The 143,116-nt window shown below is 37.9% G+C and overlaps 4 protein-coding genes and 1 long non-coding RNA gene across 32 annotated transcripts; 3 read left to right on the top strand and 2 right to left on the bottom strand.

Annotated features, from left to right (window-relative positions):
- Window positions 1-307: 307 nt before the first annotated feature.
- LOC128016764 (uncharacterized) lies at window positions 308-5,812 on the top strand. 3 transcript variants are annotated; one of them, XR_008184281.1, is made up of 6 exons: window positions 308-1,402; window positions 1,545-1,636; window positions 1,810-1,868; window positions 3,704-3,774; window positions 3,902-3,970; window positions 4,360-5,812. It is a non-coding gene; the product is annotated as an uncharacterized LOC128016764 (long non-coding RNA). The 3 variants fall into 3 exon arrangements; XR_008184280.1 differs by having other exon boundaries at window positions 1,545-1,868; XR_008184279.1 differs by lacking the exons at window positions 308-1,402; window positions 1,545-1,636; window positions 1,810-1,868 and having other exon boundaries at window positions 3,521-3,774.
- Window positions 5,813-6,610: 798 nt separating this feature from the next.
- On the bottom strand, window positions 6,611-79,420 carry LOC128016749 (protein scribble homolog). Of its 22 annotated transcripts, XM_052601510.1 has the most exons (46): window positions 78,089-79,420; window positions 46,742-46,859; window positions 46,178-46,256; window positions 45,791-45,880; window positions 45,007-45,063; window positions 44,826-44,889; window positions 44,446-44,520; window positions 44,073-44,217; window positions 43,173-43,291; window positions 42,640-42,839; window positions 42,378-42,544; window positions 42,007-42,137; window positions 41,777-41,905; window positions 40,863-41,039; window positions 40,262-40,669; window positions 37,739-37,801; window positions 33,203-33,292; window positions 33,023-33,100; window positions 32,594-32,923; window positions 32,309-32,389; window positions 29,544-29,786; window positions 29,039-29,149; window positions 28,751-28,927; window positions 28,385-28,501; window positions 28,067-28,255; window positions 27,647-27,766; window positions 27,499-27,558; window positions 26,988-27,044; window positions 26,662-26,742; window positions 22,166-22,237; window positions 21,119-21,166; window positions 20,830-20,955; window positions 20,140-20,250; window positions 19,758-19,808; window positions 19,108-19,251; window positions 18,476-18,635; window positions 17,992-18,202; window positions 17,214-17,303; window positions 16,950-17,132; window positions 16,390-16,527; window positions 14,914-15,053; window positions 14,742-14,779; window positions 14,279-14,353; window positions 11,191-11,236; window positions 11,049-11,087; window positions 6,611-8,746 (listed from the first exon to the last, which is right to left on the bottom strand). In XM_052601510.1, the coding sequence occupies exons 1-45, from the start codon at window positions 78,245-78,247 to the stop codon at window positions 11,071-11,073; spliced, it is 5,565 nt and encodes a 1,854-aa protein (XP_052457470.1). In that variant the 5' UTR covers window positions 78,248-79,420; the 3' UTR covers window positions 6,611-8,746; window positions 11,049-11,070. The 22 variants fall into 22 exon arrangements, with proteins under 22 accessions (XP_052457470.1, XP_052457463.1, XP_052457462.1 ...); XM_052601503.1 differs by lacking the exon at window positions 11,049-11,087 and having other exon boundaries at window positions 27,499-27,555; window positions 41,777-41,902; XM_052601502.1 differs by lacking the exon at window positions 11,049-11,087 and having other exon boundaries at window positions 41,777-41,902.
- Window positions 79,421-80,606: 1,186 nt separating this feature from the next.
- LOC128016754 (poly(U)-binding-splicing factor PUF60-B) lies at window positions 80,607-97,156 on the bottom strand. 3 transcript variants are annotated; one of them, XM_052601531.1, is made up of 12 exons: window positions 97,136-97,156; window positions 94,807-94,889; window positions 94,496-94,591; window positions 90,141-90,230; window positions 89,077-89,127; window positions 87,494-87,655; window positions 87,026-87,118; window positions 85,842-86,055; window positions 85,332-85,522; window positions 84,954-85,071; window positions 81,918-82,177; window positions 80,607-81,332 (listed from the first exon to the last, which is right to left on the bottom strand). In XM_052601531.1, exons 3-12 carry the CDS (start codon window positions 94,574-94,576, stop codon window positions 81,033-81,035), a joined length of 1,560 nt encoding a protein of 519 aa, XP_052457491.1. In that variant the 5' UTR covers window positions 94,577-94,591; window positions 94,807-94,889; window positions 97,136-97,156; the 3' UTR covers window positions 80,607-81,032. The 3 variants fall into 3 exon arrangements, with proteins under 3 accessions (XP_052457491.1, XP_052457492.1, XP_052457493.1); XM_052601532.1 differs by lacking the exon at window positions 97,136-97,156 and adding an exon at window positions 95,892-96,049; XM_052601533.1 differs by lacking the exons at window positions 89,077-89,127; window positions 97,136-97,156 and adding an exon at window positions 95,892-96,049.
- On the top strand, window positions 96,143-100,089 carry LOC128016755 (zinc finger protein 501). 2 transcript variants are annotated; one of them, XM_052601535.1, is made up of 4 exons: window positions 96,143-96,272; window positions 97,072-97,201; window positions 97,298-97,453; window positions 98,826-100,089. In XM_052601535.1, exons 2-4 carry the CDS (start codon window positions 97,141-97,143, stop codon window positions 100,064-100,066), a joined length of 1,458 nt encoding a protein of 485 aa, XP_052457495.1. In that variant the 5' UTR covers window positions 96,143-96,272; window positions 97,072-97,140; the 3' UTR covers window positions 100,067-100,089. The 2 variants fall into 2 exon arrangements, with proteins under 2 accessions (XP_052457495.1, XP_052457494.1); XM_052601534.1 differs by lacking the exon at window positions 96,143-96,272 and having other exon boundaries at window positions 96,295-97,201.
- An 18,424-nt stretch (window positions 100,090-118,513) lies between these two features.
- On the top strand, window positions 118,514-131,016 carry LOC128016756 (5-hydroxytryptamine receptor 5A). 2 transcript variants are annotated; one of them, XM_052601537.1, is made up of 3 exons: window positions 118,514-118,717; window positions 122,595-123,672; window positions 130,156-131,016. In XM_052601537.1, exons 2-3 carry the CDS (start codon window positions 122,965-122,967, stop codon window positions 130,486-130,488), a joined length of 1,041 nt encoding a protein of 346 aa, XP_052457497.1. In that variant the 5' UTR covers window positions 118,514-118,717; window positions 122,595-122,964; the 3' UTR covers window positions 130,489-131,016. The 2 variants fall into 2 exon arrangements, with proteins under 2 accessions (XP_052457497.1, XP_052457496.1); XM_052601536.1 differs by lacking the exon at window positions 118,514-118,717 and adding an exon at window positions 118,822-119,062.
- The last annotated feature ends 12,100 nt before the right edge of the window (window positions 131,017-143,116 follow it).

Below are 143,116 nucleotides of genomic sequence, written 5' to 3' on the forward strand. Positions count from 1 at the left end.
TTTTTACATTCTAGTTATTCGACTGAAATTAAGAGGTTCACTTCACAGCATAACTCGTGAGCAAAATTTGCACGTTGCTTGTTTGATATTCATTGGCCTCTTTCCTTGTTTAAAACAAACATTTACAATATTGCAACATAACCAGCCAACCCCCGCCACCCACCAACCCTTGAGTTCGCGGATGGGGACTGATTTGCACTCCTTCCGTTAGTTAGCCTAGTGCCCGCTCACTTTTGCCAAGACCTGTCCAAAACTAAAATTTTGGCTACCCCACAGCGCTACACCAAAGACTGCTGTTTCCAACAGCATAGACTTAGGTGATATAGGGAGTGCTAGCCACTATTAAACCACCAAGTTTACTCTTCATGCTCGAGACTACAAAATGCAACTCTTCTGACACATGACAGTGTGTTAAGAATCAATTATGGTGATGTGTGTGAGAGATGCCCATTGCAGGACTCATGAGCTCGCAGGCGTCTCCAGTACACAGATTCATGTCATCACAGATGCCAGCAGCAGCCGCTGAGTGAGCGGTAAAGGTCAAGCATGTAAAGGTGTACATCCGCATCCGACCCACAGCCAGTTTTGACCATTGAATGCCTACCTGACCATCAGGTAACCTTTGCCATGTGCCCGATTTGATCTTGTTTAAATGTTTTTTATTGTAAATGTAACTATATGTAAAGCGATGTTGTATTGTTTCTTGCAGCCTGTTTTTGTATTACTCAAATGAAACACAAAACAATTCCCACCAATTCAAATAGCAGTTAAAACAAAATACAACCCAAGACAGATTATTGCAAATACTACTTGTGCTTACATTTTTAAACAATTGTAAGATTAACAGTTTCTTCTGGAAATGTGAGAGGATGGAAGGGTCTACTACTATTATTATTAAAAAATCTTCATTTATGATAAAATAATTGTCCAAATCCACTTCCATACATGCTCTCCATCTTAAAGCAGGGGGGAAAGTTTGAATACTGGGGTCTTAACTGCATTAAGATGAAATTTTTTTTTTCAGCAAACAATAAGTCTATTTCCCGTAAACAGATTTTTTTTTATCAGGTGTTTGCACGGTTAGGGGCAAAGGTTTGTTCTTATCTCTCATCACTTCTGTTGACAAATTGGTTAATGAAAATCAATATGACAACCACCATCAGAAAGCCAGAAACTTCATTAAAGATCTCATTACATTAAAGTAATTGACAAAAACTTGAATGTTTTACCCACATGGCCTAAAAGAACTGCTAAAGTTCAGAATTGGATTTTCATATTTTTGTAACAAAATCAGTGATGAATAACATTTCTGCCACTACACCACAAGGGGGAGAATAACAGATTCCTTGGAGAACATGCTCTTAATAAACAGTCCTCCCGATCGTTTACTATACACATTGAGGTAAGTCCACAACACATGCCTCATTAGATTCAGAATTTCAAGACTAAAATATGTGATCTTAAAATGCTTGGGTAAACTGGCCTTTTTACACAAGGTGGTATTTTTTGGCATGACATTAAATATGTGTTTGTGTTTGTCACAGATTCGCTCTGGCACACTGTCAGATTGAAAATACATCACCTCTAAACTGAACCTGGTGGACCTGGAGGGATCTGAAAGAATTTGCAAAACTGGGTTCAGTTCGTTTCTCCTCTTAGCATAACCATAAGTGCCTTACAGTTCACCAGGACACTGTTGAATGTGTACTGTCTGTCTCAGATATTAGCACTGTCTGCACTAGTTTATTAATCTTGGCAAATTCCTCAAATGTTTACTTTTTTTCACTCTTTGTTTTTTGCTCTAATCAGAAAATCAAGTCCAAAGAGAGGTTGTGTAGATCAACAAGTCCATGTCTTTCCTGGAGCAGGTAATCTTGGCTCTAGCAACTGACAGCTGTAGGGAACATGTTCCCTTCAGACTGAGTAAACTTACCCACGCTCTCAAAGACTCGCTCGGTCAGTGTGCTCCTGCAGTTTGTGCTCCCATAGTAGTTCACCAACAAACCCACATTAGTCAAAAGTTTAGCAATAGCAGAAGCTACAGAACAGAATACAGCCACAGATCGTCAACATATAAACCATCATTTTGAACAATGGGAAAAATCTTCCATTTCTGAAGAAAAATAAATAAATATATATAATAATTAATGTAACATGTCTGACTTGATTTCTCTTACTGTTACTACACAGGAGGAAGCTGAAACGCAGTGCTTGTGGTCATAATATCAAAAAGTAGATTTCACTAATTCGGTTCAAAAAGTGAAACTTGTATATTATATTAATTCATTACACACAGACTGATATATTTCAAATGTTTATTTCTTTTAATTTTGATTATTATAACGAAGGAAAATAACCCATAATTCAGTATCTCAGAAAATGTGAATATTACTTAAGACCAACACAAAAAGGATGTTTAGAAATCTTGGCCAACTGGAAAGTATGAACATGGAAAAGTATGAGCATGTACAGCACTCAATACTTAGTTGGGTCACCTTTTGCCTGAATTACAGCAGCAATGCGGCGTGGCATGGAGTCGATCAGTCTGTGGCACTGCTCAGGTGTTATGAGAGCCCAGGTTGCTCTGACAGTGGCCTTCAGCTCTTCTACATTCTTGGGTCTGTCAAATCGCATCTTCCTCTTCACAATACCCCATAGATTTTCTATGGGGTTAAGGTCAGGCGAGTTTGCAGGCCAATTAAGAACAGGGATACCATGGTCCTTAAACCAGGTACTGGTAACTTTGGCACTGTGTGCAGGTGCCAAGTCCTGTTGGAAAATGAAATCTGCATCTCCATAAAGTTGGTCAGCAGCAGGAAGCATGAAGTGCTCTAAAACTTCCTAGTATACGGCTGCGTTGACCTTGGACCTCAGAAAAAACAGTAGACGAACTCCAGCAGATGACATGGCACCTCAAACCCTCACTGACTGAGCAAACTTTACACTGACCCTCAAGCAACGTGGATTGTGTGCCTCTCCTCTCTTCCTCCAGACTCTGGGACCCTGATTTCCAAAGGAAATGCAAAATTTACTTTCATCAGAGAACATAACTTTGGACCACTCTGCAGCAGTCCAGTCCTTAATGTCTTTAGCCCAGGCAAAACGCTTCTGATGCTGTCTGTTGTTCGAGAGTGGCTTGACACAAGAAATGCGACAGCTGAAACCCATGTCTTACATATGTCTGTGCGTAGTGGTTCTTGAAGCACTGACTCCAGCCGCAGGCCACTCGTGAATCTCCCCCACATTTTTGAATGGGTTTCGTTTCACAATCCTCTCCCGGCAACGGTTATCCCTATTGCTTGTACACATTTTTTTCTACAACCTTTTCCTTCCCTTCGCCTCTTTATTAATGTGCTTGGAAACAGAGCTCTGGGACACAGGTGTCTTCAATATTGAACCTTTTCACAATATTCTAATTTTCTGAGATACTGAATTTGGGATTTTCCTTAGTTGTCAGTTATAATCATCAAAATTAAAATAAATAAACATTTGAAATCTATAAGTCTGTGTGTAATGAATTGATATAATATACAAGTTTCACCTTTTGAATGGAATTGAAATAAATCAACTTGATATTCAAATTATATGACCAGTATATGGTGAAGCAGCACTAATTGGGATGGTGGCATTTTTTAAATAATAATTTATCAACTGAGACATGTTAGTTCAGTCTAAAAAAAAAAAAACTTGTGTCTCTTGGCAGTTTTCAACTCTTCGCTTTGCCACCAGAATGAAATGTGTGCAGACAAAGCCATCAATAATGTCGAACCAGTGGTAAGATTTTAAAAAGCTAATACTCTAATCATCTAATAATAATAACTAAAAAAGATTCATGCGCACATTTAACTGAACCATAACAGTTTAATACAGAAAATGATTAAAACTGTGACTCTTTATCAAGCTTCAGATGCAAAGACTAGAGAAAGAAATCAAGTTTCTTAAGGAGGAGTGGTCAATGTATAACACACTGGTGAGTACATGCATACATACATACAGGTGCTTCTCAATAAATTAGAATATGGAGGAAAAGTTCATTTATTACTGTAATTCAACTCAAATTGTGAAACTCATGTAATAAATTCAATGCACACAGACTGAAGTAGTTTAAGTCTTTGGTTCTTTAAATTGTGATGATTTTGGCTCACATTTAACAAAAAAAAACATCAATTCACTATCTCAACAAATTAGAAAACTTCATAAGACCAATGATAATTTTTGTGAATAGTTGGCCTTCTGGAAAGTATGTTCATTTACTGTACATGTACTCAATACTTGGTAGGGGCTCCTTTGACAGTGGCCTTTAGCTCATCTGCATTGTTTGGTCTCATGTTTCTTATTTTCCTCTTGACAATACCCCAGAGATTCTCTATGGGGTTCAGGTCTGGGGAGTTTGCTGGCCAGTCAAGCACACCAACACCATGGTCATTTAACCAACGTTTGGTGCTTTTGGCAGTGTGGACAGGTACCAAATCCTGCTGGAAAATGAAATCAGCATCTTCTAAAAGCTGTTCAGCAGAAGGAAGCATGAAAGTGCTCCAACATTTCTTGGTAAATGAGTGCAGTGACTTTGGTTTTCAAAAACACAATGGACCAACACCAACAGATGACATTGCACCCCAAATCATCACAGACTGTGGAAAGTTAACACTGGTTTTCAAGAAACTTGGGCTATGAGCTTCTCCACCCTTCCTCCAGACTCTAGGACCTTGGTTTCCAAATGAAATACAAAACTTGCTCTCATCTGAAAAGAGGACTTTGGACCAATGGCAACAGTTAATTTATTCTTCTACTTAGCCAAGGTAAGACGCCTCTGACATCGTTTGGGGTTCAGGAGTGGCCTAACAAGAGGAATACGACAACTGTAGAAAAATTCCTTGACACGTTTGTGTGGGGTTGTTCTTAATGACTTGAACCCAGCCTCAGTGCATTCCTTGTGAAGTTCTCTAAAATTCTTGAATCCAGTTTGCTTGACAATCCTCATAAGGCTGCAGTTCTCTCAGTTGGTTGTGCATCTTTTTTTTTTCACATTTCGTTCCACTCAACCTTCTGTTAACATGCTTGGATACAGCACTCTGTGAACAGCCAGCTTATTGGCAATTCATTTTTGTGACTTACACTCCTTGTGAAGGGTGTCAATGAATGTCAGGGACCCTTTTGCAGGCTCAGGAAAGCTTTGAAGGTGTTTTAATTGATAAGCTGATTGGCATGTCAACATATCCTAATTTGTTAAGATTGTGAATTGATGGGTTTTTATTAAATGTGAGCCAAAATCATCACAATTTAAATAACCAAAGACTTATAGACTACTTCAGTCTGTGTGTATTGAATTTATTTAATACATGAGTTTCACAATTTGAGTTGAATTACTGAAATAAATGCACTTTTCCTTGACATTCTAATTTATCGAGATGTAACTGTACATCCAAAATCTGATGCTTTTTACATACCACAATTATCCCATCAACAAATGACCACTAATTTTGGGTTTCCCAAACTTTAATGTGCTATTTACTTGTAGACTAATCTGGTTGGAGTTTCTAATGAGATCCTTTCAGAGACGAAGGTTGTGGAAGGGAGGAGTCCGGTGCAGAGATACCTTTTTGGTAGGGATGTAACGATTAACCGTGAGCTGGTTGAAAATTGATTAAAATGTGTGATGATTCAAATCGGTTGAGATGCTAAACAAATCGCGATTCATTTAGGGGTAGGAGTTTACATGAATGTATGTCTGAGGGGAACTTAATGTCTTTAAAAGTTTAGATGCTATTTTTCCTTGTTATCTTGCCTCTGTGTAATGCATTTTAATGTTCATAAGTGCAGTGCTGCTTTGTTTACAGCAGAAAACAAGGAAAACAAAGAAATGCTGCCACCTGATGACAGGGAGTGAATCTGCGTCTCATTCAGCTCGTCCGCTGTTTCATAAAGATAGTTTTATGTATGGTTTCACAAAACTGAAGTAAAAACATTGTTTTTGCATCAAAATTTAGAAATTATACAATATAATTTAGATTAAAAACTGCTCATGTTGCATGTATGTAGCACCTTTGTTTGGATCATGATTAGAATGTTCACCTCTAATTTTAAACGGAAAGAGCACAAAGTCTTACAAAAGAGCAATAAAATGCAAGCACTATATTAGTATATTATTATAGTTATATTTCAGTTTCACAAAGAAATATACAGCATTTTGTCCAAGCTATAAACTAGGACACATTTAATTGTGAAATCAAAACCGTGAATCAAATCGTGAGTTGAGCGAATCGTTACATCCCTACTTTATGGATTACTGGATGAGATCCCTGTAAACACCATAGTGTATATGTCAATGCTTCAAATATTCAAGTTCACCTTTTCATGAATCAATCTTATTAAAAAATAAATGATTGAATGTTTCAAATTGTGAGCATTACACAAATTCAGTGTGCTGTAGTAGAGATGGAGAGGTGTGGATATGGCCTTGGTTTAAGCTAACTCTTCACAGAGACATCAGCGAGCTGTGTCACGTAAAGCAAGAAAAGACAAAAAGATTGACACTTTACAATACATTTTCCACTTCAAGAAAACCACAGTTCGCTCTAATCAGAGGCAAAAACAACCCCAATACATCAGGTTTTTAAATGAAAAGTAAACTTTATTATTCATGAACCACAAAATAGACTTCTTTGGTTGTACAAATTCACTAGTTACAGTCCTGAATGAGCTCTATCCCCAGACCTTTAGTCCCACCTTCCCCTTTAGCGCAAAAAAACATCCCCAACAATAAATCAAGACAAGAAAACAACAAGAGATCAAACTCTTCTGTTTTGAAAAAGTAAAAATGTAGTGAATCCCATTATCCCATCAGTTAAAGAAAACCAACTCTTCCCCCCCCCATCAAACTACAGTTTAAAAAGAAAATACAATGAGCAATCCCAAACTGTTATTAAACTGAATTTCAGTTGATAAGAGCAACACAAAAGCTAAGATTAGTAAAAAAAAAAAAAAAAAAAGTAATGTTTGACCGGTTCACCGGAGCACAGTGTTGATGGCAGCTATGGTGAACAACTGATTTGAGAACAGTGAAATTAAACTGTTTACTTGAAGGAATAATAATATAAGTCATCACGCAGGATTGACAGTAAAATTGCAAGATTGCATTAAGCCATTATACAAACACAGGGATCAGTCAGTCAAGACCCTGGTAGAAACATCTACACCCTTCAGACTTTAGTTTGATCTTGGGGCAGAAAGGCTCAGATTTGATTTTTGCTTCTTTTTTCTTTTTTAGCATTTATACATTATTCACACGAGCTTTTCAGTGGCTTTAAAAGTTCAACTATTTAAAATGTAGATTAGAAAACATCTACTACCTTCACACAACCGCAGGAACAAGAGAAAGAAAAGATATGTGCAAGATTTGTAGATGTTTTTAGAGACCAAATGTTCTCTCCAAATTTCCTCCTCCCACACCCAATGTGGTACCTTATGCTTATGGAGAGGAAATGTTATGTCTGGTGAATGATGGGTTGTCAAAGAGTGATATTCTCAAGTCTGGTCACTCTGTGTAGAAATGATTCAATGTATAGATGGCCCAGAACAAGATGCAGAATTAAAATGGAGAATACATTTTTGTGTCCTTGAGGAAGAAGATCACCAAAGGAACAAAAATCTTATAAAACCATTATCCACGTCATTTTATTCTCCTAGTCCAGTAAAGGAAGACGAGATCAATTAAAAGGTTTCCAACAACGCTACTCAATTCAGTAGCTCAGTCTTTATGATATGGCATGATCATACAGATTAGGAAAAGGTTGATAGTAGATCTTTAAATAAGGTCAGATGCAATTAAAAAAAAATATTACATTCATTTGCATCACCTTAAAAAAGAAATTTAGCTTCGAAACTGATATGGATAGAAAATGGGAAATAAAGCTTTACGCCAAGGCCTCATTTTCATTTTTAAAATTCTGCGTGCAAGAAAATGTATCCCAAACCCAAAAATCTAAATTAGTCACAAAATCACAAGTAATCATCTTATATATATGTCCAAAAGCTTCAATTTGTTCCTCTATTGTATTGGAATCCCATAGATTAAAAACAGTATATTACATTAATAAATTACATTTATAAGGAATAAAAACTTTTTCTCTGATTGTGAATTAAAGCAACAAGAGTGAAAGTCTGGATTAAATGGGGCAGTGAAGGTAGCAGTGTGTCATCTGCAAAGTGAATCTCCCAAAAAATGAGCACAGTTACATTAAATAACTCCTTTTCTACCTTTCCACATTTTCATCTCTAGAGGAGGTTTTAAAAGTGTTTACAAACGAAACGCATAGAATCTCTTAAAATAACTATGCTTCTAAAATGCCAACAGACAGAAAAACAGGGTAAAATAGGTAAACCAATCGGCCATCCTCTGGACCTCTCATAGTAAAATCTGAGCAACCCTTTTCAACTGACTACTGTTTGGGAGACTCACCTCCTAACGCGTGTTGTCAGCACTGAAATAAGAGTGGTATAATATCGGTGTACAATGTGTATTTCAGAGCATTCTATGCCGTGTTTGGCATCTCTCAGCATTAGATGATCACTATGTGTGTTTTATCTTCACAGTTCAGATGCAGTAGTGTGTGAGTGTACGGTTATGTGGGCACTGGAGCCTCCAGGCTGTGGCGGCCCTGTCGTAGTTTGCGCTTGTTACTGTAGAGAGCCATCTCCTCTAGAGCAGATGTTGTGGCCACAGAAACTTCTGGATCTACAACAGACACTGAAAGGAGAGACAAATGTGTTAAATATTGCTCTGTCAGAGAAGCTGCCGTATTTCACGCTCAAGCTTTGCACAAGCAAACAGCCCTTCATCCACAGAAAAACTGACAGCTTTTATAAATGATAATGTCCTGCTTTTATTTATTCTATACCATCCCCTTGTATTTAAATGCATATCGATTTCAGTTTATAACCCACACACTCCCGCAAAGCAGTGATTCAGGCAAGCCATTCGGTGCATAAGCTGAAAGGCAGAGCTGCACACCATGCAGGAAAACCCCTGCAGAGAAATGATCACATTTGTACACCTTTCGACCACACTGTTATTGATATCAGAAGCACACAGGTAATACACACACACACACACGCACTGTACAGCTATGCCCCCTGGATTATTAAATTAATCCCTATTTTAATCTCCTCTTAGACATACAAACAACAGGTTCACCAATTTTTCAAAACTTATAACATGCAAACTGCAAAAATTATGTTAGTATTTTTACAGCTAATTACATTTTATGACCTTTGAAGATAGCTTAATTATGCACAATATGTTGGTCCCATATCAGTTAATGGCTTAATATTATTAAGGCATATCATTTTGATGCAGAAATATCATCATCTCAAATTTAAGTTTATCTTTGAAAAAAAGCATTTAATGACACTGTTAAATGTTATCTTTATATTTTCTAACTGAAATATCAATTTCATACTGTAAATTTGAATAACATTTAAAAATACAGTGGATCCTAGACCTAGATTGTGTCAACTCTGTCAAACAGAAGAGTAGATGTTTAAATCTTCATCCCTTGTAACACGTATTATGGCAAACTGCAGCATCTGGCATCACATTCAGAGGGGTAGAATTGACATGCAGTTCTAGGGCTCGGCGAAATGGCCAAAAAAAAAAAAAAAAAAAATTATCTATTTTTTAGCTGTATTGCGTATATATCTCTGAAAAAAAAAATCTATGTTTTTTTTTTTTATGTTTTTTTAGTGCTGGGCAATCATTATTACATTTTTTAAATTGTGATTAATTGCATGATTGTCTGCAACTGATCGCAGTTAATGCATTATACACAAAACTAATAATGCATTTAAAAGTAGTGTATTGTGCACTTTTTTCTCTTTTGTGCGGAATGTGGGAGAATAATTGGGGTGTTCTCACACTCGGCAATCTTAGCCCCCAAAGCCTGGTTCGTTTGACTAGCATGATCACTCTGTTTAGCAGTCCCTGGCTTGGTTGGAAGAGGTGGGCCAGAGCGCGGTTCAGTTGTTAGATCAGTGAGTGTGAGTGCTAACCTCGCCAGAGTGCAGATCTTCTGATACGTGCAAAAGCATATTTCTGAGCGGCAAAAGTATTGTGTAATATTGTGAGAGGGCCGTGTGTTACCACGTCCCATACAACTAAAAATAATAAAATTAACAAAACGATGCACTCCACTGTGCTTCTCTGCTGTCTTCAATGTGCAATTGGAAACTTCCTATTTCCCATTTATGAAGACGTGATTACGAGCTTATTGCATTCTTTTCTGTTAAAAATAACAGTGAACATGTAGGCTATGTTAGTATATTATATGCAAAAAAAAGGGTTAAAATGAGTTTACATTTTAACATGGTAAAATTACAATTTAAAAACAAAAATAAAATAATGTGTTTAAAGCAGAAGTTAAATTCACTACTCCAAAAATTTAAATAAAAGCACAGCATGCAAGGCACTCTCTTCAGACTTTAAGGCTCGTCAGATACTGACAGCAAAATGGAAATATTTCCATGAATTTCTAATGTTTACAGATGGAGAATATACCAATGAAACTTAAGTTATGCACTGAGAAAAACACCACATCTCTGTCAGCAAAACATGTATCTGTCAGCGCATTGGACTGGTCAAAGTCACTTTAAACTATATATTTTCTATATCTCATGAGTTATTTTAAAAAGCCTTTAATATAAAGCACAAACTAGATTATGTACTCATTGCCTCATTCCATATCGCTTGTAAAAAATATATATATCGAAAACCCATATATCGCCCAGCCCTATGCAGTTCATGTCATACAGATGTGTTTCAGGTAAAAGCATTTGCCAGACGTTAGAGAAATTGCCCATTTTGAAAAATTGGTAGAACTCTTAACCGAGTAACCTTGATAGACTAAAAACAAGTTGAAGGATGAAAGCAAAGAGAAACCCACTGTTCATCAGAACCTTAACTCATTTTGAAGAAACTAGTTTATAAACAAGTGCAGTACAGCAGAAAAACCAATGCATATGCACACACACACAAACACACACAAATCTCCTACCAAAATTACTGTAGAAGAGCACTTATCCAAAGATGTCGCCTGTATCACAAGAGGACAATAACTGTGAGCCAAGTACTAGTGAACAGCACATAAAGATACCCTGTAGACTAGAGCACTGACCCACAAATATCGAGGATCTTACCTGGGTTATCATCCATGAAGTGCACATCATCGCCTGCACCAGAAGACTGCAAGAGAGAGACAGAATGTGAGAGAAGGAAACCTTTTCATTCCCATTTCCTTCTGGCAGGATAGACAATTGAAAGAGTGAAACCTTTAGGTGTCTCCCAAGAATAGCTCTTTTTGGCTGAAATGCAAAAATGCTGGCTATAAATAATTTCTCATTGATTCTAAAAGACAAAAATAGATGAGAAGATGAGGTTACTTGGATCAACAGGCTCTCGACATATGAACCACAGAGCTGTTCTGGGAGACGCCGCTTCACCTTCAGCTGACCAAAAAGCACTTTGTAGGGGACCACTGCTGTGGACAGATTTAAAACGCCTCAGATTCCTTTTTTATGTCCATAAGCCCTGAAAAATCTGATGTGGTGTTATAGGATTGGCCTTATAATAATGATAAATACCCCAATAACCATCCACAACAAGACCTTTTCCATCTCTTCACCTGCTAATTTTAAGAACTGCAAGAAAATGTATAATATGCCATTATCTGCTTTTCACAAAGTCCACTTAAAACATCACACAACAGCCTTTTCAAACACAACATGAACATGCTGTATAAACCTTCACCCCTACCAAAAACATGGTGCCAACAAGTTCCTTTTCATTTTTTGGCGAAGGCTCAAAAATCCCTTGGAAAAACCCTGAGAGCTGTATTAAATAATCCCAGTCAGGGTGAAGGTGCTTCTTCACACATTTAATCACATAACACAACATAAATACTAACACAGCCAAAACATGGAAGTCTCAAAAGGCCACCAAATAACATAAGGATTCACCAGGCTTCCTGTACACTGCTTCGCTTGAATACTGTGTGCAGTAAATTAAGATTGACTAGCCGTTTCTAACATAATCAAACAAGACAAACAGAAGAATTTAAAGGTGATTTTAAATGGGAACTTGCACTACCAGTTTTTGAAAGAAAAATGTAAACAGCACTGTGAAAGAGTATTACAATTTTAAAAAGTATGTTCTCTATTTTAATATCTTTTAAAATGTAATTTTAAAAGATTGAATTTCATTCATTCCTCCAGTCTTCAGTGTTACGTGATCCTTTAGAAATCATTCTAATAGGCTGGTTTGCTGTTCAAAAAAAAAAAAACATTTCAATTTAAATTCAATTAAGATGAACAAAAAGTTAAAAAGAACAGCATTTATTTAAAATCTTATTGACCCCAAAGTTTTAAACAGTGTATGTTTGTAATATATACCATTGTACGCTTTCTTGATGTTATTACTAAACTTAAATGACATGTTTTACGCATTCAATAGCTAGTTGTAACATTTACCATTTCTGCCAAAATGGTAGTATAGTGTGGCTATCGTGAGGGAAACACAAAATTCCAGTTAAGCTAAAAAGTTTTGGCTGCATATCTGAGAGGAGAAAAGCAGTCAACTGCTTGAGAATAAAAATGACAAAATATAAAAACATTTGTTTTAATTACGCAAAATATTTTAAATATAAAAATACACAAAATAAGTTTTTATTTGATAGTACAACTGTTATCTGTCACTTTGGTTACAGGCTTTATTCAAGGCCACCATGAGTTAGAGAAGAGGACTGTATGAGTTGCCTGAACATACAGACAGTATATTTTCTGTCTTAAAAGGACAATGTGAGAGTCACAGCTGTTATGAGCAAAAATCAGCCCCATATCTGACATTGTCACTGTAGACTAAAGACACATTATTTCAGATACACTTACCAATTAAATAATGCAGGTCTTAAAAACGTGCTTCACCCAATATCAATACAATTTGAAAAATGTTCTGCTCAGCAAACCAGTGCATTAATTATACCTTTCAAAGAAAGATTTTACTGATTGTTAGTCGCTGAAATAATCCAGATTAAGCTATTTTGATTGTCAAGGGATATACTTAAAACATAAAAAACCTTAAATGCTAAATTTACATTCATGATTTTGAGGGTTTTATTTAATTTCACAAGACAATTTAGAATTGTGCCAGTCTGACAGATTTGGTGGTCTTTTGGTCTGGTATTAGAGAAACTGTATTGGAAATTACTTCACCCCACATGCCCAATTTCCCTTCATACAAAGATCCAGAAACACAACCACACAACACCAAGAGCGAGAAACACAATGTTCCTTTGTTCCCATGACCCCCTGCGTCCCCAGTGGAACCGACTCTCCCAGTGACACCACGTGCAACAGCCAAATTCAGCTCTTTTACTCAACTGGACAGTCAAAAACATGGCCTTCAGACGTGCTGCAGGAGTCAGACCGGATTGGCCTAATGTGTGTTATTAGCTGCTGTCTGAGGGTGAGTGCACGAGGCTGTACACAGAGCAGAGGGAGGGAGAGGACGATGCAAAAACTTTTCCTTTTGAGTGTTTTAGGTGCATTAGTATGTTATTTCATATTTTGGTTGAATGCAAAGCCCATGGACCAAACTGTAAACCCCACCTCTACACTACATCCACATAGCCAGAAGTATTGACAATATGGTATTGACAATATAAGTAGATTAAGAACAGGATGTGTTTTAAGCTGTGGAAATCATCCTCGGAGCCAAAAACTAAACCAATAAGATCGAAAGAGTGAAACCTTTAGGTGTCTCCCAAGAATAGCTCTTTTTGGCTGAAATGCAAAAATGCTGGCTATAAATAATTTCTCATTGATTCTAAAAGACAAATATAGATGAGAAGATGAGGTTACTTGGATCAACAGGCTCTCGACATATGAACCACAGAGCTGTTCTGGGAGACGCCGCTTCACCTTCAGCTGACCAAAAAGCACTTTGTAGGGGACCACTGCTGTGACCAATAAGATTCTTAAAAAAAAACATTTCAATTTAAATTCAATTAAGATGAACAAAAAGTTAAAAAGAACAGCATTTATTTGAAATCAATAATGATGCTTAAAGCAGCATTAACACGAAAGACCACTCATGCTGGCGAGTACAGGGCCCCTAATAGTTAACAATTTTGAACTAGCTATCAGAAGGGCCAGGGAGAGGAGAAGCAGGGGAGCAGGGACAGCCAGGAGGACAGGGGTGACTCCTTGACGCTCTGCATGCAGGCAATACCTGAATGTCGTAAACGGGTTTGGAAGAAGGAATGGCAGCAAATTGTCGGTAGTCAAACTTCTTTTCTGACAGGGACTAAAAGGACAGCAAATAGGCATAAGCAGTGGAGAGATGGAGAGAAAGAGGGGGGAAATCAATATTACAAAAAGAGAGATGGCCGGATGGATGGAGGAAAGGAAGGACAGAGGGTGAGAAGCAGAGATGTGTAAATGTACAAGAAAAGAAGGAGAAAGGACAACAAAGAAAACAGATAAAGGAGAAGTTCATGGATGTTGCTCTATATGCTATGGACACGACTGTTAAATTGTTTACAACTGAGTAAACAATTACTTCAACGAAAGTAAAAAAAAAAAAAAAAAAAAGAGGATGGTTTGACATCCTACTAAGTGGATTAGTCTAACAAAACAACATCAACTAAATGAAAAAAAAAAACAACAACAAAAAAAAAACAATTGTGTCATACCGGTCTGCCTGGTGAAGTCACTGCCCGTGGACTGATATCTGTTTAAGAAACAACAATGCATAAATTTAACACCACAGACTTTTAAAAATGACCCAGTAACACACAATAGAGTATGAAAACAGAGCCCGGCATTGTGGCACTCTCTTTCAGAAAAGGTAAATGAGATGTTCACCTTCCATTGGTGTTGGAGAGGGTGTGGGCGCAGGGGACGGGGACTCTGACAGCTGATCCAACGTCCCACGCTTCTTCCCCTCTTTAGACTTAGCAATGACCATCTGGGCCTTCAAAGCGTCCTGCTCCAGAGACTTCATCCTGGAGAGAGAGTGAGACAGAGTGAGACACAGAGAGTGATAGGAGAAATGCAAACGGTGCGTGGAGAGAGACAGGATGAGAGGTGAAAGATAAGCAGAGGTGCTGTGCACAGTCATTGGTTAATACAGGAGAAGTTAATTTGATGGAGGCTGTCAAAAAATGTAGCAAAAGTTATGAAAGAATCACACAAACTAGAGATGCACCAATTAGCTTTCATGCTGTAAAACAAACATGAAAGCTCAAGGGGGAAGTATACTCTATAGGCATTATATGACCACTGAGGAATCAACCATGAATGCACCATTAAAGGGATAATTCACCCAATTTGCAAGTCTTATGACCTTCTTTTTTTCAGACCACAATTCAAACGTGCTTATCTAAATGACTGTGATTAGTGACCAGATTTAACAAAAAAAGATGCAAAAGTATCATCACAGAATGATCCCATTCAACTTATGACTTATTTCCCAAAGACATACAACAGGGTTTTGTAAAAAGACAAACCAAAATTATATTTATTACCAGTGAAAACCTGACCTTGGCCATTGGTTTGAGGTAGATGATGGCAGGTTTATAAGACTGTATTAGTGCAGGGTGAGTAGGTGAATACCTAATGACTCATTTAAGCCAAGAATATTAGCTCTGCCAAACTTTGTTAGATTACAGTTAGTTTCTGTATGTGCACACAGTCCATTCACAAGCTCATATTGCACACAAAAATGACTCAATCGTTCCAAAATCCCACGCTCTAAACTTTAACCAGTGTGTTGCTATTTCAGATTTAGCCAAACCTAAACATCACCTAAAAAAGCTATGTGATTAGTCAATGTGGACCAAACACTGCTGAAATAACTCACACATTTAAACTCAGTGAATAATGCTTTACTGAACATCGGCTACATGTGAAAACTGTCAAGTTTGAACACAGCTTCTATATGAAGGCAATCATGTGCTTTTAATGAAAGTCTTGGTGAAGACTATAATTAGTATCAGTGCACCTCTAATAAAATCAACTGCAAGCAGCTTGAATAATGGCAAGAAAAACACTTGTTATAAGGACAATACAGGACCTTTACTGGTACACAAATGAGTGCTAAAAGTGAGTGAGCAGAGAGGAGGAGGGAGTGAGCTACCAAAATAAATTATAAATGAAATAGCACACGTGAAGCAGCACACGTGGGTCTTGTATGACACGTTCATAGTTCAGAAAAAGCCACCACAAAATTGTTCACGCTTTACTACGCACTATAAAATGTCCACAAGCACCAAGCACCCCAAGCGGTGTCAAGCTTCACAGATAAGCCCCCATGATGCTTTCTGGCTGTTAAGGGCAGACCTGGGCTGACAGGAAGAGGAGCAGCAGGAATTGGGAAGGGCTGCAGCGCTGCCTAGAGATGCCCTCACACGGGACTGGTAAAGCCGCTTAGCCAGGTCTTGCTCATACTGCCTTACGTCCTCCTCTAGACCACAAGGCCTTGGGAGCAGCAAGTAAGAAAGTAGAGGGGATAGAAGACGGTACCACACAAAGAAAAGGAAAGAGAGGAAAAAGACTACAGATGAAAGAAAACACTGTGAAACAGACAGTAAACATTAAGAAGGGAAGGTCTACATTGAAACTCAGGGCCATCAAAGACAAATGCACAATATGAGATATGTATACAGAAATAAAATATATAATATATCTATTTCATGAATTCCTATGTCCAAAGAATGTGAAAATGTCTTTGAATGCCCCGTTCATCAAGGGGAAGACATGAGAAACTGGGTGAGCTTTTACTTAGAGCCTGGAGAAAAAGATGAGAATAAAACGCCACAAGTGGACAGCTCTTCAGAGATCAGAGTTACAGAGGAAAAGATGAGACTGGAGAGAGAAACACTCCTGATGTGATGTTATACCTGGCTGCTCTCCACATAGCCCTCTTCTCTGCCTCCAGGGCTCGTTTTTCAGCAGGCGACAGCTCCTTGTCCATGGCCACCGCAAGCTCTGGGCTCTGCATGCGCAATCGATCTTGTTGCCTACGCTCTGCTTTGGCCGTCCGAATGGGAGCCACAAATTCACCGGGATAAACTGGGATCAAACTGTTAAGACAAACACTGGGTCAAGCAATTCAAATATGTTTATAAAAAAACTATACAGTGTTGGGGTTTAGCATTCCTCACCCCGTCATGGAGTTGGGTCTCTGTTCCAGTCTGAAACTGTCTTCCATTGAATTCCGCTGAGAGTCTCCTTTACCATCCGCAGAGGAGGGACTGGATTGAAGAATGATAAATAAATACTTTTTACTATTTTATTATTATTAAATGGTTTGATTAACCATTCAAATTTTTGCAGTCAGAAAGATTTTTAAATATATTCATGTTTTATTTTTTAGCAGGGACAAAATAAATTGTTAAAAAGTGACAGCACATACACGTATAATGTTACAAAAGATTTTGATTTCAAACGAATGCTGTTCTTATGAACTTTCTATTCATCAGAGAATCCTGAAAAAGGTGTTTCACATTTTCCGCAAAATATTAAGCAGCACAACTGTTTAAAATGAAATGTTTCTTGAGAAGCAAATCAGCCAATCATATTATGAAAGATTATGTGAAACTGAACCCTGAAGTATATTGGCTGCTGAAAATTCAGCCATCACAGGAAAACAAAACATTATAAAATTTAGAGTTTTACAATATTTATTATATCTTTAACCAAATAAATGTCTTGTTTTTTTAAAGAAACTTCTTTAAAAAAAAGGAATTGTTCCGACCCCACACTTTTAAATGGTAGTCCATATTATTTTATGTATTTATTTTATTAATCAAAGATATCAGAATGGGAGTTTAGCAGTGTGTTCTGTAATCAAAACTTCAATGATAAAAAGCAAACAAACAAACAAACAAAAAACTTTGCAACTTTGAAATACTAGCAAATGATTGAGCAAAAGTCTCTGACCCTGAGCTGCTCCAGTGGCTGGGAGGTGTGGCACACGGCCTCAGAGATGGGGAACTGTGGCTTCCTAAACTCTCCACCTTGTACTCCACTCCATCCAGCATAACCTTTCCCTGAGCCTTCATATCTGCCACCTGCTTCACCAGATCTTCCTCCTCATCCTCCTCATCTTCATCCATCATAAACTCTCGTGTACTCCGTTCAATTCGCTTTGCTGAGAAAAGTCATAAACAATTTAGAATGATTCAACAATGCACTACAGTTATTGCAGCTAAATTTAAATTCAATTTATGCATTAAGCAGACGCTTTTATCCAAAGTGACTTACAGTGCATTCAGGCTATCAGTTTTTACATATCATGTGTTCCCAGGGAATCGAACCCCCAACCTTGCGCTTATTAACGCAATGCTCTACCACTTGAGCTACAGGAACACTTGTGTTTAAACTATGTAGAAACTCAGTGTTTGACAACTAAACAGACACAAACCTTCTTCCTCTTTCATTTTCTTCAAGTCATCTTCTCCCACAAGTGAGATGCGAGGTTTGGGTTTGTCTGGCGTCTGCTGCTTCACATCAATCTCAAAATATTTCTGCCTGTCTTTGAAGGAGCGCTGCTCTGGGCTGTCTCTGCTGATAGAGGAGGGGGTCTGAGAGAGAGAGAGAGAGAGAGAGAGAGAGAGAGAGAGCGAGAGAGAGAGAGTGAGAGATAGAGAGAGAGAGAGTGAGAGAGATAGAAAGAGAGGATTCTTAAAGAACACTGTACATGCAACCAAATTCTTCATGCAGCCGACATGCAAGTCCCATTAATTCTGAAAAATCAGACAATAATTAAAACTGCGCCAATCCACCACCATGATGACCATGTGCTGCTACTGCAAAAGGATTCAATTTGCCGCTCTCCTGAAGCCTCTTCTCACCAATAATAACTGCTTTGATTCAGAACACCGATCGATCTGGTTCCCTTGTAACGCATGCTGCCTGGTGATCAGGCTTCTTGATTTTGCAGACACACAGTTTATTATGTTTCTTTGTTGCAGTTTGAAGCCACACATACACCTGCACCACCACCACTCAAGTTTAGAGGAATCAAAGTGTTTCTCCTGGGGATCAGATGGGTACCTTCGACTCCACTGATGGGCGAGACAGGCGTGGCACGGCTGCCAGGCTGCTGTACTCGTGGCGGTCAGATGAGAGGGAGGGACGAGGCCTGAGAGGACCACTGCCCTTAGCCTCATCCATAAACACCTCATTATTCAGCTCAGGCTGGAAGACCCATCACGTACAACATATCAACACCACACTTGCAGACAATATTGCGTTGTTCATATGAGTTGTGGCGAGACAGTGCAAATGAAATAAGGGTTATGGGTCAGGCTCATACAGATGCCATCATCATGTCGAAAAAATATTTGGAATATATTACACAACTTTAAAATTCTGCACAGATTTTAAAACACTATGTGTGATACACTTTGAAATTTGAAAATGGTGACAGTGCTCATCATAAATTAAATGACATAAAATCAGACTTTTATATAATTCCGATCATGTGATTTGTTGCTAGGAGACACATGACAGATAAAAACAATGTGTTCTTAATTTGGCTCAAAATATCAAACATGTTTAAAATCCTACGACTAAACCGAATCAGTCACAATCTGCAGACTGACTTTCGGCAACTAGAATTAACTGGTCCAGACTAAACAAAAATTGTGTAGTTAGTTCAAGCCTTAAAATAACACTTAATAACACAAATGAAAATGACATACCTCTGGTGATGCTTGCTTTGCGCTGAAATTGTTCCGTGGAGAGTAAAGATCCTAACAAATGAGAGTGAAAAGGAAAAATGATTCTGTTAAGACACTCAAAACCAAAAAGCCATGGACACAAGACTTGAGCTGGACGAGAGGAAACACTTTACACACCACCAGGAGTGAAACATCAAATCAAGAAACATTAAACAATCAAATTACATATGAATGATACACGATGGACTCCTGAATTTGACACCATCATATGAGTGACTCAAACACAATGACAGCAAATAGAAAAACAAACTCCCAAAGGAACAAAATGTCCAACGAGAAGACCAAGCACTGGATGACGGGGGAACCACCACATGCTCACAACCTCGATGAGCATTTGTCCTACCTGTGGGGCTTCCAGTACAGCCAGGGAGTGTGGCACAGCGGCGAAGGCCTTATAAACCTGCTTGATATTGATGGGGTATTCCTCATGTGTGTCAGGGGATGGGGCACGAGGCTGCACGAGGGGTTGAGGACGGGGGTGGAAGGGTAGAGAAACAGGCAGAGGACAAAAAGGATGGAACAGCTAATGAGAGACGGAGCAGCAAAGGCAGAGCACAGGAGGAAAGTGCAGGGCTAGACCGCATGCAGCCAGCGATCACCATCATGCCAATGAAAGGATGGAGGGAGAGGAGAGAGTTTGATAGGGAAAATGAGGGAGGGAAAATGACTCTGGACAGTATTTTGGTTTACACTGGTATCCTGAGATAATGCGAGTGTAAACCTTGCTGTGCAAACAATGTGGTTTATGTGATTAGGGGAAGAAAAAAAAATCCAAAAGAGGTCTCTTGATAGAAAACAGGCACAATGTTACTTGCAGTGAGAAGTTGATAAGTCTGTGTTTTCCTAAACAACCCGTTTCTTTGACCTGGATTATGGTGCGACTGTTTGTAAGGCTTAACAGACACAATGCTAATCACACCTTGAAATGTGTATGGCTAAAATTATACAGTCGCATTCTGTTGGTCTTTAGGCACTGGTAACTGAGGATGAAGGGGGGCTTCATAAGGGATCAGACAGTGGTGAGGGGTCTTACAGTGGTCTGAGAGCTGATGGGAGAGAGGCCATGCTGGAAAGGGTTGGGACTGCCGTGGCCATCCTGACTGGCTGGAGATACAGCGGGTCGCACCCGAGAGTGAGGATGGATGGCACCAGGTTTAGTCTAGAAAGAGAGACAAATTAAAATGGACAATAAATCTAACAATCAACCACAAATTACACAGTGTTTCCAAGATTAAAAAAATATGGCTTTTAGTGTCATTCACATCATTTCCATGATCTTGCTCTAGTATAATTTACAAGTAATCTGCATGTTGAACACTCACTGATGAATTATCCTTGATGTTTGCATTTGAAGGGAAATTAATGTTTGACTGAAAAAAAAAGAAGACAACTATGAGCATGATATAAAATTAAGTGGAAGGAAGAAGGAAAATTTTTACACATGGGATTGGCTTTTTGAAGTCAAGTAACTTGGGCTCATGTTAAATTATATTATTGTTTAAAAGTTTGGAGTTAGTTTGGTTAAAAAAAAAAGAAGAAAATATTCAGCAAGGATGTATTAATTTATGAAAAGTCTGTCAAAGACTCCTGGGAACAAAAAGTATCAGTTTAGGCAAAAACTATTCACAATTATGATTTCCGAAGGATCATGTGACACTGAAGACTGGAATAATGGCCGGTGAAAATTCAGCCATCATAGAAATAAATTTCATTAGACAAAATATTGAAAGATAAAACAATTTTAAATGGTTAGGTTTCACAATACTACAGGTTTTGATCAGACAAATGTAGTCTTGGTGACTTCAGCATACAAGACTTATTTTAAATACATAAAAAAAAAACTACAGACCCAAAACTCTTGAACGGTAAGGAATATTATATTTACTACATATCATGACTGACAAGGCCTTAATACACAGTGTTTATTTACCAAGCTGTAGTTACACGCTCAATTGCTTGGTTTGGTGGAAGTGCTAAATAAGAGTCCGAGAGTATGAAAAGCAGGACACGTTCAGAGTTACACAAGCCCATAAAACACTCGTCTCTTAACATCTAATGCAAAGCCAAGTGCAGCTAGCGCAGGCCATACAAGGGCTAATTGGTCCACTTAAATATCGAACTTCCCTTCCAAGCATTGCAGAGGAAAATTAGGGGAACTGCAGAGAAATATGGAAATATAGCACATAGGCCATCGACCAGAACACTACCATAATGAACATGTAAACTAGGCCTGACTTTGACCATGCAAAACACCTGCATAAACCTGTAAGCTTAACCCATGGAGATGTTTGACAGTCCAATGAAAACCATTGAGAAAAGAAAGGTCTGATGATGAAGAGGGAGTAAATACGCTCTGAAATGGTACCGACCTGTGAGTTGTGTGGAGAGTATGCAGCATCTCGGACAGGACTGTCAATCCTGTGAGGCTCAGACGCTGAAGACTGAAACACAAATAAAAGACAAATCCATCATGCTTGAGGTCAGTGAAGTATTTCACAAAGCAAGATGAGGTCTGCTGTTTCCAACAAGCAAAAATTGGCAAATTACAAAGTAGTGCATTAACAATAAATGATCATGAGCAGTTTTATAAAAGCAGTTCATCTTGATTTGATAACATTAATAGCATAAACATACCATAAACCATACCATAAACAACTGGCTTCAAGGGATACTCCACCCCACATTTACATTTTTGTCATTGATCATTACCACCATGTCGTTCTAAACCCATAAAGCTTTGTTCGTCTTCGAAACACAATTTAAGATATTTGGATGAATACTGGAAGGTTTGTGACTGTCCCATTGACTGTCAAATAAATAACAGTGTCAAGGTCCAGGAAAGTATGAAAGAATAGTTCATCTGCCATCAGTGGTTCAACTGTAACATTATGAAGCAATGAGAATACTTTTTGTACATCAGTAAAACAAAAATAACAACTTCGTCTCCTCAGTATCTCTCCGCATTACTGTACCACAATTTTGGAGATTATGAGCTGAACGCAGGCAGCGTACGCTCTTCTGTGTCAGCCGCACCACAAGGATACGTTTTCTATGTGTATTTACACTTTGATTTAAGAGAAAACAGAACACAGAAGAGCATAAGCATACTGATGGCAGATGGACTATTCTGATGATGTCTTTCATACTTTCCTGGACCTTGACACTGTTATTTATTTGGCAGTCTATTGGACAGTCACAAGCCTCCCGGTTTTCATCCAAAATATCTTAAATTGTGTTTAGAAGATGAACTAAGCTTTTACGGGTTTGGAACGACATGGGGGTAAGTGATTAATGACAAAAATTTTCATTTTGGGGTGGAGTATCCCTTTAAGCAGTATTAAATATGCTTGCACATTGAAGTTTTATTTTCTAGCTCTTACGACATGCTTGATGACAAATGTGTTGCATTCTGTGCCACAGATCATTTGTATTCAAGCAGTGGTGCCATAAAAAATATTTATTAACATATAATACATATTTTAAACACAATGTCATGCTACAGATTAAAGACAATGACAATGTCATCAACGTTCTTTTTGAAGACCATAGTGTTTCATATTTCTGTAAATGGTTGGTGGCTAGTTTGTATCTAAGGCTGTATCTTAACCCTTCACCCTTTTTGTTCAGCACCTGTTGACTTCACATTCAAAGCATTCTCAGTCTCTCTGGGAATGTTCTAATGCCTCAAGAACATAAGGTTTAAACACATTATGTTTTCTGCTTCACCTATTTTCTAAATATAGAAAACATAGACATTAACAGTTCTGTGAAACAATTTTACAACCCACGGATGCTTTCAAAGACATCTGTTAATCAAAAGCATGGTATTTGTGATTGAAGTGGTACAGTATGTTAAGTCTTAACAGCAACTAATGACACACCATGCTTGACCAGAAAGCACACACAGTAAGAAAACACACGGCCCAAGGCTGCTTGCCTTGCTGTCCAACCAGGGCTGCAGCTGCCCATGCCTGCCATAACCCACAGGTGGCCCTGATAAAATGCGCTCCTCAGGAGGGCAGACTTTGCTCTTGCGATTAGCCACAAGGAAGGGATTTCCACTAAAGCAGATTGGCTGGGAGTCCACAAGACATTCTTCTTCCTCTTTAGCTTCTTGTGGGACTCCTAAAGCTGGGATGTGTTCCCGTGTGTCGGTTTGGGGCTGTTTTGAAGCCGCTGAACTTGCGGCTGGGCAGACTGGAGACGAAGGGAGGGCAACGGGTTCTACATGGTACACAGAAGCATGGAGTTTCTCAAAACCCAGGGGGTCTACAGCCTCCATTGTGAAGAATGTAGCAAAGGAGGGAGAAAACTGAGGGATGAGAGAGAGAGTATGATCGACAGAGACAAAGGGAGAAATAACACGAGAAGGAAATAAAAACAAATGAAAGAGCAGAGCAATTGATGATACACAAACAGGGGAAACCATGACATGGCAGCACATAAAAAATTAGAGCACAGTAAATGTAAAAAGCAAGGAAAGGAAAGTGAAACAGATGGGTTTAGTTAGGCAGAGATGGAAGGAATAACAGCCATTAGTTATAAGTTATAATCATCTACTACACCGATTCAGATGAGTGAGGAGCTAAATACAGCGATCCCATCATCCCGAGACATCTCACAGCAGACAGTCACTCAATCAATCCAGAAGAACTTTTGCACTGAATCTGCTGTTATATAGACTTGACAGAGTCAGTTATGTCTAAATTTAAAGAAACTGAATTAGAAAATGATATAATTTTAAGTGAGCTTTTATATTTTGAGTTTTCATTTTGATTTTAGTTTTAGTTATTTTGTGCTTGTCAAGTTTTTTATTTATTTATATATTTTTTTATTTCAATATAATGTTTTTATTTTAGGTTTAGTTTTAGAAATGCAAACATTTCTTTCAGTTTGTTGTGAAAACAACATTTCTTTAATTATTCAAGTTTTCTAATATCAAAATAATAAAGATAATAAAATATTTAATATTTGGATATATTATTTAAGCTTTATTTCAACTACTGAAATTAATTTTATTAGTTTTAATTAACAATAGCAACAATATTTCAGTGTTGACACTTTGCCTTTGTTCAGGACTAGGGAGGTATTTACAATTTAAAAACTTACTCAACATTATGAACAACCATGAATGCTTGCTTTACACACAATCTAAAAGAAACAGTAATAAACTGTTATTTTACTTAACTTTTATTACTATTAAATATGCACCTCTGGATTCTCATCACAGAAAAAAATATATAAATGCAAATGTGGCTTCACAAACAGGTGCAATTGGTGGCACATCGTGATGCTAAAGATGTGGCTGTGGTATACAACTAATGGCCTCATACTGATAAAAGCTTCATTCAGTGTCTCTTGAGCAGATAAAAGACACTGCTCTAAAAAAAAGGATCTATAAATTGCCCTGACTAAACTGTACTTCATATATCACAAAATCCTGTGAGGGAGAAAATGTGTGCAAGTGTTTCCCTTCCTAAGAGAAGTCCACCCCCTCTCTATTCCTCATTTGAGTTTGCTAACAGCTGCTAGTGCTATGGAGGTTAAACATTCCTAGAAGAGAAACATATGCTAAAAATGCTTGAAAAAGGGACAAGGACTATCTTGTAATTTGTAAAAACAAATTACTAAACTCAAATGACATCTGTTACATTATATAACGTTATATTACTGAAGGCAATACATTATTGTATGAGGGATGTTTGTGTGCATTACAGACTACTAAAATTCAACATCCAACAACTGATAGATTTTGCTATTACTTCAGTAATAAAATTCGGTTACACTTTATTTTAAGGTGTCCTTGTTACGGGGTAGTTATACATTTAAGTATTGAGTAATATTAATTAACTACATGTACTTCCTATATGGTTAGGGTTAGGATTAGGGTTTGGCTTAGGGTTACTTGCATGTAATTTTGCGTTGTTAATTGTAATTATAATAGTAAGTTCATGTAATACTTGTAATAAGGACACCTTAAAATAAAGTGTTGCCTAAAATTCTAAATAAAGTACAACAGATTTCACACACAGAAATTTTTTTTTAAGGAAAAGTAGCAACAGAAGTCAAGAAGAAAGGAGGCTAAGAGTTGTAAGCAATAGCAGTGGTACACTTACAGTAAGATGGCAGGAGCAGTTTCCAAGCGGCTCGACTCTAGATAACTTAACTGTCATGATCTTCCAAGGGTCCCTTCATCCTCAAAGGCCACACCCACCCATTAAACCATTCAGCCAATCAGCTCACCGCACACATTTTAAAATAACTTCAGCTACTTCCAGCTGTCATCGTTGTCAAAGGTATGGCTGGAATGAGGCCCAACCCTGGAGCTACTGAAGACTTAAGCCAGCAGCAGCTACTAGTAGAGGCAGCACTACTGGACAAACGTACAGCTTGACCAGATAAGGTTTTAGAAGACCAATACTGACTGACCAATTTGCTAAGCATTCAAAACAAAGTGACGACACATAGCTGTAAGTTAACTTTCGATAGAGCTCAATCCACTCAGCATGCTTTGCTAAGTTCGCGCACATGAGTTATGCAGGCGTGAATATTGAAGATTTACATTATATTAGTTACATATTGTACATGTACTTCATGTGTTCCTTTGTCTGGACACAGCACTGTTCATACGCTGTGTGGTACTGGTTTTTGATATCGGAGCATCCCTAGTCTACAGTGTCCTTGCATCAGTAACAAAGGCTCATGTTACTGACTTGCAGCAGCAGCCAGGGGTATGTGAACCAAGGAAGCATCTGTTAGTAATTTCTTAACTGGCTTTTATATCCAAATAAGTCATTCAAATGTTTTGTTTCTAGAAGCTCTCTTGCTCATTTATTAAAACACATTTTGACATGTAGGTACTTACTCTGTTAACTCTCTGTAGGCTAGTGATAGGTAGAGCAGCCAGTGTCTTGTAGTCCAGTTTCAGTGGTCCAGTGCTCAAACTCTGTAGATAGAGAGTTAGAAAGAGTATAATGAATGATCATTGTTCATTGAGAGGTGTTCAAAAACCTTCTAAACATTGTTTAGATATTTCATGAAGTTTTGAGCATGAGGACAGTGGATCTAAAGATCTTCTAGTGCTCAGAGGTTCAGATCAGACTGTTCATGTTCAAGCTGACGGCTGGTCCCATGTTTCGCTCCTGAAGCACTACTGTGGACCGTAAAGACAGGGAGGGCTTAAGGCCTCACCTCAGTTTCCTCCTCCAGCAAACGAGTTGCGTCCTCGCGCTCCAAGCGCATATGCTCCTTTACCAAAAGAGGGAAGGTAAGGAGGGGGTGGGGCAATGAAGTTTACCCAATCACACACATACATGGACACACATTTTGCCCACACAAATATAGACACACATACACAGATTCCAATGGCATCCATTGCACAGAGGGGAATGAGGTTTAGGTGATGCAAAATCATGGATGAACAATAAAACCAGGAACCATGAAGACATAAGAACAAATTTAATGAAAGAGATGAATGGAATGAGCAGAAACAAAATGTGATGTTCGGAATGAGCAGATCATTCAGAAGGGTTTGGGGGGAAAAGAGGAGCAGATAAGAGACAGAGAGAAAGAAAAGGACAGATCCACATATATTAGTTGTAGTTATAGAGGAGATTTGGAAGTGGTCATAATTTTGATCGCATATTCTTATAATAAAAACAATCTGATATAAGAAAGGCGTTTAGGGGAGGAAATCACTAACCACTTTTTCCATCTCTTCCTGTTCCCACTGGGACGTCTCCCTCACCATCTCTACCTCCTGCAGAAAAGGTCAGACAGACAGACAGATGTTATTTTTCCATCCATCCACTCCTCTGCTGTTCCTGCTCTGTGTGACGCATAGAGCTCACCTTCTGCATGATGTCAATCTCTTCAAGACTCAGGTCTCTGTCGACTGATGAGATGCTCTCCAGACTGTTCTTACGAACAATCCCTGCTGCAAACGGGTTCGCAATAACACCAGGGGATGCCTGAATCAAATCAAATCAACAAAATTGATATAGTAGTACATACGATGGATATTAGGATGCTTTCTAAGGGATCAAGTGACACTGAAGAATGGAAGAAGGGCTGCTAAAAATTCACAATATTACTGTTTTTACTTTGATTTTAATCAAACAAATGTAGTCTTACTGACCATGAGAGGCGTCTTTCAAAAACATAAAAAAGATCTCAATTATTTCAAATGCATATTTTGTTAGATTTATAATAATTCAAGTCCCAGTTGGACCCCAGAGCAGATCTCGTGTCCTCCTGAGCTAGGTCTTTACCTCTGTGCCTGCAGCGTTTCTTGGGTCAAAGCCATCACACACAAGAATGACCAAGGAGTCACCGGCAGCACGCAAGACCCTCACTGCTTCCGTGTGTGTCATGCCCAGCAGACTGTTGTTGCCCACCTCAAGAATACGCATGCCCATCTGCAGTCGGCCATCTCGTGCAGCAGCACCGCTGGAGCTCACCTACAGAATCAGAGAACAAATAAAAAACAGGAAATAGTGTTTTGTGGAAGTAGTGAAGTAGGTCGACCGGTACTTTTATAGTTATCAGAGTAATGCAGGGTTTCTATCTTATATCATGGTTTCAGTTACCTTGGAAATGAAGATGCCCTCGTCTGTGGGGTCAAAGGGGTTGCCTGCATGGCCTTTAGCTCCGCCCCTGATGCTAATGCCCAGCTTTTCTCCAGGCTGCTTGTGGATGACAATCTCCTACAAAAACACAGGGATGTTTTAGAGAGCATGCAAGGTTGTACTGCTCTCCTTAGCCATTTCAAAGGTTTTTGAGATTTTTACCAAAATTAATACAAGTATTTGTATGAGTGTCTTTCACATTCCAGGCCAGATTTTCAGGTAAAGCCCAAATCTGATATTTATCAGATCTGACTGACCCAGCGACCACCGGCCATACCTCAGGGTTTTGCGTACACTTCTCCTCTACTAATGAATGTGTGTGTATACCTGCATGCCAGGGGGCGAGGGATCTCTGCGCACAAGCATGCGGATCTCCTGCTTGTTGGATAGCAGGGCTCTAACAGCTTCCTGATGTGTGGCGTGCCTTAGGTCAATGGTGTTCACCTCCAATATACGATTGCCCACGCGAAGTCCACTCTGAGAGGCCAAGCCATTGGGAATGACCTATCCAGAAATAAAAGGACAGAAATAAATTTTGACAAAAGCTTCACTGACCACAAACCATGCCATCCATTTAAAACATAAGCGTGCATCATACTACATAATTTACTTTACCTTTGAGATGAACACCCCTGGCTCATTAACTCCAAAAGGGTGGCTGGAATGGTCGCTACCCCCTACAATACTAAGACCCAAGGGACCACCTGCTTTGATCAGGATCACTTCCTGTTCAGACAGGAAATTCAGATGTATGAGTACTGAGTTTGCAGTAGGTCTGATAAATGCAGAGATAAATACTCTAGGCAGGTCTACACAACTACATCAAGCAGGCATGAATAAAAATATCAAGGGAACATTAAATGCCAGAGCAATAGAGCACATTTTAAAAGGACTAATCACAATCCTAACATAATAAATCCACTAAGCAATGTTCATACCGTGCACCATTTTCTCTGTTGAGTGAAGCATTAAAACAGCAAAATAATGCTGTTATGAGATTAAACTAGAGCAAGCAGCATTTAAAGTGCTTTTTATCACTTTTAAATATTTCCTCAAATAAGAGAAACCCACACTATTGTCCTTCAGGTTCAACATCATACCATTAGTTCACAGCTCTCACCTCAATGGGGTATTCGTCTTCCATGGGGCAGTTGAGATGGTTTCCAAGGTGCTCATCTCCTTCCTCTTGCTCAGGTGAGTCAGACGGCTCTGGAGGAGGGGGCGAATGAGGTCGAGTTCGAGGGGAGGCGCCCCCTGCACTGGCCTGGTCCCGTTCGACCAGGAGGGTGATGGTGGGGGAAGTCTCGGTAAGCAGCGCTACTGCCTGGTCATGTCTGGCCTCTGTCATGTCTACACCATTGATCTGGAGTGACAGCCAAACACCAGTGGGTCAGAGAGGGCCAATATGCCCTCATGCTGAGCTTGTGACATCTTATGGGCTTTTAATTGCTGTATGTAGCATTTCATTTAGCTGGGTTTTCAAGGAACACTAGAGTCCAGGTGTCAGTTATGGGAAAAATGTTCCTGGTACAGAACTGATCTGGATCATGTGACCGCCAATGCTGAGCCCTCTCATGCATTTAAAGGGAAAGTGATTTCCACTAGGTTTTAAAAACCTGGGTTCTTAGTGAAAGATTATGCATCAAATCAAAATGTTGAGACACATTTGACAAGGGAAGTGAAAAGAGAAGGGAATGCGCAACAGGAGAAAGAGGAAATGCTGGGGATGCTTTAGATCACATAGTGTGTTAGAGAAAGTATAAAAAGAGCAGCCTCTAGAAAACCATGCCCTAACTCGACTACTGCATACGGTCATATTTAAATGTATTTCAGATATATCTTATATACCTTGATTAGAGGACCTTGCACTTTTAAAAACAGCTTAGTCCACTATGATTATAGTTCCATTACAGCTGTACTAAATCAATACAACACCTTATAAAAGTGCCATGTATGTCTAAAACGTGGCTTCGCCCAGCATTTTAACATGTTAATCAAATTACAAAGGACTCAGGACTGTGCCCTTGCTCCAAAAGACAGCTGACAGGTGACCTACCTTTAATCCTTCAAATATTTGATTATTCATCATGCCATCTATACCTGGACAAATAGAGACTGTAACCTGACTACATAAAAACCTGCCAGAAACCCAATGTAACTTTGTGTATAAAAGTACTAACGGATTCATCACATTAGCCTTAAATACTACCCTTTAATTATGATCTGGCTCATGTGTTGAACATGATGTGTTGAAACAGAGGCCTAATGCTGCTGCATTTTTGTGCATTTTCACAATTTGTGCATTTCTCTTAGCAAAGCCAAGGGATGTTGCCTAACCTGTCCTGGTTCCCATCTGAGGGAAATCTATTCTTGATTTTTGGTTACTTTGTTTAGCAGTAAGAAGTTCCACTATGGTGACAAACAGAGGTCAGCGCTGACCATTCAGTACCGGCGCTTACCACAGGCTGACAGAACGGCAGCTGCTCGGGTAACGCATGCAGTTAATACGAGAGCTACCCACAGAACAAGTCAAAAACCTCCCATCACCCCACCCAACAGGCAAGAAGTGTATTAGTGAAAAACCATGCAAGGAAAGAGGGAGAACAAGCTAAATCTTGACAAACAGAAGGCTCAAGGGATACAAAATAGTTGGGAGGATTATAATTGTTATAATGCGGAGTCATAATACAAGCAAGTTTACTAGCAGAGAAGTTCACAATTACACACCGACATCATTTAATGCTGCAAAGCAGTAAGGTTATTAAGTGCAGCAGCAGCCCAGTAAAGCAGCAGAAGACTATTTTGCTGCACTCTGCAAAGTGTAGTGACAGCGAAACTGAGGCCAAAGAACTAGCGCTGAGGAAAGCCCACTGTGGATTCGCCTCGCATCGCCTGCGCTGGGGCAAAAAAAGTTGCACTAGAAGACATTGGATGGATCACAGTCAATGGATAACTAGTGTTGTACACTCTGTGCTTGCATGAGAGAACATAACTCTACCATACCAGCAGGTGTCCGACTAGAGTCAACGGTAGAGAGAAACAAAACTTTAGTGACCGATGCTCAAAAACCACCTACATTGCCTGACGGCCAACCGTCGGCTTGTGATGTCCCAGGCTTAAACTAACTCACCCATGCAGTTAGCTGCTTAATGGCTTAATATTATTAGGTTTCTCACAATGTAAACTGACTTTATCAGATCTAATACCCAGGGAAAAAAATTTATTAAAGGTATAGCTGACACACAAATGTAAATGTTATTATTTACTCACACCCAAACCTGCATGACTTTATTTTGTAGAACATTTGTCAGAATATGCATGGTATTTTTTTCCTGATAATGAAAGAGAATGGTGACTGTTAAGCTCTAAAAGGGACAGTTTGTACACTATATTCGGAACCAGCACAATAGCTTTGTGTGAAGAACAAATTGAAATCAAGTCATATTCAGCTCATATACAGATCTAGTGCATCACAATTAGTTATGAGACCTAAAACCCTATGATTTTTGGGATGGTTATGGTTAAACCTGTTATGACATGCCACATTTGAATATACAGGAATATGAAAGAGATTTGAGAGCCGTGTCAATGAGTCTCTCTCTCACAAAGCGATCATATGGCTTCAGAAGATTCAGAATGCAGTTCAAGACTCTATGGATTTCGTTCATGGCACTGTGATATTTTTGGAGCTTAACAGACCCTGGTAACTATTCATGTTCTGTATGGAAAAAAAATTTCTGAATGTCTGACAGATTTTTTAAATGGCACGAAGGCGAGAAAATAATAATATTTCCCATTTTTAAGTGAACTATCCTTTTAAACCTAAATTAAATTGATAAACGACATTAACTAGAAAGCGACTGTATGAGAGCTGGATGGACTCACTGTTATGACCCTGTCTCCCACATGCAGGATATTGTCTCTGTGAGCAGCTCCTCCTTCAGCAATACGAGAGATGAAGATTCCCTGCGAGAAAGTAGAAAAACACAGTCAATGATAATCTCTTCTCAATAAAACCTTTGGAAGGAATTCTCCTATGCACAACAAAGACGCATTTATTTAACCAAAAATACAGTAAAAAGCATTATGAAATATTACTGTTTAATATAACTGTAATTCACTACAAGGCAAGTCAAGAGTGCTTATTATGCGAGAGCGGCTTGTGTTTACCGTGTCTCCTACTCGGTACGGGGTTGACCCTTTCCCTCCAGCAATGCTGAACCCTAAACCTTTATCGTTGCGGACCAGACAAGTGGTTAGTTGCAGCGCAGGCCCAGCGCTGACAGCAGGAGAGGCAGGGTCCAGGAGGAAAGGCAGCCCACTGGACCGTCTCTCCCGGGGGAAATAATCATCTTCTGGTCTCAGTGGCGTGGTGGTGATGGCGTTCTCCGGTTCAACCATGTGTTCCCTCAGAACGGTCATAACCACAGCTGCCCCCGAGTTGCGTAAGGCCTCGACAGCTGTGCGATGTTCCTCTCCGTGCAGGTCTACTCCGTTCACCTGAGACCAGGACAATACAAGAAGGGAGGATTAAAGGCAGCATGAATGACTGGTTTTGCATGGTGCAACTCAAAAGAGAAAATGATAACAGATGTTCACCTCAAGAAGTTTGTCTCCTACTTTGACCCCAGCCCGTGCTGCAGGGCCCTCCTCTGACACTCTAGAGATGAAAATACCCTGAAAAGGACATTATCAGGACATTAAAACAATCAACACACTCGCACACACAAAAGTATTTATCAAAACTCATCTATTGCATGAAAGCTCTTTGAAATGTACCTCGTCATCACCCTTATAGGGCGTAGATCCTTTCCCCCCTGCTATGCTGATGCCTAACCCACCGGTCTGCCTCAGGATAGTCAGGGTCAGCTGCAGATGAAGCAGAGAGATCAGAAAACAACAACAACAACAACAACAATCATGCAGTGCATGCTTGTTAAGAAAGGAAATATTTATAATATGAATGACAGCATCCATGTTCAGACAGATCAAATATATTGTCCCAAGCAGTAGCCTTCTTTCCTTGATATAGATATACACATTGCATTTATTTACATACTTTAAAAATTGAGCTCAAATTTATGGATCATTGGACAACCTGTTCATATTCAGACTTACATTTAAAAACCAAGTTGAACCTCTGCTGATAAAAGAAGCCTTCAATATTTGCAAGTTGGATCAGCCTGACTGCTTGTGTATTTATTGATTTATTGATTGTGGCGGACTAAGTGGTTTACTCCCATCTTTCAATCTTTGGAGTGAAAAATTCAACACTACAGGATTAACAGGATTATAAAACCTGATGTGAATTGTACACGATGCAAAGTTAAGGCAGGTTTAAGGATGACTACAACTTTGTAAATGGTTACACAGAAAAATTGGGCATCAGAGACTTAACTGAGGGTTAAAAAAAACATTAAAAAAAAATAAACCTTTAAATCAGAGTCTTTTGAGATTTTAAAATCTGCAGACTGGTTCTGACTTTTAGCAACTAGCACTAACATGTCCAGACTGTAAATCAGGGCAAAAAGCTAGAAACTAGTGTAGTGTCTTCCAGCCTTTACTTCCACTGGACAGTTTATACACACAGACAGCACATAGTCTATACAAAATGTGCACTGATATAATCTATACAGAAAGTTTGTTTCCAAGAACATGTTTTATGTTCATGTTTAACAGGTCATGTACTGTAAGTCTATGGTGCATGTAAGGAATCAATGAATGGTAAGTAGACAATTTCATTACAGTTATTAAGATTTTTTTATTTTAATGTTTTTGTATTCTTTGATGAACAGAAAGCTCAAAAGAACAGCATTTATTTGAATTATAATTTTTTTTCTAATGTGTCTTGGTCTTACTGACGACAAACAATCATGTTCATACAATTCTGAACAGCCAACGATAACAATAAAGATGCTCCATGAATCAGTGAAAGATATCTGGTTGCACAAAATAGAGTCAAAATTCCACTACTTTAACACTATATTTACCACTTTTACATAAAACATTATTAATCTGATCAAATAGTCAAAAGTCTGAAGAATCAAGGAGAGGAGGCCAGTGTTGCTGGGACAGGACACAAAGGATCTGTTTGATTAATGCAGACTGCATAAAGAACACATGCTCAAATTTGAACATCACCCGTCTCAAAACTTGTAGTGGTTCAAGTTTTGTAGATTAATGGCAAGAGACTCCACATCTAGTTCACTGTTATTGAACACTGTACTGTAATAGATTCATGAACTAAAAAGGAGACTGAAGCCAATTCAATTCATTCTTATTTGTCCTTTTATATATATATACATAAAAAGATAGGCAAAAAATAAAACTAATATCAACAATACAATGGAGGACAGATTAACCATAACTTAACATTTGTATTGAATGATTAATTTAGGGCACACCTCACATAATAGTCATGACATACCCAATGATCATAAAATGAATGGGAGGGATGGTGAATTTTTTGGACTAGATGTGGTTGATTCTACAGCAGCAGCCATGCAAAGTGGGTTTAGCGAGTGGGTAGATGCAGAAAAACAAAACTTAAGTGAGGAAGAGAGGGACAATGAAATCTTTAGAGATGTACAGACATTTGTGTATCTAATATTCATTCATTCTCAGCTTCAGGCATATTAAACAAACTGGAAAGTAATCTTATTTGGTCTAACACTATGGCCACTTATCTTACAGTGGCATCGGGTCAGGAATTATTAAAAAAAATTATAATATTACTATCCATTTATTAAAACACAAAAGTTTATAATATATGACATGTACTGGTGTATTCAAATAGTAGAAAATAACTTCTGCATGATTGTGCAATATATCTCAGAGAGGGTTCAACATTTTATTGTTGAAATTAGTTGCATGGCTAACAATATCAATGGAAACATATTGCACAATGGGACATGTATAGTATTAATATATTTTTATATTGCACTGTAAAAAAGAAACAAGTAGTAATTAGGTGGGTAACTTTTGGAGAATGAAAAATCTCACTCCATCCGGTTCATGTGCAACTATAAGATGATTGATTTTAGGTGATTCTGGAACAAGAGTCATACATATGGCATACATCTTTTTTGTCAAGTAACAAATGTAAATTTCATTATGAAACTATAAACAACTACTTTTATGGGTCTTGTTCATTTCAAAAAGACAAAACAGAGAAACTTGTAATATGATGCAGCAAAAGACAGATAAATGTTTCAGAGGGGTCGGTGGTGGAAAAGAGGGAAGAAAAACAAGAAAACGACAGAAAAACTGGAGGCAGACAGTAACAAAACCTAGTTTGGAGAAATGCATGGTAAAGGAAAAACAATATTTCTGTAAAAATTTAAAGGCAATTACTGAGATAAAAAATATGTATATATAGTTTATGGCATGCTTTCAATAACCACAGAAAAATCTTTGGTCCATAGACTTGCACTGTGAGTTAATTACTGCAAAACTGTTTGTAATATTTGTTTTTACAAACTAAAGAACAAGAGAAAATTACATTCTGTGATAAATGACAGAATACCACAGATGCAGTTGACTGAGCTTAAAGGGATAGTTCACACAAATATTAAAATTATGTCATTAATGACTCACCCTCATGTTGTTCCAAACCCGTGAGACCTCCATTTATCTTCGGGACACAGTTTAAGAAATTTTAGATTTAGTCCGAGAGCTCTCAGTCCCTCCATTGAATCTGTGTGCACGGTATACTGTCCATGTCCAGAAAGGTAAAAAAAACATCATCAAAGTAGTCCATGTGACATCAGAGGGTCAGTTAGAATTTTTTGAAGCTTTATTCATCATTGTCTTCTCTTCCGTGTCTGTTGTGTGCGAGTTCAAAACACTGCAGTTCAGTGATATCTGGTTCGTGAACAAATCACGCGATGTAACTGGATCTTCTTGAACCAGTTCACCAAATCGAACTGAATCGTTTGAAACTGTTCGCGTCTCCAATAAGCATTAATCCACAAATGACTTAAACTGTTAACTTTTTTAATGTGGCTAACACTCCCCCAGAGTAATTCATTTACTCAAACAGTACACCGACTGAACTGCTTTTAACTGAAGATGAACACCGAGCCGAGCCAGATACACGAGTCAAGAACCGGTTGCATCGGTTTTCGGATCACCGAAAGTTCTTCTGGACAGTTTGATTCAATAAACCGGTTGAAGAAAATGGTTCACCGGTTCTTTTGCGCTCGACGTAATGACTTCATTTGCGATGATTGCCCTTGATTCAAGCCTTCAGTTTACCCGCACCCATAACACTAGCACAGAATCAGTTCTGAATCAATCACCAAAAGAATCAGTTTGGTTCAGACACTCTGTGTGTCGTTTTGCTTCACGCTGAATCACACATGTGCAGTATCATCAGCTCCTCGGTTCTCGAATTGGACGCGTCTGACAGAAACTGACAGAAACTGGCTTGGCTCGGTGCTCATCTTCAGTTCTCTCTTCACAGCAGTTCAGTCAGTGTACTGTTTGAGTAAATGAATTACTATGGGATATTCGTTTGTTTTATCTCAGAGGGAGTGTCAGCCACATTAAAAAAGTTAACAGCTTAAGTAATTTGTGGATTAATGTGTATTGGAGACGCGAACCATTTTAAACGATTCAGTTTGATTTGGTGAACTGGTTCAAGAAGATCCGGTTACATCAAATGATTCATTCACGAAACGGATATCACAAACTTCTGTGTTTTGAACTCTCTCTCACAACAGACACGGAAGAGAAGACAATGCTGAATAAAGTCGTAGTTTTTGCTATTTTTGGACCAAAATGTATTTTCGATGCTTCAAAATATTCTAACTGACCCTCTGATGTCACATGGACTACTTTGATGATGTTTTTCTTAGCTTTCTGGACATGGACAGTATACCGTACACACAGCTTCAAAGGAGGGACTGAGAGCTCTCGGACTAAATCTAAAACATCTTAAACTGTGTCCCGAAGATGAACGGAGGTCTTACGACATGAGGGTGAGTCATTAATGACATAATTTTAATTTTTCAGCGAACTAACCCTTTAACTTTGTTTCATTGTTCTGTACTCAACCCAGAACATTCCTTTAATCTTCAGCTAACACCATCACCATTTTGTTCTCCAAACACTAAGCTCCATTACAGCTGTGATTTATTAATAAATGTTAGTCAGCATTTCCCTAGCCATCCGGTGTGGATTAATGAAGGATTTTTGTGGTTCATGATTCCCTGAACTGCTTGTGAATGGTGAGTGAGTGAATGAATGATCGAAAGAGAGAGAGACAGCGAGGAAGAGAGTGGGAGTTTGGGAAGAAAGAGAATAGGTACAGACCTCTTCCTCCTCAATTCGAGCAGGCTCAATCAGCAGATTATTGACTTGATCAAAGGACACCCCCTGTTAAGGACAGGAACCAGCGAGAGGGCATGCAGATTAGTCAGGCCGAATTTTTTTTTATTTAATTAAATAAATCGAACAAACATTCACACAGCTGACTGAATGACAGACACACCTCCAAACACATACACCTAGGCAGGGCAGCAGCGCACACCCACAGTAAGACAGAGTGCTACCAAACCACCACATATACAGCAAACAACACTAACCTACACACTTAATGAGCTGCAGACACATTACAGGCGACAACAGACAACAGAGTCATCGACGATTAGAAAAGTACTAATCATACATCACAAACTAGTCCTGTGTCACAAGAGTAATATCTGCTGATTCCATTTGGTTATTTTCAAAAATAGAAAAAGAAAATTTTGTAATGCTGCTTTAAAACAACATAGCACTGCTCAGTTCTTCTCAGAGTGCATTCAACAAGTAAATTCAGATCATGAAATGAACAGCTATTATCTGGAAAAGCTTGCTATTCGTATTTGTACAATTTATATTGTAAGTCTAAAATGTTTGGCAATTTAAGAAATGTTTTAACATTTTAAATGACTTGATAGGGGAAAAAACTGCCTGGATTAAAGGCGTAATACATAAGTTTTTGCCACTAGAGGGCGCGTATTCAAAACAAACAAAAAAACAAAGGCGTAGTTTGATGATGCCGTGACTGAGTGTGGAATCATGGGAGTTGTCGTTTTCATCCCCACAGCCGATGCAATCCGACAGGACTCATGTTCATGGATGAGCTGATGATTTATTAACGTAGTAGAAGGAAGCAGGGCGATGCTGAAAGCTGTTGAAGTGAAACGAGGCCGCTAAACAAGGGTGAAACATTATTATGCCACAGTCCGCTTCTGCTCATTCCGGTCGTGCTTATGTGTAAAGCAGTGCTGTTTCATCATACTAAATACATTTGACAGTTCTGTTATAATGCTACTGTGCCGTCGTCACCGGTCTAATAAAATGCATAACATATTAAAGCACATTTGGTTTCCATTTTTATGTTTTCTACAAAACAAAATCGAGGGATTTTGACGTCACTGACAGGCGACACAATAACACTATAGACACTGTCCGGGTCACTAGTAAAAAATAGCTTATTTTGCCAATATTCACACAGGAACAGCAAACTAGATTTCTTTTCAAACTGAAAACATGTACACACAAGCCCTGTGCAGGCATTCCTCAGCCACTTATCCATCCAGTCCTGGAAACCGCGCACACACACACACACCACACACACCTCAAAATTCCTAACTCCAGAATTATGTACCAGATATACACAAAACTTTCTCACTCTTTTTATTTATTTATTTTTTGCTACCAGTAAAACCCCTAAATGGTTGATGCAATCTTTCTGGTTAAATGCTTCTAGTATGTATTTTTAAGACCAATGAGTCCCCTCATATTCCACACAATAATAATAATAGAAAAAAAAACAGTGGAATATTTAATTGAAGCGAATCTCCGGTATAGTTTAAAACGATCAGCACACAGACAGTTATGGAAAGGGGGGCAAAGAGGGCAGTGTGCACTAATTTCCCCAGGCAGCAGAGACAGCAAATGATGATGAGAGGAAGCAAGAGCAGTGCTCTATTGGGGGGTGTTTCAAGCTGTGGAGGAGGAGCTTAACATAGCCAAAGTGTGAAGCAAAACAAGGAGAAGCTTTTTCACTGAGGTTCTGTCCTTTCAATCAGACCAAAGGCAGAGGTCATCATAAAACAAGTATCATTCACGATATCCTTTGCATGCTGCCAATATTCATTCCAATGACATGATGGCTCTGATACAGATAGAAATGATTGAAATAGCTGCATTTGAACAAATATTGTTGCAGAGGGATCTAAAAGTGTGAGACTGCAAACTAAAATGAAAGTGGGACAAACCAAAAACACATTCTAAAATTTTCTAATAATTTAAGTACAGTACTGTTCAAAAGGTCAGAGGTCAGTCAGGTTTAACGATTTCTAAAAGATCATGTTTCAATGAAGACTTGCGCAATGGCTGCTGAAAAAAAATCTAATTTTTCATCACAGGAATAAATTATGCTTTAATATATTGTCATAATTTAAAATATTTAAAATAGTTTTTTTAAATTGTAACAATATTGTACAAAAATCCAGTTTTACTTAGTTTTTAATCAAATAAATGCAGCCTCGGTAAGCATAAGAGACGTCTACTAACCCCAAACTTTTGAACAATTATTGTAACTTAAAACTTTTCTTCTAATAATATTATTTATGATTAAACATTTGTATTTCGCTGGTAATACACTAGGGGTCTCAGACTTTTAGCAGGGTATTTTGTACATCTTGGACTGAAAAGAATTCTGTACTCTGCACTAAGATGAACATTATTAAACAACTCCACATGATAAAACCTCAGATAATATAGACTGATTGAAACAGTGATCCAAGCTTTCCCGCACCATTCCTTCTAGAACTGAGCCCTTCTTACCTTCACTGGCTGCAGGGATGAGTTCATCTGACTCAGCCTGCTGTCTTCAGGCTCAGCTGCTTCTAGTCGGGGCTGAAAATGGGTATTGACCATTACTCCATCCTCCTCTTCCTCTTCCTCCTCCTCCTCCTCACCGTTCCTCTCATCCTCAGGGGTGTGAGCAGTAGGTGAGAGGCCGTCATGACTGAAGCCTTGCAGCAGGGCGGCGACGGTCTCGGGTTTGGGCAGCTTGGTGATCTTGAAGTGCTTTTTGTAGTGTGGTGTGTCTTTACGTATAAGCCGCTGTTTCTCTGCAGAAATAGGTGGCGTTCGAGAGTACTCATCGCTCATTTCTGCGTCTTCATCGTCGTCTTCATTTTCATATTCACCACCACGAATGATGGGCTTTTCAGCAAAGTGCACAGTAGGCTGCGAAGACAAGAAATAGGGTTTCCTGTATTACCAATTCAGTGAAAGAACCATTATTGCTCATTTTACAGAAGGACTTTGTGAAACAAATGGCAACATATTCCCACAAACCTAAACATTATCTGTACAGTAGCTTGCACATGTTCAATAGAGGTCACGGTTCCATGCAGGATGTGCTAAACTTTATACACACCTCAGTATACTCCACCTCCATTTCATCCAGCACCTCCTCCTCTTGACCATGTCCATTATTAATCTCTACACCTGTATGGTTTACACCCCGCTTCTCTTCCTGAGAAGTGGCCGAGGCGGTGCCGCTGGAGGTCTGAGAGTCATGACTTTGATTTGACAGCCCACTCAACCGTTTCTCCTGTGAAGAACCATCATACATAATCAATAAAAAAAAACGGAGAAGTTTGTATTTAATATTTAAACAATAATGGTAAAGAAAAAAAAAAAAAAAGTTTTCATGTACCGTATTTTTCGGACTATAAGTTGCACCTGAGTATAAGTCGCACCAGTCAAAAAATATGTCATGACGAGGAGAAAAAAAAAAAAAGTCGCACTGGGAATATAAGTCACATTTATTTGGAACCAAGAACCAGGAGAAAACATTACCGTCTACAGCCGTGAGAGGGCGCTAGACGGAAATGTTTTCTCTTGGTTCATTTCTCTTGGTTCATGTCAAATTAATTTTGATAAGTAGGTCGCACCTGACTATAAGTCGCAGGACATGCCAAACTATGAAGGTTGACTAAATATGATAACTAAAAAGTAAATTTACACAGGACTCGTACAAAATAATATATATATATATATATATATGACTGTATTTAGTAAGATACACCTAAATATAATTCACATTATTTATAAACAGTATAAACTAATTTTAGTTTCCCATACTCAACAAAAAAATCCCTCAAATGTAGAAGTATAGAGAAGAATAATAAAAAAAGAAGTGTCAAATAAACTGCATTTGCATTCATTATAAACTGTAAGTGGCATTGTAAATAGAGTTTACTGTCAGTGCACCATACCATGCATTTATATTCCATTCAAACTGATGGAAACTAAAACACAAAGCAAAAATAAAACAACTGAATTTACCTCAGAGTCCGGTGACTCCAGATCCTCATCTTGTTTGGCTGTATAAGCCTCATTTCTTTTGGCTTCAATGACATTCTTCATCACCTTTAACTCACTGGGATGAGGTGTGGCTCTCCTATGAAGACCCTGCTGGTTCACAAATACAGCAAGAGTGTTAGCACATGCAGAAAAAATGTATGTAAACCGTTGTCCAGAAATCCTTAACATCCTGTACACATTTCCATGCTCACCCTCCTCTCCGCCGCAGTCTCCTCATCTTCCTCTTCGTGTTTAGAGTCGTCCTTGAACTGAATGACCGATACTCTGTTCAAATTAGTGTCTGTGGGCCAGGTTTCATCAACACTCCTTTCCAGTAGATTCTCTGCAAAGTATATTATATAATAATATTGCAATATGATGTGTATCCTGGATTCAATATGGGTGCAGTACGGGCAAGGACCAGCCACAGTACTTTATGTAGTGACTTTAAATGGACTGTATTTGTACTAATCTGTATTTACTTTTACATTTTAAGCTATGGCTATGCAAAGCTGCTTTGGGTGTGATTATAACTAGACTATAGCATGCCAGCTCCATTCACAGGGACGGTTGAGTGTGTTACCAAGGCTCGATGAGGGTTGCTGAGGCAGCAGGTAGCAGGTGAGAACTTTTTCCCCAGTCTGCTCATCATCCTCTGTCTGGAACTTCAGCATGGGTTGAGACTGGTTCTCTGCCAGCCACATGGCCTTCAGGTTCAGATTGGCCAACGCGAACGGTAAACTCTGCAACCTGGGATGGAGAAACTTCAGTGCATGACTAACCAACATCCAAAACCTTTGATATAGAGACTTTAACATGTTTTCCTCTACAGAATGCATTTTCACCTGTTGCCTGCCACGTCCAGCACATGTAATTCTGTGGCATTGCCGAGCTCAGTAGGTAGTTTTCCCAAACGGTTATCTCTGAGGGAGAGCACGTTCAGGCTGACACATCCTCCCAGTTCTGCTGGCACGCTGCTCAAGTGGTTTCGGTCCACATTCAAGTTGGTCAAATTCTTCAGCTTCCCAAGTGAGCGAGGGAGGGACTGAAAGAGAAAACAGCACAAGGAAGTTTTCACAATGGGCTCTGCTCTGACACGTCTGCTTTCCTCTTGAAATTTGGTAATGCAGTTCTGCTAATACTGTTGGCTTCCTTAAGATCCATTTTTCCAAGTTATTACAGATGAAACCATCCTTTATTAAACAAACTAACAAACCCAATGTAAAAGGATTCCAATGTATAGTTAACCTGTTGACAAATTATTCCCACTAATGTACTAGTTTGATAAAAACTATTATAAAAATATGGAAGTATTACATAAAAAATTATGCGATAATCTAAAACCAGTGAATTAAAGAAAGTGGTGCAAGTTGTGTACCTGGAGAAGGTTCTCAGTCAGCATAAGCTCTGTCAGGTTCTCACACTCTCCAAGAGAGTCTGTGAGATGCACTAAGCGGTTCTGGTTCAATTTCAGAATGGACAACTTCTTAAGTGAGCCTGTTGAGAAAAAACTAATTTCATGGATGCCTCGAGATAAATACAAAAACAACTGTAGTCATATTAAAATGGTTTCAATAAGAACAATGACTAAGGACAGAAACATGATTTTGAAATGAAACACGCAGTGTACATTAGTGATAGTAGCCAAAATAAATAAAGAACATTAACTATAAGCCTGTTATGACAGTGCAGCAATAGGATGACCTAAGTCTACTGACACTAGGGGGCAGTGTTGTGATTTTCTAATCAATAATCTTTTTTTTCAGTTGATCATAACAAACTAAAATTTTAAACATTGACTATGACCATAAAGGTTTCTAATTTTTTTATAAAAAGTTCTAATTTTACATTACTAAAGGTGTATCTAGCTGTCCTGAAAGAAACAACATATTTTTTGCATATTTTGTTGTAACCTGATTTGAACTTTGAAAACAGAGGATTTCAAATTTCCCTCTGGCTAACCACAAGACTCGGAAGTCAGAGAAAATTGTACAGTTTGAAATATAACAGGAACAGCCGGTGCATGTTAAATCACATGTGTAACTAACTAAATACCTACAGTACACCTTTTGAGCAAATAAGCCTGAATGTAAGTGTGACAATTTTGGTGAGCATTGTTCTGACTGATTTTAGACTGGGCAGCACATCATTTTCAGTAAGATGATTCAGTTTACGGTGAATGCAGGTCAACATGTTTATTGTAACAGCCGTGTCTCTACACAAAAGCAGGAATAATCTCATATTTCTTGAGGTTTTTAAGAGGGATATAGAGTTTCACCAATGCTGTCTGGCAAGACTTCCAGGATGTTCTCCGAGAGCAGCAGGTCTGTGAGGGTGATAAGGCCACTGATCTCTGTGGGAAGCTCTGATAGACGGTTCTCCGACACGTCCAAGCAAACCAGCTGCCGCAGGTTCCCCAGCTCCTGTTAAACACAGAGGTCAACTTTCAGTCAGCTGAAAGTGAATGAAGGCACTCTAGTTTCCACTCCAGTTATCACCAGAACAGGCACAGGGCACATGCATTCAGCTGTGCTGAAGGGAAAACATGTCTGAAAAGGTCAACATCTGCATGAATTTGAACTAGATATTTAAAACAATCAAGAGAGATAACCAGAAAGCTAATGAGCTAATCAGAAGCGGTCTGTACTCACAGGAGGTAGTAAGGAGAGCTGGTTTTTGTCCAACCAAAGCTCACGAAGATTGGGCAGTGCCCCAAGTGTGTCAGGCTGAACAGAAGAAATAAAAAGAAAGCAGATTTAAGACAGGACATGGAAAAAGAGAAATATGACATGATTAAAAAATTTAAATGTAAAGAAAAAATGTAATAAAACAATATTAAATAATAAATTAATCAGCAGTAGCTCAGGTGTTGGTTCAGTAAAGGAAATGATAATCGGAGATCCACTGGGCCAAACAAAAACAACAAGCTCTAAATAAAGCTGAAAACATGGCATGCATGTGTGTGCATAAGCTAATAACTAAAACATCTCAATTATTCTCAGGAACACAAAAATTCTGTTTCAGTTCTTACCAAAACTTCCAGTAAATTGCTTCCCAGATCCAGTTGTTCCAGTTTAACCAGGAAGGAAAGAGAGCTAGAGGAAGGTAGAGACAGATTTCACATTTAATTTAATGCATCATTTCTTTTAGGGTATAAACAAAACATGAACACTGTGGATCTAATAACTGCAGATTGATGGGAAAATACTTACGAGGGCAAAGATTTCAGTAGATTCTCCCTCAGCTCTAGAGTCACCAGGTTTGACAAGCTGAGAGGAGGAAAAAAAGAAAAAGAGCCAAGACTGAGTGTCAGATGAGTGTGTCACTCAGTTTGGAAGAGCAAGGGGCTCCCCATCTGCACAACATCAACAGTAGCCAAACTCAATGTGTGTGTGTGTGTTGTGTGTGTAAACTGGAAAGAGCCTGTGTGTGTGTGTGTGTGTGTGTGTGTGAGAATGGGATGCCTGCTTCGTGTGCTAATTACAAAAGGCACAGAAAATTATAAAAAGACATTTAGATATTTTTAAATAATCTGCACAAGTATTCCCCTTTGATACACATTGCTTTGATCCATTACTTCAATTACATGTTGCATAAACTTAAGGTTTTCTTTTTGAGGTTATACTACATTAACACGCATTTAGTATAAATGACTGACATAAGACACATACTATAATGCTTGCTTTTTATATCTATAATTCATTGTGAACGACTCATCCATGCATAGCTTCATCAAAAGTTTGATCTCGTAACATTTAATGAGACTGTCGAAAATGAAAACGATGGAATTCTCTTGGACAACCGATAGACAAAAAGTCACCGTCCTTCAGTTTTTTTCTTTTTGATAATCTTCTACACTTGCGTGTACATCACAATATAGAAAAGAAGACCTGTCTCTACATGGATTTCATTGGGGCTTAATGAAAACATGTATAAAAAAATAAATCAAAATAAAAAACAAATCCCCTAGAATAAAACGTGTTCATATAGACTTACTTTCCAATGTCATTGGGTAGAGACTGCAGCGACACGTCATTGAGTGATAGATGAGCCAGTCCTCTGAGCTGTGTCAAGCCATCAGGCAACCTGAGAGCCACACAGACAAAAGAAAAATGAGACGCACGATGGAAAGGTACTGACTGCCTTTTCTATTGTACTGACTGCACAGTATTGACTGGCCAAAACAAAGGGTCTGTTACATTCTCACCTGCTATAAAAATAACATTACAGTATATTAACAGAACATATGATCATTTGAAATGCTTTTTAGTGTCAGTCTTTCTTCTCCCTTCCCAACCGTTCTACACTTTTCATAATCAAGAAAGTGTCATTTAGTCTGGGGGAGAGCTTTGGGGGATTTGGGGGTCCTTCCAACCCACTAACCTGGACAAGGGGTTTCCGCTGAAGTCTGCGATCTCCAAGGCCTGACATAATTGAATGTTTTCGGGAATCTCAGAAATATCTGAGAGAGAAACAGAAAGAAAGGCACAGTCGGCGAGATGTGTCACGACAAAATGAGCACTTTTTCAGGCTTTTTAATAATGGGTACCAGATATCCTGCCCTGGAGGAACGGAGGGAGAGGATGATTAGACTGTGGTGAGAGTTTTCTGTAAGTGTGTGTGTATCTTCCTCATAGGAAGACATACTTACTGCATAGTCTAAATACAGAACATGTTCAACATTCCCCCAATCAATCCTGAGACGAACAGTGAATGTGCCTTGGGCTGTGAGAGGCACATGAGTAGACAATTGGGCGTTGAAATTGATGTACACTTCTTAAATAGACATGGCTCAAAGAAAACATTCCTGGGCACTTGTGTAAAGAAACGTTCAACTGCCACACAGGATGTGTAGGAACGTGTGTGTAAATATCTCTGGATGGATGCAGTTTAAAAGCAGCTTTATTCAGCAGAAGCAGGGCACATTTAAGAGAGAGCTTTACAAACCATTTCTGGAGATGTCCATCTCCACCAGCTGTGTGAAGTTGGCAATTTCGGGTGGTAACTTTTGAATCTCATTGTCACTGAGGCCCAGCTTTCGCAAATTGTGCAGTCTGAAGAAAGGCTGAAAGAGAAAGGAAAAGTAAGAATTAGACAAAACGCAGTTACATACTGGACAGACTACTGCATCAAGGGAGGCTCAATACAGATAGGCCTCATATTTTGGTGATGTAGATAAAGTTATTGCAATCTCCTTATACTGGATACTTATTAGTTTCTGCCCATTTTAGCAACAGATTATAGTGAAGAAAAAAACATTTCATTAGTTATTTACCGACTGGTTATCCCAAACCTGCGTGGCTTTCTTTTTTTCTGTAGAAAACAAAAGTCAATATTCTGAAGAACCATTTTCATGACAGCTGACATCAATTTTATAGAAAAGTTTCCCCAAATTATCTTTTTATGTTCCATAAAAGAAAGCAAGCCATACAGGTGCGAAACAACATGAGGGTGAATAAATTACTAGCACTCTCTCTTGAAGTGTGCTTCCCTTTTAGGAGCTCATGTCACCATTTATTAGTTACGGCTTATAAAAGAAAAATAATTACAGGTCAACTGGTATTTGACTTTTTTGCATAATGACATTATATCTGACTGATTTGTAGAATTCAGAGACACTGGTGACAATGAAAAACACAGATGGGTCAAGCACTACTAGACACTACATGGACGCAGATTTACAACAAACCAGGAAATGCAATCATTGCTATGCTGCAATTGCAAATAACAGCTTGCCAACAAATTGAGAAGGCCAATGAAATTCAAATTACAAAACTTCTTGCATTTGATTGTTACTTCAAGGAGCCAGATTAGAAACTAATGACCACATTTCAAATACCTGTCAAAAGTTCATCCATTCCACACACACTTCTCTAAACAACTAACAATCATATAAAGAGAAGGCAAACACGTGTGTGTCTGTTTTTGCATGCCATGCTACTCTATCAAGAGCTCGCTTGTAAGTTGGTCAAATTAAGTACATTCCTGCTGCTGTGGCCCGTCGTGCCCTCTCCTCTTTTTATGCTGGGCTGAACAGCACCAACAGAGGGCTTACTATGTACTGCCAAGAATAAGGCTGATACTGCAGGATGTGTGTGTGTGTGTGTGTGTGTGTGTGAGACTGTGTGTTTTGTGAGTCTGAACAGAAATTCTGATACACTGGTAAACAAGGCCAAAACACAGAAACCCTTTGTAAAAAGACAAGGTGTACAATAAGAAAAAAGGATAAGAACAGCACATGACTGTGGGAAATGTAACTCAAAGCTTGAATAACCCAAACAACAGTTACCATCTCCCTGTCAGTCAGTGGGGCCTGCAAGGGGGTCTCAGCAGACTTCATAGGGAGCCTCAAGATGACTTACATGAGAGAAAATTGTGTTCATTGAAATAAAGCTTAAATGAAAAAAATAAATTGGAAATAAATGAATAAAACTGAACAAAAACTATAACTTAAAAATGTATAAATCAAAACAAAAAAAATATATAATAATAAGAAAGGCAAATGCACAACAAATCAGAATGAAAACTGGAAATATAAAAATAAAAGCCAATTTAAAATTCTAAGGAAAAATTATAATAGTATATACTAATAAAAAATAAAATAAAAAATCAGGTGAAAAGTTTTTTTTTTTTAATCTGTATGCAAATCGTGAAAAAAAAAAAAAAAAAAAAAAAAAGAGGAATCCTGAATACCATCAGCTCTTAAAACACTAAGAATCCTGAAACTATTATACATTGATTATTTTACTCTTCAATCTATAGACCCTCACAGTTTCTCTAAATTAATGTTATATAAAAATAATATTAATAATTCTGTCACAGCAGCAGATATTCCAGAGGAAACCTATTAGCCTACATGTGGAAGAGCCACTGAACACTGACATGGACAACAGGGTACCCGCTTTGCAGTCCAAAAGGTTGAGAAATGCTGCTATAAGGTGCTCACTTAAAAGAATGACACTTCCTATGAAGTTAAACAAGGAAATTAGTGTTTGCTAATGTAAACGTCAGCGGTGACCTTCTTAACCAGACATGCTGAATGCTAAGATCTCCCATCTCCCCCACCCCTCATCAGTTTTTAGGAAACTCTCAAAGATCACAGATGACAAATAAGAAACACAGTGGCAGGTGTCGGTTTAAAAGAATGCACGTTTCCTACCTATTTGTAAATTAAATAATACCTTATTTGGAAATGTGAGGAGATGGGGATTCTATGTGTCTGCAATGAAAATAAACCGCTAGAACCCTTTTTTTCCCCACACCATTTTTATTAAATACAGTGTGATTTTCCGCAATTGAGATCTGTGCATGTTTTTTTTGCAACAGTGCATTTTCTGCTTGGGCGAGTGCTTCACTGACAGCTTAAAATCACCTGCATGCCAGCAAATTACTTATTACAGACATTTTATTAAGCTTTAAGTTACATCTGAAATGACAAGGGATCAACTTATAATCATTAGCCCACAAACTCATTCTCCAAACTGGCCTGGTTCTTCAAATTATTCATAGCTTTGTCTAAATGGACGGAATGCCACTGCTGAACATCTCTTCTATTATCTGAGAGAATACAGTCCTCTATGGTTCACCTCTGTGGTTCACTGTGGGCAGCTGGAGGCTCTGTTGCCACCACCATGCTGGCAGCTGACATGTATCACATGACTAACCGATGGGAAATGTGAGCCTTGTAAGAAATGAGACCAAAATACACATACACATCAAGTAATATACTCAGCTGCTGCATACAGGACTTGAAATAATTACAAAATAAGTGGTGCGATGATAACACATGGTTGAACTACTCATGTCATTTGGAGAAAATGCTGAGATGCCCTCACATAGAGGCCATCAAAACACATACCTTGTGTCAGTTGATGCCTTCAGTGTGACTCATGAAAATAAAGAAAACTCTTTGAATGAGAAGGCGTGTCCAAACTTTTGGTCTGTACTGTATATGTTATTTATATTCAGGGTTCACAAACTTGGTTAACTTCAAATTCAAGGACATTTCAAGGACTTTCCAGGTCCAATACCCTCTAGGACTTAATGTGGGGTCACATTGCAAGTGAGAGCAAGGTTACATAGTGTTTCCTTGTAAGATACTTTGTTACAATTTTCATGTGTCAACACAACTACGCAATTTATAATTTAAGATATATTAACCCATAAAGTACTCGCATACTCACTGAGATTGCTCTCAGCTAAAGCGGGCACAGCCATCTGTCAAAAAACTTGCAACTCTCACGTATCAGACTGAGTTTTTACATAGGCCTATTTGATTAACATAATTTCCTTATTGTCCTTTTTTTTATCCACCTTATTTTTATCAACCATTTCACAATGGCTTTACACTATCATTTTTTATAAACTTTTAATAAGAAGCTATATTACAGTTAAGGTGGTAGAAAGTGTAATTTCCCCCCATGTTAAATTGCTTTTTCCAATCCCAATTTGCTGTGCAAACTATTTGTTTGAGTACCCTGACCAGCATGACACAGCAAAACTGGCTCAACCAATAGCGTAAGCTTGGGGGTGGGACTTTCCATTTGTCTGACCAAAGGCAGAAGGGGGAGTGTTTGTGAAACTTTTTTAAAAGAAGACATTATTTTGCAATTCTGCTAGGTGCCACTAGAGGCACAGAAAGCACACTGCACCTTTAAACAAATTCAAAACACAAGGGAAATTGTCCCTATTGAGAAAAGCAGTGTTGGAGTTCTCCCATCTAACAGCCGCTCAAGATCACAGTGATTATGTCCATAGGCCAAAAAATATAAAAGTCACAGCCTGTACTGTCTTGGTCTATGTGACACACAACAGTTGAAACCCAAATCAAACCTTAAACTAGCATATCTTAAAAGGCTCTCTAAGAGCAAGGCACTCATGCTTATAGAGACTGAGAAAAGAGGAGTGATATGGGTGGGGGGGTTGTTGTCTCAGGCATCCAAGTCAAAACAGAGACTGCTGTGTGTTAAATCAAGTGAATGCCTACCTCATGACTTTCTCCAATTAAACCATTACAGCTGACCCTTCAGTCCCCAACATTACTAAACATTATTTCAACCTGGAAACAAGACCAGACTATGATCTAAAAGCCACTACACTAACAGATGTCTCTCAAACTATCACACCATCTCTGTCACCTATACTTTGTCTGACTTTGACTTTACAGCAGGGCCATAACCACCACAGACACTGAGGGACAGACATTGATGCCAGACCGAGCACCAACCTCCTGCTCTCTCTCGTGAGGCCAATAAGGAAGTGACTAAAACTGCAATTCATCGACTGGCCGCTTGAGGCTGGCTGCAAAAGAGTCAGTCCCATAGACTTCCCATGTTAAAATGCCCAACATTACAGCAGAAAAAAAATGTTTACAGCCTGGTTCAAAAAATGATTTTGGTCTAAATAGCTAATTTTGCCCTTCATGACAACTATGAGGGGGGTGATTTTTTTTTTATAACTCATCTGTTTAAATTATATCAAGACTTAAAGTTATGCATAATTAAGGGCGTGGCCACTTGAGTGACAGGTGGATTGCCGCTGCTGACAGTGCCATCGCGCTAGGTGGGCGTGGCTTCAGCAAGTAGCTCCCGCCTTTTTGCCCATTTTTTGTATGTCCTGGAGAGTTGCATGGTGACGCGCTGCCAACATGGAGACGGCCAGCTCTGCACACTTTAGGATTCAAAAACACACTTCAGGAGTCTATGGGTGATGTCACGCACACTACGTCCATCTTTTTATACAGTCTATGTGCCAAACTAATAATTGAAACAAAATCTAGCATTAAAATTAGTCATTTTAACTGAACTCATGACTGGTGGTGGTGCTTGAGACATTTGGTGATCATTCATAACAATAATACTGAAAATATTACTTTACTAATGCTAATTCTACTACTATTAATATATTAGTAGTAAATATTAGCCAATGGCTAATGATAGACATTATTAGGTCGCCTAGCATGGACATTTAGTCGCATTGTAGAGGGTTGTTAGAAACATTAACAGAGCTGTTTTTTTCTTATTTTATTTTTTTATTAAAAACACGTGTTAAAAAAACGCTACTTGGCCAGAATGGCCCTTGCGCGGCCTCACTCCTTCTCTTTAAATGAAGGCACGAAAGCACGCAGGGGTGACGATTGGGGATGAGCAGGCAAACAAAGCTTTGAGATGGTTCTTCTTTTCAGCTGTGAATAAAGAGTAGACGGGCGATTGTGGTACTGACCGCATCAATAACCCGGCCATGAAAACCTGAAAGGTGAAAGCATATATGAAACCAAACACTGAAATGGGGAAATCAGCATTATAAGTCTAAAATCAAAATGTCTAGTTCCCATTTGTGAAATAGGAACAAAAACATTACAAAAAAAGTCACTTTGAAACCAAAGTCAAATTAAAATCAAAGTCTGACATGCGAGGATTACAGTGAGGGTCCTTCATATGAATGAACCCCCTGTCCTCTTTTTCCCTCCTCTTTTCTCTTAGCACTGGAACAAAGCCTATGAAGTCACACTCAGTGCTGTCAATCAAAACTAAGACCGCTTAGCTCCTCCCACTAAAGGCAACAACAGAGTGAGGGACTTTTCTATTGTCCAAAGGGGAGAGGCAAGCCTAAGAAAAAAAAAAAAGTAAAATAAAGAGGATAAAAAATGGCAAGGTTGTGGGGTACAAAATGGAAGAGATGAGAAATGAGGTCAGGTAGGATGGAGAACAGGAATTGGGGAAAGAGAAAGTGAGCAAGAGAGAGCGATTTTTCTCAAAAATTAGGGTTTGTAAGGATAAACTTTGAATGTTTACCTCTAAATAATGAATGTTGACTGTCTCAAAGAAAAAGCAGAAAAAGTCAAAGTTTGAAGAGCATTTTTACCTCAAAAAGGCTCAGTTCTGAGAGGATAATTGTCTAAAAGGATGGTCCTGAGCCAAACACATCTGGCACATGACTGCAGCTCCGTCACTGGTGCTATTGTACCACAGGAGGCCCGTGGCACGACTGCTCAAGTGTCTGGATCAGCAGAGTACAGCGTTTCTGTCCTGCAGATATTTCTCCAATATAAACAGCTCGTCTCACTCTTCATATCAAGGATGTTTTGATTGAAAAAAAATAATACCAATAAAAAAAAAAAAGAGATCATTAACCTCGGAGACTAATCAATGGTTTTAATAATCAAAGTATAATGTTTACAGAAAATTTTACAATGGAAAGTCTGGGTCATAACTAATTACCCAGTACCCAACTGATTAAACATGTTAGAGTTTTATGCAAAATTTAATTAAACTTCAGTTTTAATCACTTTAATAGCCCTTAGGCTCAAAATTGAAATGGAATACATGTGATGCACAAATCAACGGATATTGTTATCAGACTGCCAACTTGAGGGTACAAAACAGCAGCACAAGTCTTTCCATTTAAACAATGCCACATTTGGACATTCTACACAACATCAGAGCTGAAGACTCCGGTGTGTAGACATGACTGTAAACAGTTTCTCTTCTTGGACTTCCTATTCCCTTCAAAACTCATGTAGGTTAGAAATGAGAGGTATATATGAGGGTCCACAGAAACTCAGAAGTACAGAGAGAGGGATTGTAGAAACCATTGCCAGAGAAACCACCTGACAAGCCTCTCTGAACACAACTAACTGCTGAATGATCATGGGAAAGCAATCATTTACTCAGGGAGGTGAAGGACTGTGCACTATTTACTGAGAGAGAGACAGAAGTGAAGTTTGGGGTGGAGCCAGACTTGAAATGACCTCTAGATGACTAGGCATTATGTAAATTACTGAAAAGTATGGTAATGTTTTAATTGTTTTTAATCAATCTCTTATGTTCACCAAGGTTGCCTTTGTTTAAAAATACAGTAAAACAGAAATATTGTAAAATTATATTCCATTTTTAAATAACTGCTTAGTATTTTTGTGATACATTTTCAGGATTTTTGATTAATAGAAAGTTCAAAAAGACATAATATATTTCAATCACTTTTGATTAAATTACTCCCTAAAACATCAAATATTTCTTAACACTTTTGAACAGTAGCGCATCTTAACTGCCACATGCAGCTTAACAAGAGCCAAATGTAAGCTGCAAGATCACAGAACTAAGGTTCAAGTTCGCTTGATTTTTTTTTTTTACTTTTTACTATGAAAGTAGATGACTACATCGAATCAATTCAAATGTAAGTGTTTCTTAAAGGGGGGGGGGGGGGGTGAAATGCTAATTCATGCATACTGAGTTTTTTATACTGTTAAAGAGTTGGATTCCCATGCTAAATATGGACAAAGTTTCAAAAATTAAGCTGTACGTTTGAAGGAGTATTTTTGTTCCCAAAATACTCCTTCTGGTTTGTCGATACATACCACATAGAGACGTCCTGCTGTAGTCGTTGCTGATGCTGCTCTTGTTCAGTTTCAGCCTCTGGATCTGATTCTGGTTCATAAATAAACGGCTGAATCTGACTGTTAGCCATGGTTTGTTAGCCATGGTTTTTATTTTTTTCCTCACGGTAATGTCACAGCTTCCAGCTCTCAAAGCAAAAGCTTACGCGCGCTCGTGATTCTTTAGCTCCGCCCACACGTCACGCCTCCATATCCTCCTCTCGTGTTTTTCCAAAGAAAATCGGCACAGACTATCTTTCTCTTATAAATATAATAAAACTAAAGACTTTTTGGAGATATGAAGGATGCAGTACTACTCTATAGGTACTCAAGATTAACAGGAGATTGAGCTACAACAAACCATTTGATTTGCATTCCAAACCAAAGTCAAATAAGATGCAGAGCTCAGGTGAACGTACAGATGGATCTCCAGTAAAGTTTTTAAAGGAAAGCGGTGATCTTAAAGTTATCTTATTCGAGTTTAATGTAAAAGACGAATGTAAGCTAAGACACTCGTATTCAATACTCATATCTAAAAATGTTCAGATACCAAAACTGCGTCAGTCGGTTCCAATGGAAATGAAAAGGAAGCATAGAATCATATATTGCTCTATAAGACATGTATTGAGACATCAGCTTCTTGCTGAATGTTGTGAGTTTGAAGCAATGATAACCATTTGTCCAAACATGGGATACAAAAGTTAGCAGGAGTGCTCTGGAAACCAGTTTAAAATAAAATTAAACATTCCAACTTTAAAGGGTTTGCTAGATGTTCACATTATATAATGATGCTGAGAAGAAAAAAAAAGAAAAACCAACCACGCACATTTGCAAATAAAAAGCAGGACAAATGCACTGAGGTGCCAAAGACACCATACGTTGTGCCTGATGCACTGCTTCCTGTTTTATCACATCACAGCACAACTGAAGGTCATAAGTTCTACACCAATATTAGTATGCATTCTGTTTAAATCTTAAATTAAGCAGTCTATAGGGAGTTTATCCAATGTGAACTTCTCTGAAAGGGAACACGATTGGCACATATCTGCAGAAAAACTGAATAATCATGTTCAAGTTGTGATTAGACATAGCAACATATTTTTCTTCCGCAATGGTGCCATGCATCTGAGTGAAACAGATAATTGAAAGAAAAATAATGCAAGAAAGGGTTAAGTGGAGATATCTGGCATTCATTACCAGAGAGATCTCTGTCGTTTTATTAGAAGTTTGAGTTATTAGATTTAAGTTATTATTTGCCCAATAAACTTACATTGTAAGTTCATAACTGTAAACACTCCCCCCCCCCCAGAATAATCGACATCACACCATAGATACAGTGGAGGTCCTTAGTACAGTGTTTACTGCAACAATCAAATTTGTGTTGTATAAGGTGCAAGCATTTCAAGTAAAAATAAAAGACAAACTTCTTCTTGTTGTTCATCCAATGTTTTATTCAGAGTTGTGTGTGCGTTCTTCCTGTTTCCGGCCAAAGCTCCATTCTGCTATTAGGATCGACACAGTTTTACCATTGCCATCAGTCTGTATCGTCTCTCTCTCTCTCTCACACACACACACACACGTTTGTTTTTGTGAAAAGTGGGGACATCCCATAGGCGTAATGGTTTTTATACTGTACAACCTGTATATCCTATGGCCCTACACCAACCCTACACCTAACCCTCACAGGAAACTTTGTGCATTTTTACTTTAAAAAAAAAAAACTAATTCTGTATGATTTATAAGCGTTTTGAAAAATGGGGACATGGGTTGTCCTCATAAGTCCCCTTCTCCTTGTAATACCTGTGTCATACCCATGTCATTATACAGAGTTGTGTCCTGACATCTGATATGTAACAAAAACAAGAGCACACACACACACACTCACAACACTGATATACTATATTCATGGACAAATCCAGAATAACTTGTCTCAATTCCACGTTTGCTAAAAATGTGTTTGTACCTGCACGTCTTGTCTTTGCATATCTGCCATCTGTGAAACACAACACAAGAAAGGCATTCAGTCATGTGACCATTCCAATCCCCATGATCAGTGGTAGCCAACTTTTACAGGATGGAGAGGGATAAAAGACAGAAAAAGTTAGAAAAACAGCAAACTGACAACGGTATAATCGGTCCTGAAACGGCAGCTAGAACGCAGTTAAGCACAAAGCCTCATTGTGAAAGCGAGTGTTTGTAGGCCTGTCCAACAATCATGTGGTCGAGTCTCTGAGGCTCAAGTGACATTCCCAGAATTCATGTTCAGAAGCAGATAGTACTTCTACATAGTGTCTACAGATATGAACAAGTTACACTTTTTAATACCACCTTCTGTGAAACTTAAGATTAAACCTGTGATGGAAATTGTTATTATTATTTTTTTATCTGAGTATCAGCTGATACCGATCCAACAGTAGCACAGGTGTTTTTGTTTTTTTAATCAATGAAGAATTCCTATACCTCTGTGTGTTGTCCTGATCATGACTGTTATTGTGAGTTAAACACAATCTACTAAATATGGACAACTTCATTAGGTAGAAAAATATCACATCTACATATCTAGATCTGTATGTCTGATAAAAAAAATAATAAAATAAAATAAAATGGATTGATCAATTTTAAGCGGACTAAAGTGTTTAACGCTTGAAATTATTTCTTCAGTCTTATGTCACCATGCAGCTTTAAGTGATCACTCAGGCAGGTCTTTCTGAACAACACAGACACTTTGAATTCCAGAAGTTTCCTGAACATTCTTGGTAAACTTCCAAGGATATCAAAACAAGTCAGCTGTTCCAACTGAAAAGAGTCCAATCATAGAGTAGATCCGGCTTCATTAAACATGACTCCTTCAATTATGTCTGTTTAACATATTTACTAACTAGTGTTAATTTTGTCACCTAATTTTAATTTAGTCTTAGTCTTGTGCCAAATGTCCTTGTTAGTTTTAGTCATTCACATATTTTTTTTTTTTGTTTGTCAAGTTTTAGTCGACTAAAAGTCTTGTCATTTTAGTCGAGCTTTAGTCAAAAGAAAACTCAAGGTATCTTAGTCAAGTTGTAGCCGACTAAAAGTCTTTTAATTTTAGTCTAGTTTTAGTCAAAACATTTTTTTTTTAAATAACACATTATTACTGAGATTATTACTGATAAACATTTCAATAAAAAGAAAGTGTTTCACATCTCAAACATTGGTTAAATGTCATAATTACCTGACAAAATACACTTACTGAATGATTTTTGTTGAATGCAAATGTTAAACGTGTCTGGTTTTCAATTTCTGATTTAGGAGACACATTCACAAATGATTAACCTGATCAATTTCTTTTTACTTTATTGATACTGCTTTTAAAACGTAATGCAAAGACTGGTCAATGGGACATAAGCTGTAATGTACAATAAAAGAGACTGCGCAGTGACAGGAAATATAATTTAACACAAAAAGCCTGCCTAGACGGTGGACTTGTGCTCAGGATTTACATTTTTTTTGAGCGGCGTGTGGACGAATTCTTTCAACGCACACACTATTTAATTTTTTTTTGATAACAGTCCGCTGCTAACTATAACACAAAAATATCAAGCCTCTTCCTTCGTGGCTCATCACTTGTGTTCGCTTTGGGTGTTGAGTGTAGGGCTGAAACGATTCCTCGAGTTACTCGAGTTACTCGATTACAAAAATTCCTCGAGGCAAAAACTCTGCCTCGAAGCCTCGTTAAATTCCTATGACGCGCACTATACGCGCGGCGCAGGGATTTGATTGTGTCACACGGACCGTTTATTCACACGGACCTTTTGAATTTAGTTGGCGCGATGGCGGAGAATAGATCTATAAATAAACGGCAGAAATTGTCTAAAGTGTGGGATCATTACACACGTAATAAAGAAGAGAACAAGGTGCAGTGTCTCTACTGCAAAATAGAGCTGGCATACCACAACAGCACATCTTCCATGATTCAGCATCTGAACAGAAGACATCCACTCTATGCTGTTTCACCAAGCATCGCCGAAACAAGGTAAATTAACGTAGTCTAAGCCTATTGATATTCGCTGATTTTAATCCCATACTGCATTTGTAGCGATGTCGTGATGCGGTTAGACTAGATATGATGTTTAACTTTGATGACGTTTTAAAGTAGTAAACCTAACTATCACGTTCAATTGCAAGAGAGTATAGCCTAAAAAAGAACCCCTTCACACACACACAAACACACGCACGCACGTACATTTTGATGTTTGTTTTGAGATTACAGCTTATTATTTATAATTGTTTATAATTGTTTTATTTACATAATTTTTTTATACATTTTATACATTGTGTACCTGTTTGGCTTGATATTTTATATTCATTTTTTGTTCTCAGGTAAACTAAACTAAATTTGCAGAAGGTGCAATCCTTTTTTTGTAATGTTGTGTATTAAGAAGACAAAAAACTAAGTTTATATTCATATTAGTTTTACAATACATGTTATACATGTTACAGTAAGTTCACTTAACTGTACATTGTTCTATAATTGTTGGCAATGCCAACTTGGCACTTAACTTTTGGAGCCAAACTTTTGGACTTGGAAATAAATACCTCTGTTGAGAAATAAAAGCCAAATGCTTGTTCATTTTACAGCCACATCATTTTTGTTATGCATTATTTGTTTTGGTTGTTCAAAAACACACACAAATGGTTTTATCCGATTACTCGATTAATCGATCGATTAAGTGCTAGATTAATCGATTACAAAAAGAATCGATAGCTGCAGCCCTAGTTGAGTGTTCAGCAATTTCGTGTTGTAGCCACAGGAGTATGAGATCTGTAACTAGAGCAACAGCGCGAAGCCGCAAACTCGTTCTGAATATTTTAAATGCGTAACAGCTGATGAAAAAGCAGAGACGATTGTAGACGAAAATGAGTAGAGATTTTATCTTTAACTTTTTTTATTTTATACAAAACATTTTCGTCACGTCTTTTTTCGTCAACAATAATGCATGTTAATTTAATCTTAGTCAGCGTTTTTTGCACGGTGGTACAGTCTTGTCATCGTCTCGTCTTAGTCATGAAAAAAAGGTCGTTGACGAACATATTTAATATAGAATTTAACACTACTACTAACCTTAACAACACATTTTAGGTATAGCACAAATAACATACCTGAAGACAATCTCAATAATCTCAACCAAGGGCCCAAACCTCCAAGGGGAGCATCACAGGATCATTTGAAATGATTTAATTATATTATAAAATAAGAACTCTAACTTAAAGGGGTCATGAAATGAGAAACCAAATTTGCCTTGATCTTTTGGAATATAAGAGGTCTTTGTACCATTAAAACGTCCTGCAAGTTTCATAGCTTAAGACGTCCTCCCCATTATAAACGAGCCATTTATTTAATCAAGCTCTAAATACAGCTCGTTCTGGATCCATGGTAAGAAGTGACGTCACGGTGCGAAGTGATGTTCCAACCATTTGCATATGACCACCTCCAGCACAAGACAACTACTCTCATTTCGGATCGTTGTCGAGCCGCGCGCCTCACAAGTGTTCAGTCAACGGACAGCGAGTGGGTCTGTGTACAGGAAAATTACAATGCCATGCAGATGTGCTGTTCCTGGCTGTGGACATACAACATCTTTGAATACGCTGCCGAAAGATCCTGACGTCAGGGAAAATGTAGAATTGTCATTTAAGGGTATTTACAATATTACTATTAATCACTGGCTAATATAAACACATTTGTATAAGAGAATCTTGAAAATATGTTGCCTTTCTAGTAGGCCTACATGTAATAGAAGATTAAAAATGTTGCCTTATCAATGCTGCATCTTCAAATATGGCCTGTGCATGCATTTTTGTCCGTGGTACACCCCATCATTTCATTGAAATTAGGTAAATAATGTTAAACTGTTAGCATATTAAGCTATAGAATAATTATGCAACTATAATCCGTTTTCAAGTGTCTCGGGTTACAATTTTTTTATTAATTCAAAATAGTTTCACTTTCATTGTGGACACGGGCTGATCCAGTCTTCGTTGTTGTGGTGATGGTTCATTTTCCTCTGATTCCTCATCTGATTCCGGCTCAAACATATAAGGTTTTATCATCGCAAGAGCCATCGCTTCGAATGCATCACCCGCTACTAAACAGTTACGCTCAATCCGCAAATGTTCCGTCAAATGTCGTTAGCCAATCATAAGAGTGGGCGTTAACACTGAACTCTTAAAGGGGAAACAACCCAAAAACAGACTGTTTGAATCAAAGGATGAGAAACAGGGTGGGAAAATGTCATAATTCACTACATTTTACAAAATTTTTTTTTTTTACTATAGTAATACTATAATTGCACCTAGGGGACCATAATAAAATAAAAAAAACCATGTCATGACCCCTTTAAATTCAAATGCGAAACACAAACACAACACACACACATTATTTTTCTTAATTGGTCTTTTCCTAATAATTTACGCTCAGGTTAGGAGATGACAAAAGAGAAAAGGCTGAGCATTCCCATGCTTCCCTAGAAATAGATGTGTGTAGAGTTGGGTGTGTGCCAGGCACTGCAGCCTCCAGTACAATCATATCATATCTGCATTTCCTCAACTGTCACGTCAACAAAACCAATCTTCACACGTACACACACCCAAACAAAAATACACACAGTTCCCCATACTTCCCATAGTCTTATTACTTTAAAAGACATAGATTGAAAGCTGATGTAATAGTATTTAGTAAACATTTTTTAGATTGTGAGAAACACTTCCTCACTATTCCAAAAAGAAGTCAATAAATAAAAATGTTTCCTAACCAACACTGATTAGCTTTTTCCTGAAAGATGGAGGTTGAAAGGCCATGCTGGAGGCTCAACCAACAAAAGGACTCAACAAATCTGCTGTAATATGAGTTTAGACAAACAATCATGAGGGACATCACATGTGCTGTATGAACATACTGAGATTTAACTTTCTTTAGCAGACTCTTAAGTCTGAAGCCACTTAAGTTCTCCTCCACTTACAACCGAGAGAGATACTGGAGGAGCTGAAGCGTGATGAGTACTGTTTGAAGTGCATACAACAGACCACACACGACTATAAACACCACATTCTTTTCATGAAGAACTTCAGCCAAAATGTGCCCCTCAACAGATGAGTCCCAGTTAATCTGATGCATCGATAAGCTTGAACAGTTACAATCTTAACAGCTCATGTCAAGCTAACCGAGCACTAATGGACAGCCAAGGATTTGAAATAAAACTAAATAGATAAATGCATTAAAAGGGTAGACCATCCAAAAATGTTTGGTCATGTTGTTTCAAACCTGTATAACTTAGTTTCTTCTGTGGAATATGCAAGATGATTTATATTTTCCTGAAATGTCTCAGTGTTTTTTGTCCATACAATGGAAGTCCATTGTCATCAAAACTGTTACCAACAGTCTTCAAAAAATTATCTCTTCACATTCCACAGAAGATAGTCATACAGGGTTGGAACAACTTCAGGGTGATGACCACTCAATTTCTTTTTTTGTTAGTTTTTTTTAAATTAATTATTGATTTAAGCTGCAGTTGATTTAAGCTCAAATCAACTGCACGATAAACATTTCAGGCTGTGCTGAACACTTAGGCTACTATCAATCCACACAACAAATGTGAGCCAAATCTGGACCATGGCGTCATAATAACAGTGTACATGTGTGGGACACCATGTCCAAACCAGACACAATGCAAGTTTCCAACATCAAGCAATTTTCCTTTCCACACTGAACATGTCACTGCTGCATGACACCAGAAAAAAAATGTATCATGTTTAATGCAGAGCAGGATTTTGGACAATAGTCCAAATTAATCAAATGACCTGTCTCTTATCTGGGTAATACAAAAGCGCAGATTTACTCTGATTAGGCCATGTTGTTAGACAGAGAAAGGGAACGAGTAAAAGATGTATTTGAGCCGGCTAAGCTTCCTCTGGTCTCAGCAGCAGCATGATGGTTAGAGAGGCTCTGCAAAACAAAAACACTACATTCCTCGGCTCTCTCCATTATTCGCACTTCCTGTCCACCACAGCGCTCTCAAAACAGAGGAATCGACAAGACAAATACACGTCAACAAATCAGCAGCGCCCGAGCCTTCACGCACTGACTCTCACACACACCCTATGGTAAACAAAAAAGCAAGTTTGGTCTTTTTTGGGCACTGTGTGATCGAAGGAGTCATACGCAGAGAAAACAGGCTGCAGATACAAACACAGACTTAGGCAGAAACATGAATGAACAAGCACAAACAAAACAGTCCTTCTTTCGAGCCCGTTAAACTGGTACCACTTTAGGTAAACTGTGATACACGAAATAAACTTTTGATTAGAGCAGAGGAAACAGAGGAACAGCTAGTAAATGCCACCATGCTTGGTTAAACTTGATTTCCTGGTTGGTTCAAGAACATAAACATACATAGAAGAAATATACTCTGATCAGCTGGTCAGCCCTCCATCGCAAAGAAAAAAAGAAAAAAAATACATATAGACTTATTTGTCAGTTTTTGAACTTCAAGTGTTCTGCAGAAAGCCTGGTCTTAGTGTAAACAGATTTATTGAGAGAAACAACATTATGTATCTTCAAAATGTATCTTCACTGCAGTGCTGAATTCAGTCTTAACTTAGATTGTGTGAAGTTCCTTGGAGCAGCAGGTTATGAAATGAGGAGTGATGTTCTAACAAATATGTCCAGTTGCTAAACAGAAACTGGAGACATTCCTAACTGGTGAGAAATAATAGAAAAGTATTTTCAAAGACACAAAGTATCCCTAAATATGGAATTTCTCAAAGTTTCAGGCCAAACGCCATCTCTGGGCAAAAGCTACATGTACAGGTTAAGTGCTGGTCATTTAGTAATTAAAGTGACCTAACACACACAGTTTCACCCAATCTCATGTTAATCTTGAGTATCTATAAAGTAGTATTGCATCCTTCATAAATAAAAAGTGTTTAGTTTTATTATATTTATAAAACAAGGATACAGTTTTCTGATTCTCTCCGAAAACAGGCGAGATTATCTTTCCCTTATAACCAAAAACACTTTTTTTCTTTTTGGAGCGAGTCCCGAGCAGTGCTGCTGAATGAAGCGTGTTGATGGGCGCGCTCTTGCTCTCGCTCTGGTCGATGTGTGTGTGGGAGACATGCCCATATAAGGAGTTCCACCCTTCATTATGTCATGAAGAGCAATGATTGAAAAAAACTCCTCAAACCCGGAAGTGTGTAAAAATACTGTAATACTTCCAAATATATATATTTTTGCATTGCATGAGAATCCAACAGTGTATTTTAACAGTGTAAATGAGCACGTTTACATGAACAACAGTAAGCAGATAACAAAATATCAGCTTATTAAAAAAACTAGTTTTCCCCATTTACATGCACACCAGTAACTGACAACACAGGTAAGCTGGGTTTACATGACTTCATTAATAAATCAGGTTATTTCCCTGTAGTGATGTCAAAATTTAACAATTTGCATATCTGACTCAGAGTATTCCACACATTTGTCAGTTGTGATGTTAAATTATGCATAATGGTGAACTTGCAACATTTCTGGAAACTTACAACTCCTATAGATGGTTTCATCGGGTAGGCGCGATGTAGCACGCGCCTGGACCTAAGTTAAAGGGGGGGTGAAATGCTATTTCATGCATACTGAGTTTTTTACACTGTTAAAGAGTTGGATTCCCATGCTAAACATGGGCAAAGTTTCAAAAATTAAAGTTGTATGTTTGAAGGAGTATTTTTGTTCCAAAAATACCTCTTCCGGTTTGTCACAAGTTTCGGAAAGTTTTTTTCGAGTATGGCTCTGTGTGACGTTAGATGGAGCGGAATTTCCTTATATGGGTCCTGAGGGCGCGTCTGCCGGAAGAGTGCGCGCTCCCGTATAGCACAGCACTGAGAGCACAACAGACTTCACTGATCAGAGCGAGAGCGAATTGTCACAAAAGAAGTGTGTTTTTGGTTGCCAGGACAAGACAACCCTGCACAGATTACCAAAAAAAAAAACAGCATTAAGGGACCAGTGGATGGAGTTTATTTTTACAGAGCATGAACGGAGTTGTGCAAGTGTTTTTGTTTGTTCCCTGCATTTCGAAGATGCTTGTTTTACAAACAAGGCCCAGTTCGACGCCGGATTTGCACATCGTTTATTTCTTAAGGATAATGCAGTCCCAACGAAAAAGGGTCACGATCGTGTGTTGGAAGCGCAGGCGGTGAGTAAAACTGCTTCAAATATCTCTGTGTTGTTAACTTAGCTATCGGCGCATAAGCACATCAAGTAAACAACATGCGATGTTGTCATCAAACTGCACTTTCCACATGTACAGCTTAAAAAAAAAAAAAAAGACGACAAAGTGGAACTTAGTCATTTTCCAAAACCGCTAAGCAAATTTATTTCTCTCATAAATATAATAAAACTAAAGACTTTTTGGAGTTATGAAGGATGCAGTACTACTCTATAGGTACTCAAGATTAACAGGAGATTGAGTGAAAACGAGCATTTCACCCCCCCCCTTTAACTTCCGGTCTGTGTTGTGTATATCGGTCTGGCTGCAGTGCCTTCTACAATCGCAGTTAAAGTCAAGGTGATGAGTAGACTGAAGTTGGGCTCAGGTGGTTGTGCTGTGGGATGTGTTTCCCATACATTTATTTATTTTTTGAGACTCGCCACGATTTTAAAAACTGATCGATTTTCAAAAAGGCTTCATTGAATAAACATGAGTAACGTTACGTACTGCACGTTTAATAATAATTACATTTATATGTTTAAATATCAAAATGAGGCACGGGTGTTTTTATCACTATTTCTAAAGGAAGACTTGCATGTTATATGCCAGATAACACCGTGTGTGAGCGTACCAGCTCTGCTTTATGCAACTTCTGCTCGGAAATAATTAATTAGCATTTTTATTAAGTCCACCTGATTTACGCAGCAAACATATTTTGTTTATCATCAAAAAAATGTCTACTCTAGAGGAACTTGGCTGTTGTTATTGATTCTATTTGGAAGTCTACCGAAGTTAAGTTAGGGCCACAAAAGCGCGCATTCGCAGTAAACGTTTGTTTATGTTGTTGCCGTTGAAACCGTCTATATGTATTATTTATTACTGCGAGACGTATGCTGTGTCTAGATGTGCTTAAATCTGCACTAACAATGTGTTCCTGTCACGTATCACACATGCACACTTCAATAAGCTGACAGGAAAGCGGGTTACTGTATTTACATGCCGTGCAAAATCAGAATAAAATGCAAAAAAACTGCCTGTTGCAAGTGGTTTATGCTTACGCTGTTTATAACCTGACTCTGATTAAATAAAATGGGTTACCATGTTTACATGACCAAGTGTGTTTTCAGCTTATTAAGCATAATCGGCTTAGATCTTGCATGTAAATGCGCTCAATAGCAACGCATGAAAACGCTTTAGACCACCCCTTTTACAAACTGGCAGAACACAAAGGTCGCAGGTTCAGTCCCAGGTGGAGAGCCTTCACTCCAGCCCCGAATTAGCTATTCATATACCTCCAGAACCATCTATTAAATGACCGTAACAAATTAAACATTTGGTTTTGTTAAATATCCTTGGATGTCCTATGTGCACTTACTTCTATCTTTATGAAATTATTATTGGGGTTTTAAAGCTTAAATTTAACGAGTGATATATGACAACAAAAGCAACCAATATAATATTGATATATAGATCATGCATAGTGAACAGAATTGTATTTTCATTATAACAAAATTTATGAACAGGCAAATCTGAAATGACCTCAGCACAATGAGTGTCTCAGCAGTTGTCCAACGCTGCCAGCTGCCAGTCATCATTTATTTAGGTGCCATTTTAAAAGCTCTTTCTCTTGAACTGGACTAGTGTTCAGGTCAATCAACCTTCAAAGCCACAAGAGAAGTTATCATTCAGAGTGCTTGACCACCAATGAGATGAAACGACAAAACATGAAAGTGCATAGCTGATGAACTTCCTTCCTGTCTTGACTGAGAGACCTTTGTAACTTTGCTTTTCACTGCATTAAATCGATAAAGCACTTTCACGTGACAAAAGCTCAACACTTGAAAAGAAAAAAAAAGATATAGTGGCCACTTAAAGTTATTTATTTTTCATGTAAAGTAAGAGATCATAGTAAGTTGATATTTAAACGCATCTAACATCCAACAAAGAGAAAATGTAGGAGTCGGAGATACTTCATGTCCACGTAGCAACCGCAGTGTGCTCTCCACGTGGGCTCGCCTTGCATCCTGTGGCCATGGAAACATGAGTCTGTGGGGATTTGCTATACAGCTTCTGTGTGTTGCATGAGTCACCAACAAGAACAAGCAAACTGTACAGAGAAAAGACCACTAGCACGTAGTATCAGCATCATGTGTCCAAATCACTCACTGAAACATGTTTTATAACAAAATAAAATAGCCAAAAATAAAACAGCCTTTCCTTAATTTTTTTTAACATAGGACCAAAATATAAATAAAAACAATCTAGAGCAAATTGAAACATTTAAGAAAAATATCATCTTAAAATGCAAACATAATCAGACCAAGGCTCGAATGACCGAAAGAATGAAAAATCAGTTTCAGTCAAAAGTTCCTAAACAAAATAAATAATATAATCTATAAATTATATAAAAACAAACACCAAACTGAAATACTTCAAAAATGACTTTCACTGAACGTCTCTATTGTTTTTTCCCTTCGATCTTATTTTTCTCATATTATGAGAAAGGAAAACCGGTTTGTCCAAGTTGTTGGGTAGAAATGAGCTCATGTCTTGCTCACAGTATAGCACAATGGACAAGACATGCCATATCTTTAAAATTTGAATACACTGTTTTCATGAGTGTACATAGTGTTGTCAAAAAACCCAGTACTTCGGTACCAAGTCGGTACAAAAAAAAAATGAAAATGTCACAGTACCAGGTTTGTTGAAGTACAGGTGGTACTGAGGACCCGGTCAACCCGGTTCTTGACACATACAGCACTTTGATTTCCGTGAAGCAGAAAACGTGGACGGAATATCAAAATCCAGACATGAAAATTAAACTTACATTTTAATATGGACAGTCACGGAATTTGTCAAAAGTTAGCATAAATGAAATCAAATCAGTTCTGCGCGTCTTTGTGTGAATGAATGAATGAATGAATGAATGGCAGAAACGTGCATGTTTGTTTACTACGTGACGCTTACTGTAATTTCAGAATCTGCTGTCTCAATGAGGACATAAACAACATCACCAGAACTGTTCTTAGTCACTTCAGAAGCATTTTACACTTTCATTTGAGTAAAACCAGTGTCAATTTAAAGGTATTCACGGTAACCCGTCAAAATAAAAGTTCATTTTTACCTTATGGCATTGTGCTAGAAATATTACAATTATTTAGTAGAATGTATGTGATACTGCTACTACTGTTGAAAAAATAAATAAATAAATAAATCACACAATATTTATTTAATGTTTTAATTTTAATTACAAATCCCCTTTATTTACAAAAAAATAAAAATGTTTACATTTCATTAATTAAAAGACAAATTAAACCGGGTGAAACTTGTTTACTGTTTTCATAATTATATTACTTGTCGATAAACTTTAAACACAATTGTAAATTAAGTATAAAGAATGGCATTGGTTTTATTTTTAGTGATAAAAAGTTTTGTTTTTTTTTAGCATATTTTTGTGTTTTTGGGATTTTCACTGGTATGGTTACCGAATGCTGAAATTTTGGTACTGTGACAACACTAAGTGTACAAACAGGTGACGCCAGTTGAAGTGTCCACAGAGTCATCCTAAACACAGCACAGCCCTGTGCTTCTCATCTGCGGTGTGACCACCTTTAGAGAAAATGAGCTCTGATGGCATGGAAGTGGAATGGATGGAGTGCAATGAAGAAATGCATGTTAAGATAAACATATCAGTATGATTTAACTTCCACACTCTCCACTAATATTTTAAAAATGCAATGTAATAATGCACAGTTATCTAAGTTAGCCTTAAAGTAAAAACAAGCAGCAATGTCAAGAGAATAATGTTTGACTAGTACTTACTGTAATACTTTTAGTACTACTGTACTACTATTACTTTTTGGGGCCATCCTATATTTCAAAATGATCCAACAATTTTGATTTTCTTCCTGACATATTTACGTGGTCAGCCAGGCCATCCATGTTAACAAACTTTCCGCCACTGATTGTGTGACTTCTCCACTTCTTGTGGAATTCTTTTTTCCTTTGACTAACAAACTAAGGCAATGTTTAGTTGACCAAGCCTCTTCTAGTTGACTAACGGTTAGTTGACTGTTAAGGAGCATATTTTGATCAAATAAAAGGTGAGCATAAGAGACTTACATTTACATTCATTCATTTCGCAGATGTTTTTTCCAAAGCAACTTACATTTGGGGATGACATCAAGCAAATAATTTTAAAGAGGCAAATAGACACTGTAAGTGCTAGTCATACCAAGTTTCAAGCATTGTTCAAATAATACAAGCTAGACAGAGAAGAGAATATAATTAGAATGAAGTCAGATAGTGATGAAAGAAGTTAGTTTTTCAGATGTCGCTTGAAAAATGCCAGGGTATTAGCATTCCGGAAAGGGGTTGGAAGATCATTCCAACAGCCAGTAACGGTAAACGTAAATCTTCTGGAAAGTGATTTTGTTTCATCTTTGTAATGGTACCACCAGGTTTTGCTCCACTAGTGAGATCTCAGACTTCTGGAGGGGATTTAGATTCGTAAGAGTGGCTGCTGAGCCTGAGGCTGTCCTATATACAAGCATTAGTGTCTTGAACTTGTTGCGAGCCGTAACCAGTATCCAGTGCAGGGGGAAAAAGAGAAGTGTGTGACATGGGCTCTTTTGGGCTTGTTAAATTCCAGTCGTGCTGCCGCATTCGGAATCATTTGTAAAGGCTTGATTGTGCATGATGGAAGCATGATCTTTCTGATGTTATGCAATGCAAACCTGCAAGATCTAGCAGTTTTTGCAATGTAGACTTTGAAAGTCAGCTGGTCATCAAAGATTACACCAAGATTTCTGACCAAAGTCTTTCTGTAGATTTGGAGTGGCCATTAAGACAAGAAGCTCAGTCTTTGCCAGGTTGAGGTGTAGGTGATGTTCTTTCATCCATGCCGAGATGTCTGCCAGGCAGCCTGAGATTCGTGCAGCTACTGTTGGATCCTCTGGTTGAAAGAGAGATACCATAGCAATGGTAGGAAAAACCATGTGCCTGTATGATGGGTCCCAGTTCCGGCAGTCATATCACCCTGGAGCCCAAGACCAGTTTCAAACTGAAACTAAGCAGGGCTGAGCCTGGTCAATACCTGGATGGGAGACCTCCTGAGAAAACTAGGTTGCTGCTGGAAGAGGTGCTAGTGAGGCTGGGGTGCTCACCCTGAGGTCTGTGTGGGTCCTAGTGCCCAAGTGATGGGGACACTATACTGTCAACAAGCATAGTCCTTTGGATGAAACATTAAACCGAGGTCCTGACTCTCTGTGGTCATTAAAAATTGCAGGATGTCTTTCGAAAAGAGTAGAGGTGTGACCTCAGCATCCTGGCTAAATTCGCCCATTGGCCTCTGACCATCATGGCCTCCCAATCATCCCCATATCTGCTGATTGGCTTTATCACTCTTGTCTCCTCTCCACCACTATGGTTGCCGTCGCATCATCCAGGTGGATGCTGCACACTGGTGGTGGATGAGGAGATACCCCCTGACAATGTAAGCGCTTTGAGTGCCAAGAAAAGCGCTATATAAATGTAATGAATTATTATTATTATTATTATTATTATTATTATTATTGTGATGTAGTGTTTATGGAAAGGGGAGGGGTCCAAGAACTGATCCCTGAGGAACCTTAGTGACCAGTTGATTTGCTTTGGATACATCCCCACCCCAGGCCTCCCTGAAAGTCCAACCAGTAAGATAGGATTTAAACCAGCGAAGTGGGATCCCTGTGATGCCCAGTGATGAGAGGGTAGACAGGAGGATCTGATGATTCACCATGTTAAAAGCAGCAGACAGATCCAGCAAAATAAGCACTGATGATTTGTGATCAGCTTTTGAAATCCCCAGAGTGACAGGAGCTCGGTCTCAGTTGAATGGCCACTCCTGGAGCCTGACTGGTTAGGATCCAGATGGTTGTTCTGTGTAAGAAATAATGATTCCTGGTTTTTTGCTATGAAAGGAAGGAGAGAGACAGGTCTGTAGCTATCTGTAAGTGAAGTGTTTAATGTAGGTTTTTTGAGCCGTGTGGTTACCCGAGCCTGCTTGAATGAAATTGGGAAATTGCCTGTGAGATCAGATGTGTTGATGATGTGTGAGTGGTTTCAGTTTTTGACTTTTCAAAAAAAAAATTTTTAACAGTAGAGTTCAAAATATACACACACGCAGAGGAATAATTTTAATTAAAACTAAAACTAAAAATCTTAATCTTAAACTTTATGCTGTGGTGTTATAATAAATTTAAAGGAGAATTCTGAAGAGAACAAGAGAAAAGACTGTATGAAAGAGGCTCAGCACAGTGTGATCTCAAAGTCCTCTGCAGTCTCAGCAGCATGAGAAAACAGGCGAGAAGGAGGACAGGGATGAGGGATGAGGGTAGGTTTACTACAGCACACACAATGGCAGCTGTGATTTATGTGGACTGCTGGCCCAGTTTTGTGGACCTTGGGGGAAGCCCTTACTTAAGCCCCTTTCACACTGCCATTCCGGCAAATACATGGGCAAAGTGTTCCGGCAATTGTTCCCGGGTCGCTAGATTTTGCACTTTCACACTGCCAGTGATTATCCGGGATATGTGCATGCTTTCACACGCAACCTGTAAAGATCACGTAACGACACGTGACATCAGGGCGTGACGTGTAATGTACGATTCGAAAATGCTAAGCAAGTTATACTTTCACTGAAGCAAGGGAACGATCTCGGCGTCAGCGCGGAAAGTGAGGAACTAACTGATCTCTGCTTCATTACAGTTTGCACATATTTTTTTGTCGCGAACGTTGATCTTTCTTCAAAACAGCCAGTAAAAGAGTCACGCGATAACGCGCGTCATCACTTCGACATGGCATTAGATCTGGCTTTTGTTCACACAGCGCTCGTCCAGGGTCGAACCCGGCAATGTTACTAGGTCCCCGACCCGTGTTCAATGCCGGAATCAATAGATAATGAACGTGGATTTGCGCAGCTCGTGCCAATAAGAACGGAGGAAAGGCTTAAAATCAAATAAAACATACAGCTAGCTTTCTTCCCATTCAAAACTCACAACTCCAGCTGCATAATAAACATTTCTTTCTCTTTCTTCACAGTTGTCATACGAATCACGGCTGATAAAGGTGGACAATGCCGACAAAGCAGAAATAATAAGTGTGGACATTTAATACGTGCAGCTGGGTGGGAGACGTCAGATTAGCAGAAAGAGTTTACAGTGTAACCAGTCACAAGATCTTCCAACACTGTCAAAGCCAAGGAGCATTTCTCCCTCCCAAACCCTACAGGGGATACATACAGATTTCCGAAAGCTTCCCCATGAACCTCCTAGACCACAGACGTATGCGTGTCTGATACACTGGTTAATGAGGAGACTACAGCTAATGCCATTTCTGTGCTTTGTGAACGTGGATGAAGGCATTCTGGGTTAATCCAGTTAGAGCTCAACATCTCCGAAGTGAGGAATTTACCGTGACGAGGCGAGTGCTCGACTGTCACACAATAGGACAGGAACAGTGAGGATTAGGGATTGCATAATGACTAAACACGGTGGAAGTTTCACATTGATTTTTTTCAGAGGGTGTGATGGGGAATTCCTCAAATGCTGATGGCTTTAGCCAACAGTTTCAGTGGAAACACAGGGGCTTCGGTTCCCAGACTGTTTAGCAACATGTTTTCTCATGAGAACCAACTCCTGGAAAAGGCTCTTTTGTGAGCCACAAAGGTGCTCATATTAAAACTGAATTGGCAAAACACTTGATCCGGAAGTATTCTGCTGCTCATCATTTTGTCTGAGAGGTAATTTCTTACACTTACTCCTGCTTTGTGCCCTGCATTAAACTCTCAAACGTTTCTATTTTTGGACTTTCTATAAAGGTGCTTTTTTTAACTATACATATCCAAGCATTAGAGTGAACATAAGTCTTTCAGTTGGGGACATGTCGTGAACAAGAGCACCTAAACCTCCATCTGTTCAGCTTAAAGTACGGTGCCAGGCCACACATTTGACCCCGTCTATACAAGCAGAAGTTTTTACATGGAGCTGTCTTCAGCCCAACATACTGAAACACTTGACATCGGCTCACACCCGACTGCAAAAGATCATGGCCTGAGAAGCATTACGTGAGTCCGGGTACACAGTGCTAATCCCAGATCCTGCACCATGACCACGTACATGGAGCTAAAGATGCAGACATTAACCATGCTGAAAAGCAGGAAAGACATCTGAAGCTATACTGAGGGAGCATCACAAGCAGGAATGAGTGCAGCAGAGCGTCCAGGGTGATTCTGGGAGGTAAGGAGCTGTAAGCAGCTTAAAGCCCATCTCAAAGCACATGGCGGAGTAGAGACACATGGAGTCACCATATGGCCTTCTCAAAAAGAGACCTTCCTTCTTAGCGTTACAGTAAATGTGTAATGGAGCACTACTGCGAAACTGGAACAAGTTAATGTAAAAAAAAATCTAATATATAGAGGCAAATATTGAGGAAAAAAAATCAACCTCTTTGAAAGCTACAAGTGAGTTGGGGTGTCACAACATTATAATATAACGTCGTGGCGTGTGTCCATTGCAAGATAGAGCTGGCATACCACAACTAGGGCCCTATGATTTCCGCGATGCAGAAAACGTGGAATCCAGTCATAAAAACGGAATTTACAGTTTAACACAGAATGGCACGGAATTTGCCAAATTTTGAATGAATTAATCAAAAATAGGTCATTGCACTCACATCAAATCAAGATATTGACGAATATCTGTAAATATTAAGCCGGAACAGTCTGTTTAAATATGAAGTCTGTATGTTCTGCGTGTCTCTGTTAATGAATGGAGCAGAAGCGCGACTTCCTTTATCACACACACTGAAGCGCGTGTGACGCTCGCGGTAATTTCAGCTTCTGTCATCTCTCTAAATAAGGACGTGAACACATGAACAACATCTCCAGAACTGCTCTGACAGTCACTTCATGAGCATTTGACCGTTTGATTTGAGTAAAACTAGCGTCACATCACATACACAGAACTGTAAAGGTACACCAACACGTCAAAATAAAAATCCGGTTAAAGACTATTGTTCGGCAGAATGTACATACTACTACTAAAAAAAATAAAAATCAAACATTTTTTTTAAGGTTTAATCTCACAACATTTCTTCCATGTTTTATTTTTAATAGTAAATCCCCTTTGTTTATCAAAAAGTTAATTTTCGATAATTAAAAGATAAATTAAATTAATGATTTATGTGTTTAATGTCAGAAAATGCTTTATTTAAAACCCCAACTGAATGGCACTTAAATGCACTTAATTCATCTGTCAACTTTATTGTCATTGTTCACAGTACAAGTACAGACAGAGAAACAATGGATAATAATTAAATGATTATTTTATGTACACATTGCATTCTATGCATTTAAAAAATAAAAATAAAAATTTCTAAAAAAAGGAAACTTAGTTGTTCATTTTAAGAGACCCAGGAGTCTTATTTTCTCTAGCATAATTAATATTGCACTTTAATTGAGCAAAAACACATTTTATCCGATTACTCGATTAATCGATGGGATTTTTTGGTAGAATACTCGATTACTAAAATATTCAATAGCTACAGCCCTAGATTCAGGCTATCAATTTTTACCGATCATGTGTTCCCAGGGAATCGAACCCCCAACCTTGCGCTTGATAATGCAGTGCCCTACCAGTTGAGCTACAGTAATTTATCATTTTCTATTAATATCTACTGATACCAATAAATTTAAATTGTTTAACAAATTTTCTGTGAACTTTGAGTAAATGTGTTGTAACTAATGCCAATCAAGTGTTTAAAGTGTTCATTTAAATTAAGCAATTGTGTGTGCAGCCAATCTACTATTAAATTATATTTTGAAAATCTGTATTATTATGCATATATCGGACATTTGCCAATGCTCTCCCTAAACTTCTGTATGAGACACATCAGTCAATCGCTTCTGATGCTCCAGACCTGAGCTGCCTGAATTTTCGTTTCTCTTTCACTCTTTCTCTCTGCCACAGGGCTGAGGAGAAGCTATATGTCAACTGTCTGCACAAAGTATACACACACATACGCAGACCTCCGAGCTCTGGGCCTGATCCGTCTGCTCGGATCAGCTATTCCACATCAAGGTCAGGGAATCCTGTGCCATCCTGTCTGACCCTGTTAGTGATGCTGACTGTAGACTGACTAACACAGATTGAGTCTCCTGCCAATGAGGCTATGCCAACAGTCCTGGCATTATACAGAAGAGCTCTTCGTATGACTGGATGATAGCTGTCAATGGCTTACAGTAGTTTTAATGTTGAGTCAAGCATATTTGCTTATTTTGCTATCAGTGTACTTTAGGGAATGCTAGCTTTGGCGACCCACCAACAGTCTCTCGTGATTCTTATGAGCGGATGTAAATGCTCAAGGTAAAAAAATTAAAATACTTCTTTGTGTGTTTGTATGTAGAGACTACTGGACTTGATTCACAGCCAAGTCAACAGCATCTCATTCTCTCATACAAACACATTAACAGAACACAGAGGAAATCCAAATTAATAGGACAAAGCAATCAGCTTTTAGCATCGTTAGTGAATCAGACGTGGAATGTGCTAAAGTGCCCCCGAAGGAGGCTAGACTGACAGTTTTAGACAGCAGCCTATTTTGCCATTTCTTCACTTTTTTTAAGTGTGGGGCAGAGCATATGCTTGCAACAAGGCATCAAATACTCCATGAATACGTACTATAGACTTATTTCAACCTTAGCACAGAATAATTCCCACAACTTTTGAACGAGAAATTGCCATTACTCTTCCAATTACTTTTCCAAATGCTCAGATTACTAGATAAAGAACTTTAGAATAAAAAAAGTAATAAAAATAAAAAGACCTACAGACAAAACCCATGTTTTTTTTATCATGCTCTGGTCAATTTTGTGTCCATACCATGTTTTCTGTCAGACATGTGAAAGGAAAACATGTAAAACACATTTTAGCATTTCATTTAATTTAATGCACTTTATGTATTTGTAATCTTTATATATTTGTAATCTATATCTTTTTCAATTACAATATATATGTCTAATGGCTGTTTTCTCAAAATTACATTTTTCCCCTCATGACAAGGTGCAGTTGCACTTACAGTAGCACATACACAAAACTTTCCAGTTTTTTTCCAATCAAAGGTGTTTTTTTTGTTTTGTTTTTTACAGTGGGCTTTGTAAATACATCACTCACCTGATTTCTATAACATTTTATTCCTAAAAATGGTGAAATGTCTTTTTTTCTGGCCGTTGACAATATCCCCCTCTGCAATACCAATACCTGCAATACCTTTAAGTATTATGATATATTTTATTTCAAAATTTAAGCTATTCACTGGTGGTGTCTTCCCCTAAATAACTCTACAGAGACTGCACCCACAGATACACCAAGAGAATCCAAAAGAGGAAACTCTTAGCCCATGACAAATTTTACAACTAAAAGTGACTTAAATTTCCCTGATATTTCAAGCTTTGTAAGACCGTGGGAAACCTTGAAACGAGAGCCACGGTTAACCACATGCATGTGACAATAAGCCCTTTCACACATACAGACGTTTCCGGAAAATTACTGGTAAATTTCCATAAAGAGTTCATGTGTGAACAGGATCTTTTAAAAAATACCGGTAAATTCGTTCAGGAAATTTAACGGTATGAGAAGTTGTAACATTACCAGTAAATTCGGAATTCTGCTGTGTGTGAACGCAGAATGAAAATTACCGGTAGGAGCACGTAAGAGTTCAGAACGCGGTGACGTAAGACGTCTTCCAATCATCAAGCATTCACCCAATGTTTAAGAAAATAAAATAAATGTCATCCATCCAACTGAAGCGACAGTGAAATTAAGGCGCTTCCTATTATCCGGTAGGATGAAGTAGCCTAATTTGTCGTCATCTGAGAGAAACTGTTAGTGATGCAGTAACATATGATAAAATAACTGTTAACTGTCGCCGACAAAGTCAGGTCATCAATAAACTGAAAACATTGTGTCTTAATATCTAAAAAATAAACGACCATCACAAACGAAGTAGTATTGGGAGTATTTCTTGTTCCCATTATGACTTTTGTCCGTCTATTTGGGGGTTCTGCTACTCCACAAATCTTGTAGGCCTAGCTCTACGTGGATCTCAACCCGCGGCACGGCATGAAATCACACGCTGCCCACCATGCCGAACACAATAAATAATAAAAACAATAACTTTAAGTTTTACAACTTAATTTTACAACTTAATTTTAATTTTAGTTTTTACATAGGGAAAAACAGATAGGGCACAAACGAGAAGTCGGAGCAGTGAAGAAGAGTGCTTGACATTCGGCTTCAACTTTCGGTTTGCCCCGCAACTCACTTGAGGATGTTCAGCACGTCTTTTTTTCCAATTCTCCCAAAACAGCTCATACTACTGTTTGGAGCAGTTAAACAGGCATATAGGCTAAGTTTTTTTTTTAAGCGACCAGCACAGAGAGAGAGTACATAGCCTATGTTTAGCCTTCTCAAATCATCACGAATTGTCTAAAATAAAATCTACAGATATAAAACAGTTCAAGCATAACGATGTTTTAACGTTGAACCCAGATGCGCGCTATATGTATATTTTGTGCGGAGAACGCAAGATAAAGCACGCTTTTTTGGGACATAGGTGCCAGCGCGATCATGATATAACAAAGAAATATAAAATAAAGAAATATAAAATAAAGAAAACAAACATGCTTTCTGCCGTCTCATCTTGAACAGGAGAGCTTACAAAATACCGAAACACAGCGAATACATGCCTCACAGACATGATAAATATATATATAGAAAGCTTTTAATTACTACTTAACGAAATAATAAAAACAAACAACAAAAAATCTAAATACAATCATAATCCGTTTAGGAGGCGCATCTAATGAGGGGTCAGGCAACTTCATCCTTGGGGCACAGACTCAGAAAACACTAGTCTATTAGTAAATAATTCAAATATATTTTTACTATTTCCCTCTGTCACATTCATGGTAATTTTTCCGGTGCTTTGGGACATATTTTGAACTCAATTTATACGCACAACATGTTTATCTGCGCTGATAGACTATTTGATATGAATTTGGATCAGGCTACATTTGTGAATGCACCTTTTCTGCAAAGTGCGTCTTACATACTGCAATTTACAATCGCAACTTCATTGTGCTATTAATCCTTTCAATCCGATTTTCACTAAATTGGTCAGCTCCAGACAGCATCGGGTGTTTTATTAATGGGGAGTATACTAATTATTCAAAACAGTCATCTATTACGATGTCTCTGTAACAAAAGCAGTTACATGAATAATAAATTAAAAAAAATAAAATAAACCATAAACAGAAATACTGAACACGTATTACCCTCCGTGTTTAAAAATACAAGCGCAGCTGTTTAGAGATTAATTACGTCACAGAATTTACCGGTATTTTGGAATGGATGTGTGAATGGTGCTTTTCTGGAAAAAAGACGGAATGTCGTTGACTGTGTGAACAGCGCATTTTTGAATTTACCTGTAAAGTCGTTCTGGTAATTTTACGGAACTTTACTGGTATTACTGTGTGAAAGAGGCTAATGTCACAACAGCTTCAGCTCTATGCATAATTCACAATTGAAGATGGCAAGCAGAGATAATGCACGAAGCCGCACATGAGTGTAAACAGCCGTGTGTTACCTTGGGCAGCTCTCTCAGCTGGTTGGCGTCCAGGAGCAGCTCCTCCAGACTGCGGTTGTAGCGGTAGATCTCGTCGGGCACCGCAGTGAGCGAGCAGTGCCGCTTATCCACGGACTCAACGTGACGGTTACACCGCCACAGCGGGATACACTTCAGCATGTCCCGGAGCACTCAGCCCCTCCGCATCGGGGACTCACTCAAGCAGCCAAACGACGGTGTACAGGCTGGTCCTGGCTCGTATAGCTCCCCGGCCTCTATCCACCAAAACCAGTCAAATAAAAGCCCCTATGGGAACGGTTCTCCTGCAAATGTCCACTTACTCCAGTGACAGCACGGGACATCCGGAGGATCAATCCAGTCAGCCTCCCATTTAATATCTCCTTATACAAAGGCCGAGTTACCCAGCAGATTCACAGTTTAGTTCAAGATAAGCAGAGTGAAGTCAATAAAACACACATTTTATGTGCCGTGCACAGTTTTGCAGTGTAACTTAAACAGCTCCTCGTCGAAATACACGGGATTATGTCGCACGGAATGAGTGACTCTGTGTTAGCATGGAGAGGAAGCGGAGATTAAATATGCTAGACTCGTTGGTTCATGTCTCGCGCCCTTTTATCTCATATGTTTTGTCTTGTAATAATAAAATGAGGTCTAATGATCAAACTACATCTTGTCCGTGAGGCTGCTGTACACACGAGAGTATGCTACAGCTAACGTCAACTGATTAGCCAGCTGCAGAGCGCTAACAGTCAAAACAAAACACACCAGCCCGCCTCTAAACAAAGACAAAACAACTCGAAACTACTTACAGACGCGTGAGTCGCTGAGATGTGTGAGATATGCGAGCGGCTGTTATGATAAGATCACATACACAGCAGCAACAGGCTGCAGCAGGCCGGGTGTGTGTGTGTGTGTGTGTGTGTGTGTGTGTGTATTGGGGATGGGGGGGTTGATCTCCGCCGCTCCAGATAAACTCCGCCGGCTGTGCTCCCCTACCGCCCGTCCTGATATCGAGCCCGGACTGATCCGTCACCAGCCCCTCTGTCCTCTTCATACAGGTTGTCAATCCTGGGACGCGCTCGACGCTCCTCCTGGACTTGATCTGCTCCTGTAGGTGAGTGTGTGTAGGGTGTCCCGAGTGAAGTCAGGCTTCAGGAGCGGATCCAGTCCCAGCTCCGCCTCAGTGTTGTGAGTCTCTCTGAGCTCTTATCTCACGGCACCCAGCAGCGAGAGACTCATCCGGATGGCGACCTCTAGGAGTCTGGAGGAGGAGAGGAGAGGAGCGATCAAGGGCCGCTAATGCACGTGCGCCGCCCCGCGGAAAAGACCGTGTGGTTGGACCTGTTTTTGTATTACCACATAAATCTACTTTGGTGTCTGTGTGTGGTTCTGAGACCTTTTGACTTGAACTTTTGCCCCCTCATTGTCCCAAAACTATTCAAAGCGCCCACAAGTTGGCTCCAGTAGTTCCTTTAGTATTTCTGCTGCGTGTGAGACCATGCTGCTTGTGACCAAACTCTTTAATCTTTAGCAGAAACCTGAAGTGCTGACTGCTGATTTATTGAAAATAATAATTTTGTGTCCCAAATGATTCAAGATTCTGATATGTATTCTTGATTATATTTTAATTAACTATCAGACTTTTTAAACTCTGAAAGGCTTTCCTTTTCTACTTAAATATAACTTAATAGCTTTACGTCAAAAGGTTATATATCTAGGTGTATAGATTTTGAAGCAGTTTTTTAAGTGTGAAACACTTTCATAAAACCTGTTAAGTTTGAAGCCATTTTACCTTTAAATACATTTCTAAAGCTCAGAGTTGAAGGTTTTAGGATTGATTGAGTGCTATGTAGTTGCACAAGAGCTGCTGTGGTTGTTAGGGTGTAATTGTATATTTGTCCAATTATTCTTACCTAAAATATTGACGTTTAATTTACAGATTTCTCACTTAAAAAGGTCCTTAAGTCTTACCATTTGGTGCAGTAATACACTAACACACGCTGTATGTAACACTACACTTTGAAAGCATTGTATGTAAATGAGTTATGACCAAGCAGCCGCCTGGGTTGGCTTTTAGCACTTTGAACATTCTAGAGCAGAGGAACTCTGAATTATAAGGATTTAATCTTACACTCATCTCAAGAAAACAGCCAGGGATGAGAAATATCCCCACTAAACACAAAAGCATACAGGGTTTTTAATAGAAGCATTAACATGCTAAAAACATGCACTTTAGCATGTTTCAACCCTTGGTCAAAACGTTTATCCTAGTTTGATAAGTGATACTCTACATAGTATCTGTTTACTTCGTTTTAATTTCATAATTTGGTACACAAAAAGGCAAATGCTAATTTTGTGCAGAAAATGCTAAAGTCCAAACATTTCCTGCTATTAAATCACCAGCAATTATTTCTAGTTAAACTTTTATGTTCTACTGTGCATATAATGGTGTATGACGTACATCAGGGAAGTGCCTTAAGCCTCATCCAACCACCCATATTAAAGACTGGGAGAACACTGCATGTTAGAGAAATTTATTGTTTTGGTAAAGCCAGAACCAATGTCACCAACACAATGTTTAGGGTCTGAACACAATGTCAGTGGAGAAAAAGTTGCCATTTGTAAAAAAAAGTAGGATGGGAAAGGTGAAAATTTATTTTTCTTCAAAATTACAAAACAAAACCCTGCAAATAATAATGATAATAAAAAAAAAAAAGGACAGTAAATCTTTCACAGTAGGTGACAAAGTAAATGTGTGAGGAGGATGTTTTATTGTCCTAAACTAAATCCCACCATTGGGATTTTTCCAATAATATTATTACGAGCAACATCAATAAAAAAATAATTACAAGTTTCAAAGAGGCCCGGATCTCAAGCAGCAGTGATGAAAGCTGAGTGAGTTTGAGTGCCAAGAGACAAGACCAGTGGCCATTTCAGGACAGTCTTATGCGGAGAGGTCACTGTTATTAAAACGCTCTTGATCATAAAACTCGGCCACAACCTTGCGACCTGCAAACCAGCGGTTGTTGAGAGCTTGGATGGCCTTGTTCATTTCATCAGCATCAGAGAACTCCACAAAGATCTTCACTATTATCTCAGCATCGTCATCCTCACCCTGTCGTTCCTGGTATATGATAACCCGATTAACAGCACCATACTTCCCACATTCCTCCATCACTTCACCTTCCAGGTCATCGTCAATGTCCTCTGGGCCCACCATATTGCGCAGCACCATAATTGTTGACTGCACATGGGCAAAAAGAGGTAGAAAAAAATGGGGTAAACTGACATGATATATTACAGGGATAGTTGACTGAAAAAAATTAATTGTCAATTTATTCACCCTGAAGTTTTTCCAAATATGTACAAGTTTCTTTTTTTTTGTTGAACTCCAAATATTTTTAATAATGTTAGTAACCAAACAGCTGAAGGTCCCTATTGACTTCCACAGTATGAGGAACAATATACTATGGAAGCCAATGACGACCAGAAACTATCATTAGTTACCATGTTACCAACATTATTCAAAATACATTTTGTGTTCAACAGGAGCAATGAATTCCTACAGGTTTGGAACAACATTAGGGTGATAAAATAACAAGGATTTCAGTTTTGGGTGACTAATAGTCTTTAATGACATTTCCGAACTTGGCTTCTTTGCAGAAACTTGATTTGTTCATTTAATGTTTGTTGACAGTTGTCAAAAATTAGATAAATGAAACTTTTTTTTTTTTTTTTAATTATTGCTCTTAACTTACTCTTAGGACTTTGACCAATTTGCAATTGTCTCTCTAATATTTAACATCCAAACGATGCAATGCGGTCTAACCTTCGACTGCATGACTGTTTGTTTTCCTCCACTTGCACTGACGCTTAGCTGCTCCAGTTCACGGTCCTGTCCATTTCCGACTGGTGCACTCTGATCCTCAGTCCGCCTGCGGTCTTCCTCTCTCTTGACCTCTGAATGTGTTTGTGCTGCAGATGTTGGTGTTCCTGCAGACGCAGATGTGACGGGTGGGGATGCTAGTACTGGGTTGACCAAACCAACCTGAGGGACTACAGGTAGAGTGGGGCGAGCAGGTGTCACACCTATCAAATTAATAACAAAGAGACGAGTTATTCAGATAACATGTCATTTTTTTCATTTTACAGATATATATATATAAAAAAGTTATATATAAAAAAAGTTTTATATATATATATATGTATATATATATATATATATATATATATATACACACACACACACACACACACACACACACACATACATATATACACAAACATACATATTTATCAATGCTAACATTTGTTTTGACGGCGGTGCGGTAGTGTTTTGATGGCGGTGCAGTAGTTTTTGTGTTTAGAAAGCGGTGCGGTAGTGTTTTGATGGCGGTGCGGTGGTGTTTTGATGGCAGTGTTTGATGGCGGTGCGGTAGTGTTTTCATGGCGGTGTATTTGATGGCGGTGCGGTGGTGTTTTGATGGCAGTGTTTTAATGCCGGTGCGGTAGTGTTTTCATGGCGGTGTATTTGATGGGGGTGCGGTGGCGTTTTGATGGCAATGTTTGATGGCGGTGCGGTAGTGTTTTCATGGCGGTGTATTTGATGGCGGTGCGGTGGTGTTTTGATGGCAGTGTTTGATGCCGGTGCGGTAGTGTTTTCATGGCGGTGTATTTGATGGGGGTGCGGTGGCGTTTTGATGGCAATGTTTGATGGCGGTGCGGTAGTGTTTTCATGGCGGTGTATTTGATGGCGGTGCGGTGGTGTTTTGATGGCAGTGTTTGATGCCGGTGCGGTAGTGTTTTCATGGCGGTGTATTTGATGGGGGTGCGGTGGCGTTTTGATGGCGGTGCGGTAGTGTTTTGATGGCGGTGTGTTTGATGGCGGTGCGGTAGTGTTTTCATGCCGGTGTGTTTGATGGGGGTGCGGTGGCGTTTTGATGGCGGTGTGTTTGATGGCGGTGCGGTAGTGTTTTGATGGCGGTGTGTTTGATGGCGGTGCGGTAGTGTTTTCATGGCGGTGTGTTTGATGGGGGTGCGGTGGCGTTTTGATGGCGGTGTGTTTGATGGCGGTGCGGTAGTGTTTTGATGGCGGTGTGTTTGATGGCGGTGCGGTAGTGTTTTCATGGCGGTGTGTTTGATGGGGGTGCGGTGGCGTTTTTGATGGCGATGTGTTTTGATGGCGGTGCGGTAGTGTTTTGATGGCGGTGTGTTTGATGGCGGTGCGGTAGTGTTTTCATGGCGGTGTGTTTGATGGGGGTGCGGTGCCGTTTTTGATGGCGATGTGTTTGATGGCGGTGCGGTAGTGTTTTGATGGCTGTGTGTTTGATGGCGGTGCGGTAGTGTTTTGATGGCTGTGTGTTTGATGGCGGTGCGGTAGTGTTTTCATGGCGGTGTGTTTGATGGGGGTGCGGTGGCGTTTTGATGGCGATGTGTTTGATGGCGGTGCCTTAGTGTTTTGATGGCGGTGTGTTTGATGGGGGTGCGGTAGCGTTTTTGATGGCAGTGTGGTAGTGCGGTAGTGTTTTGATGGCAATGTGTTTGATGGCGGTGCAGTAGTGTTTTGATGGCGGTGCGGTAGTGTTTTGATGGCAATGTGTTTGATGGCAGTGCGGTAGTGTTTTGATGGCGGTGCGGTAGTGTTTTGATGGCGGTGCGGTAGTGTTTTGATGGCAATGTGTTTGATGGCAGTGCGGCAGTGTTTTGATGGCAGTGTGGTAGCAGTTTTGATGGCGGTGCGGTAGCAGTTTTGATGGCGGTGCGGTAGTGTTTTGATGGCGGTGCGGTAGTGTTTTGATGGCGGTGCGGTAGTGCTTTGATGGCAATGTGTTTGATGGCGGTGCGGTAGTGTTTTGATGGCGGTACGGTAGTGTTTTGATGGCGGTGTGTTTTATGGGGGTGCGGTAGTTTTTTGATGGCGGTGTGGTAGTGTTTTAAACGCATTGTTGTCCAGTCTGATTCTCCTGGCACAGTGTTGTCTCTCGGTGTCGGTTTTGAGAGGTGAGCAGCAGAGAAGCATCACTTTCAGCTGAGCCGTACAAAACAGCGTTTCCGAGCACTTCACTACTGTACATGCATGTTGATTTTATCAGACTATGTCGCGATGAGGTTAACATTTATTAATGGGTCATGTTTTGTCACTATTTAGGGTGGAATTTTTCTACCATATTCACTCATGACAGTAAAATAGGGCTTTCTAAGTCAATATACTGCAGAAGCCCATTTCCTCTCTCAATCTGTAGAAAATGTGGTTTACACCCACTCATACAATTGAATGAACTTTTTTTTTATATATATACAGTCATATACCGTGAAACTGGTATAATTTAGATAAATACTGTGATATTAATTTTGGTGTGAAGTGATTCGTTACAAGAAAACGTTTTGGTATTACAGTACTGATCCACAGCAATAGAGCAGCTCTAAATTAAAGATGAAGTATATGAACAGTGAAAGTAACAAAAGTTTGTAGAATACATGTTAATGGGCATAATTAAGTGTTAAAACAACTGAACGAAATATATATTTGTTAAATTAAAACAAAGATTATTTGATTTAGGCAGTATTTTTAAAAATCACAAATTGTGAAAATACAGGTATTGGTACTACGTAATAGTAAGTACCAATAAAGTATCTATATCGGCCTAGTTCTGCAAAAGTACTATAGGTGCATCCCTAATTGATGGCACAAGAATATTTAAGCTGGTTTGAACAGATGCATTAACAGCTGTTCTCTCAAATAAATGTTATGTAAAATGTTATTCACACTAAACAATCATCTTGATGTTAACAGGCTCTCAGGAATTTAAGATTTCAATTCAAACTGCATTGAGCTTCAAAGATGTGTTCAGAGATTTCTGCAGACCTGTGATGATGCCAGGGGCCTGGGCAGCCAGTACGGCCTGTGGAAGTCCCATTTGCTGACTGAGAATGTGTGCTGGTGAAGCGAGAGAACCCAGCACTGTTGCTCCAACAACAGCCTCCTGCAACAGCATCAAAACAAAGTGACAACTTGTTGAAAATGTGAAATTACAGTTTCCATGTCAACGTGAAATCCCTGATTTCAAATCCTCATCTGGTAAACAAACTGACACCATTATGACAACATATGCATAACACAGCTGTAATTGCATCAGCACCTCAACAACAATTTCTCTGAAAACTACCAAATCTCAGATATACCAGTTTTTTCCTATAATAGTATTAAACTAGTGTTCAACTTGATCTAAGGTTTAGCTCTCACCTGGGCAGTGATCCTGGCGGTCGCAGCAGCAGCAGCCACAGCTGCGGCAGGAGGCAGACCTCCAGGGGTTGTAGGTGTCAACAGAGGTATGGGAGGAGTAACAGCCTTCCCCACTCTTAAATACTGACCTCCAAGGTCAAATAGGTTCATAGATGAGACTGCATCCAGCGATGACTGAGGCTTTTCATATTCTACCCATGGTGAAATGGAGAAAATGGTTCCTCAATCTAGGCTTACAATAAGTTTTCATATCTCACATTTCTGGAAGCTTTAGGAATCGGTTTACACATTTGATTCTTGCATTACTCTTGCATACTTCAGCTTGCCATGTCTATAAGTAAAAAGCATGGCACAACTTAGTGAACTTCACTTTAAATATCTGGATCTGGAAAGACATCTCTAACAAATGATGCTGGAACTCTTGAAACGAATCGTAAGTTGCTCAAAAGTACAACATACAGCAATGACTCATTCTCCATAGGGTTTACAGTGCTTTTCTAGACGGCTCACCAATAAATCCATAGCCCTTGTGCTTTCCTGTGGTGGGTTCCCGTGCCAGCATACAACTTTTAATCTTTCCGAAGGCCTCAAAGACACTCTTAATGTCGTCATCAGATAGATCTGGGTGGATACAGGCTACATAGATTCGGTTGTAGGCACGTGCCTCCTCTGCCAGTTGGTCGATGATAGGCTGCGCCTGTCCAATGTTACTTGGCCGCCCCACCTACAGTACACATACCAGCACAGGTGCCACTAAGTGTAAGTGTTTGAAGGAATGAGTGTGTGCTAGTGTATGTAAATGCTTAGTGGTATAAAAAAGAAAAAAAAAAGAAAAAACCTGACCCAGTCTGCAAAGAGACTCAAGTACAGTAAAAGTTAATATATACTGCAGCTCAGCCCTTTAACTAATAAACTTATCAAAAGACCTTTTCTCCAAGATAGCTATTTGCATACAAGTAAAATGTACATTTAAATTAAATGTATGCATTTAGCAGACGCTTTTATCCAAAGTGCATTTAGGCTATCAATTTTCACTTGTGTGTTCCCAGGGAATCGAACCCCCAACCTTGCGCTTGATAGAAACCCAAGGTTTCGAATATATAAGTCTTCTTTACAATCTCATGCCACAATAAAATCTAAACATAAGTGAAAAATGTATTCATGACAGTACTTTAATATTAGCTAATTCTAGCCTATAGCCATTGTACTGGTCACTGTAAGAGCATGGATGAGTTCGAGAACAAAAAACAAAAAAAAAAGTTGACTAATGTGTCTGTGATTGTTTAAAAAACAGTTTTTTGGATTGGTGGTATCTGTGCTGCAGGTGGGGCGGCCAGGCAAACACCAGCCAGGCGCAGCCCATCATCAGCACATCCCGGACAGAGAAGAGCAGGCCTCAAACAAACGCTCCCTCTGCAGCTCCTAGAGAAACGGAGCTCCGAAAACAAACAGTGTGACAGTGTGGAAGCATGGCATTGCATACACTCACATTCAGGTTAGAGGACAGATATGCACATAAAGACAAGAGTTACTCAGGTAACACACACACACAGATACTGGCAGACCTAGATTAAGTCTGCTTACAGCTTCTCTGAGTCAAGCACACACAAAAGCAACAAAACAGAAAAAATAACTCCCTGTCAGTGAGCTGTAAAAAAGGGAGTTTAAGAATGATTGTCCAGTTTTTAACCCACCTTAATGTTCCTTCCACCCAGCATAACAGAGTTCATCTGCTCCAAAGCCAGCTGAGCTGCTTCAGGAAGCTCATACTCCACAAAGGCAAAGCCCTGAGACAGAGTTATGAATGTGGACAAGGTTTACATGCTTCCTACTTATATATACATTTTCTACAAATGCCGCTTTGTGCGTGTTCAAAAAATAAAAAAATTAAAGAAGAGCTTTAGAGATCGAGATGATCATCAAAAATGAACAGATGTTTTGTTGGTTGTTGTAGGATACACACACAAAACCTCCATGTTTATGCTTCTAGCCAAAAAGGGGCATTATACAGCCTGGTATAATAAATTATCTGTGTGGTATTTTCAACTAAAACTTCACAAGCACATTCGGAGGACACCGGAGACTTACATCTTGTAAAGGAGCATAAAATTAATTTGAAAAACTTTGGACAGAAATAGACTCAGACCTGGCTCATAGCATACCTTGTGTTTCATGGTGACAGAGTCCCAAGACATATCAATGCTCTTAATGGGACCAAAGGGGGCGAAGGCCTGCCGTATGGTATCTTCCCCCAGCTCATAATAAATGGAGCCCACATACACACGGCACATGATGGCTAGAGCTCGCTGCCTCTGTGCGGCCACCTGGTGGTCATGAAAGGAAGAGACAACAATAGTGAAGATTAGCCTCTGAACAAGAAAATGAAGGGGGTAAAAAAAAAAACACACAAAGCACCAAAGACAATGAGATCAAATATAGCAAGGGACTGAATTTTTTTTTAGCTTCTGTTTTAGTACTACTTCCCACTTCTTTTGGTCCTCTATACTTACTCATTATTTACATCACTTACCATTAACGACAAACACAGCAAGGTAAATTAGGAACATGTGGCACAGCCCCTTCTGACCATTTTGAGAGTGCTGCTTGCATGTTTCTAAATTAGTGTGAGTGCTTGCAGACTAAAACATGTACCCCCAGTTTCACAGACATGGCTTAAGGCTAGTCCCAGACTAAAATGCATGTGTAAGCGGTCGCAACTGAAAATATCTTGATCTGACTTATCTTAAAATGTCAGTTCCATTGTTCTGTTTCAAGATGCACATATGTAACATTTCCTTCTAAGGCATTTTAATAAGAGCTGCTTAAATATCTCAATTTAAGTAAGGCCTAGTCCTGGTTTAAGCTAAGCCCGTCTGTGAAACCGGGACATAGAGTTATAACTGACTGAATTCTGCCAAAGAATACTGATAGCCTAAATAGCTAACATGTGAAAGTAACCCCTTAGCACAACTAAATACCCTGGATAATGAGCTGAGGTGAAATCAGTTCTCTTTTCATGAGGTGAGCTTTTGGACTTACATATCAGATCACGGTTGAGGGAGAATCAGCACAAATCTAACACATGTATCATAGTTTAATTATTACTTATCATTCAAGTTTTGGATTGCATGTCAGCCACATGACGAAAGTATACGATTACACACAAGGTTTAAAGTTTAGGCAGATTCAATTTGGATTGTCGTAGTGACCGCTAACCCTCTTTTACAGCAGACAAAGATGACATTTAAACAACACAGCATATTCACAAAGGAGAAATGGATCATCCACTCCATTCACAACACACAATGCCCACAAGATTTCTTAAGACAAATGGATCTTCAGGTAGAAAAATAAACTTCAATCAATGAGCAGTGACATGAGGGTGCACACACAGGTGTCCATGCAATGATTCAGAATGGCAAATATGAAATAGACAGTCAGTAAATGAAGAATGTCCTGTGTAATGGTCATACTAAAAGCCCTCCACCCTGTTCCTGTCATTTAAAACATCTTCTATGGCATTCATTAACACTGAAAATGTGCAGTCAGTTCATGTTATGTCATCTTGCATCCTGTTTAATAAAATGGGTGACCAAACTCAAACGTCATTCACAACAAAGCCATGTCTACTTTTTAAATATGCTGCTGCAAATGTCTAGGTTATCAGGCCAATGGCGGTTAAAGAAGGGTAACGGTCATTATGCCAAAACGCGTACAGAAGGTAAATAAAAGTTAATCTATTGACCGATTGTAAAGATGAGAGAGGATCTCCAAAGCCCATTGTCACTGCTGCCATCTGAAACACAGTAAAGATGGAAAAGTGCTGAAAAAGGTTAGATATCTATTTTATCCTTTGCAGACAGACATAATATTCCAGACAGTTTTTCTGACTGGTCAATGCCTCCGAATTCAACTTTAAACTGTGCCCACCTCTTAAAAACACCACTTAATTTGACTCAAGACCTGAAACATTTCACAAGGCAACAGAGATACTAATAGGTATAACTTTCAACAAACTACGGTAGGCTGCTCAGATTTTCCATCTGTTCACAGAGGCAAGAAATAAACTAAGCACTGATTGTGTAGGTTTCCTTTGGATAACTCATCTGCTGTTGACTCTTCGGACATCATGATGTCTGCTTTGGTAGTGCAGTACATAATGTGTCCAATTTCTAGATTTAAAGATTTTGATCAAACAGAAACACACTTAAACTAGGCATTGTAGTAACAAGCATGAATACCAGAAAAAGACCTCAACCAAACTGGCAGAGAGGTAGGGCATATAAAATAATACAGGAGTTATTCCAGTGGCGTGTTCCAGTCTAATCTTAACGCTAATTGGACCAAATAAAAAGAGCATTTCACAAGACTTGATATGTGTGAAGAAAAAAAAAAGAAGGAAAAACAAAAAAAGTGACACCCTGACCACCTAGGTGTAAAAACTTGCAATTATCAATGGGAATTTAAGGCTCAGAGATTTGTCCTTATAGATATCCGTTTAAACAGACAGATCATTTGAAATCTCCTGCATTTTCTTAAATCTCTAATGTACAATTAAAAGAACATCACACAATATTAGGAAAATATAATATGCAAGTATGAAAGATCAGTTCCATTTTTGCAGACTTGCGTCAGTCATTTCAGCATTATAAATCCTACACCTTTACATGACCCAATGTAGTTTCAGTCACACTACTGGTTTGACAATCAAATATTTCAATTCTGTAAATTCTCTCAAATAAGAAAGCAACATTAACATTGTATCACATCAAAAGCATTCTGAATGATCAGCTCATAATGTTGGCTCACCTGCAGGTTTGTGAGCTGCTGCTGCTGGTGGGCGATGGTCTGTTTCACTAAAACACTCTTGATGCTCTGTTCCATGGCATACTTCTTAGCCTAAAAGAGAGAGAGGGGCTATTAACACAGGCTATTTAGTTTCTATCAACATAAGGACACTATTTTACCCAATATTCATGGACTACATAATTAATAGTTAAGAGTGCTTATTACAATGCGAATGAAGCCACGTTTCCACCACAGGAACTTTACCCAGGAACTAGGGACTTTGGGCTGGTACTGGTTTTTTCACTGCAGGAAACAGGATCTAAATAAAGTTCCGGGTAAAACACCTCTCAAAAAGTCCCTGCTGGCGAGGTGGTACTTTTTCAAATGTCCGGAACTTTCGGGGGGCGGGCCTTGGGCTCTAAACCTGCTGATTGGTTGAGTTCATGCAGCATTGTGATTTCTACCACCATTTATTCTGATCATTTTCAAAATAATACTGTTACTGTGTCATAAAATGCAGTTTTAAAAGTATTTCAGGCAAGAATGTAGTTGTTTAAAACTCAAATCTGCAGTGTATTTATAAAGACAGCGCCTATTGTCAGAGACCATCAGCTCCACGTGAACAGTGGGAGCTCAGTGCTCCTGTATCCCCCCAGAGCAGTCTCACCTCGGCTAGTCCTTCTGACATTTGCCGCTGGCTCTGATGTCTCTTTAGTGGTTAAACCAAAAAAAAAATCATTTTGGGTAAATCTCACAGGTGATCTTTGGTCTTTATTCAATTTATCTATACATGTTAAAATGAAAATAGAGGAAATTTATATATTTTGTTTCATTGTAATGTAGGCGGTCTATATAAATATTTCCTTGAACTACATTTCTGCAGCTATTAATAGGTTTAAATGAAAACTAAAGGAGGCAGTGGTATTTGATATATTTCGTCTTATTGTAAATATACAGTGAGGAAAATTGTAGTAGCCAAGGTGAGCAGACTGATGTTATCAAGTACGCTGCTGTTAACAGAATTTTACCGGACTTGCGTCGTCCAGTCTGCGTGAGTTCACACTCCTGAGTCGAACTCACAAAGTCCGAACTACCGAGGATGCAAGTCCAAAATATGCATACTTTGGATTGAAAAATGCGCGCAGACGTCACCAGACTATTTGCCTAATCTTCACGGTACTTTAGACTAGGGCTGCACAATGTGTCGTTTAAGCATCGATACAGCGATGTACGAATCCACGATAGTCACATCGCAGGATGTGCGATGTAGGCTGTCGTAGTTGATCCGTTATTCATTAACTGTACGGGCCAGCTGCTTCCGGCCCTTGAGGAATGTGATTCGCGGAGAGCGTGCGAGAGAGAGAGAAAGAGCGAATGAGCAAGCCTCGGCCGCATGCTCACCGTCTTCAAATAACACGAGCGCTGTCTTGCTCTCTCTCCCTCGCGCATATTAATCAATTGACACGATGGTAAAATGAGAATGTAAGTGTGCTCACCCCATTTTTGTAAGAAAAAATTTGATTAGAATTCATATCGCAATATATATAGCAGAAAAATAAAATATTGCAATGTCATTTTTTTCCCCAATATCGTGCAGCCCTACTTTAGACTGCAGTGGAAATGCAGTAAGCAACAGGTCTGGGGGGAAAATAGTTCCTGGTACAATTGTTCCGGGATGCAGCATTAGTTAGCTTTAATTCTCTTCTAACAGTCACAGAGACTGATTGCTGGTTGGTCAGGTTTGGTAAAAAAAAAAAAAAAACCATTTACATACACTAATCTTATTTATGGAAAAGCATCCATCCTGTGGCTTTGACTTTTAATTAAGAATCTATTTTAAGATGGAGCTGTGGCACAGCACTAGCACACATGCTCTTGACACACTGGAGCAGATGACGCAGGTTGGCGTTCACCCTCTCTCCACTACCAGGGATTGAAATTATATGCTCCTGAAAAGTAATCTGTGCGACTCCAAAAAATATTTGGGAGCATTTGTGCGAGTACAAATAATTGTTGTGGTGCGACCGATCTTCATTTCTCTGCAACACATTCGCAAATTACTACACAGTTTGTGCCTGCTGTGAGCCAATACACCATTCTATCCAAGGTTACATAAAAAGCTTAATTTTTACATTCTTAACTTTGATGCGTATTTTAGATTGGTTATATTAGCCATCAATCCTATCGACATCGGAGACGCCACGTGACAGAGAGCTAACTCTGGAGTCAGAACTGACCAGTTTTTGTTTTATTTCAGCCAATTTCTGTTCTGGACTTGAACAAACTGCATTGTAATAATTTCACACAAATGACATTTAGGAAAATTATATCAATGTAATATTACAGAGACACTGAAGATGGATGTTAAGAGAAAGAATGTTAAGAAAATACTGTAGCAGGCAAAACAAGCTCACTGATTACAAGGGGTGTAAGAAAACAGATACACGGGAGTATCGCAATATTTTGTTTGGCAATATTGTATCGATTCTCAAAAATGGAATATCAATATTTAAAAAAATTAATAAGTCAAGATTCATGGCAGTTGTTTAGTTTTGAGTTTATATCCTGATCACTAATGGTCTTAACCTCCAAAATCCAGAGTGAAAGGAAATACTAGCATCAAGGCACGCTACTAATGTTTATATAGCATTAATATAGTTTTCTGCTAGTGATAGAGGAAATAATTATCCCAGTTTTTATTTTTTTTTCGGTGTACAAAGTTGAAATTTGCTGTCATTTGGGCTTTTTTTTTTGGTAACGTCTACCACAGGAGGAAGAGGCTCTCGCGTGGCTGCAGCTTTCTCTCATTTTGGGGGCGTTTTGTGGAGTTGGGGCAGTGCTCGTGTCGCTGTCTCTGTGATTCCACGCAGAACATAGATACAAATTGATCCTGTAAGCACTTTATTTTCTATTGATATTAAGCAGATGTAATTATTTTGCTTAAATCAAAATGTTATGGCATTGTATGTTACAATTGTAAACTTAAACTGTGAACCTTTAAAGTAGGGTATAAAAAATATATATGGTATTTTAATTTAAAAAAAAATGTATACGTGTATATATTTAACTAAAGGATCCTGCAGGCACTTTATTTTCCCCATTTACTCGTACGACAAAAAGTGGTTCAATAACGTTGAATGTTACAGGGACTGATTACCGCAAATGCAGATCCCACTGTGTACTGGTTGAATAATTTTTATTACCATATTTTTCGGACTATAAGTCGCATCTGAGTACAAGTTGCATCAGTCCAAAAATACACCATGACGGGAAAAAAAAACAAAACATACCGTATTTTCTGGACAAGTCACACTTTTTTTCATAGTTTGGCTGGTCCTGCGACTTGTAGTCAGGTGCGACTTATTTATCAAAATTAATTTGACATGAACAGAGACAAATGAACCAAGAGAAATGAATCAATAGAAATCATTACCGTCTCCATCTGCGAGAGGGCCTGCTCAGTGCTCCTGACTTATAGTCCAGTGCGACATATATATGTTTTTTCCTCATCATGACGTATTTTTGGACTGATGCGACTTATACCCCGGTGCGACTTAATAGTCCGAAAAATAAGGTATATAAGTCGCACTGGTCACATTTATTTAGACCCAAGAACCAAGAGAAAACATGACCGTCTACAGCCGCAAGAGGGCGCTCTATGCTGCTCAGTGGTAGACTACAGGAGTAATGAGCAGCATAGAGCGCCCTCTGGCGGCTGTAGACTAATTTTCTCTTGGTTCATTTCTCTTAGTTCATATCAAATTAATTTTGATAAATAAGTCGCACCTGACTACAAGTTGCAGGACATGCCAAACTATGAAAAAAAGTGTGACTTGTAGTCCGGAAAATACGGTACTAAGGTCTGCATTTAGTGGGGTGTTCTTAATGACGGCTTTGCTAAAAATATATCCCATTCCTAAAACAAGAAATATCCCAATAAATCATCTTTGCTTAAAGTATCACAATGTATCGCAACATATTGTATCACAACCCCTGTATCGCGATACATATCACATCACCAGATTCTTGGGAATACACAGCCCTACAGAATTAGCCATGAAAGATCGATGCATTGCTACCAAGAAATGCCGGGCAGTGTGTGGCAAATAATTCAGGATCAGGTTAAATTGTTGAAGCTTTTAATTATCAGGGTGTTGCCAACTGACTGGCAGTTGTAATGATCCTTAATATTCAACGGGGACTCCTAAATTTTTGTTGGTGATCCTAGCTTCTTGAAAATAATTCCCGCCTAAAGAAATTTGAATGGTTGTGGGTTGGGTCTCTGGCTGTCCGACGTGCAGTGTGAAAGGGGCTTAACAAAGATATGAAAGTCTAAGACAAACCTAAAAGATAAGACTATAAAACTTTACTATTACCTTTTGTAGCGCCTCCTGTTGCTCTGGAGTAAGAGGCGGTAATACAAGCTTGGCACCTGTGCCTTGTCCATTCTCCATCATCAGACCTTTGCCTCACTGAAAAAGCAATTCAACGAACATGAAAAAATAAAAGACAGCACATTGTTCAAGTGTTTGCATACCAGAAATTCCTGCAAATCAGTATCCACACATATGAATTTGACATCTTCAATTTATAGCTTGCCCAAAACAAACACATCAAGAAATAAATACATATTTATCAAATCCAAATGCATGTAAATTATACACTAAGGAAAGATTATGCAGCTTACCTATGAGGCGAACCGTATTATGACGACCAGGATTGTGAAGCCTTGGAGACTTGCTGGCAATGCTCTCACAATTTTACTATGATCTGTGGTTCATGGAAATGCACATAGCATAATAATTTAAAACCATGGTCCAAGTGCAATAACAAGAAGCTGTGGATAGCTGACTTTCTTCCATGAAACACAAAAGGGGAAAGGCAGAAGGACAGCCTCAGTCACCATTTATCTCCTTTTGTGTTCCCAAGGAGAAAGTCAGTAACACAGATTTGTAAAAACAAACAAAAAGTAACGATACAATTTTAGGGGAAACTACGCCTTTAAGCAATTGCTGGTAATTACCATATCTCCAGCAGCATCACTACATTTTCTTTCCTGACAATAGCATTATGCTAAAATACTGTACCGACTTCGTGTTCACTCTAACTTTCTACTAGATTATTTCCCCTGCAAGGTGCAAACTGGTCCAATTAGAATAAGTCATGAACCTATTTCACAAGCCAATATAGTATTCATACTGAAACATTTGTTAATTTAAAAACCTTACAAAAAATCAGGATAACCGAACTCACAGGAATCTCTATTTGCGTTTAGGTTTTTCTGCCATTTTCAACTAAGCGTACACAAAATATCAACACTAAACTGAACTGGCAGTTTTATCATCTTCAAAATAGCTGTATATCAACAAAGAGGTTAGAGACACGCAGTGGCGCGCTTGTGCTGGCACATTAAACCAGCAGCGGTGCTAGCCGACTTAAAGCTGTAAAATACAATGATTTAAGCAAGCTGGAGCAGGATTCATGGCCTTACTATCTACACGCGTCTCAAACAAACTGTAGCCGTTTTCGAATATGAGGTAAATCCCACATAAACCAGAAAACGCACAGCAACATGCTGCTAGCATTAGCCTAGTTAGCAACGAACAGAAGCTAACGAGCTTTCACGGAGGCCTCGTGTACACACGACTGGAGGTGAATTGAAACGGTAAGACGTACAATTAGAGGAAATTCACCCAATGTTAACTATAACCACTGAGATGTTTAAAAAAACAGTCCTATTTTGAAGTAAACATGTACGGTAATCATCATTACCGCAGTGTTCCGCGTTACCGCCATGTAGTGATCCACACTGAGGACTCCGCAGCACTAAAGAAACACACCAGACCTGGAGCGAGCGGCGCGCGCCTTCCGCCGGATCACTCGGGTCACGTGGTCTAGAGCAGCCGTTTGCCCTGACGTCACTGTCGCTGGATCAGGCCGAACACTAGGAGTACATTGTTTCGACTTATTATCACCTTTGAAAATAGTTTTTACATTTGAAATGTTTACCTATTTATTTGCTTATTTATGTGGAAATTTTGATTCTCGTAGAAGAAAGACAGGTATTTGAGCCATGACACGCCCCCTGCAGGCTTTATATCTCAAACCAGCGGAATACACTTCAGCTGCCTTTCTCTCCAGTCTTGTAAAAAGGTAAAAAACATAGAGATAGTAAAGAAACTTCTTCTTCTCTGATGCAACAGCAATCGTTTTCCAATTTAAGCATACTGCCTCCACCAGGCTCAGGCTGAGCTCAAAATTAGAACAAATTTAGAGACACTGCTCTGTCAAGAGTGCTTCTAGATTTAAGATCTGTTTTTATTTTTCTGGATTACTGTAAGATAAGACATTTGTACGTTTAGTTACATTCATATAACACTGACACATAGGTATGTACACACAAGCTATTAAAGTAAACATAATCAGGAACAGAAACAGGAGCTGGAGGCTTTGCATTGTCATTATGCAGATGTTGAGATCCAGAAGCAGATGGTGTATAAACAATAAACAATTCCAGTATTTGGTTGTTCTGTTTAAACATTTATTCCTTTTAAAATCACAGTTTTTAGGTGAACTCCTGGCAGAAGTGTCCCGTATCTAGATCAAGGGTTAGGGTAAACCAGCAGGTTTAGGAGAACTCGCAGAAACAATACTCGTAATGCGGAAGTAGGAAGTAAATATACAAAACAATTTCACTTTTAGGACTACGATGTCAACTGGGCCTGTGTATACTTCGTGTCCGCTCACTTTTGCTTTTAATGCCATAAATTTGTATTGACGTCGAATAGAAAGCTTAAGTGATAACTCTCCCAGTGTACTCTGGGCACTAACGTTAACAGCTTCACCTTTAAATACGTTTTTTTATTTGTGCTTTAAGTCGACAAATGCATTGCGATTAAAATGTAAGGCTACTGTAAGAGACCGGTGAATATTTGCTTCTTTGCGGGGGTAGGAGAATCCACACCTGCTTCAGACACAGGTAATGTGTTTTAGTACTTGACCGACACTAACAGTACCTGACATGGATGTCCTTCTGGCGGCGATAGAGATCCTGACGGACCCATCTTCCCAACAGGAGCACTGTGAGCCATTCAGCCTGTCCCGATTATTAAGAAATCACATGCTCAGTTGATAACACGTGGGTATGCAACATGTTTGTATCTAATTGTATTGTATAGTGATTGAGACGAATGAAGAGGAGCCAGATCCAAGCACACCATCTTGTGATCACCCCAGTGTGTGTGGCATTAGTGTGGATTTGAAAAAAGGTGATGGTGTTGAGGATGGGGAAGCCTCTCACATCTCTCCAGCCAACCAAGGTTCAACCAAACAAGGTAAAATTGCAAAGTAAGAAATCTGTGCTTACATAGAGACCATGTTGGTGAATGAAGTCACATTTAGTTTGGCTAGCCACAATTAATATGTGCAGTGGATCAACTTGGACGTGGACTTCATAGATTATACAGTATAATAAATAATTGGATATTACTTTGTATAGTTAAGCATAGCATCGAAATTCCATGACTGCATTTATTTGTTTATTTATTTGTTTGTTTTTTACATTGTTAAAAAACAGACTTTATATTGATCATAGAATCGTGAAATAAATTTATAACAGTTTCTTTGGGAAAAAAAACAGTAGAACAAATTATTAATAACAAGAACTGAAAATTCAGCTTTGCCATCACAGCAGTAAATTACATTGTATAAATATATTCATATTAGAAAACATTATCTCTCTCTCTCTCTCTCTGTGTGTGTGTGTGAAAAATGTACAGACCCCAGCCTTTTGATCTGTACTGTATAGTGATAACCTTAGTTTAATAATAATAGTAAACAAACATTTAAATAAATGAACTCAAGTCAGTGGTTCTCAACTAGTTGTGCTTCAGGACTCAGATTTCCAAAAGTAAAAATATAAAAACAACTAATATATTACTAACCAGCTAACTAAATAATAAAACGTATTGATATTAACAAACTACATAGGTCTAACAAAATACTACATGATTAACATGATCATAGCTGAACAGGATTAAAAAAAAACCAAATCATAAACAACAACAGAACAGTGATTTACTGACCCGGTGGGCTAAATGATATGTTTGAATTAGCCCAAAAAAATAATAATAAAAAAAAAAAATTCCTTAAAGTTTGATTGGACACGCAATCTCTGCTGTCAGCAAGAAAAAGATGATGTCTGTGATCATATCAGACCTGCAGACATTTTAGAGAAACTGTATTGTTAATCAACTGATCATTTATGTCAGTGGTAAATGGTTAATGCATTCTTGTTAGACAAGGCAAGGCAAGTTTATTTATGTAGCACATTTCGTACACAATGGTAATTCAAAGTGCTTTACATAAAAGAAAGTTAAATAATCATGGAGAACAAAAATATATATATTTTTTTAAACTTTGGAAATGATTTAAAAATAGACTTTTTTAAAATTAATTTAAAGGAATAGAAAATGATTTTACATAAAATACAGTGCAAAATACAGTGTTAAATAAAAGTAACAATTTATTTTTTGAAATCTTACTAACCCCAAACTTTTGAATGCTTACGTACATTAAAAGGGAGGAACAGCCTTATTTTAAGCGATTTGTTGTCAAGTCCAATTCAATTTTAAAATAAATATTAAAATGTTGTATTATTCAGATTACATTCACTGCATGCTACTGTCATTTTTTTTTCATTTTCAGAAACTGGTAAGAGGAAAAGGAGTTGCTCAAAAAAGAGCACAAAAACAGGAGTTCGCTCTAACAAATCAAATCACCATTGCTTCAAATGCGGGCAAAGCTTCAAAACGTCTGTTCACTTTAAAAGACATAAACTAGTTCATTCAGGAGAGAGGCCTCATGGTTGTCCTGAATGCGACAAGAGGTTCATTACGCTCCCTGAACTCAAAGTACATCTGCGTGTTCACTCAGGAGAAAAACCCTACCACTGTTCTGAATGTGGAAAGAGCTTTGCTCAGTCAGGGTCATTTTCCAATCACCGCAAGCTTCATAGAAATGAAAAACCCCATCACTGCCCTGAGTGTAACAAGCGTTTCCAGCAACTTATAGATCTACGAATTCACCGAAGGATTCATACGGGAGAGAAGCCGTACATGTGCTCACAATGCTGGAAGGCCTTTACTACATCCGGAGCATTACGAATTCATCTACGAACCCACACTGGTGAAAAACCTTACGAGTGCAAAGAATGCGGGAAGACGTTCTGCCAGCTAGGTGGACTTAAAGTTCACAGACGTGTTCATTCAGGAGAGAGGCCTTACGTTTGCTCCGTGTGCGAGAAGCGCTTCAAGGGACATGCCAATTTGATCACACACAAGCGCATTCACACTGGAGAAAAGCCTTATCGGTGCACCGTATGCAACAAGACGTTCACCGACAGCAGGAGGCTGAAAGAGCACCAGCCACCTCAGTCAGTAGAGAAACAGTTCCGGTGCGGCGTGTGCAGTGAAGCTTTCGGCGCTTTCTGTCAGCTTAAAGAACACCAGCAGTGTCACAAAGGAGAGAAGCACCATCGCTGTACTGAGTGCGGAAAGGCCTTCACGCATTTATATTTACTGAGGAGTCACCAGCGTGCACACTCCGATGAGAGACCATATTCCTGCGCTGAATGTGGAAAGGGCTTCCGCCGGTCATTTGACCTGAAAATGCACCTGAACACTCACAGTGAGACACGGCCTCATCTTTGCTCGGAGTGTGGAAAGAGCTTCCGCAGGGCTGCAGAGCTTAGGATACATCTGAGAGTTCATACGGGAGAAAAGCCTTATCCCTGCTCCGTCTGCGGCATGGGCTTCAAACAGACATCACAACTCAAAGTGCATGAGCGCACTCACACAGGAGAAAGGCCTTTCCTCTGCACGGACTGTGGGAAGACCTTCAAAGACAAGAGAAGCCTGCTAACACACCAGAGAGTGCACCATAAATAAAGAAATTCTTCTATTATAATATATATTTGGAATATACAGTGAATTATTGAGGGTTGAAAGCACTTTGGCCACAACAGGGACATTTTAACGTGCTGATGATCACATTACAGTATGCTCTATACTACTCTAGGGTATATTGGTACCTAAGACCCTACTGGGTAAATGCAAATTAGTGAAGATTTTATTCTTGCTTATGTCTTAAACTGTCCACTCAAAGATGTTTTTGGGAGTATGTACAGGAATATCATACATCTTGTTCATTATTTATACATCTAGGGTTATCCTGAAAGAAATTAGCTGTCTGGCCTTCTTTGAAGAGTAATTGCTTATGGATTTCCAGGGTTTTTATGCAGTATTTGAATTTTATATAACTTAATGATTTTCTATTTATCTAGTATATGTGATCCTGGACCACAAAACCAGTTATAAGTCACTGGGGTATATTTGTAGCAATAGCCATCGTTTGATTAGTTATTTGCATTGCTAAGAAATCATTTGGACAAATTTAAAAGGTGATTTTCTCAGTATTTTGATATTTTTGCACCATCAGATTCCAGATTTTCAAATAGTTGCATCTCGGCCAAATATTTTCAGATATTTGTAAATCTAATAAACCATACATCAAGGGAAATCAGCTTTCAGATGATGTACTGTATAAATCTCGATTTAAAAAAATTGATCCTTATGACAGGTTTTGTGGTCCAGGGTCACATATAATGTATTTTCTTGTCTTATTCTAATAGTTAAATCATGCTCAAATTAAACTAAATACTTTATTTTAAGTTTGTATACGTTTTCCACGTTATAGAACAGGTTTTTTAATCACATACCTTCACACAAATAAATTCTCTTTCGTTTATAAAAGTAAAGGATACTTTTTTACCAAACAGACCCACAAGGAAGGACAGGCATTTAAAACATGACAAGCTTAGACTTCAAAATTCAAGAGGAACACATTATGACAATTAGAGCAGCTTCATGTATAACAGTGATACCAGTATTTGTCTCGTGTACATAAGCATATTTAAAAAAAATATTGCTTTGCTTTTTCTATTTCACATGTTATAAATACAATCTGTAAGAAAAAACAAAAACAATAATTTTTAATTGATGTGTGTCATTAATGTGTGCTGACCTTAATGTATTCATTCATGATATTTTTTGGGGAAGCATAAACAATCACATAAAACTAAGCAACAGCGATGCACATGTTGCAATGCCAGCAGTGAACAACTCTTAAAAGAACAACATTTCAATAATCTAAAGAACCCTTTCCCATTTATAAAGAACCTTTTGTTCAATGTATGTTAAAAGTTCTTCACGGAACTAGATAACAATGAAGAACCTTTATTTTCAAGAGTGTATGAAAACAGATGAAGAGTTTGCCTATATGCCACTTTTAGCTTAGAGACGGGATGCTATATAGATGAGCTGTTTTACAGTTCAAGATCAACCAAAAGAGGGCAGTATATACATTTGAATGCATTGGCCATCACTTACCTAAAGGTTTTTAAATGATGTTACTTAAAGGGATAGTTCACCCAAACATTTTAATTCTGTCATCATTCACTCACCCTTGTGTTGTTCCAAACCTGTATGAGTTGCTTTCTTATGTTGAACATAAAAGAAGATATTTTGAAGATTGCTGGTAATCAAACAGTTGGTGGTTCCCATTGACTTCCATAGTATTTATTTTCCTATATACATGTTTGGAATGACATGAGGGTGAGTAAATTTTCATTTTTGGGTGAACTATCCCTTTAATACCTCAGGATCAAATCTACCTCTAAGCACAGTGTTACATTTAAGTAAATATTAATAGTTATTAGTACCTCTTTTGTACAAAATGTGTAGAATTTAAAATGAAATAAAATGTCTATTTTTAAATGTTGACGAACATGACCCCCCGCCCCTAAAAAAAAAACACAACTTTTGTAGGTCTGCACCACCAGACCTAAAATGGTCAAATTCTAGCACATCAAATAAACATGAAACCATCCATAAAACACATATTTATTCGAGTTTCATCAATAAGACACTGACTAGTAAACGTCTGACGTGGATAAAATTATAGCCTCTCATAGTACTTACACAAAGCTTGTTGCGATTGTCACATATTGCAGATAACGTTTTCTGCTTAAAGCTGCAGTAGGTAACTTTTGTAAAAATATATTTTTTACATATTTGTTAAACCTGTCATTATGTCCTGACAGTAGAATATGAGACAGATAATCTGTGAAAAAATCAAGCTCCTCTGGCTCCTCCCAGTGGTCCTATTGCCATTTGCAGAAACTCCATCGCTCCCGGTAAGAAAACAACCAATCAGAGCTGCGGTCCGTAACTTTGTTTGTGTTCAAAATGTAGAAAAATGTATAATAAGCGAGTACACCATGAATCCATTTTCCAAACCGTGTTTTTAGCTTGTCCTGAATCACTAGGGTGCACCTATAATAAGTGTTTATATTCAGACTATTTTAGATTGCTTCGGGGGTACCGTGGCGGAGTAACCCAGTACCTTTGTGATTCTTCATAGACATAAACGGAGAGAAGTAGTTCCGGCTACGATGTTCTTCCGCAAGACGCAAGCAGTTCTGTTTATTAACCGCTAGAGCATCAAAAGTTACCTACCGCAGCTTTAATATGTTAATGTATTTAACGTAAGTCAGGAGACAAAAACACTCAAATGGCAAATGTATATTCATAATTGAAAAGGGAATTTCATTTTTTCAGGGTTTCAACATTGCATAAACATAAAAAATCATGGTGGTGAAAAGATGTTTCTAATTGAGATTTTTTTGAGAGTTTTGATTTTACTCCAGCTAAAGCACTCAAATCTGAGAGTCAATTACTTTCATGCAAGTAAATGAGAATGTGACCATTAGTCTTAGTGCTAGTGCATTTTACAATTTATGCATCAATGTTTGTCATTTTATCCAAATGCAGTTCAACACATTAGCCCACTTAACATAAATCAGTGGTTTATTAAACATCAGTAAATCTGTCTGGGAATCCTCTGTAGCTCATTAATGAAACACAGAGGACTTTCCTTTCTTCTACAAGTAGAATAAACAACTGAAATGCATTTTATTACTGTCTCCTGGTTGTCCATCATATTCTACTCCTGACTAGGAAAGGATTTGGCATAATTTGTTTGGTTGTTTTTGTAATAATTAATTTCCCTTTTCCATTACAAATCTCTGCAAAACACAAGAACAGTAATTATACTCAGCTCCTCAAAAAACAACAGTAAATGTTCACACAACTGAATTGCTGATTTCCATGGCTTGCACAAAGTCTTAAAAGGTTAATCTGTGTTTCTTCAATCACGCAGTCAAATCAAACAATCATCTACTATATGCGCCATAATTTATATAATTTTGGACATGAACTAAATTCCTTTTTGGTACATGATAGTTGTCAATAGTGGCTGCAGACAATGACACAACGGTGCCATTTACGCAATGATTTTTCTAAAAAAAAAGAGCAAGAAATACGATTTTGTACAATTGATTGAACCATTCTTATCAACTATAAACAATTGTTTGTTTACAGAGTATAGAAATCAAAACCGTTCAGGCCTTATGCTGCCTTATATGCTCCTCTAATAATAGCACAGCTAAATTTAATGGAGAAATCCCATTACACTTGTGTCCTCAAGGGATACAGAAACCTAGCGGATAAAACCATTTTCAAAAGTGTTTGTAATTGTTCCTTAATCTCACAGGATTTTAGCTTAGATTTTTACAGAGCTGTTCCACTTAAATGTGTTCCCTTAATTATATCAATAATTATATCATGAATATTAAACAGAAAAAAATATACATGCCTGTGACACTCTGTGGGCATTATTTAATTGACCCTTTAATTGATCTTAGTACTGAAGAGCTGTAAAAGAAAGATAATGATCAGTTATTTCAATTTTTAATGACATTGTATTGAATATTGGGTAGCCTTAGATAAAAAGGTGGCTTAATTAGATATTATAATAAACCAACAAGACAAAAGTTAATTGGACTATCTAGGCAGGGCATAACGTTAGCCTTCGGCTCAAACACAACATATTTCTTTATATAGAAAATCAGAGAGAAAATCAGTAGATATCTGATATATTTGCAGTGCACCACAGCTAGTATTGCATGAGATGCACATGATCCTGTGCTGTAAGGCTGCATCAGTCACAGGGAACCAGCATTTGTCATGTTGAGGCACAAACCGAGAAGATACAGGTAGAGTAATACGGGTGAAAAAACTCTTACTACTTACTGTTACTTTTATCAATGTCAACCATCAGATTTTATTAACAAGCAGAACATTGCTTTTTGGATTAAGATGGCATTACATTTCCCTATGCATTGCTACACTGCAAAGCGGTGGCTTATTTTGCTGAAACAGTGCTGAATAGTTCTGTGAATCACATGAATGGTCTCTGTATGTACTTGGAAATCTGTTAATGTTCTGCTGTGCTCAGATATTGCCTGATATATATAGTGCTGAATACCATCATCCATTTCTCCATGAAGGAGAGGGCGAAGCAATCACAGCTGACAGACACCAAATTGCTTGACTGAATGACATGCTGTAAAAATGGACTTTAAGAAAAAGAGTTCAGTCTTGGTTGGAGTGGAGGATAGTGAGCTTAGAAGTGGTAAATCTAAATAATAACAAGGCCCAAATACATGATTCAGTCAAAACCTACATCAGATCTGGTCAAGTAAATGTCATGGTTTTTCTAAAGAACATTAAAAGAGTATTCAGATTCTGACCAACACATGAGAAGTGCAAACAGGAGGCAGTTGATATTTTTCTAAAAGTGTACAAACATACTTTGATTTGCTTAAAAATGACCCAAAATATAAAACGAAGAAAATAAATTACTATTCTGAGGCAATAAACAACTCAAAAAAAAAAAAAAATTATTTATATATATATATATATATATATATATATATATATATATATATATATATATATATATAAATTCTAGCTTTTCTAAATGGAATTTTTGTTTACTAAATACAGTACTTCTACATTTAAAAAATAATTAATGCATGTGCTTTTTTAAAACACACACACATTTTCAAAATAATGTCTGATGACATTCAAATCAACTTTTGTAAGATATTTTTTAGATCATTCATTCTAAATGTTTCAAGTTTTTCCCCTTTTATCATCTCAGTCATCCATATTTGTCACTGACCCGCATGGGATGTCCCATAGTGTTCACTGGATATATACGGTGTACTGCAGAAGTAGTAGAGTTAGGCCACAGTCACAGCCTCTGCCATGACAAAGAGCACATATATAGGTCCGGGAAATACCAGATTACAACAGGGAGAGAAACATAACGTTCACTAATAAAACAAGTAATCAAAAAAAAAAAAAAACACACAAAAAAAAAACTTAAAGATAGACAAAATATTTAGATAAACATACACACAATCATAACTAAAGCAATACACGAATAAACACTTAAATGTACAAACAATTTTTTTTTTAATGGACCCTCCTTTCGAACTGATATGGTATGATCCAACTTCCCTCCAGAGTTTAGAAGATAAAGCCCACATTTGCTACTCTGAATGTAGAAATGCTGCAGCCATTCCCACAAGTTCACAGCTTCAATGAACAGCTTCATTCTGTCTTAATTTTATCTTTCTGTTTTCAGTACATCATGTTTAAAGCTGCTTCATGCTTTTCTGAACAAAATCAAATTATTACATAAATTATGCATAAAACAATTAAAACAGGCAAAACATATGACAGGATCAGTGTGACATGCTTGGAGTTCTAATTCGTTATGTGTGAACAAACATAATTATTTGAAGAAGAACAAAAGGAACACAGAATATGTTTATCATGCAAATCTTGCTTTGAAAGATGAAGATTGAAAAAAGTCAAGATGTGGGTAGAAAACATATAGAATTGTGACAGGTGTCTTGTCAAGAAGCAAGGTATGGGGTAGAAGAATGAATGAGATGGAAGAAGAACTGACATTAAGTTGGCCTAAATCTGAGAAAGTGTCTAAGAAAAGAAATTTGGCATTGATGCATTTAATTTATTTTTTTGTTTTGTTTTCTATTGATCAAAGAATCCTGAAAAAAAACTATATATATCACAGTTTCCACAAATATTAAGCATTAAAAGCTTCATAATTGATAATAATATTAAATAATTCTGGATAATTAATCATTTAGTGATTTCTGAAAGATCATGTGACACTGAATTCAGCTTTGGTATTACAGGAATAAATTGCATTTTAAACATACACTAGCAGGTTACATTTTACATTTATACTTTATTGTAAAAATACTTCACAATATTAGTGTTTTGAGCATATTTTTTATCGAATAATTGTAGCCTTGGTGAGCAGACTTGTTTCAGTCTTTATCTAATAGTGACAGATTGGCAGGTGAACTGTAATTTTTTTCTAGTCTCTGAGACAAAAGATTTTGCAAGTAAATGATACCACATGCCAGGAGTGTCTACAAATGCTTACTCGTTTCAATTAACTAAGCCAACTGAATCAATGAATATGTAAATAAGATTGGTTGATTAATCCCAGAGCTCAACTGCACTAATTAGCCTATAGTCCCTGAATCCAACTGTAGAGTATTTAACTAAAGGAAAGACAGTCCAGATGTGGAGAGGAAAAACTAAACAGTACAGTAATTAAAAAAAGCATTTCTCATGAAAGCATCGCAGGCTAATTAGTTGACATGGAGAGGTTTTAAAGATGCTCACAGAGCAACAAGGGTCCTATGAAGGTGATCAAGGGACAACAACTTGCATTTCACTTCTATTATCAAATATGTTAAAGAACATGAACACTTTTTCATGCAAGTTTAATTTGTTCTCTTGCTGGAATTTAGGTGATTTGTTTCATGCAACACAACAGATATTAAATATTTGAATATTTATTTCTTTGTAGAGGGAAATTATTGTCAAAAATAAGTCTGATAAGATGTCATCCCAATTTGTACTGACAAAGGAAAGAGTCTGTAGTGCCTACACACACACACACACACACACACACACACACACTGGTTTTCCATGTTATATTGGGATAGGCGTAATCGTTTTTATACTGTACAAACTGTAACTTCTATCCCCTAAACCCTAATCCTACCTCTAAACCTACCTTTAGATTTTCAAAAAACTGAATTGTGTATGATTTATAAGCTGTGCTGGTTTTATGTTTTAGCAGCATATTTATCTAATGATTTTTACTAAGCACTCAGTAAAAATGAGTGAGATTGTCTTTTTTATAAGTGTAAGCTTCAAGCTGGTTGCACAACGTATTTCTGTCACTCACTGGTGCAGCGTAATTCAAATATTTTCATTGTCAGAATGTTTTTATAAAAGTTTTCTTTAAAAAGAGCAAAAGACAAGGACAAGGTTTCACATTAGCTCTTAAACTGATTTTGCTTATGTAACAAAATTTGAAAACACCTGGTCACTTTCGGTATGTTTGTTACAATAATTAACCCCTCCATTAAGATCTATAACATTTACAATGATCAATATTTGTTACTGAATTTGTAAAGTTTTATCTTAATTTGTTTTGTGGTCTCTGATTAGCAGTGAACCCTGCTTTGGGCAATAATTGCAGGGTTGGGAAGAAGGAGAAAGGATTTAGGCATATTCATCAGTGGAGGTGGATCTGATCTCTAATAAAGCCGCGTGACTCAGAGGAGCTGACTGCAGCACAGTGGACGGAGAGGAAGTGTTCTGTGGCACGCAACCTACTCTCATCTCAGTCCAGAAGCTGTTTTATTTATTTCACATTTTGAGTGTTCCAGTGTGTTGACATGAGGACAGAACTTGAGAGCGAGAGTGTGTATTCACCTGTGGGTGTGAGATTCAGTAAACACAAAACACAGCGTTATTAGCGCTTGTTTATTTCAAATGCATTTTTAATTGGTATAATTAAAAACCATGGTTTCTTGGTTTAAAGCAATTTCATCCAGTTTGTCTAAAAGCAAATAACACTCCCTTTAAAATAAAAAATTGAATGAAACAATTTAGTTTTAAAGAGTCAGAAAGAGCTTTATTGCCAAGTATGTTTGCACATACAAGGAATTTGTTTTTGTTACAGAAGTACACAGAGAATATAACAACAACACACAGATAATAAAATATTAATATGTATATATAAATAAACAAAAGTAGACAAAAACTGTATTCTAGATTATTGGAGCACATTTTACAAAACAAATATTAATTCAGTTAATTCAGAGGTAAATAACATAAATTCTGATTTTATTAGAGATATTTTATACAAATATGTTATTTAAAAACAACAGCAAAACTGGATTGATTTATAATAATAAAAATAATTTAGACATTAACTAACAAAATGTATATGGTTTAAAAAACAAGTTGTAAAAAGTCCTACATTGAACTACAAGTAACATTTTGGCTCATGTTTAAAATATATGATTAAGTAATGGTCTTTATAATATATGATATTAAATCAAAATTGAACATATAAAGCCATAAATATAATTTGAGAAAATTAATAAATTTGCTTGTAACAAACTTGTGTAAAGTGTGTACTCCAAAAAGAAGCTCTCTTTTCAAAAGCACTTATTCTGCTTAACACAGCTCTCTCCATTTTAGTCTTTTAGCATTTTGGTTAAACAATGATCATGGCTCAAGCGATCAGCTTTTTCATTATTTTCCAAGCACATACTCTCTCAGCAAATGCTTGCGGCTCCTTTAAAGCAGTTCTCACAGCGAGGTCAAAGTTCACACGGCTGGAAATCTTATTCTTCTTGTTTCAAGAAGTATCTTAAAGCAATATAGCAAACCTCAGCTCCATGATTGTTTATAGCATTGAAAAATGTTAACTATATTATCACACCAATCTGCTAAATATGACTATTATAAACATTAATGGTTTTCTGTATTTCTGCATTGTGAAAATTGCTATACAAATTATTTGTTTTTTTACTTGATCTGATCTAATGCAATGTTATTAGTTTACTTATCTGGGTAATTGAAACCAGAGCTGTCTCTCACGTAACGACATGAACTCGTTATCTCTTATTTTGTGCAAATGCAAATAGGACATTTTGAATGTCAGTAAGATTGTTTACTATATTAATTAATTAATTATTTGTTGCATAGCTGTGTAATAATGGGCAAAATGTACAGTCAGTCGGTCATTATTGTAAAATCAACAGAAACAAGATCGCTTTCCTTTTTGAATGCTTTGAAAATGAGCTGAAAATATAGTACGTGTCTGCAGAACTGCTGTGCTGACGAAGTGAAAAGACAGACGAACATGTCTCTTCTGTTTGATATTCCATAAGAGCATTTTTCACACCAGTTTGCATAATGACAAAACATTTTAAATATTAAAAAAGGGCAGAGCAGAACAGAATGTAAATGTTTTGTTGTTGTTGTTGTTGTTTTTAATCCAGCTAGATAATGTTGTTGTTCTTACCTATGCTTATTTATTCATTCAACACTCTAAGACTGAGCTCAGCTTGAATCTATTAGCTACATGACCTTGGGGAAGCACAATTCAATTTTCTCAAACTTTAGAGGACATTGCCCCAAGCCTGTCCACTCAGAGGGTTGAAGACCACCTGGGAAATGCCTTTCTTCCTGAAAGACCTCTAATGAATCATTAACTTTCAATTATCACCAGTCGTTTTAGCAGTAATTATCAGACAAATCATATTAGATTTGGTTCACCTCTAATCAGTGTGTAACAGATTGTGCTCTTCTCTCTCTCTTTCTTTCCTCCTTCCTTTCATATGGATTTCCTGCATTGTAGCTTAAGTGTGAGATGCAGTGCCGGCCCGTCAAATAGGCGATACAGGCGGTCGCCTGGGGCCCTCTTCGATTTGAGGGCCCCGCGAATGATGTCTCACATTTTTTATAATTTTTTTTATCAAATGTCCACATGTAGTATGAGTGGTCATGTGTCAATAATGACGCTTCCGGCTTGTGTAATGCACAGACCCCATTAAACACGATACAATTCACAATGACGGTGCCATCTGAAACAATGATTCTTTATATTTTGAGTTTGTACTTTTTTTGAGTTTGTACTCACAACGAAGGTGAATAATCTTTAACTAAAAATAATTAAACTATTATTGTAGATAAATCTACTGTTTCTCTCCCATGGAATCTAAACATGCTGTTTATGCGTCACTAAAAACTGTTTTATTTTTTTTTAATTTTTTTTGTAATTCTTACTGTTGCTGTCCACTTTCATTCTCAAGAGACTGTTGAGTCTTTAACAAAACAGCCCTCAGAAAGCTCTTAATGTAAATTCAAGTTTAATCCTTCTGCACTGACGAGACTGAGAGATTAAATTCCTTTCATGTTAAAGATGCAATTCTTGTTTTTACATTTACGTTTTTTCTTTTCATCTGTTTTAACCCAGTTCTCTTAAATCAATCATTTCAGATGTTTGAACAATGCGTTTCTTGTTAACGCTAAAACCTAATCATCTGATTATCAGTCAATTTTCACAACTTCTAAACATCTTTTATCATGTGAGCCATCCCATGCAAAATAACCCTGCCATAGGAAGGAAATAGGAATCACAATATTACAAATAACCCTAACCCTACCTGCAATGTTATAAATGATAATTACCATTTTATTCTTAAAAGACATTATAAGGATTTGATTACTTAAAATATGTCAAGGACAGTTTCTCGCCAAATAGTTTTACTGTATTATTGAACTGTATTCACACATTAAGGTTATTTCAGGTAACTGGAGGACCATTGCCTATTGTGCATAAAACTAAGTCTATTTCACGTGTTTATTCAGGCTACGATTTGAAGAAGCAGCTACAGAAAGAAAGAAAAAATGCTGTCCCGGCAGTTAATAAAATGTACACAGCAAAAAAGTAAAGAAAACACTTTGATGGTTCATGCGTACAAATGACTTTAATTCAGGCAATATATTTCTTCTCCAGTTAAGGACATTCCTAAACGCAGTTAGCATCCTGCTTTTATTAGTTCACTTCAGTTTCTTCCTTCAGCTGTTGCCAAGGACACTTCCTTTACAAGCCGACAGATATACAAAAGCTGAAAACACACTGCTCAATGATAAAAGAATGACCTAGATAGAGGAAAAATATCTCAATATATGATTGAGCTGTATTAGAAATACTTTTATCAATGCAAACAGTAACAAACCAGTTTTCAAGGGTCTTAGGCCTAGACCTCTGGTGTGCTGTCAATGTTGGTAATTGTCAGTGAACAAGCAGGTCAGTGTGTGGGTTGCTGGCTGATGAACATTTACATTAGTTCAGACCCAGAGCAGGCAGTTCAATTTGTTATGTGTCAGGTCGGTTAGACCCTGCAGTGCTTGTGTGAATATGACCCTCTGATTCAGCCTCCCTCGAGGCTAAGGTGGAGAAGAGGAGAGGAAGTTATTTTAACGAGGCAGAGAGGCAAGGGTTTCTTACAGAGCATCATTGGTCCTCCAGAAAATCTATTGATGGCAGTCTGGATAAACCCAGGTGAGGCAACAAAAACATTGTCATCTAACATCGATACTTTTGAACCTTAATTATAAATTGTGTGGCATAAATACTACTGTGTATTTTAACAATGACAAAATATGGGGACAAAATGCATGGCTGTTCAGTAATTTGGAAAAAAATGTGCATGCATAACTAAAGAAACCCTTTATTTCTGCTAACCTTTGTGCATTTAACAAAATTCCTAACTGCTCTTATAAGTGAGTCATATGACATTTGAAATTTTTGAAACAAAATGTGTTAGGAGAAACGGAAATGTCACTTGAGAAACTAATTTAATGTTTGCCAGAGTTGCACAATGGATGATAAAAAAGCTACTAGTCATGCATGAACGTGTTTGTTTACTGGAAATGATGACAGCATATGTTGCCTCCGTTCTGATGTTGACAGTGTTTATCTTATTCAATTTATTAACAAAGATGCTAAGCCACAAAAACTGTTGCACTCTTTTAAATGAAGCGCTCATCCTCCAAGAAAAACAAGTGGTTGTTTTAGCTTGCCTGTCAGTCTTGGAAAGGCTCCTCTTAAACCTTTATCACCTCAGCAAGTTCACCTTTCTATATGGGTGATAAAAAAGACCTTTTCCTTTACTATAATGCGGATCATTTTATTTCTATATAAAATAGTTAGGTATAAACAAACTACAGTGTACATCTGTAATAGTCAATAAATCCACCTTGGTTTAGCAGACCTCATTTCAATTAGATTTTTTTTTTTATTATTTCATTAATATTTGAGAACCAGTTTCTGGAGTCTACTAGATTATGGGTGAGTGTTAACCAATCAAGTTACTTTCAAGTACTTGAAAATTATTATTACTGTTGACATCACTAAACTGTAGTTCCCAGCATGCTTTGCACAGGACTTAAGAGAGTGACAATATTTAAAAGTAATTAATTAATTAATTTTATTATTATTTTTTAGCAAAATGAAGGAGGGATATATATATATATATATATATAGTTGACGTATAAAAATATGAAAGTAATTAATCAATATAAAATAATTTTGAGTCTATTTAAGTGGGTTACTTAAAATAATCTAATGCATGGAAGATGCTGTTTCTCTAATATTGTTTTAGCAGTTTTGACTAAATTAGTCAAACCAACATGATTGTAAAAATTAGCTATAATGACTATACGTTTGCTGCATTATGCAGTGGTTCTTGTAATCTAGAAGTCAATACATTTTAAAATATACACAATTTAGAAGCTGAGCCTTGAGAGAGTCTTGCAATGATTTCTGCAGTGGGTGCACGGCTGCTTCTTGGTTGATGTCTTGTCTTCTCTTCAATCCAAATTATCGTGTGAGAGCTAGCTAATAAAAAGAAAAATGAATCATCTTCCAATAAGGCAGACAGAGGCTCCACGTCCCATCTATTTCACACCTGACTACAGTCAACATTTGAAGTGGATCAAAGCCTTTCATCAAAGTTGTCCTAAAACCAAAGCAATATCTGTTCTTGTTTTAGGACAACCTTGATGAACTTTTTTGAAATGTTGACTTCAAATGTTGACTACTGTAGTGTATCCAAGATAGGCCATTCCCATTTTCTTGATTTTCTGGAACAGAGGTTTTTGGTATGGCCTTCCATGAAATCACAATCTGTCAATGTGTCTCTCTCGAACATACACATACACATCTGTGACTCCGGACCACAAAACCAGTCAAGGGTCAATTTTATTAGACATATATTTAAACATCTGAAAGCAGAATAAATAAGCTTTCCATTGATGTATGGTTTGTTAGGATCAGACAATATTTGGCCGAGATACAACTATTTGAAAATCAGGAGTCTGAGGGTGCAAAAAATCTAAATATTGAGAAAATCGCCTTCGAAGTTGTCCAAATGATATCCTTAGCAATGCATATTACTAATCAAAACTTAATTTTTTATATATTTATGGTAGGAAATCTATATCTTAACGGAACATGATATTTACTTAATATCCTAATAATTCTTCACTTAAAGAAAAATCAATAATTTTGACCCATACAATGTATTTACAATGACTTAAGACAGTTTTTTTTGGTCCAGGGTCACATTAATTAGCAGTGTGGTGAGTATATTTCATACATAGATCCTTCAAATAATAGATGACAGAGTGCATGTCATACACATGTGCATAGATTTCTTTTGAGACAATCAGGCCGATAAATATATTAACTTTTTGAAGAAAACCATTTCTCTGTATGAATAGAGAATGTATAAAAGCACTGCAGAACAACCTTCACCTTAGCTGCCTGTCCACATAAACTGTTCACAAATCCACATTAAAATGGATAGAACATCAGAATACTATTGGTTTAGACAAATGGGCAGTGGCTGGAAGATATGTAGAGGATAATGAATCGAGTTTTGTACAGTGCAGATGGGTATTCTGTTATAATGACCAGATGACTCTTCATTATCGAATTATAACATAATATTATACAAATATTATAATATTTTGACTGTATATTATCTTATAGAAAAAAAATGAAAAAATAATAGAATGTACAAAGCAATCAGCCTAGCAACAAGACAAAGATTGCAACAATTTATTAATAGACATCTTGGTCATTTTCATTACAGTAAATAACTGATATGCAAGATGCCGTGAGTTGCGTTTGCATGAAACATAAGAGCAAATCTGTAGTGATATGAGGGGAGTAGCACCAGTTTCAGTTAACCAGCTGAGTGAACTTATATAGTATAGAGTGTTGCTATGGACAACAGCAAATATCTATAAATATCAAACTGCTGAATGCTGTTATAGACCAGTTAGAATTAAGGCTTCCAGAGTGGTGTGTTAACATGTAAACATTAAAAACCAGTGTATTTCCTGAAGGTAACTTTGTTCTCAACCTTATAAGGAAATATTCCAGGACCCCCACATGAGAATTTTTGACCTCAGAAAGCACAAAAGGAATTCAAAACAGCAGTACATTTCGATTCATAGCAGAGTGGAGTGACATGTCTAAAATCGAAAGAGAATGAGGTTCCTCTTATGGTTCTGAATAGCACCTTTAAAGACAGATGCTATATAGCACCTAAAGGTGTCATGTGACCTTGATAAAAATAACATTATTTTGTGTATTTGGTGTAACGCAATGTGTTTATGCAGTTATTAAGTTTATTTTCCACATGCTGTACATTATTGTTTCTCCTCTATGCCCCGCCTTTCTGAAACAAGTTGATTTTTACAAAGCTCATCGTTCTGAAAAGCGAGGTGTGCTCTGATTGGCCAGCTATTCAGTGTGTTCTCATTGGCCGAATTCCTCAAGTGTGTGACAGGAATGATATGCCCCTTACTAGGTTCAGGAAACTTTCCTTTGTAAACTGTGCTCCACACACTCGAATATTTGGGTTGAACTGTTCTGGAACAGTGTTGTAAATACAACTTATCCACTGATTTCTAGTTGTGTCCTCTATTGGAAGGCAAAACTAAGTAGTTTGGCGTTTGCAACGAAACACACAGCGTCTCCACGACATGGTGGCGGCAACAACAATACTACAGCGAAAATCAAAGTTACGACTTCTTTCTTTGCGTATACAATTGGCAAGTGTTATATAAATCTTTCCACACCGTGACGTAGATATGTGGGGGCATTACCAGTATCCAGTTTTCTACTGTTTTTTCTGTTTTGTTTTCCAGTGTAGGAGTTTCCCAGGGGCACTCGAGCAGCATAAGTCATGATGAATGTTGCATGTGCCTCTTTATTTAATTCACACATATTTCTTTTCTTGCTCTGTTAATCAAATTCAGGTCTCTCTTGTTCATACAATTTGACTTTTTTTCAGTTTACAGAAATTCATCAAATAATAGAACAATACAAATGGAAAGGATCTACTGCTGGGTCTATTTCTGGCTGAGAGAGTGCAAACACACAGCTTAACTCAGTGACCTGTTCCTCAATATGATTAGCTCAGTGACCAACAGCTTTTTATTATTTTAGTAATAGAAACACATTTGAAGTACCAAGGACTTCAGTGAATTTAATTTCTCTTCAGGGGAAGAGAAGCAAATGATTCAGCTGCTGCTATTTGACATCTTTGACTACCTGAAGCTATTTCCCACCAGTAAGTCTCATATCTTCACTCCCCATGTCTCTCTCTATCTCTTACTTAAAAAAAACACATGCTCCTACTGTCTGCAGACAGCAAATAGTGAGAGACAGAGCTGATGGTAGAGCTTCAGGTGATTTCCTTTCTGTTAAGGCTACCTGTTGAGAGAGTGTTTCTGCTGGGTTAGTCTATACAGATTTGCCATCTGCTAAATTATATTATTTTTCCGCTCCTCTCTTACAGCTCTAATGTTATTTTCCTTAATTCTTTTTCTCACATTTAATGTTCCTATTCCCCCTCACCTTGAATATTGCTTCTGCTTTTTCAATTACCAAGCCTTTCTGGTGTGTTCATCTTTTTTGTCTTTTTTTTTCCCAAATCATTCCTGTTCCTGTTTTACTTTTTGTCCTCAACAACTTATCAGAGCTTTTATCGGTTACTTTTCCTAATTTAGCCCAGATTCCTTTGTGAATATGAATGACAAAATACCTTTAAGAATTAATTCATACTGGTTTATATCTAAGTAGTAAAACAAAACTAGCAAGCTAGAGTCTAATATAATGAAAATCATGATGCCCATCTCCAATATCACGAATGGTCCCACAGCTTTAAACTGGAATTGTTTTGCACCCCTGAAAACAGACTTTAGTAAAACTCCTCCAAAATGAGATTCAGTGATTCTTCCACTTTCAGTATCACCACTGATAGTGGACACGTCTATGAAATTAAGACTTTTAAAGACACAAAAGACATAAAACTGATGATGAAGATTTATTTATTTAGGTTGACTGGTGCACTGCCTCATCAACTTTGAAATCTCCTTTCTCATTTTTTGATTGCACATTTCCAACAGTCACCACAGGACACAGCATGCATTGGTCATAAATTGAGATGATATTAATCAGTCCCTGAGTTGAAAGCATTAAAAATAATGAATAGCTTGATTTTCCCTTGAATCCCTGCCACAGACTCATTAAAAGTCACTGAATGAAAAGGCCACTCTTCTGGTCTCCAGCATTACCCTTGTTAAGATCATTTAAATTTGCTCTTTTCAAGTGAAAGCTTTTATTTGCTGTGCTTTATTTGTTGAAAAAGTATATATAAAAAAAAGCAAACCAAGTGATATAAATTATTTTCGACATGTTTTGTTATGAAAGTTTGCATTTTTGCAAAGCTGTTGTCTCATAGTTTTAGTATGTTTTTTAGTATTTATCCGAGTCATTGATGTGTTCTTCAAATACACAATATTGGCTGGACTAAACTGTTTGGGAGAATATAGTTAAGTATAGTTAAGATGAAAATGCATGACCCCCTCTATATCTTAAATTTACAGTTCACTCAAGAATTAACATTCTGCCATCATTTACAAACCCAATCTTCATTTGTGGTTTGCCGAATAAAGAAGTGCCTAGAAGGGTAAACATTTTAAAGTGAACTTTAATACTATTTTCCCTTATAATTAAAGTTCTGTCTGTGACAATAAGCCAGAAGACAAACAAAAGATACATTAGAAACAGTGGATACAAGCTAATTCTTTTTACTTTAAACTGTCCCTTACCCTGATTTGTGTTCACCACAACAGAGTGCTCTTGATGTGCATTGATGTGCATGAAGCACAGTCACAATGTTAAAGTCGAAGTCACACTTTTAAGTGAGGTATATACGTTGGAAGCTATAGTGCCTCTGTACTCTATTGTGAACATAAATGATCGGTGTGGTGATCTATGGCATGTGGAATTATTCAGTAAACTTACAGGATATATTACATGCTACCAAATTGTTCTCACTAATGCCAAAGCATTAGTTACAGGATTTCACTTACTTTTTGAAAACATTCCTTAAATTGATTATAAATGAAACAGCAATTAGTTTGTTCCATTGCATGTAAAGATCATTTGTGGCATCACACTGGGATGCAATGATACCTTTTTTTGTTACATTTATAACAAACATAATTAACAAACATAGTTATTGGATTTTAGAATGTCTTGAGTCAACGCCTTGAGGAAATCATTCTGAGTTATAAGAATCTCTGCTAGTTTTTGTGATTGACATGAAGACCTTATTTTGCTTCAGGCACACATTGTACGAATACGCCACGATTTGGTCATCTGAAACAAATTTCTCAAATCCTAAAAGATTCCTCTGATCAGCTAAAACCTGTAGCCTTTGACCATTATTTTGACATGTTCACCGACATATGCCACCAGGGGCGTGGAAAGATGTTTCATGTTGGGGTTGCTGTTCACGCAATACAGCCTATTTACACTAAGTGAAAATAACATATTTTTTAGTGATATGCTCTTTACACTTTGCAAATAGCTAGATTCTATGTATACTATGTTAAAATAGCAGTATATTCTGCTAATTACTTATTGCAAATAGTGGCTATTATCTGCACCTCAGCACTGTAATACATTATAAAACAATATGCAATAATAACTTATTGTGTAAAATGAATTTTAATTAAAATTATTAAGTGGATGCCACCTTATTGGGGCAACCCTACCCGCTACTTTATTTTCAACTTTATGATTATTTCCTTAATTTTTATTAAAAAAATAAATGCTTTTCTGGTGTGGTTTAAAATTTGAAAAGGGAGAAAAAGAGTTCGCCAAAAGGAAGGCCCGAACCGGGTCTATCGTATCAATGAAAAATGCATTATTAGCTTAGCCACTGAATTTGACAACCAATTAACTCTTTTGTAATCTTGACTAGCCCAATCATGCTTTGGTGACTGAAGCTGGTGCCAACAACACGTAATGTGATATAGATAGGCCTACTCCGATTTGTTTTTATTCCCAACAGTTAAAAAGTTGCCCACAGAAAAACAACAACAACAAAAACAGGTGGTGCCGCACGGTGTTTGACGTGTGGCCACTAAAGATTTGATCATTTCCAGTTCAATGCGCACGCTGGTCCCAAGAGGAATGCGCGCGCTTAGGGAAAACAATGCTGCTGAAATTGAAAAAGCTTTCAGATTGAACTAATTAAATGTTAATGTAGATCATTGTCTGGAATGGAGCGTTAACGTGATCTGCCTCCATGTCATTGAAATACAACAAAACTTTTGACAAGTGTAAGACAGGTAAAGCGTTTGAGCTTATCATCAGCTCTTGATCTGTTATTTACAATAGTTCTACAATTTAGCGATATTTTTTTTACATTTTGGGAATATCGTACTTCCAACAGCTTTAATGGTCTTAAAAGACCGAATATGTGATTCTTAAGGCTTGAATTCTGTAAGGTATCCACGCAGCACCCCTACGCCACACGTTGGTTCAATCCACATGCGGTGTGCAGCCTTGACTCAAGTGTAGTGTGTGTTTTAGATGAAGACGCTTTCAGGTGGGCAGAACAGTTACACTCGACTGAAAAAAGCGAATAAATCCTGCACTTTTGCAGAATGTTTGTATCGCTGTTGTGATTATAGGTGAGTATTAAGAGCTGCAGTAGACATGTGATGTGTGCAAAGTGTAGATAACTGTTAAGTGTGCTGCATTGGCGACGTTTACCGAGAGACATGCGGCGTGTCCACTTCAAAATAAGTGATTTATTGTCGTCCTTTCCTATAGAATATAGAGCTCTGAGAAAATATTTGGGTGTTCTTGAAGTGAAGTGAAGTGTAGAGACAACGTTTTTAATGCAGCACCTTTAAAGCCTTTGGGATTTAAATGTCACGATTAAAAGGCAGATATCAGGAAAAAGGGAAGGAGACCTTTTCTGACCCACAGTATGCAAGAAGATTCGATTGCGCTCATGTGTCGTGAAACCAGAAGTAAACACCCGTTATTTTACGCTTTGATCTCTGAAATGTGTTGATTTGAGCTTGGCAGGTTTAAAGTAGGTAGTTGCTGAATTAAGTTGTTTTCAGTACATTCAGATTTTGGTGAGAGTCGCGCGCAGTTTCTTCGAAAAGAGCGATTGTTGTTTCAGCACCTAATTTGAGCGACGTGCTCGAATCAGAGAGTTTGCTCTCATGCTGGGTCACTGATCTACATAAAGCTCCGCTTTTGTGCAACGTATAAATATCATTTCTCTGCCACAAAGAACATAAAATAGCAATAGTAATTATGCCATGTCGTTAACAGTCGGTCCAACCATGTTTTTTTAAACAGAAAATGTCACTAACTCAACAGAAATGGAATAATTTGACAATAATGAGCGAGTAATGAGATATGATTTTTAATGATATTATGTGGCGCATTTGACGCATCTCTGGCTGAACTATTGTCCGTTCACAACAGCTCGCTTCAGAGTAAATCCATTGACTCAATCTCTCTCTCTCTCTCTCTCAGATTCAAGTAGATAAAACTCTTTGTATGCAGTAACCTCTTGTCATTAAAACAAGTAGGCTATAATTGGATCTATAATATTTTTACTGTGTATTAATTGTTGACTATTATTACTGCTAACTGTTTTGACACACAGAAGCACTATCCTATTACACAATAGATCAATGGCTGTTAATAATTGTCCTCCTTAAGTGCTTTTGGTCTTTCTAGATAGCTCAGACCAATCATAAACTACATTTGCATAATTTCATAGTAAAAAATCAGACAGTTTATTCTCAATTGGTTGTATTTGTTTAACTTTGTATTTGTACAGCGTGCCGTTACTTGATCTCTTCATTTGCTCTCATATGTGATGCTAAAACACTTTAAGTCCTTGTGCTACTGGTTTAGCTGGTCTGCAGGCTGGTTTCTCAGTCAGACCAGCTCATTAATTTCCTCACAACCACTCTAAAACGACAAGAGGATCCACTAAAACTACCAAACCTTGTTAAAGCATGTTTAAGCTCTCTCTGGAGGGTCTGGGTGTCTGTGGAAATGCACAATTCAATGCACTTGATAATATATAGTGTAACACATCCATAAGTCAAATTGCATTGTAAAAATGTACTCAAAATATGCTTCATGTGGTAACACCTAAATTTACTGGTTGTATTCAAGTGGTTATGTGCTGTTCTTGAGAGCCCAATACTGTCAGTGCTAGATTGTGTTCTCTGTAACTATTCCGTTACCTTAATTGGAAATGAACCTGTGAACCCTTAACTATTTATCTGCAGCCACTATGGGAATATATATATATAACCAAAAAATAAACTTATTTCATCTCACTCTTGTGGAAATCTTGTGGAAATGGCAATAAATTACAGGTGTCTATCTCAGACTGTGCGTCCAGTGCCCTGGTTGATTTGCTGAGGGGAAACTGTCAGGAATGATTAGTTGAACACTGCCAAGACAATATGCTGGGGGCTTTTCTTGCTACTGACTATGTGTTTATGTATATGTGTGTCCAAATTCATGGCTTTGGGCACAGGCTGATATAGGAGATGGAAGGCGAAGGAGAGCAGGGAAAGATTTAAAGATGACGTGAAGAGATGCAGAGAGAGAAGGAAGATGAAAGTAAACGAAATGATGGGTAAAAAGGAAGACTATTTTCAAAAATAAGGGTAGGTTATTTTAGCATGCCACAGACAGACTTTTGTTTGATGTAAATCCTAGATCTTTTCCATAAATGTAATTTTCTCCTTAGGGTGACTTTGTCATACACCAATAGAGTAAAGAGAGCTCTGAGAGAAAATGAGCGGGAAGCTGTAATCAGTGTTCCTCTGTGCTTGTGTGGTAATGAGCCTGTCGAGTGTGGACATTGTGTTTCCTCTCTGTTCCTCCTGACAGGACAGATTCCAGACTTACTGATGAGGATGCTGGGTAATGATATGCACTATCAGAGGGATGTTAATCAACACAAAATGTGTGTTGATGCCACAGTGACTCTATTATATGCTTTGTGTCCTTTCAGTCAATAGAATACAAGTGGGATTTTTATGTTAGTCTAACTGTTTTCAAACAGAGGGCAAACACACAGCAATCAACAGGGCAGAAAACTCAAGCCTCTCATTGTTGTCATCACTGATACGATAGCTTGTAATATTCCCTTCACTTTTGTGCTGCTGACAAGTATGAGATGTTTTGATGATTCTATCACTGAGCTCTCTTGACAGGCTTGTAGTCCTTTTTTTTTTGTTTTACCCCTTATCGAGTTTTGAAAGCCAACAGAGGTTCAGATTTGACAAGCATAAACCAGGAACTAATGAAAATCAAAGCCTTTTGGCTCTATAATAATGTCTATCTCTATGACAGCGTCTAGTACAGATACTTTTCAGTGTGGATGGCTTGGCTTTTGGGATAAAGATGCTTCTTCCTGTACGATGGATCTTTTAGCAGCTGACATTACTGCAAGAAGGTCAATATGAAGACAGGCATTCAATTGAAGTCTCCTGTGTAACTTCATTGCTACAAATAATTGAACCGGATCGGTTTCTCAAGCACTTAGAGCAAATTACATCCAACCCAGTGGAGGATTTAAAACCTCATGGACTCCATGGACCCGAATTACAGACAAATAAATAATAAAAGAGCCAATTTATTAAGCAGAATTAAAATAATAAAGAATGAGCTTTACATTGGATTGGAATTAGATTTGAGCAGCTAAAATAAGAAGTCGTCATATCATGAAAGGTCAGGGGGATATCTGATCACAAGCCATAACCAAGAGAAACCACTGGACAGTGGAGTGGAATGGAAAGGGATAATTATTCATCAGCCCCAATGTTTTGCATTATTATTTGTTCTTGCTGTTTTATTAATTAATACAGCACAATGGGACATCAAAACAGATGAATTTGCAATTATGGAGGGGAAATTCAGGGGATTGCGAAGTTATACAAAGCTTACAATATGCACTGTTCATGGCCAGAATGAGACCCTTCACAGTGTGCACATGCTATGATGTGTTTACAATGTCCTGGCACAAACACATGAGATGTGTATATATAGAAAAAGAACGAAGCCCATTTCATATAGCCTAGGGCTGTTTTCTAATTCTGGTGGTGGTTGAATAAGGTGATTTTGTGCGATGAACTATGAAATTTATTTATTCCCTTTTTTCTTGTGTTATAGGATGGAGGATGTCTTCTCACACCTTCAAATGTGTGTCCTGGGAACCCCTACATTGCAGAATGCTATAAACGCATGTTTATCAATGTGTGCAATCATAATGCCATAGTCAGTATGGTAGCACTTTAAAACGCCTACCTTTTCAGTGACCAGCTTACAGAACTGTGAGCTAAAGGACAATAAGCTCACAAGTTGTAGTGCCAAGAACACATGACGCCTACGCAGAAAACAAACTCCTGCAAATATTTTACATTTAAAGAACTTTTTAAAATTTCTAATAAGAAAACCATTATCCACTCTGGCAGTGACATTTATTTTCAACTTGTCCTCTAATGAGGGCCAGATATCTATTTGCATACTGTCACATGCTGCCATGACTCAATCCAATGTTACAGTTCTCTCAGCTAATATCTCTGGAGGATATGAATGGGGTAATCTGTACCGTCCATTTTCTGTGTTCAGTGTTCTCACGCTCACTTTGCTGGCCATGCTAGTGGTGGCCACTTTTGTATGGAACCTTCTGGTGTTGGTGACCATCCTGAGGGTGCGCACCTTCCATCGTGTGCCCCATAATCTGGTTGCCTCCATGGCCATCTCGGATGTGATGGTTGCAGGACTGGTAATGCCCCTCAGTCTCGTTAGAGAGCTCTACGGTCGGCGTTGGATTCTGGGTCGGGCACTATGTCAGGTCTGGATCTCCTGTGATGTGCTCTGCTGCACAGCCAGTATCTGGAACGTGACGGCCATTGCCCTCGATCGCTACTGGTCCATCACTCGCCACCTGGAGTACACGCTGAAGACACGCAAACGAATCTCTAATGTGATGATTGGCCTCACATGGCTGCTCTCCTCTGTTATCTCGCTTTCGCCACTCTTCGGTTGGGGTGAGACCTACTCAGAAGACGGTCTGACTTGTCAAGTAAGCCAGGAGCCCTCCTACACAGTCTTCTCCACCTTTGGAGCCTTTTACCTGCCCCTCTGCGTGGTGCTCTTTGTCTACTGGAAGATTTACAAGGCTGCCAAGTTCCGTATTGGCTCTCGCAAGACCAACACCATCACACCCATGGCTGAGGTCATAGAGGTAAAAAAAAAAAAAAAAGGCTTTATACAGTGGCAAGAATAAGTTTTGTCAACCCCATTTCTGCATTTACTGCTCATAAACTTTGGACGTCTTTATAGATAAACAATCTGACTAAACTAATAACACAAATAACCCCTCCCCCACAATTTTATTGAATGTAATTAATAATAAATAAATAAAATCTAACTTACCTTTCTAATCTTTTTGTATTCTATTTTCTTTTCATTTATTATACAATTTTATTTATATATAATACCTCTAACACTAGCTTGCTCTATTCTTTTTCTATTTTATCTATTTTCTTTAATTATATTATTTAAAAGCCCTTGCTATGTGTACTGTGTTCAGCTAACCGAGACTTGTTATAGCACTTATATATCATTGCTCTTTTGTTGATTTTGAATGCTTCCATTGTCCTCATTTGTAAGTCACTTTGGATAAAAGTGTCTGCTAAATGACTAAATGTAAATGCTATTAATTTAGTGTATTTATTCACAGTGCAGGAAGTAAGTGAAAGATTGAATTTAGTAACTTGTAGATAATTCTTTAGCAGCACAACCTCCACCAAACTTATTATTATTTTTTTAACTGCTTATAGGACTTTTGACCTGTTTTGGCCCATCCCTCCCCACAAATCTGTTTCAGTTCAGTATCCATGTTTCTGTGTTTTCTTGATAGCACAGTCTTCTGAATTGGCTCAAGGTCAGGACTTGGGCATCTTCTTTTTTTCAGCCGTTCTGTAGTGGATATACTTGTGTGATCTGAAACTTGAAGTCATTCATTCCATCATTCTTCTGTAAAATGTATTGATACACTTTATAATTCATTGTTCCTTTAATGATCGCAAAGTGAGGCAACAAAGCAGCATTGCACCACACTTTGGTTGAGATTAGGTTTGGAGCTCTTTCTGCTATTGTGTATTTTGCCTCAACTGTTCACAGAACCATTGTGGAACAACAGATTGTCTTGGGTAAACATTAGAGCCATCTTTGCAGGGTCCCTGCTCCTAGAGAGAGTAGCAACGGCCAGAATTTTCTACTTTTGTTGATCCTTTTGCACTGTTTTTCCTTCTTTTTACATCTTTCTAATGTGCTTTGCAGCTATTGGGATAAAGGCATGGTTCACCCTAAACAATCTGTTAAGATGAGAACATATTTGTAAGTAACCAGGCTTTGTGTGCCTTTATTTAAAGGGCTGGGCACCTGTGTGATCCTTACTTCCAATCTCATCTCCTTAACTGACTCCATGTAACTTTTGTAGAAGCCGAAACAGTTTTTAATTTAATTTTTCCAGCCTGCCCTCTCAGTTATTACACAGTATCTTCAATTAAAATGTAAAAGAAATAAAAATAAATACAACTGGCTGTGTGTTTTTAGTGTAGTCACACTGATCAGACCACAATTTATCTGCAATCAATGCAGAAATTCTGAATTTATAATTTAACAACTTGGTTGAGTAAATGATTCAACAAGTCACTCATTGAAGACTGCTTGTATACACTCTAGTAGGTAGTTTAGGACAATTATTTATTTAATCAATTATATCATTTTGTATTTGAGACTATTAAATAGGATCATATAAATTAAAGAGCCTTGATTTCATTTATTTGTTCATATAAACAGTATTCAAATTGCTACTGTAAGCTGTGGTGCGAGAGGAAACAAAAAAATGAAGACTAAAAGACGGAGAGAATAGAAATGTTTGGGTGCAGTGCAGAGATGAAGATCAAACGTAGCAGAGCTATTTTCTCTGAAGCTAGGCTCAACCCACAGAGCTGACACCTGCCCCACATTGACACACAGTTCCCTCTCAACACACAGAGCGAGAGAAAAGGGTATAATTAGAAGGAGCTTCTCACTGCTTCCTCACACATAACAATCATTTGTAAATATGCATTTCTATATTAGTTTATTAGATTTCCAGATAATCCGTATGATCTACTCTAAATAAATTGGTTCTACAACCAATTTTCAACATAATTAATTTTCAGTGGTTAACTTCATATCAAATTACACCACATGACTATATAATTCCCCCCCCCCCCCCCCCCCCCCAAAAAAAAACATCCTATCATTATTTTGGCATTATCATTAAATGCTCCATATATACATTTGAGGTCAATAAGTAAAAAAAAATCTGTAAAAATCGAGACTGCATGGATGCTCAGTGTCCACCGTTTTTTCCTAATGGGGACAAACTTAAACAACAGTGTTAATGTAGCCACGCAATTAAAGCTTAATTGCATTAATTAGATTCTTCCTCTGTCTCTCTTATTTGAAATCTATTCTCTATCTTCTATGCATGTCTCACCTTTTTATGTCTTTTCTTTTGTCTGCATTACTAAATTTATCTACTCTTGTCCAACGTAGTGATGAACAAAAAAAGTCATGGAGATGGCATTTGATAGTAACGGCAAACTCCTTAACAATCCAACCTATATTCTATTTTCAAACATATATATAGACGTATGTATATATTGTAATATTATTTTTATTTACATTTTATCATTTGAAATAGAAATATATGGATTTTTTATGTTTGAATCTCTTATGCTCACCAAGGCTCACCTTGCTAAAGGAAAGTATTCATTTCTCATTAAAAAAAAAAGTACAGCAGAACACCTACAAAAGCAGTTAATATGCATTGAACATTATCTACATACATTCAATGCAGAGAATTTGATGAGAGATTGTGGCATCTTTGGAACTAGATACCAACGGTCACTCCTCAGATGAAGATGTTTGCATCCACATCTTTTGGATTCATCCAGTTATTCTGTGATGCTTTTTTCCCTCAGTCTCTTCACCATCTCTTTTATTTCTTGTTCTACCATTTGTATCCTGACTCACAAGCGTACTCACACTCCCTCTTTTTTATCTGTTTTCACATAAAATACTTAAGTCCATTTATTCTCACTAACGTACACCAATCCAAAAATCTGTTAATTGCCTGATTTCCTCCTCTGTCTGTCAAAACGCAAACACATACACAGTAATTGTGCTTTGTTCTGCCACAGTATTCTGTGCACTCAACTACAGCCTTTTAAACAAAAAGCTACTAAAGCTAATTTAAATGCTCATTTAAAAAAACATGATGCACTTTATACAATATAGATATTTCCAAAGCAGCTGTGGTCAATTGTGTTGAATGCAGTGCTAAGATCCACTAACTGACTAATAGAGAAATAGAAAAAAAGCGATTGGATGATAAGAGCAGATCATTTGTAACTGATGAGAGCAGTCTCTGTACTATGATATGGTCTAAATCCTGACTGGAAGTCCTCACAGATACTATTTTGTTCTCTAAGAAACAACATAGTTGTGAGGAGACTACCTTTTCTATTATCTTTGACAGAGATCGGTCTGTAATTAACTAATTCTCCAGCATCAAGTTGTGGTTTTTAATGGGTGCTTTAATGAAACTTAATGACAGCCAGTTTGAAGGTTTTTGGAACATATCCTAATGACAATGATAAAATAATAATTTTAAGAAAAGGATCTATGATGTCTGGAAGCACCTCTTTTAGTAGATGGTATAAGGTCTAACATACCTGTTGTTGGTTTAGACGAATTAACAATTTTGTACAATTCTTCCTCTCCATATAGTAGAGAAGGTGTGGAACTGTTCCTCGGGGGATCTATAATGCACTGTCTGATGCAATACTGTAGATGGTGGCTGCACGGTTATAATTTTATCTGTAATAGTATTGATCTTGGAAGTAAAGACGCCATTACTGTTGTGCTATTGGGAAATGACTTTGCCTGTTGATGCTTTATTTTTTGTTAATTTAGCCGCTGTGTTGAATAAATACTGGGGGTTGTGTTTGTTTCTTCTAAAGGAAGTTTTTTTTTAAGGATTTTCTGTCTGTAGAAGTACTTTCCCTCCATGCAATATGAAATACCTTCCAGCTGCACTCCATCTTCCAGGCTGCTGTCTTTAGGGTGTGAATGTGCTTGTTTCATCTTTAAACATAAAGGAGCGGCCGTAAGTGATAGAAAGAGAGAGTCTGTTTGAGAAAGAGTAGTTTCTATTACACCATCGTTTTATCCTGAGCTATTGCATATTGTGAGGAATTGAGACAAATCGAGAAGATTATTTACAAAGCAGTCTTTTGTTGTATATGTGATGGTTCTACCATATTTGTAACAAGGAGTTGAATTTGCAGCTTTAGCTATATGGAGTATACACAGACTATATAATGATCTGAGATATCATCGCTGTGCTTCAGAATTTCACTGCATCAACATCAATTAACAGTTATTACACTAAATAATGTTATATAGAGCACCATTACTTCAAACAAATTATACTTGAAACCAGACCTCCCTTTACCTTTTGAGTGCAGTTCATGTTTGTTACAGTAATCTTGCTCGTTTAAAGTAATGTAATCCTCTATGATTCAGGTTATGATCTGTGATCATATTTAGAAAAAAAAGCTTTAGTAGAAAAGGATCAAATATTCATTAAACCAAGCTTTATCATTTGTTTATCTGTATTATATTGTTTTTTCAATTGTTGAATATGAACATTTTATGATATCTAGGTGAAGGAATCTCTAACTGTGCTGATAACTAACTAACTTCTGTGATGTGAGGTGGCTAGCAGATGGTCGGTTTAGCCAGTCTTCTGCTTCCTGACCTGGGCCACAGTTAGTCAAGTACAGTCTGTAAGACTATGTGTCATATTTCTAGAGAGAAGTGTGGCACCACCCCTTAAGGGATGAAGACCATCTCTTTTCAGTAGGTCAGGTCTGCCCCAAAAACTCATCCAGTTGTACATGTACAATATAACAATACAGTATACTATTTTTTTACATTGTAGTGTATCATTTTATGTCAAAGCAAATTTATCCATGTAAAAAAATATATTTTATACAATGATATGTCTTGGCCCCTAGTTTGATTGGATAAGCTGTGTTTTAGAGGCTCATAACAGCACTGGAACATTTGGCTGTTTATATTTACTTCTCTGTTTGCCCTGGTCTAGACTCGAGTATGTGAGTGTTATGGAAACAGAGTAAAGTGACGTGAGTTTAACATGCTTTCATTCTGTGCGACACATTAAGCAGCTAGATGCTTATTTTGAATGAATGAATGAATTAATGAATTAGGCATTTACATAGTACTTTATTGTAAATTGTTGTACACCCAAAGTGCTTTACAATCATGAGGGGGTCTCTCCTCAACCATCACCAGTTTGCTGCATCCACCTGGATGATGCGACGGCAGCCACAGTGCAAAGGCACCAATGCGTTCCCCACACACCAGCTAAGGGTGGAGAGGAGAGAGAAATAGAGCCAATTCAGTGGATGGGGATGATTAGGAGGCCATGATTGACAAGGGCCAGTGAAGGCAATTGGGCCAGGACACCGGGGTTACACCCCTACTGTTTATGAGAAGTGCCATGGGATTTTTAATGACCACAGAGAGTCAGGAAATACATTTAGCATCTCATCGCATAAAAACATGTATAGCAGAAACTACGTCAGTTTCACAAAGTTCGGGAAATCTGCTTCACGAGAAGCTATGGTAACTATGGCACTGAAGTGGAAAAAAACAGTCTCTCCTCGACATCACTTACCCAACTGTTTTTGAGGGCCGGTCGAAGCAGGTAGTTTTTAGGCTGGTTTTATGCAAATTTGTAACATGTGCTGCGTTCACACCAAGTGGTAATTACCGTAATTTCTAGATGAACATGTGACATCCTTCTCTGAGCTTTTCACACCCTCGGACTCAGAATTATGTGTTACTATGGCAACACTATGCCTAAATTAATCTACAGTGGTCACATGGTACAAGTCGGAGCTCTAAGATATTCCCAGTTTACAAGTTGTAATTTTGAGTTGTACAAGGATGTGAATGCTTTTACAAGTTGGAATCTCGCATTTAGGTTAATTTTGACATGACCAGAATGCTCCTATAGGATGTAACTGTCATACAAATAATGGCAGGACTATGAACAAAGCATTTCAGGCAAGTGTTTTCTGTCGGAAAGATTCACTCCTTTGTCATGGATTTTGTGCAGATTGTTTATATGCAACCAGCACATAGCAGGTGTCCCTTAAAGATCAGAGTAGGAAAAGTGTGATGTCTAGACACGGATATGTACCAAAGGAATTTTGTACTACCTTACCGTTACAGTGCTTCAGAGTTTTGTTTTTTATTATAACATTTTTAATTATTTGATATGAATTAAACTATACTTTTTATTATGAAACTCTGCATAGTCCAAACCTGTCTGACACAGAACTGATCACAGAGACTCAATTTTAACAAAATGTGTAATTGCTGCTTTCTGCCCACAAATCAACTTGAACACATACAAAGTGGATAGGGGTTGATATTGGTTGTAGGAAAGCCAAAAACGTTGCCTGCTATCAGCCAGTGATTGAACTATTTAAGCTTTAAAGATGAAAAATTTAACAAATTAAATAGTTGTGTACTTCATTAACACTACCAATACATCCTATATGTTTACTGCCAGGTAAAGGAGGCTGAACGACAACCACAGATGGCCTTCACAGTCCGTCATGCTACTGTATCGTTCCAGACGGATGGCGAGACGTGGCGAGAGCAGAAAGAGAGGAGAGCAGCTCTGATGGTGGGCATCCTGATAGGTGTGTTTGTTCTCTGCTGGATTCCCTTTTTCCTTGCTGAGCTCATCATTCCGCTCTGTTCATGTGACATCCCTCCTGTCTGGAAAAGTGTCTTCCTCTGGCTGGGTTACTCAAACTCCTTCTTTAACCCACTCATCTACACAGCCTTTAACAAGAACTACAACAACGCGTTTAGAAACCTTTTTTCCAGACAGCGATGAGGAACAGAAAGAAGAAAGACCAGAATGAAGACCTTTGGGTTTTATGAGTAGAAAGTGAGAAGAACATCAAGAGAAGCCTTCTTCTCAGTTCAGACACAGAAGAACAAGCAATTCACTCACTCTAACCATTGTTAAAGGAGGAAGGGGGATTTCCAGCGCACTTCGGAAACCCTGCAGGTGTAGTGTTGAGATCTGTCTGTGTATGACTGCTGCTGCTGCTGATGTCTTCATGGTTAGACAAGTTGGCACTATCTGTTGATTCAGCAGTACTGATATAATGCACGTCTTCTAAACCATCCAAGTGTCTGCTTTAGCAAGATTGAACAAATCATTCAGACACTAAGCAAACTTTCTGTAGCTCTTGCAATTTCTGTGAAACCATAGATTCGTTCCACTGTTTTAATGGATGTGAAACATCAAAGCCCTTTTTCTTCTAATTGTCAATGAAGACACGATGTAGGCATTTGTACACTTCATGAAAATCTGGCTTAATATCCTTTCACTTCTTAAAAATATACTGGCTAAGGAGCAATTTGTATTTCCATTCATTATATTATTTTTTCCTTATGAGGAAAGTTGATGTGCAAAAGATGAACTAAGACAATTCATGATTTCAGATAAAGACATAGTATAATGAAGTGAAATTGAAATTTTGAACAGAATAGTTGTTATAAGTGACCTCATAACAATGCCTTTGTTTCCAAGCATCACATCGTAAGCTACCATTGTAGCAGAGTGAATTGGAATAAGGAGATTACATGGAACCAAATGTAAACAAGCCTGCAGTTTTTAGTTTTTTTGTTTGTTTGTGCTACAGTTGTTAATCAGTGAATATGTTTTGCCCCTAGCAGTTATCACAGTGCTTCCAGTGCATGTCCAAAGAATCACAATAAGTTTGAAACAGTATCGCTTTAAAATATTTTATCAGTTTATCAGTTCATCCATTATCCATAGACTCCACTTTAGGGCAGCACCAACTTTTACTTTGCATATGTGTCTATGAGAATAAAGTAATGTCTGTAGTGAGACTAGTACTCAAGCTTCTGAAAGGTTGAAGAAAGTGAGCCAGATACTGAGAGATGAAAAAGGAAATGGAAAGGCAAAGAGTGGGAACATGAATATGTGACCCTGGACCACAAAACCAGCCTTAAGTGTTAATTTCTCAAAATTGAGGTTTATATGTCACCAGAAAGCTGAATAAATAAGCTTTCCATTGATGTGTGGTTTGCCAGGATCGGACGATATTTGACCGAGATACATCAATTTGAAAATCTGGAATCTGAGGGTGCAAAAAAGTCAAAATACTGAGAAAAAATAAATTGTCCAAATGAATTCTTAACAATGCATATTAACAATACAAAATTAAGTTTTGATATATTTTTGGTAGGAATTTACTAAATATACTCATTGAACATGATCTTTAATTAATATCCCAGTGATTTTCGGCATAAAAGAAAAATCTCTGCCCCATACAATGTTTTTTTTTTTGGCTATTGATAAAAATATACTCCAGTGACTTTATACTGTTTTTTTTGTGCTATAGGGTCACATTTGTTCTCTCTTAATATAGGGCTTTATAGAAAAGTCCCTTTCTTACCCAATCTTGCTTTATTGTTTTCCATGTTTCACACTGTATGTTCATACATTTTGTGGTGTCAGTATTATTGTTTGGACGAGCAGCACACGACCTGTGTTATAGCAGCTTGTTTCGCTCTTGCTCTTCATCACTTTATATATTTCTATTTCTGTACCATTCAGTTAGTCCTGAGTAGGAGACCATAACTGTAAGAATAAAACAATCTATTATTCACTATTTCTTTTCCCATGATACTGCTTTCTGAAGTGCACCACTCAGGTTAAAATAAGTTTAAGATATTCTGCCCAATGAGAGAAGGAATGCCATTCCAGAGCAGTTTTGATTAAAGGCCACCAAGACAAATTATGATTTTTTTTTTGACTGTGGACTAACTAGCACAGATAAACTAAACTAAAAACTAAACTAAAACTAGCGATGTGTGCAACGCTTTTATACAAACAGTGGAACAAAATAGATCACCTGCAGAAGTTGGAATCTTGCTCAAAACAAGTTTATCTCAAAAGTAAATATTCTTGTCAGTGAACATATCAGTGTCATCATAATGTTCTTCTTCCCAAACAAAAGCTTTGTTCAGAATGCTTAGCCATATTTTCAAATATAACACTGTACTCTATAAGTATTTTCTTAAGTAAAATATGACTAAAATGGACAAGGCTACACTTTTCTTGTATGGTATATATCAGATTCAACAGTACAAACTACAAAGTTATATTACTGTATGTGGGATACTGATCGCAAGAGACTGGACAGGGAAAAGACATAAGGATTTTACAGCAAAAAGAAAGAAATACAAAATAAAAAATAAAAAAGAGTAAGCATCCCTAAAACTGTAAATGCAGCACTGTATGGGGGATTAAAGCACAGTTTTGTACTCCCCCTGACGTCTCGGTCTGCTGGACCACACATTCTCCTCCACATCTCAAGGGATTTCTTCCTTTGCAATGCAGCATAAAAATAACCCTTTGGAATATCTTATCAGCCTCATTCCCCTCATAGATTTACCTGCAGAGCAGTTCATCAGTTCAGGGCACATTTACAAGAAAGTCTAAAAGAAATAAATACAAAACATATGCTTGACCTATATTATAACAACTGGTTCAACCTTTTTACATTTAATGACTTGTGCAATGAACTAATGCCTAGACTTTTTAGGGTGGTAAGATTATTACATACAGTAATCTATTCTGAGTAACACATAAGCAAATTAATATGTAGGAAACCGAATACTGTTGTATAAATCAATTGCAAGAATGTAGCAAAGCAATGGCAATTTATTTAAACAAATGAGAAATTGCTTTTATGATGAACAAGTAACTAGATATGGAGGTTGAATTAAGCAGTTTTAAGAATTTCTATTGTCATCAGAGAAATGCAAAAGCGAACTGAGCAAAGTAAAATCACAATAACCTGGTGTTAAATACAGTGTGAAAAGCCCAACTGAAGAAAATATATAAAAAAAAACATGTGCAGAATCATGGTACATCACATTTAACTTACTGTGAAGATTGGTAAAACAATGCTGCTGTTTTCTGTCCTCTGATTAAAATTCTTACTTGACCAAGGTTTTCATTCTCAACACCAGCTGGAATATTGTTTCAACATATCTGCTGTAATGTAAGCTGTGCATTTTAACAACATATACCTTTTTGTACTAGTATAAGTAATAATTAGAAGTATGATATAGTTCATACTGTAATATGAGGTTGTTGTTTATGAACCACAATGTCAAGGCTATATGCTTTCAAAAGGAATTTATAACTGTAAGAAAATATCAGTAAAAAAAACAAACAAACAAACAAACTGATAATTGTCTGCCGGGACATTATTCAAAATATTGGTAGATACTGGTACATCTGTGCAAAATAAATATGGAAAATTACTTATTAAAGGGGTCATATGATGCGATTTCAATTTTTCCTTTCTCTTTGGAAAGTTACAAGCTCTTGGTGCATAAACAAGATCTATAAAGTTGCAAAGACTAAAGTCTCAAACACAAAGAGATATTCTTTATAAACCTTAAGTCAACCACACTTACCTAAAACGGCTAATTCTAACATACCCCCACATCTCTTCTTTACAATGTGGGAAGATTTGCACAACACCACCCAAACCTTCACGCAAAGAAAGAAGGTGTGACTTTTATTCCCGCTGTTGCTGCCACATCGACTGCCATGTTGTGTAGAAGCTGTGTTTTTTGTTGTGAAAGGGAAACTACTTTGTTTGGCCCTTCAAAAAAGGACACAACTAGAAATCGGGGGTTCAACACTGCTCCAGAACAGTTCAACCCAAATACGTGTGCAGCTCATTTTGCGAAGGATGAGGACTGTTTCCTGTGAGACTAGCCTACAATGTCTGTTTCTGTAAAGTGGGACAGTCTGACGCTTCTGACTCACAGCCTGTAAGTACATTTTAAAGTGCCACTATTATGCCATTTTTAAGGTTGCTAATATTGTTTAATGAGTCCCCTAAAACAGGTTTACATGCATGCAAGGTCAAAAAAACATTATTTTCTGTTATTTCCTATTTTCTTAATGATTTGTAAACGACTCGTGAGAAAAAGTTCAAAGAATCAGTTTCTCTAAACCCCTCCTCTCCGTGAGCCCTCACTGCTGTGATTGGTCAGATGATGCAGTCTTTTGTGATTGGTTCAGAGTCGAATAGAGATTAGCTCTGGATTGGTCTACCGCGTACAGCACGTGTCAGAAATGTAACGCCCATTGCCATGATGGAATGACAGCCCTGGAGACTTATCAATACATACTGTAGAAAAGATGCTATCGATTGTAGCTTACCAATTCGAGAAGGAGTCTGATGATGAATCTGTTGAACTGGCTGATCGACAAGAGATTCACAAGCACAACTGAAGCAGGACATTTCACAGTGGTAAGTGTCAAGTGACTTCTTGACATGCTGTTAACCGCACGGAAATTTTACTGTTTGTGAGCAGGCAAGTTTGCTATGTAGAACATGGGTGGACATTATGCAAATGTGTTACTTTGTGACATACAACCGTAACAGAATAAGATTCGAATTCCTCACAACTCATTTAGGCATAGCGAGCCTACTCCTTTTTTTTAAATTGACAATAGCTTTATTTATCGTGCAATGTCGACTTCACAACTTTGCAGATAGTTTATGTTCACATACAGCTACATGACGTGCTGAATGAAAGGTAATATTCAAAAAGGCATAATGGGGGCACTTGAATTTGAATTTGCCAGTGATGATTTAAACATGAGTTTTAAGCAGTGTAAGGTAGCGCTTGTTGTTTGAAATTTCTCTGATGCACAAATGTTTACTGGGAATGATATGCAACACAATACCTAAAAAGACATTAAAAGTCATTTTAATCAGTAATTATGGGTGTACTCACACTAGCAAGTTTGAACCGTGCCCGAGTGCGTTTGACCACCAAAGCGCGGTTCGTTTGACTAGTGTGAGTGCTCCGAATCGTGCCCGGGCGCGGCTCGATTGGCCGGCCCTGGCCCGCTTGGAAGAGGTGGGCCAGAGCACGGTTCAGTTGGACTCGGGTGCGGTTCGCATGCAGTGTGAGCGCTAACCGTGCCGGAGCACAGAAAAGGACGTGTTGCGTCACGGTTTTGCGACGCTCCAAAACCAACATGGCAGGGAAAGGGTCGCTTTGGTCTACGGCAGAGGTGCAAAACGCATAAAAACTAAAAACTGCAAAGTCCTTGCTGCACTTCAGCTGGTACCTTGCAAACATCCTAATACGAGCAGCACGATTACGTGAAAATGTTCGCGCCACTAAGGCGACACATCTGTTTAACAACAGGCTGTGAGAGGGCTGTGGACCAAACGACACAAAATTATCCACAAAGAAAACAGAGCGATGTACTCCATTGTGTTCAGAGAGCGCCGCTCTTCCTGTTTATCCCGAAACCGTCGCACCATAATGACGTAAGCGTGCTCCGGCACGAATGCTGAAACCCTATATGTGAGTGCAGGCCAGAGGGGGAGTGGGGAGGGGGGACAATCGTACTCGGTCCCGGTTCATGGCAACCGTGCCTAGTGTGAGTACACCATATGTCTCCACAAGATGAAACAAGTGCCCTGTTTATAATGGGTTTTATTGTTTTTGTCTTTTTGTGCTGGGACACACTGCATGACAGTACAGAGAGGGGCTTAACATTTCCATCACACACTTGAGGTATTCAGGCAATCACAAAGTACGGGATAACTGGCCAATCAGCGCTCACCTCGCTTTTCAGAACGAACAGTTTTGTGAAAATCGATACGTTTCTGAAAGGGGGGGAATAGAGGAGCAACAATAATGTACAGTATGTGGAGAAAAATGTGTTTTTGGAACCTTAAACCACATAAACACATTGCATTACACAAAATAACGTTATTTTTAGCAACATCATATAACCCCTTTAACACTGTGTCCTATTTTTACAGACTTTTCTTAGAATGCACATCTTTTCCCACCAGCCAAATATACTATTTTCTTTGACAGGAAAAGTATTTTTTTTTTAAACTGGAACCTATGTGTTGTGTTTGAAAAGATGAAAAAGAACAAAATGGTGCCTTGTGTAATGTGGTTTGCAGGCACATCACATAATGTTATTGTCTGAAGACTTGTGCAAAGAAAAATGTGTTGTAAAGGCATGCTATTCACAGTGGAATGCATCAGAGGAAAAGGTGCTTTCAGGGTGAATTTGTTCAATCATCTGTACTATGACATTCACCGAGAATGAGAAACATGTTTACTCTTCATTGTTTTGCAGTTTAAAGGTGAGTAAAAGTTAAAGCCTATGAAAATTACTTTTAAAATGCTTTTTAGAGAAGACAGCGATGTTATTAGATACATATCCTCAGATTTAGAAAAAACGTATTAGAAACACACAGTTGATTAATATAAAATCTCTATACAATATGTATATTTCATATTACAAGTTTGTGATGATGAAATATGTGAGTTACTAGCATATTTATCACAATCTCACTGCCACCAGCCACCTCTGCACTTCATTTCTTCTTTCCCGGGTCTCACCTGCACTCAGTCATTTTCTCCACCTGTCACTTCTCATCTCCTCCATATAAGCCTGTCACAAATACAATCCAAGCAGCAACCTTCCGCTCTCTCTCTTGAAACCATCACAGAAGTGACTAAAACTGTAATTCTCTGACTGGCCGATGGAGGCTGGCTCCAAAAGGGAGTCAATCCCATAGGATCCCAATGTGAAAATGGAACTTTACCGCAGAAAAAAAAAATTTTTTTACAGCCTGGTGCAAAAGAAAAATTTTGGTCTATATTGCTAATTTTGCCATTTGTGACAACTGTGGGGGGTGAATTTTTTTATAACGCGTCTGTTTAAATTATATTAAGCATTACAGTTTAAAGCGTGGCCACTTGAGTGACAGGTGGATTGAGTGCTGTCGAGCTAGGTGAGCATGGTTTCAGCAACCAGCTCCCACCTTTTTGCCCATTTTCGATTATCCAGGAGCAACGTTTGGTGACGCGCTGCCAAGATGGTGACGGCCACCCACTTTTGGCTTCAAAAAAACTCTTCAGAAACCAATGGGTGACATCACAGACACTACGTCCATGTTTTTATACAGTCTATGATACAGTCCCATTGTGTGGTCTGTGACTACTCCTGTGATCTGCTTACCTTCAGATTTCTGAAGATCCAGTCTCCTCCTCAAATTTGTTTTTGGCTATTAAAACCTACAAGAGGATTATTTTGATCCCTCCAGATTCCCCCTCCAGTCTCCAGTTCTCCCCTAGTGTTATCCATCACCCTGTAAGATATGCCTACCAGTTATTATCTTTCTGCTACTAAGATACATACCTGTGTATGTGCTGCACGTTCATGAGACCGTATTAGCACAACAGTTCTCTCCACCTCACCCAAGAAAGCACACAATATGCCTGGGAGAACTGTTCTAATATATCTATGAAATTCATTAGACAGATCTCTCTTCTACATCCCCAAGGTGAAACCAATAATTCCACTCAATAGGCTTCATATTTTACAAAGGCCAAAGCCACATAAAAAAAATCTAGAAAGATGGAAAATGCCATATGCTCATTTAGCCAACAAATCAGCCAGTGACTGTATCCTCATGTTCAACTACAACTAGAAGGATTCAACTACATACTGGAAACAAAATGATTCCACATTTAAAGGGTAATGTTATATGGTATTGTTTTACTTGCTTTATCAGCAATAAATCAATCAATGAAAAAATATTCTGTATGGCATATTCACATGAGCACACCTTCAGTCATTGCCTAGCATTACATTTACAAGTGACCAGATGCACAGTAGCATTGATGTGGAATGGGGAAGACAAATATTACAGCAACTTAAGTTCATCGCAAAATAAAACCATTGTCCCAACAGTGTGTCATAAAAGGAGACAGTCATTGGTATCAATGTCCATCTTGAGTGATCCAACACATTTTCTCATGAGAAAAGCCACTTTTAGAAAAGTCAGCACTAATGTTTAACCTGGAAAGTTTTGTGACACCAGTTTTGTGCATATTGGAAGGCTTGGACTAAAGCACATGAGTAACTTTTATTGTAGTGAAGTGGTATAATGTATGTAACAGTGCCCACTTGTCTGTTCAGCATGCATGTACTGGTACTAATGTGATCACATTAACTTATGTAATCCAAAACGTACCACAACTAAAAATATCTTCATATTGGGGAAAAGTACCCCACCAAGTGCCTAACAGGCCAACCAGACTGAGAGGCTGTGTATTTCATCTACAAATATTGCTTTTGAAGTTTCCTGTTTGTGTTGTTCAAACCAGAGTATGTGAGCGGAGTGGGGCAGTAACTATTTCCCCTCCAGGTTCTGTATTTCCCTCTCCTCGCTGCACTCATCAGAAACACTGCTTTGCCTTCGCTCAGAGTATTTCAGTATGTTTTGAAATATCATAAATATCCCAAAGTTCTGTTCAGAACTTATATAAAAAAATAAATACACTATACTAGAAGAACAGTTTTAATATGGCTTACTGGAACAGTAGGTTACAATTAGCCCAAGTATATATTAAATGACTCAAATAACTCACTTGCCTGTGCAGCATCTACTATGGTGAAGCTGAGGGCTGTAGTTACTTCAGAAACAGAGAGAATATTCGGTAACACTTTCTATGAAGCCTGCACTTATAATACACTATAAGGGTATTCGTAAGGCATTATAATGAATGCATAATGCATTATAAACCTTATGATATGTCATATTATCTCATGAATATTCATAAGAGCAGTTTTAATATATTATAATTTTGCACTTATTTGTGGTTATAGCTTTTAAGAGTATGATGATTTATTACACAATGAACATGTTGCATCCACTTTTTCAATGGATTATTTTTCTTATAGTTATAATGAATTATAAGTCTCTTATCTTGCCATTTTTCTGATGCTACGTGACTTAAAGCAGTCAAATACCACTTATAAGTATTAATAATAACAAAAAAAAAGTTTTCTCTCAAACAGCCATAAGATGATATAACAGATCATATGAATGTTTAATATGACACATTTGCTTTGAAATTTTTTTTATTGTAATATCAGTTTGATTAATCTGATGGTACCCTTTAGACAGCTGTTAATAAGTAACTCTGCAACTACATATCAACTAGCAGTCATTAGCGTATTAGTATGTCTGCTACTGTAAATAATTATATGCTAACACTTCATTTTGATGGTCAAACAATAGATAAACTGACATAGGTGTCTTTGCAAGTATGTCAGCTTATTCTACCACACTAGATTCTACCATTCTTGAGCATACTAATCCTCTAATGAGAGTTAGTTGGCATGTAGTTGCACAGTTGCTTATAGTCGACTGATTAAGGGGACCATCAAGATAAAATGTAACCATATAAAACATTGCATTTGTTTCCAGTTGGAGTATTAAGCTCACATCAATTAATCAACATTAGCTCCACATAAACACTCAAATAACACTCAACATCTAACCAGTCACAAGCTGTAGTAAGATACTGTGCAGATCTTAAATAAACAATGTCAAGATATGATACAGTCCATTAGACTGTAAATGAAGTAGATTTAATATGGTGTTCATTGTGTGTTATAAATAATCATACTCTTAAACTTATAACCACAAATACGTAAGTATTATGATGTATCATAATTGTTGTTATGATTATTCATTAGTTGATATAACATATTATAAGTTTTTTTTATAATGCATTATGCATTCATTATAATGTCTTAAGAATAACCTTATAATGTATTATAAATATGGGCTTCATAGAAAGTGTTACTGAATATGCTGTAACTTTCCAGTTTTTAAGCTAATAAATCACAGGACAGCGTTGACAACAATATTTGGCACCTGAATGTTTCTATGTTCGCAAGATCTTTAGGCCTAAGTTATGCACGAGCTTGTGTGTTGTGCGCTTGTGCAGCAATGTAGCAGCACATACTTTAGAGCAGAGATCAACCTGTACAATAAACTGTTTAATATGTGAATACACCCAATCAATATTGAGTATCCAAAAGCTATAAACAAATATGCTTGAGAAATATCCTGCCACACTCGTCCATCGCCATCATTATAACCTTCAGTTTCTTTTTGCTTTGAGTGAGCCACATATCTATCAACCTAGCTTATATTTAATGCGTGAAATCTTGATAAAATGCAGTTGTATTATGGGCTGCTGGCATTAATTGTGCTCGTGATGGAGCGGTATTTTCAGAGAGAGTGAAAACCACAGTGCTCCAAAAAATCCAGTCCTCGCTCAGTCAAACATCACATCGCTCTGCTCTCATACTCTGGTTCAGACATGTGGTAATATTCCCTGCTTCATTCAAAGGTGATAGGCTCAAAGATGGACAAGTGATGCCCTGTCTGTGCACAAAATGTAGGTGCAAATAGGGTCCTGGAATTAGTGCTGTGAGCAATGTGTGAAAAAATAAACAATAAAATGACTTAGCTTTCTTGCTTTTCACAACTCAGTACAAAATATCAAGCTGGCACTGAAGAGTCAGAAGTTGGAGTCTGAGTCATCGCTTCAAGGTGGTCATGAAAAAGATTTTACAGAGACAAAGATGAAAGTCAGCATAGAGTTCTCATACTACTATCTTACATCATGGATGGTCATTGAGGGGGGTTGAAATACTCTGGAAATTGTTAGCGTTCATTTTCACTGACCAACACTGAAACAGAAGTTTGCAGATTTGTCAATGCTATGAAATAGGTGAGTGAAAACACTTCTAGAAACTGTGTTCTTGTGGTTTAAGAAGAAAACCACAGTTAGAAAGCCGCATTTTCTGGACCACATTAGAAATATACCAGCTCTAAAAAAAACTCCAATGTGTAATTCACTTTTCACTTTAAAAATGTATATATAATACATCAAATATGATATGGTGGCATTTGTGTGAAGTGGTTCAAACCAGCTTACTTTAAGTTATTTAAAATTCAGATTCATTTTAATAGGAAAATGAAAATCAAAAGCAGGGATTGCACACAACCATGTTCCTCAGCCCCAGTGACTCAATTTCAATGGCTTCCAACAGGTTTAAACGTATTGGCCGCTGAGATCCTATTTTACCTCCAGTTGATGATAATGAGCCATTGTTCGCCTTGCCTGACATCATCCAAATGTTTCTTTAATAGACGCACAGGCACAAATGCTATTTATAGTAAGGACTGCTATTAATGGTGACTATGGAACCAAGCATGTTTCTAAGGTTTGCCAAAACTTAAACTAATAAAGAAAAAGGAGAAATGTGTGTTCACTGAATCCCTGGAGGTGTGAAAAGAGCATATTTCTACCACAAGCCATGAAGAAACAAACACACATCACAATCATTCATAGGGCAATGTCCCTATAGGAATTGCATCCTAATTTGGTCTATTACAGTTGTTTACATATGCCTGCACCTCTCTTCTGATTTCAGCTTCACATTGATTTGCTGCCAAAATGGGAATTGCAATACGTGACTCGGAGTCAGTGAGGAATGTCACAGGCAGTCATTTAATCTTCCACCCTTCTTTTCGTTCTCAATCAGTGAGAGTGACAGAACCGCCAACAGAGGAAGGTGAGATTTCAGCAATAACAGATCATCCTTGTGCATCCTGTGTGTTTTATTTTTGTTTATTAGTAAACAGCACGTTTGGTTTTTATTTGATAATAAAAGTGCCTTTTTGTTATTATTTTCGTCGATAATTTGAGTAAAATCATCAGCGACTCGAAATCAATAGAGTTTGGAAATATTGGTCAGATGCTTCCTTGGCGTGGTGAAGATTATTTTTGATAGCTTAAGACACACAATTTCCCAGCATTCCTGGGGGAAAAAAAGCTGTAGCATTCATCAGAAAAAAAACAAAAAAACAGTCAAGTACCTTACCTAAGCATGCCATGGACTATCATACTACTGTATTGATTGCTATGGGCCTCATTTATTGGGGGCTGTGCTTCAATGACAACATTCAGCTGAAGCCTGAAATCAGAGATTGTATTTTTGAGACATAGACCTATCACAAGCTTCATCATAGACAAGCTTTGTCATAATCTTCTTCACCATGGTTTTGAGGTGTTTCCCTAGTTTCGATGGGAAAAAAATGTCCTCTCTATATCTTTCTTTGATAAAGTGTTATTAATGGTCTCCTCTGTAAACTGACATAGCATTAGTTCACTGAAGTTGTTGTTTGCCAATGGTCTCGAGAGTCTTTCATGAGCGCTGATCTCTCAATGAGGTGATCTGAATGAGCCTGACTGATGACGAACACTACTGAGATGCGTGAGAATCTCAGTACAGAGTAAAGAGGTGGCCATGCTCCAGTTAGAATAAGAATGGCTTGGCTGGCTGATTGCAGAGTATGTGTGAATGCATGTGTGGAGATATAAGATCCTGCTCAACAAAGATTGTCGCATCCTTTAATTTTGTATATTTTTTTAGATTGTATTGTATTTCTGTTGCTTCACATGCCATGCTTTGTAAATCTACATCTGTCAGTCACAAAACTGAACTACTTACAAAACGGATTAAATACATATACTATAAATCCATT

The sequence above is a fragment of the Carassius gibelio genome, chromosome A7, assembly GCF_023724105.1.
Source record: "Carassius gibelio isolate Cgi1373 ecotype wild population from Czech Republic chromosome A7, carGib1.2-hapl.c, whole genome shotgun sequence".
Taxonomy (NCBI): Eukaryota; Metazoa; Chordata; class Actinopteri; order Cypriniformes; family Cyprinidae; genus Carassius; species Carassius gibelio.

Bases quoted from the DNA above. Each gene is read 5' to 3' on its own strand.
- LOC128016749 (XM_052601500.1), bottom strand. From the start codon at position 78,247: ATGCTGAAGTGTATCCCGCTGTGGCGGTGTAACCGTCACGTTGAGTCC. The intron at 18,203-18,475 runs GTTTGTGTCTGT...GACTTTTCTCAG, and splicing joins GAAAATGAAAGAGGAAGAAG to CAAAGCGAATTGAACGGAGT. The intron at 17,133-17,213 runs GTGAGGAATGCT...TTGTCTTAACAG, and splicing joins AGACCCAACTCCATGACGGG to TTTGATCCCAGTTTATCCCG.
- LOC128016754 (XM_052601531.1), bottom strand. From the start codon at position 94,576: ATGATGGAGAATGGACAAGGCACAGGTGCCAAGCTTGTATTACCGCCT. The intron at 82,178-84,953 runs GTCTGCAGAAAT...TTAATTTGATAG, and splicing joins GGCCCCTGGCATCATCACAG to GTGTGACACCTGCTCGCCCC. The intron at 81,333-81,917 runs GTTAGACCGCAT...GCCCATGTGCAG, and splicing joins AAACAGTCATGCAGTCGAAG to TCAACAATTATGGTGCTGCG.
- LOC128016755 (XM_052601535.1), top strand. From the start codon at position 97,141: ATGGATGTCCTTCTGGCGGCGATAGAGATCCTGACGGACCCATCTTCC. The intron at 97,202-97,297 runs GTGAGCCATTCA...TGTATTGTATAG, and splicing joins ATCTTCCCAACAGGAGCACT to TGATTGAGACGAATGAAGAG. The intron at 97,454-98,825 runs GTAAAATTGCAA...TTTCATTTTCAG, and splicing joins CCAAGGTTCAACCAAACAAG to AAACTGGTAAGAGGAAAAGG.
- LOC128016756 (XM_052601537.1), top strand. From the start codon at position 122,965: ATGACTCAATCCAATGTTACAGTTCTCTCAGCTAATATCTCTGGAGGA. The intron at 123,673-130,155 runs GTAAAAAAAAAA...GTTTACTGCCAG, and splicing joins CCATGGCTGAGGTCATAGAG to GTAAAGGAGGCTGAACGACA.